This window comes from Rosa rugosa, chromosome 6 (genome assembly GCF_958449725.1).
Source record: "Rosa rugosa chromosome 6, drRosRugo1.1, whole genome shotgun sequence".
NCBI lineage: Eukaryota > Viridiplantae > Streptophyta > Magnoliopsida > Rosales > Rosaceae > Rosa > Rosa rugosa.
The window spans coordinates 45,483,840-45,601,514 of record NC_084825.1 but is presented as its reverse complement, the minus strand read 5'-3'; the positions used below and the strand labels follow the sequence as shown (position 1 = coordinate 45,601,514).

General features: G+C 42.8%; 6 protein-coding genes, 1 long non-coding RNA gene, 1 other non-coding gene and 4 pseudogenes across 12 annotated transcripts; 2 read left to right on the top strand and 10 right to left on the bottom strand.

Annotated features, from left to right (window-relative positions):
* The first annotated feature begins 659 nt into the window (after positions 1 to 659).
* LOC133713551 (uncharacterized) lies at positions 660 to 2,567 on the top strand. The gene is made up of 4 exons (XR_009848081.1): positions 660 to 810; positions 897 to 967; positions 1,068 to 1,199; positions 2,338 to 2,567. It is a non-coding gene; the product is annotated as an uncharacterized LOC133713551 (long non-coding RNA).
* A 2,275-nt stretch (positions 2,568 to 4,842) lies between these two features.
* On the bottom strand, positions 4,843 to 7,173 carry LOC133713544 (heat shock cognate 70 kDa protein-like; annotated as a pseudogene).
* Positions 7,174 to 12,825: 5,652 nt separating this feature from the next.
* LOC133714460 (heat shock cognate 70 kDa protein-like) lies at positions 12,826 to 89,451 on the bottom strand (annotated as a pseudogene).
* Positions 18,955 to 20,036, top strand: LOC133716872 (uncharacterized). Its single transcript, XM_062143517.1, has 2 exons — positions 18,955 to 18,984; positions 19,317 to 20,036. The coding sequence occupies exons 1-2, from the start codon at positions 18,955 to 18,957 to the stop codon at positions 20,034 to 20,036; spliced, it is 750 nt and encodes a 249-aa protein (XP_061999501.1).
* Positions 22,312 to 26,603, bottom strand: LOC133714459 (heat shock cognate 70 kDa protein-like). Of its 4 annotated transcripts, none has more exons than XM_062140584.1 (3): positions 25,164 to 26,603; positions 24,105 to 24,342; positions 22,312 to 23,855 (listed from the first exon to the last, which is right to left on the bottom strand). In XM_062140584.1, exons 2-3 carry the CDS (start codon positions 24,319 to 24,321, stop codon positions 22,492 to 22,494), a joined length of 1,581 nt encoding a protein of 526 aa, XP_061996568.1. In that variant the 5' UTR covers positions 24,322 to 24,342; positions 25,164 to 26,603; the 3' UTR covers positions 22,312 to 22,491. The 4 variants fall into 4 exon arrangements, with proteins under 4 accessions (XP_061996568.1, XP_061996571.1, XP_061996569.1 ...); XM_062140587.1 differs by lacking the exon at positions 25,164 to 26,603 and adding an exon at positions 24,633 to 24,838 and having other exon boundaries at positions 24,105 to 24,327; XM_062140585.1 differs by lacking the exon at positions 25,164 to 26,603 and adding an exon at positions 24,633 to 24,763.
* Positions 42,845 to 45,791, bottom strand: LOC133714458 (heat shock cognate 70 kDa protein-like). 2 transcript variants are annotated; one of them, XM_062140581.1, is made up of 3 exons: positions 45,646 to 45,791; positions 45,088 to 45,325; positions 42,845 to 44,911 (listed from the first exon to the last, which is right to left on the bottom strand). In XM_062140581.1, exons 2-3 carry the CDS (start codon positions 45,302 to 45,304, stop codon positions 43,527 to 43,529), a joined length of 1,602 nt encoding a protein of 533 aa, XP_061996565.1. In that variant the 5' UTR covers positions 45,305 to 45,325; positions 45,646 to 45,791; the 3' UTR covers positions 42,845 to 43,526. The 2 variants fall into 2 exon arrangements, with proteins under 2 accessions (XP_061996565.1, XP_061996567.1); XM_062140583.1 differs by having other exon boundaries at positions 45,088 to 45,310.
* LOC133714461 (heat shock cognate 70 kDa protein-like) lies at positions 48,545 to 52,305 on the bottom strand (annotated as a pseudogene).
* Positions 52,819 to 56,492, bottom strand: LOC133716871 (heat shock cognate 70 kDa protein-like; annotated as a pseudogene).
* Positions 56,417 to 57,785, bottom strand: LOC133714462 (KIN17-like protein). The gene has a single exon (XM_062140588.1). The coding sequence runs from the start codon at positions 57,513 to 57,515 to the stop codon at positions 56,556 to 56,558; it is 960 nt and encodes a 319-aa protein (XP_061996572.1). The 5' UTR covers positions 57,516 to 57,785; the 3' UTR covers positions 56,417 to 56,555.
* Positions 58,850 to 59,413, bottom strand: LOC133716869 (uncharacterized mitochondrial protein AtMg00810-like). Its single transcript, XM_062143516.1, has 2 exons — positions 59,167 to 59,413; positions 58,850 to 58,974 (listed from the first exon to the last, which is right to left on the bottom strand). Exons 1-2 carry the CDS (start codon positions 59,411 to 59,413, stop codon positions 58,850 to 58,852), a joined length of 372 nt encoding a protein of 123 aa, XP_061999500.1.
* Positions 64,378 to 64,514, bottom strand: LOC133719124 (U6atac minor spliceosomal RNA). Its single transcript, XR_009850852.1, has one exon. It is a non-coding gene; the product is annotated as a U6atac minor spliceosomal RNA (small nuclear RNA).
* Positions 84,857 to 89,047, bottom strand: LOC133716868 (uncharacterized). Its single transcript, XM_062143515.1, has 3 exons — positions 88,831 to 89,047; positions 87,235 to 88,591; positions 84,857 to 85,088 (listed from the first exon to the last, which is right to left on the bottom strand). Exons 1-3 carry the CDS (start codon positions 89,045 to 89,047, stop codon positions 84,857 to 84,859), a joined length of 1,806 nt encoding a protein of 601 aa, XP_061999499.1.
* Positions 89,452 to 117,675: the final 28,224 nt, after the last annotated feature.

The following is a 117,675-nucleotide window of genomic DNA, read 5'->3' as shown; positions in this document are numbered from 1 at the left end:
GTGAAGTATTGTTGGTTTATATGTATTACAAATTCTGAATTGAATGGTTTATTGTTCATCTAGAACTGCTGAGTTTTGTTTTGTATAGCCATATGAATCATCTTAATTTGGCAAGAGGCATAAGATGAGTAGAAATTGATAGATCCCAGTCAAATTTCTAACAGATGAATAGAAAATTTATGCAGAAAAACATCTGCATTTTCTTCTGTATTTAGTATTAATATGTGTGTGTGTGTGTGTATTATGTAGATCTGCAAGATGTCGAATCCTGTGTTATCTGTTTCTTTTATATTGTCTATGGTATATGCTTGGTATATTCTATGTTCTGTTCAGGAATATCTATAAGAATATGCTTTCTTTTTCTAAACCTTTTATATCTATGTTCTTTTATTCCAAATGCTGATCATGAATCATATCTGCAAATGCTGATCATGACTAACAAAGATAAGTGCATGTTGTAAATGTTGTCTAAGATTTTCAAGCAGTATCCAAAATGAAAACATGGATTAAGCTTCATCAAAGAATTTTTTCCATTGTTCCAATGCATAACCGAAAGTACTCATCATTTTATGTTTTACAGATACCCCCACAGTCCCCAATTGGTTGAAATTAATGCACGTTCTCTATTCAGCAAATGGTTCTCCCTGAAAGTGGCAAGTTGAATATGTCTGCTTTTTGTAAAGTAAAGTTGGATTTAGAACATGCGGTTGTACCAATGTTGAATATTTCTTCTCAATCTAGGGTTGCAAAGCTTTCCAAAAAATTCAAGAGAGGTAGAGGAGGAAACCAATCTGGTATTTATTTTGATCGGTGAGATATAATGTTACTGTGATTTTTGATTTTATGCTCATTTTTCTTCCACCTGGCTTGGTTATAAATGTATGGCAATGCTGCAGATGAAGTTGAAAGCCTTGCTGCTACCACAAAATCCGCTTTATCGGGTTCTGAACCTTTAGATTCTATTCGGGTACCATGCTCGCTCTACTTCCTTTTGCAGGCTATTTTCTAAGCTTTTTGATCAGATGTAATACAAATGTCTATATTAACATTTTGGATTCATTTCACAGCAGCTCCTTTTCTAAATGGCACCTTCAAATTAACATGCCAGATGGTGAATGCGCTACTAACTCAGCTGGAGAAATCAAAATCAGCACCAAATCTGATAATTTTGACAACATCCAAAATAACTGCTGCTATTGGTAAGACTGCAGTCACTTTCTTACAATGTGAATATTAACTTATACCCTTGCATGCTAAATGAAAAACCTCCTTGAACTTGGTTGCCATTTATCTTTACCAGGAGCGGTAATTTGTTGTTGGGAAAGAATTGATGCACTTCTTTTTCCCTCCCTATAGTATAGATCAGTTTAGTCTATTTTTGGCATCGCACATCAGACTGCAGTCCACTATGGTTCTAAGTAGTAACAGATATGCATGATTTGTTAACAAGGAGTTGATGCATGAAATTCTAGACCCTTCATTCCAGTTTCCAATGTATGTACTGGAATCAAAGTTTTCAGCCTATTTTTATCTTCATTTAGATTGTTGTTGGTGTTCTATATGTTTGTTCCCTATGTTTGCTGGAACAATGCCATCCTCTTTGCTCCTTCCCCATTGATTATACTTCATAGCTATTTGAAAGGAAACAAACAGAAACACTATGAGCTGGTCTGAGCATATGAATCGTGAAGGTCTTTGTAATCATGAGATGTTTGCTGCTATATCATTCTTATAAACAAATTTCCATATTATATTTTTTGATGAACCTAGCTCAGTTAAAATACTTTGTGGCTGCAAATACATCAAGCAGACACATCATATAGTGAATTATTACAGTAGCCTTAAAATGCCTGCTATTTCTAGACCCTTTTTCTTTCAGCTTTTAGTGACCACATTTAAATCATCCCCCTGCTAAGCATTTACGGAAAACACAGAATACCAATTATTGTAGCGTCGTTTTCATGAGTCCACAGCCACAGCCACAGCCACAGAACCCCAATCTCAAAAAGTTACATGGATGTTACAGCCTTGCTTTCAACATATTGAATTCACTTTCAGTTTTAGTACCCTGCGTTCTCTATCTTTCTTCACCATAACTTGCTCATCCTCTTTTTTAGTTTCACTTATGTTCATGAACACCTTTGTGTTTTGATTAGGAGAAACCTAGACTGCAACTAAATGAGTTGTGATTAACTACAGTGGTCAGAATCCTTGATTTGATTCATAACTTGCTGTTAGAAATACATGAATTAGGTTATAACCTGTTGATTGATCACCTAGCCTCATCTTCCTCTACTTACGTTTTATATGTTGCTATTCTTGATTCAAATATATCAGTGGCAGCCCATCACATCTAAGGACAAACGAACTGCTGACCAACACAGCCGTCAACAATAGACGAAGCAGCTAATGACACATCTGAAGACATCATGTAGAATAATTGGTCCAGACTAAAAATGTAGGCCATTTCGCATGGTGGTAACCGCTTTTGTATCTGTATATAACATACAGCTGTAGTTAGATACCAATTTTTCGAGAAATGTAAATGCACGAGCTTGGTTAAAATACCTGCTTCTACTCGAGAATATCCAATTTTGAACTATGTGAGTATAAAGTCTGGTTAGAACACCAGCTTTGTTAATTTGTGTTTATGTTTTTAAGCTTATGGTTATCACTCCATTATGTATGAAATTCAGTAAAAAAAAAAAAAACAAACAAACCGCAGCATCGCGCGGGCGAACTACCTAGTAACATACTATAGGGCACATCTTCCATCGCTTTGTGGATTGAACAATGTGTGTGGAGAAACTTGAAGGGGGGAACTACAAGTCTGTAACTTGCTTAGAAAAAAGGGGGGCCGTGACCACTTACCCGTTTTTAGGCTAAGAATTGCCCACTTACTCCACTAAGAGTTTTTTAACCTCATTTACCCAATCTAACAACTATTGACAATTTTGTCTCTCTCTCTCTCTCTCACTCACTCACTCACACACACACACACACACACACACACACACACACACACATCTGCTTCCTCACCCAGACCACCGTCGTCAAGCCCTAGGCCTCGTAGCTTCCATCACCGCCGGCTACCAATGGGAATTTCTCGGCCATCACCGCCGCACTCCATCGTCAAGCCTATGCCTCCATCGTCGCCGTCGTCATGCTCGTCTGCTGCAACAAGCTTGGCGACTTCTCGATCTCGTAATTGGATTCGACGACTCGTTGGGGTCGTAGACGGAGAGGAAGGAGAGTCCGGAGATGGCGTCGAGGAGGTAGGATTCGGATCGGGCCTGGACTGAGCAGAGGGCCTGGGCGGCGAGGTTGAAGTTGTTGGTGGTGTCGGCGTCGAACCAGAGGACTGGGACTTGTGGCAGAGGTCGAGGAAGAGGGCGATGCGGCCCTGGCAGTGGTCGGCGACGAGGAAGAGGTGGCAGTTGGAAGGATTGGTTGAGAAAAAGTCCCGGTCGGGGGGGGGGGGGGGGGGGTTGCTGAAGCTTGCTCCGATTTGGTGCCCAGAGCAAATTCTGGGTGGTTTTTTTTTTTTTTTTGAGAATGAGATAGTCTTCTTCTGTTTCTATCTCTTTGAAGTGTTCCAAGATGGAGGTGTTGGCAACAATTGATGGAGGTGTCGGTCTGTTTTCACGGCCTCCGTGAAAACCCGAAACAAAACAAATAAAAAAATTACTGGGGGGCAATAAAATGTTTATTAAGGCAATAATAAGATTACTGGGGGGCAATAATAAAATTATTTATTTGGATAAACCTCCGAAAGGTTTCAAAATTCAAAACATCTTCATTTTTCACTAATTATTGATCCCCAATAAACTTGTTATTGAGGAGCAATAATATGTTTATTGGGGGGCAATAATATGATTACTGAGTATTATTGGGGGGTAATAAAAGCAGATGCCGGAATCCGGTCACCGGTCCCGGTAGCCGGATTCGGGATTCCGGTCACCGGTCGCCGGATTCCGGTCACCAGACGCAGAATTCCGGTCACGATCGCCGGAGTCCCGTCACCGGAGTCCGCAACCGGCCACTGGTCACCGGAGTCCGGCAAGGTCTCCTATCACTTCTCTCTCTAAGTGACAAAAAAGGAGAGGGCAAAATTATCCCAAAAATAAATAAAAAAGAATAAAAAAATACTTAATTGGGTAATAGAGAAATAATCTCTTGATGACCTTTTTGGGCTCAAGTTTTGGGCTGGGGTTATGCCCTAGTCCATTAAAATGTTTTATTTTATATTTTAATGTTTTTAGTTACTAGTATATTTCCTTGTTTTGGAATCCTAGGTTTGTATTACTCTCTAATTTTGTTAGGGAACTACGCACTTTCGTGCCTCTAGCAACTCCTCTTGAGTAGTTACGACGGAGGATTCTCGAGACAAGGGCTTGGGAAGCTTTTGGTTCCCGGGTCTCCTTGCCTAGTACTTGACTTTGAGTCTTTTACTACTTGCTTCTTAGTTCTCTCTAGTTGTACACCAATTGAGGTCTCTAGGCGAATAGGTTACTTTTCAAAAGAGAGGTTTTGTAGTGAGGATTTGATCTCCTGTATGTAGGCTCAATAAGTGAGCGCATGTGTTAACAGTGAGGGTCACCTGTCCTTTGCCTGGTAGCTTATACCCTGTATGATTTTGGTGTAAGACAGCATTCGATGTACGTGCCTTCTGGCCATGGATATATGAATGAAAGTATCTCCTTTTCTCAAAAAAAAATCTCTTAGAGTGTTTGAGTAAGTAGGCAATCTCTTAGAGTGTTTGGGTAAGTAGGCAATTTTTAAGCTAAAATTAGATAAATGATCATTTCCCCTTGAAAAAACTCAAAGAAGTAATAATAAAAAGTTCAGAATTGACAAAAACATAACACTACAAAAACACATGGCATGCTAGCTCCTTGCAAATATCAAAATATGATAAGTAAACCCTGTTACGCACTTACACCAGAGTCTCGATTCCTTGTTTTTTGTCACAACCACTGATGATCGTAATCTCCTTCTTCTGGCCGGTGGACTTGTCCTTAGCAGATACCTTTAGGATACCATTAGCATCTATCTCAAAACAAACATCGAATTTTGGAACACCCAGGGGAGCTGGAGGAATGCCCTCAAGCACGAACTGGCCCAGAAAGTTATTATTTATGGTTGTTTCACTCTCACCCTCATAAATGGGGAACTCGACTTCAGATTGATTATGGCAGCTAGTAGTTATACTTGTGTTCTTTTTTATGGGAATTTTGCTGTTCTTTGGGATGACGACTGTCATGAATCTGTTGCAATGTTCTTCTGTAGTGTCCACCCCGAGTGAGAGTGGGGTGACATCCAAGAGAGTAAAGTCTTGAAGCTTTCCATTTCCATGGCCATTCAAGACTGCAGCTTGAACAGCTGCACCATATGCAATAGCCTCATCAGGATGAATACTCTTGCACAGTTCATTTCCCTTAAACACATTCTGTAATAGTTGTTGCACCTTAGGAATTCTTGAAGAACCTCCGGCAAGAACAATATCATCCACACTGTCCGTGTCCATTTTAGCATCCTCCAAACACTTTTGCACAGGCTCCATACATTTGGTGAAGAAATCCATGTTGAGTTGTTCAAATTTGGAACGGGTGAATGTCACATAGAAATCGATACCCTGATGCAAACATTCGATTTCAATGTCAGTTGTAGTTGTAAATGAAAGCCTGCCTCCTCTTTGCCTTTTCACATGCATTTCGTAACCTCCTAAGAGTTCTGATGTTTCCACTGACATCCAACTTGTGCTTCCTCTTAAATTCCTCAACACAGTAATTCACCATTTTGGTATCGAAGTCCTCACCTCCAAGATGAGTATCCCCAGCAGTGGCTTCCACTTCAAAGACACCATCACCTATTGTAAGAAGTGACACATCCAAAGTACCCCCACCCAAATCAAATATGAGTACATTTCTCTTGCTATACCAACCAGCCTTCCTGTCAAGGCCATAAGCAATGGCTGCTGCAGTTGGTTCATTGATGATACGCATCACATTTAGGCCTGCAGAAATACCAGCTTTTTTTGTAGCCTCACGCTGTGAATTATTGAAGTAAGCAGGGACTGTGATCACTGCATTCTTCACAGTTGATCCAAGATAGGCTTCAGCAATCTCCCGCATTTTTGCAAGAACCATGGATGAGACCTCTTCAACAGCACACTGTTTCTCTTTGCCTTCATGCATAACCAAAATCATAGGCTTATCATCAGGACCTTCAACCAACTTGAATGGCCAGAGGTTCTTGTCACTTTGTACAGACGTATCACTGAATTTCCTGCCAATTAACCGCTTTGCATCTGCAAATTGATTCAAATCAATTTTCTTTTGAAAGATGCAGCATTTGTTGCAATTCAGATGGCATTCTTTATAATATGAGGATACATGTTTTCAACCCTTAATTGAGTCATTCTTTACAAGGGTACATATCAAAAGTTCAAAACTAAGAAGTTTTTAACTCCTTTAAAAGTAAAATGGTAAAGAAAGTTAAAGAAAACATCGCGGAAATGTATATTGAATATGGGGAAGAAGAAGCCTTACCAAAGATGGAGTTTTCGGGGTTTCTCACGAGCTGATTAAACGCTGCTTCTCCTACCAGAAGCTCAGTACCAGTGAAGGCAACACATGACGGCGTGGTCCTGTTGCCCTGATCGTTGACTATGATATCAACATTATTGTTATCATGCTTCCAAACTCCCACACATGAGTACTTTGTGCCGAGATCAATTCCAATTGCATGACCTTCTATTCCAGCCATTCTCACCTAAAAAACTCAAAACTAATATAAACACACTGACGATCAGAATACTTGTGAGTTAACGGTACATCAATGCTTTAAACCAAACCCGAAAACAAAAACACACACAAGTTCATCCTGGTTATCTCTAATCACCGGTAGCAAGTACAAACCCAGACCAGTTTCTAGGGGTTTTGGCAAAATTTGAGGATGAAAGCAGAAAATACAAAATCACATATGAAAGTACATAGATACCAACCAATCGCGTATGGAGGTGGTCAGAGGTGGCGGCGACTGTGGAGATTAAGCGTCGATGAGTTTGTTCACAGCTTTTTTATTTTTTATTTTTTCTTTCTTTCTCTGGACAGAGCGATGGAAAGTTTCTCAAAGTTAGAGAGAGTGAACAGAAAAAGAGATGCTCATGGCGACTAACTTTCCCTTACTAACGAAGCAATGTCGTTTTTGGTAGTCAACTAATTACTTAAGGCGCTAAAACTTCCCGCCCATGAAAAAAAAAAAAAAGAGCGTGGATTTGTCGAATTCGAGGCCCAAAAACCCCCACTGCTAATTGGAGACGTCAAGGTATTTTCCTGTAGAACTCTTGGCCTTAAAACACCTCTTAAGTAAGCAACCTTAACAAAAAAAACAAAGAAAGAAAGACACAAGTAGTACCAATTGAGAGAAACAGAGAAAAATAAGTGGGATTAAGGTTTGAATAAGAGAAGAGAAAGAAGTTAGGTTAGAAATAAGAGAAACTAGTAATGGTACCCGCGCTTTGCTGCGGGGTTTGTTGTTGCAAATAATTTACAATAAAAGACAAAGTTTCATGTCCCTAAAATTGTTTCGAGTTTACAAAGCACTGAAGATCAGTCATATATAATGCAAGATTTGAGTTTCTCTTTCTGGCTTTTGAGATATCTCAACCGTCCTTCAATACGCTCCTGATCAAGCAGAGTTTTAGTTATTAAATTCCAATTACAGATCTAATAATTTTTGTTGAAGAGAAATAATATAAGATTCTTGAAAGCAAACAAATAATTCTGTCAAGTAATAAAGAAATTGAACTTTGTGAGATCACCCAACCTTACCCATTTAATTATTAAACATCTAGAATGCAGATAATTTCTTTCTTATATCTAAATCTTGGGCATAAAGGTTATCACTATTTGTTGCTGTTGAAGGAATAATTTGAAATCAATTCCCATTAAAAGTAAACAACTTCGGTCCAAAATCATAACATTATGCTGTTCTTGTTTCCTATGATCACAATTTACATTAATTACTAAGCAATTGTATGTCTAGTTATCACTAAACACTATGAATATACTCATTCATTTCAGTTCTAGAGGCAAGGAAGTTGAAACCTTTAATCAAAAACGAAACTTTGATGAATTCCCAAGTGCTGTGAAATCCAAATTACAGTTCTTTCAGTTTCTGAGCAGCCAAACAGATCAATAGAACAAAAGCACATACCTTGAGATGTAAATAAAGAAAGGGAAAAATGGGTATTTACCTCAGAGGGGGAGTCTTTAGCTTGGGGAGACTGCCATTGCCTGCAAAAACAAAAATATGAAAACCCTTTCAATGACATATCGAAATCAATAAAATCTCAATCTTGATCAAAATCAAAATCAAAATCAACTGTGGTCAAAATTTTGATGCTTTATTGATAAGTTTGAACCAAATACCCAAAATTGACCGAAAAATTTATATAATGAAGTTAGCTGATACCTTTAAAGATTGAAACTTTGAATGTGAAACAGAAATTCCCAAATTGGGAACAGACTGAAATCGACCAAGACATCCCTTCCTCCTCTCTAGACTTTCCCTCAGCAAATCATCTTCTTCTGATTGGCAGAGAAAAGTCCCCTCCCTATCTGTCTCTCACTCTGTGGAAGTCCAGCAAAAGCTCTTAGAGATTGAATCCAATTACAAAATTCGAATCCAGACCCTATCCCTATCCCTAACCCAATCAATCTCGGTCTCTCTCAAACTCTCACCTAATTTTAAACTATCTATCCAACCAAAGCTATTTCCTCTCCATTTCAATTTTCTACCACCCAAAGTTGCATGCACCGAAATTGAAAACCCAATCAATCGTACCCAAACCATTCGATCAAATAAGAAGCTTACCTGGAGCTTAATCTCTCATATATCTCTGATTGCTCAATCGGATCCTCTGATCTGATCAAGTGAGCTCAATTTCACAAAATCGAAAGTTTGAAAGTTTCCCAAAATGAATAGTGAAGAAGGCTTTCGAACGATACTTGAGATCGGTCCAATCGATCATCGAGGTCTCAGACTCCGGTGTTTTCTACTGCGTTAAGACGGAGATACCAGCAATCGAACTTCTCGTTAAGCAGCCCATAATTGAGCAAAAATAGGTTATTGAAGAAACGCATAGAAGATTACAGAATGATGGCAGCCCGTAATTTTTTTTAAAAAAAAAAAAAACAATAAGGGCAAAAGCGTAATTTACTTCGGGCTCGAATGAACAGTGGTGTTTGGCCCCAATTTTGCTGCAGCTGGTCAACAGTCTCTTTTCTTGCGCAGGCGTGCCAGCACCATTCGGGTGCGGTCGTCGGGGGTGTTCCTTGACCTGACTTCTATCAAGCGATTGTAGACGAGGAGAGCACCAACCTCGTCGTGGTATTCTTTGTGCCTCGTGGTGAGGACTTTGCTGAAGTTTTTTCTTGTTAACACAATCGATACTCAATATTGTAGATCGAGCAGAGCGACATCACCGGGAACTGTTGAGATCTTGCTAAAGCGTGACTTTAGCTTGGCTGGGTTGCTAGGGCGTTACCCTTGCTTGGCTGGTTCTGTAACCGTTGTGGTCGCGGCACTACCGTCGGCTCCCGAGGAGACTAGGACCGAAGCACGTTGACAGAGGGTTTGGTGGCACTGAAAGTCGGCTTCTGAGAAGACTAGGACTAGGAGTGTGATCACCGGTAAGAGAAAGAGAAAGAGAGGGAGAGGAGTTGCTCTTAGAGAGGTTTGCTCTAGAGAGAACTTAGATCATCTTAGAGATGTTGTTGTTGTATGTGAATGGGTTTGTGTCGGTGTTTGGTCGTGGTACTACAATCGGCTCTCGAGGAGACTAGGACCGAAGTACGTTGACAGAGGGTTTGGTGGCACTGAAAGTCGGCTTCTGAGAAGACTAGGACTAGGAGTGTGATCACCGCTAAGAGAAAGAGAAGGAGAGGAGTAGCTCTTAGAGAGGTTTGCTCTAGAGAGAACTTAGATCATCTTAGAGATGTTGTTGTTGTATGTGAATGGGTGTTTTAGAATGAGAGGAGAAGGTGTTTATATAGGGAAGAAAAAGAAGAGTGAAATGATGAGTGGAAGAAAAATAATGAAAGTGGAGTATGAAAGTGATTTGTAAAATATGGAAAAGATAGAGGGGTAAAGCTATGGTATGTTAACATTTCTCATACATCAACTATTTTTACCACTTTAAGGACTCATGTTACCACTTTGAGGACTAATATTACTATTTTGAGGACTCATATGGTAAACTAAGAAAATTTACCACTTTAAGGACTTATGTTACCACTTTGAGGACTAATATTACTATTTTGAGGACTCATTTTACCACTTTTAAGGCAATTGTATGCATGTCATACGTTAACACATTGTAGAATTTTCCAAGATAGAGAAATGATGAAATGAAAGCAAGGCATGAAGGTGCAAAAACATGGAAGTGATGATGATCTATTAAAGAGATTGTAGTAGGAAAATATATCTAAGGAAAAAAAGAAAAGCATCTAGCTTTCTTCATGTGGGTAGGAAACATGAACATGTGAATATTGAGCTGGTTTTAGGTCAGTTTCTGCCCCTTTATTCCTTCAATTATTTCTCCAACAAGCCTTCAGAATGAGCCTTCGACTTCTTCATAAAAAATGTTCCACTATGAGTGTAGATCATCCTGACAAATTTTCAGAGCTTTATTCCATGCGGTTGGGCTGGAAATGCTGCTGGACCTCTTACAGGTCCAGTTTTCCAGTTTTGCTTCTGTAGAAAATTGGACTGATTGTTTGAAGGCCTTCCACTCAAATCTAGCTCTGGCACTCTTCATAAGAAATGATCCCTGGGCTTTCTAGAATTAATCTGGAAAGTTTTAGCTCATTTAGATTTCGTTTGGTTAGTCTGCCGCCCCTCCTTCCTTGTTTAGCTCGGTTTCTCCTAGCCGAAGTAGGAAAATGTGCTAAAGTTAACTTTTCATGCTTCCATGCTTCCATAGTAGGCTTTATTTAGCCTCTAAATATATATTTCGAGCTTGTCGAAAATATATAGCTTGAGCCACTGACATTGGCTCAATTTCTCCAACACATGCCTTGTCAGGCCAAAATGTTCATTTTGGGTCCAAACAAGTGGCACTCGAATGAACAGTACGACTCCAGTGAACAGTCCACGCCCTTTAGATTATAGATAATTAGCCAGAGAAACGAGGATACATGAAGAGACAATAATTTATGGGATTAGGTTAGAAAGAGGACGATTAGATAAAGAGAAGACATGAAGAGACAGATGATAGAGATTTTGGGGCACGACATTGTTTGAATGAAAAACCTAGGCTTAAGATTGAAGAGACTAGGGCTGGGCTCGAATCGGTTTCGTCCAATCATCAGCCGGAATTGACACCGAACCAACGTAACAAATTCTCTGCAACTTCGAAGAGAATGGCCAGGTTTTTTTATTTTGTTAGTAATATGATGTATGCAACACTATTGTGATAGCATAAGCTTGTGACAATTTTACACACTTAAAAGTTGTCACCAAGCAAAAAACAACATGATATATATTTTAGTTCAAGTTATTTACTAATATTTCAGAAACGAGAGTCGAAACCCAACCACTAATTTTACACTTCGGTTTAATTCGAACCGAAGTATTTTTTTTTGCTGCTAAGAACCGCATCAAACAGTCAATTTTGGTCCCGTTTGGGCCGGTTCCTTAATTCCTCGGGTCCAAGAGTCCAGCCTACCTACAAATTGCAAGACTAACTAAACTTTACAGGAACTCGAACAATTACCCTAATTAACTACCATATATTTGATTCATAAGTAATTCCAACTATAATAATTATATTAATTTATCAACAATTCTTGTGGAGCTGTAGAACCATGTGGAGATCGATAGAATATGAGTAGTGACTCAACGATTTAAAACAACACAATTGACGAACAGAGACTTAAAGAGCCAATCTATTGGGGGAGGATAAAACGTTCAGTGTATAGTGTATAGAAACTTAAAGGACTGATCTATTGTGGGTTCATCTCAATGTATATTCATTAATACCAAATCACCAAACCATAAGGCATGCTCATCTAAGGGACAGTTTTTAAGGGACTGTGAGGGACAAGTGAATCTGACGGCTGAAAATAAATGCATAATTTTAAGTTGTTATAATTTCTGCTTTTATATTTAATACATGTGGTTGAGATGCATTTGTCTCTCACAGTCTCTTAAAACTGTTCCTTAGGTGAGCAATCCTTACCAAACCAATAGAAAACCACAAATTTGTTTTGTTAATAGTACAAACCGTTCATACCTTGTCCCTGAAACACCTCTTTAGCTACCTTACCTACTTAAAAGACCAAAAAAACTGAAACATGCCTTTCCAACTTACCCTTCTTCATTGATAGAATCAAGCAAGAATAAATACAAGATTTCAAGGAAAACACAGAATTGTTTGGGTTTCAGGATCGTATTCCTCAAATCCCTTAAATGACCTGATAAAAAATGAAAAAAATAAATAAAGATGTTAATTAGTTATCTGCATGTGTAGTTGAACTATATTTTTACTAAGTATTGGAGAAACAGAAAATTAGAAAACTAACATGTTTCGGACTTGTCAAGAGTGTGTCACAGTGAAGATCATAATTAAAAAGAGAAGATGAGATTTTGAACCACATTTTAAGTTTTCATCTGTCTTGCCCTTGGTTGAATATAACTTCTGTTTATATTAACAGAATGATCAGTGTTGTAGAATGGCCTATCTAGATGCCAGACATGTTTACGTATGAAAAAGCATTCTGGTAGAAAAACAAATGCATTCAGCAGCACGAATTGACATCAACGTTAATCAGAAACATTATGACCATAAACCAAGAAAAATACAGAGTTTTCACACTGGTTTTAGTCTTGACCTTCTATTTCAAGCATGGGATAACTAATATTGATTATTACATAACCCTCTCAATTCCATCTGAGTTTCTGTCATTTGAAAAGGTAATCCCTTTCTTTTGGCTTGTCAACATGTCCTCAGCAGATACATTCAGAATGCCACTAGCATCAATGTCAAAGCAGATGTTGAACTTAGGAACACCCTTGGGAGCTGGAGGAATATCTTGGAGCCTAAAGTCACCCAGAAAGTAATTATTCACAGTTGTTATACTCTCACCCTCATAAACAGCAAACTTTACAACAGCTTGGTTATCATGGCGAGTAGTTACAGTATAGTTCTTTTTTATGGGAATGCTGGAGTTTCTTGGAATCACAACTGTCATGTCACGTTCTCGCCCAGTCTCAACCCCAAGTGAAAAAGGTGTGACATCCAAAAGACTAAAGTCTTGAAGCTTCCCATTTCCATTCCCACTCAAAACTGCAGCTTGAATAGCAGCACCTTGTGCAATAGCTTCATCAGGATTAATGCCTTTGCACAACTCCTTACCCTCAAATACATTTTGCAATAGTTTTTGAACCTTGGGAATTCTAGGGGAGCCACCAACAAGAACAACATCATCAACACTTCCTTTGTCCATTTTAGCATCCTTCAAACATCTCTACAGGCACCATACACCGGTTGAAGAAATCCTTGTTGATTTCTTCAAACTTGGCACGGGTCAAGGTTATGTAGAAATCAGTATTCTGATACAAACAGTCAATTTCAACGTCAGTTGAAGATGAGAATGAAAGTCGCCTCTTTGCCTTCTCACAAGCACTTTTCAGCCTCCCAAGAGCTTTCGGGTTTCCATCAATGTCCAAATTGTGCTTCCTTTTGAAATGCTCAACACAATGCTTCACCATTTGGCTATCAATGTCTTCACCGCCAAGGTGACTGTCTCCAGCTGTGGCATTTACTTGAAAGATACCACCACTAATGGTAAGTAATGACACATCTAAAGTACCACCACCAAAATCAAACATCATCACGGTTCTCTTTCGATACCAACTGGCCTTCTTGTCAAGGCCATAAGCGATGGCTGCAGCAGTTGGTTCATTGATCATGAGCGTCACCTTCAGGCCAGCTGTGATGGCAGCACTTTTGGTAGCATTCCGCTGTGAGTCACTGAAGTAAGCAGGGACTGTGATAACTGCATTTTTAACAGTTGAGCAGAGGTAGGCCTCAGCAATCTCCCGCATCTTTGAGAGGACCATGGATGAGATATCTTCGGCAGAATACTGTTTCTCTTGGCCCATGTGGGTAACCACAATCATAGGCTTATCATCAGGACCTTCAATGACCTTGAATGGCCAGAGCTTCATATCACTTTGAACAGAAGCATCACTGAATCTCCTACCAATTAAACGCTTTGCATCTGAAATTGGTGATAGAAATAGAATCAGAACCCCTCCAAACAACTTAGATTTTGCAAAGGCAACAGGCTAAAACAAAAATCTAAGAAATTGGGTGACAACATTCTTCTTTACTAACAAAATTAACTAAAACCATTTAATGTTTCTGCAGTCTCACCGCTTCTTATATATGTAGAAACATGAACCATAAGAAGAAACACAACATGGAGTCAACCTCATTCAAACATGGGGTACGTAAAGTAAACAAAATGTTTGATGTAGCAGAAAGAAATAAAACAAAGATAATATAAAAAATTAGAACATCAAAACTTGAAACAGACTACGATAAAAATTTGTTCGCAAATTTGGTGGCAACAGTGTTCTTCTAACAATGCTATGTTAGTGTAATCTCACTGCAAAGTAACCTTAAGCTCTAAGCTCCATTTGGTAGTAAAAATATCAGGATAAGCATATTGAGTCAACCTCATTCAGAACATGGGATATTGAAACTTCAGAATTAACATGGGATACTGAAAATGCAATGCTCAGCTAATCAAAGTGACAAACCCCTCTCCTTCTGGATAGAGGGTGGGATTTGTTCCCTACATCGTTTGCCTCCGAGGAGCTAATATCGCTTAATCCCTTATTAATTAAAAAAAAAAGTGACAGGAAAAACAATAGGAAGAGAGAGAATGAAATGAAGAAAGATCACTCAATCACTGCATCAAAGGTTATATACATTTAATCTGAGGAAACGAACATTTTTATAAATGTATATATGGGAAGATAACCTTACCAAAGATGGAGTTTGTAGGGTTTCTGATGATCTGGTTGAGTGCTGCATCACCTGCAAACGTCTCAGTATCAGTGAAGGCAACTTGAGATGGAGTAGTCCTGTTGCCCTGATCATTCACTATGACTTCTACATGATCATACTGCCATACCGCCACACACGAGTACGTTGTCCCTAGATCAATACCAATTGCATGACCTTCTTCTCCTGAAGCCATTCTCAGCTTATAAACTCAGATAAGCGTCGGTGAGTTTGTACACAGCTTTTGATTTTTGCTTTTTTTTCTTTCTTTCTCTGGGCAAACTTGAAGGATGGAAAGAAGCGATGGAAAGTTCCTCAAAGTTAAAGAGAATGAATAGAAGAGAGATGCTCATGGGGATTAGCTTTACCTTTCTAACGAAGCGATGTCGTTTTGGTAGTCAGCTAATTACTTATGGCGCTAAAACTTCCCGCCCGTCAAACAAAAAATAATAATAATAATAATTCACGTCCATCGAATTCAAGACCTAAAAGAAATTTTTGACCAAGTCAAAAGATGTGTCTCCCACTCCGAATAGGATAAATAAAGGTTTCTCACCTATAATTTCGTCTCTAATTGAATATCTCTTGGCCTTGAAACATCTCTTTTGTTAAGAGAGAAAGATACAAGTAGCACCGATTGAGAGAAAACAGAGAAAAATAAGTCGGATTAGGGTTTGAAGAAGAGAAGAGAATGAGATTTGGTTAGAAATAGGGAGAATTAGATCAAAGAAGATTCATGAAGAGACTTATTTCGGGGAACTGCATTTTTCCATTGAAACACCTAGGCTTGAGACTGAAGACACTATATATAGTCTACTAATTGCAAGACTAACTAATTTTATGGGAACTCGAAGAATAATCCCAATTAAATCCCAGATATTTGGTACATAAGTAAATTTCAACTAGGCTTTGATTCGGTTCACGATTGCCTTCAGCGCGAGGAAGTCGTTATTCCCCATGGTGAAATTGGAAATTGATTTGGGGGAAAATTGGGAATGGAAATCCTAACCCTAGGATTGAATATTTAGCGAAACGGGAAAGGCGCGATCTTTGATAGAGAAAACGTTGGGAACATAGAAGGGCATCAAATTTGCAGTCGGTTGAGGTCGCCGGACATGATAGATTGACCGGAAGAAGAATATTGGAGAGAGCGGGAGATGTTACCCATTGGCTTATCGGGCTTCTTTGTATTCTCAAGTCGTCTCCTCGTTTTGTGTTATTTTTTGTTTTATAATTTTCATAGATTTGTTATTTTACCATTTTATCCTTCTTCGATAAAAGGACTTCACCACAACAAATGTGAGCAAAAGCCACACTTGTTTTGCCACAATTATACATGCATCTAAAGTTGAAAGACTGTTCATTGTTGGTCGGAGTGGACTTACGGTTTTGCCCTTTGTTTTATTCTCAATTACAGTTTTGGGACTCACTTAGGTTGTTGTGCGATGCTTTTGCCATTTTCGTTTGTTCACTTTCTTCAATTATAGATCTTTGAAAACGCTCTCTTGCGGAAGGCGATTTCACTCCTTGTACATATACTAAAGGTGGTTGCACTGTTCATCACTATTCATGTAATAGTGAAGTGACGGTTTTGCCCTTGACTTTTGAATGAAATTACAGTTCTGCCATATTTTTTTTTTTTTTTTTTTTACAATGCTGCTGTATTTTTTTTTTTTTTTTTTTTTTTAAGGGAGAACAATTCTGTTTTGCATTTGTAAATTTCTACAAATTATGAAAAAAGTTTATTATTGTTTGCATTTGTCGCTAATCTATTATTAACAACAAAACAAATCATATTCTAAATAGCGCCGATGCTTTTTAGATTGTAAATATTTATCTACTATATATGAAACTTGAAAAAAAAAAAACCTACAGCATGGCTCGGATCAATTTGCTGTCTATTCATGTCACTAATATTTGGTATTCGTGGGTATCAAATAGCTTTGAGTTTTATTAAGGCCCTACTTTCATTTCTTTTATTCATTTAGATTTCTCATAAGGCTTACCTTTTGGACAAAATGCAATAAGAAAAGGGGCCATGACCACTTACCCAATTTCAACCTAAAAATTGCCCACTTACTCCACTAAGAGTTTTTTGCTCCCATTTACCAAATCTAACATCTATTGATAGTTTTGCACTCATTTTAATTAACAAACTACACTCCTCTCAGACTCTCTCTCTCTCTCCAGCTGGACGGCCAGATGCCGAGCGACGACACCTTCAACACCTTCTTCTCCGAGACCGGTGCAGGCAAGCACGTCCCACGTGCCATTTTTTTCGACCTCGAGCCCACCGTCAAAGCTTCTGAACAACCGATCCCGGCCGGAGTTGGCGAAGTCGTTGAACAAACGATCAAAACTTCTAAGATTTGTTCAATTGTTCCTCATCAAACCATGACCTCCAGCGTTCCTCGACCCATACCGCGACAAGTCAGACCTGCATCTCGTCGCCGATCTGTACAGACTACCGGCCACTGGTCGCGCCAATCACTGGTGTCTTTGTGCCTAGAGCAATCGCCGGTGTCTTCGTCCCCGATCGATCCGATCTGGTGCCCAAAGCAATTTTTGGGTGCCCAGAGCACTTTTTTTTTTTGTTGGTATACTGTGAGCTCCGAGAATGGGGAAGGAAAAAAAAGAAAAAAAAAAAGTGAACGTGTACAATTGAACATATAAATTGATCAATTGTGTCTGTAGTGTATTCATTTTGGTTTTGGGAGTTTATGCAATTCACTTTTTGGTCACCAGTCCAGTAGCCGGATTTGGAATTCCAGTAACCCATCGCCGGATTTGGGTCACCGGTTGCCGGAGTCCACGGCCGGCCACTAGTCACCGGAGTCCGGCAAGGTCTCCAATGACTTCTCTCTCTAAGTGACAAAAAAAGAGAGGGCAAAATTGTCCCAAAAATAAATAATAAATAAAAAAAAAAAAAATACTTAATTGGGTATTAGGGAAATGATCTCTTAGAATATTTGAGTAAGTGGGCAATCTTTTAGAGTATTTAGATAAGTGGGGTTAATTAACCCCAAAATTAGGTAAATGATCATTTTCCCATAAGAAAGGGAAAATGGATTTGTTAGTTATATAGTGATTTACTTTTAGCATATATATAAACTGCATGTGCACAATAATGTTAGTAATTTGGAGTGGCATGTACATGTACATACACATATGTGATGTTTGCATAAACATAAAGCCACATTCTTTGTTTCAGAAGATTGAGCAGAATTCCCCCAACAAGATACAGAAGTATTTCATCACTAGTGGAGAAAATTGAAGGTGGTATATTTGCACTGCACAATTATGTTACTATTATTTCATATCACAATTAAGCGATTTATGTGATTTAACAAGCTTGGTATTGACCACAGGTTCAGAAGGAGCAAGCAAGGAGGAAAAATGATAATTAGGGAGAAGCATTTGTTGAATTTGTAGTAGAAGTTGAAGCCAAAGCAGTAGAAGAAACAGAATAGAATAACTGATAATTCATTTCTCAATATATATGAATATATATATTTTTAAAATTTTTTTTATGAATGAAGACACGAACAAAGTGAAAGGTGACTCATAAAAGAGAATATATATTTTAAATTTTTTTTAAAAATTTTTGGACGCTAGAAACTTATTACTTCAAGGCATCAGATGGTCTGTGGGAAACGGAGAAAGCATAAATTTTTGGTCCTTTAATTGGGTTCTACCTTTTCCGCTTTATAATCTTATTCCTGATTGTGACAGACATACTCTAAACTGGTCTCTTACAGTAGCTGATTTTATTGATAATCATTCTTGGAAAGTTCACGATCTTCTTTCTGTTTTGCCTCAGGATATTGTTGACAAAATTTTGGCTATTCCTATTCCTTTGAATAATATTCAAGATGAATTTTTCTGGGGTCCTTCTAGTTCTGGTAAGTTTACTATCAAGAGTGCTACTTGGTTACAGGCTCAGCACTGTCCTGCTCATTCGAAAGCTCCTCTCCTTAATAGAATATGGAAGCTTAGAATCCCTCCAAAAGTCAAAATTTTCTGTTGGATTTTACTTAGAGAAAAGCTTAGAACTAGAGACAAACTCTCTACTTTTAATCCGAATATTCCTCCTGATTGCCCTCTTTGTTTCTCCCAGCTTGAGTCGTTAGATCATATTTTTATGCATTGTCCCTCTGCTTCTTTTGTTTGGAATCTCTCTCAGCTTCCCATTACTCCTACTTTTTGGCAAGATTCTTTTGTGAATTGGATTCAGCATCTTTTTGATAATCCGAATGTAGAGATTTCTACTATTGAACACATTTTATTACTCTCTTGGTCTATTTGGAATAATAGGAACCGATCAGTCTTCCGGCAGCTAGTTCCTTCCCCTTCTCAAACTTGTTATGGGGCTGCTAATTTTGGAACTAGCTACTGGCTGGCTAATCGCTTAGTTCCGAAACAGAAAATTTCCCGATCTTTTCACATCAAATGGAAGCCTCCTGATGATAATCAAGTCAAACTTAATTTTGATGGTTCTGTCAAGCATGGTGTTGCTTCGACTGGTTTTTGTATTCGAGATTCTAACGGTAATCCTATTATTGCGGCTACTCGAAGAATTGGTCATGCTGGAGTTCTAACTGCAGAAGCTACTGCCTTGAGAGATGGTTTGAGCTCCGCTCTTTTGAATCAGCACCTCAGTATTTGGGTGGAAGGTGATTGTAAGCTGCTTATTGACTGCATTCTCAAGAAGACCCCCCCTCCTTGGCGAATCAAGCTTCTCGTTGATGATATTGCTTGTCTGGCAGCCAAGTTTCACTCCATTAGATTTCGACATATCTTTCGTGAAGCCAACTTTGTGGCTGACAAATTGGCTGATTTAGGTTTTCGAAGTTCCACTCCTTTAGTCTGGTTCCATTGTCTCCCCGTTTCTGTGTTTCCAGCGTTCCATTTGGATCAGCTGGGCGGGGGTTGTTGTCGTGGTTTTTCTTTGTAGTTTTTCTTTCCTTGTAGCAAAAAAAAAGAGAATATAATAATAATAATAATAATAATAATAAAGCCACTTACACATGAATGCTGGGGACATTTCTTAATATATGGGGCCCACAGGTCTGAATTTGAAACAAGTCACAAAAGAAAACATGCCTGTCTATTTTTGGTTAAATAAACATGTGTGCCTTGTCTGCTCTGGGTAAGCGGCGAATTGTTAAATGGTCGTAACCTCCTAGTAGCAGGGTGAAACTTAGTGTCGTCGAATTTATTCTCCGACGGCAATATAGTAGGAAAGCTATGCTTATAGTCATTATGCTATGTTGTAATTGTGTTACATATCGAGTTATCTTTCCGTTATGTCATCACTATGTCAAAGCAAATAGAATAGCTAGTAGAACACTCTCTTTTAGTTGGTGCCTAGCTGAATACATTTATTTGATAGAGACTCCTGATATTATTTTAAGACGTTCTCTATATGCTTACTGCAATCAGAGGTTTAGGCTCCATGTCTCCCTTTTGTATTCGACAGTTTCATTAATTGAACCTTAAGAACAGCTGTATTTTATTAAAAAAAAAAAATGCGTGTTTTTTTTTTCATAGATACGGCTCCACAGGGCACTGACCATCTAAAAAGTGGCTGTAACGTGGCTTTAACCCCTAGCAACGATATAGAAACGGTTAATCGTGGGTATAGGGGGTCAAAAGCACTAATAAGTGTGCGTGTCTTTTGCTCAAATTTGTAGTGGTGTGGGGGAAGAGAAAACGTTTAGAGGACTAATCTATTGTGGGTTCATCTCATTGACTCATTGTATATTCATTAATACCAAAGCACCAAACCAATAGAAAGCACAAATTTGTTTTGGTAAATACACACCTTTTATGCCTTTTCCCTAAAACACCTCTTTAGCTACTACCTTACCTACTAAACACCAAAAAACAAAAAACTGAAACATGCCTTTCCAACTTGCCCAGTTGCCCTACTTAATTGATAGAATCAAACATGAACAAAAGCAGAATAAATCCAATATATATTTCAAGGAAAACAAAGAAGTATTGGGGATTTCAAGATCTTATTCCTCAAATCCTTTAAAATGGCATGATAAAAAGTCAAAAATAAGTAAAGATGTTAATTAGTGTAGTTGAACTATTTCTTACTAAATATTGGAGGAAAAAAAATTAGAAAACTAACATGTTTTGGACTTGTGATCATAGTTAAAAAGAGAAGATGAGATTTTGAACCATATTTCAAGTTTTTAACCCTATCTCGGTTGACGATAACTTCTATTTATGTTAACAGAATGATCAGTGTTGTAGAATGGAATATCTAGATGCCAGACAAAGCATTTCTTGTAGAGAAGCAAAAGCCCTGATCATTCACTATGACTTCTACTGTTCTACATGATCTTGCTGCCATACCGCCACACTGGAGTACGTTGTCCCTAGATCAATACCAATTGCATGACCTTCTCCGGATGCCATTCTCAGCTTAAAAACTCAGATCAGAATAAGGAATGTGAATGATGTCAGAGAATGCTTTATCCTTGGGAGAGTTTCTATAGCTGGAGTGGTTACGAGAGGGGGTAAGGAGAAGTCCTAGTTGTGGACTTGTGGTGGTATATATATTAAGTTCAAGGATTAAATCATACTTTTGATGGTGGAGCAATGAATGATATTTTTCTGTATAGATTATTGTGCAGGGAACTTTGGAATGCAATTAGTCTCATGAATATATTTTTGGTGCATTGTCTTTTGCCAAAGCACAAAATTTTCATCATAAATACACAAACCCCAATTGTGAATAATTTGTGATAACTCAACCTTTGCCTTGCAACATCTTTTCAGCTACCATAATTGCTCCACCAAAACTTTTCAAATGAAACGTGGAAGCTAGTGATGTTTAACAATTTTGGACAGTCTCCTACAGAAGAATGCCAAAAGGCCCTACTATTGCAGCAAACAAGTATTGGTAATGCCATTAAGTTGTTCCTTTCCAAAAGCACACCAAACATAGGAAAGGAATGAATTTCCTTTCCCAATCCCTGAATTCCGCAAACCAAACGAGACCTAAGGTTTTTCTTTTCCTTTTTGGAAAGATACGAGCTCCAAACATTTTACATATAAAAAGTGTGAACAATTTGTTGAAGTGAAGAAAAAGGTGGTACAAAACTAAACAGAGACTTGGGCATTTAATAATCGGAAGTTCAGAGCAGAACTAGTAGTCCAGAATGTTAGGAACATAATTGAAAGATACATTGGCTGCTGAATAATGAGAAAATAAATGAACCAAAGAAGTTTAGAACAGAACTAATAGTCCACAATGTTATGAGCATAATTGATAAACATACATTGGCTGCTGAATGATGAGAACATAAATGAAACAAAGAAAATATGCCAGCTAGCTGCAGTTTAGTTTAACTGCATATGCTACTTGACTCTTCAGCAAACCATATTAAGATTTCTTACATCACAGTCTCAATTCCTTCATAAGTTCTTCTCTCACTGTTGAATTTGATCCCTTTCTTTTTTCCGGTGGACAGATCCTTGGCAGAGACACTCAAGATACCATTTGCATCAATATCAAAGCAAACATCAAATTTAGCTTCACCCGCAGGAGCAGGAGGAACGTCCTCAATCCTAAATGCACCTAATAAGTTATTCTCTAAGGTCGTTTTACTCTCACCTTCATAAATGGTAAAGTCAACTTCATCTTGATTGTCAAACATAGTACAAAAACTGTCCTCCTTCATAACTGGTACTTTGGTGTTTCTTGGAATCACAACAGACATGACATGATTTCTGGTTGTCTCCACCCCAAGTGATAGAGGGGTGACATCCAAGAGTGTGAAGTCTTGAAGCTTCCCATGCAAGTTCCCACCTGTCAAGACTGCAGCTTGAACAGCTGCACCATATGCTATTGCCTCATCAGGATTTATGCCCTTGCACAGCTCCTTCCCTTTGAACACGTTCTGTAGCAGTTGTTGCACCTTGGGAATTCTAGAAGAGCCACCAGCAAGAACGACATCATGCACACTACCTACGTCCATTTTGGCATCCTCCAAACACTTCTCCACTGGCTCCATACACTTACTGAAGAAATCAAGGTTCAGCTGTTCAAATTTGGCACGAGTAAAAGTCACACAGAAATCAATACCTTGATGCAAACATTCAATTTCAATGTCAGTTGTAGTTGTAAAGGAAAGTCTCCTCTTTGCCATTTCACATGCATTTCTTAACCTCCTAAGAGTTCTGATGTTTCCACTGACATCCAAATTGTGCTTCCTCTTAAATTCCTTAACACAGTAATTCACCATTTTGGTATCGAAGTCCTCACCTCCAAGATGAGTATCTCCAGCAGTGGCTTTCACTTCAAAGACACCATCACCTATTGTAAGTAGTGACACATCCAAAGTACCCCCACCCAAATCAAATATGAGTACATTTCTCTTGCTATACCAACCAGCCTTCTTGTCCAGGCCATAAGCAATGGCTGCTGCAGTTGGTTCATTGATGATACGCATAACATTTAGGCCTGCAGTAATACCAGCTTTTTTTGTAGCCTCGCGCTGTGAATTATTGAAGTAAGCAGGGACTGTGATCACTGCATTCTTCACAGTTGATCCAAGATAGGCTTCAGCTATCTCCCGCATTTTTGCAAGAACCATGGATGAGATCTCTTCAGCAGCACACTGTTTCTCTTTGCCTTCGTGCTTAGCCAAAATAATAGGCTTATTATCAGGACCTTCAACCACCTTGAATGGCCAGAGCTTCTTGTCACTTTGAACAGACGTATCACTGAATTTCCTGCCAATTAACCGCTTTGCATCTGCAAATTGTTTCAAATCAATTATCTTTTGAAAGATGCAGCATTTGCTGCAATTCAGATGGCATTCTATAATATCAGGAATTCTTAATTGAGTCATTCTTTACAAGGGTACATATCAAAAGTTCAAAACTAAGAAGAAGTTTTCAACTCCTTTAAAAGCAAAACAGTAAAGAAAGTTAAAGAAAACATCGCGGAAATGTATACTGATTAAATAGTTATGATATGAATACGGGGAAGAAGAAGCCTTACCAAAGATGGAGTTTTCGGGGTTTCTCATGATCTGATTAAACGCTGCTTCTCCTACCAGAAGCTCAGTATCAGTGAAGGCAACACATGACGGCGTGGTCCTGTTGCCCTGATCGTTCACTATGATTTCCACATTATTGTTATCATGCTTCCAAACTCCCACACATGAGTACTTTGTGCCGAGATCAATTCCGATTGCATGACCTTCTATTCCAGCCATTCTCACCTAAAAAACTCAAAACTAAAATAAACACACTTACGATCAAAATGCTTGCGAGTTGGGCAAGTCAAAGATTTAATGCAACCATTTATGCTTTCCTATGACCTAATTATGCAGGGAAGTTCAAACAACTTATTTCTGGTTAAAGGTCCATCAACGCTTTGAACCAAACCCGAAAAGAAAACACACACAAGTTATCTCGAATCACCAGTAACAAATACGTTTCCCAGACCCGTTCTTGGGGTTTTGGCAAAATTTGAGGATGAAAGCAGAAAATACAAAATCACATATGAAAGTACATAGATACCAACCAATCTCGTATGGAGGTGGTCAGAGGTGGCGGCGACTGTGGAGATTAAGCGTTGGCGAGTTTGTACACAGCTTTTTGATTTTTGATCTTTGATCTTTTTCTTTCTATTTCTCTGGATAGAGTTAAGGATGGACAGTTTCGCGGAGTTAAAGATTCTGTTAAAGGATGAAAAGTTTCTCAAAGTTTCATGGGCGGAAAGTTTCTCAAAGTTAAAAAGAGAGTGAACAGAAAAAGAGGTGCTCGTGGCGATTAGCTTTTCCTTACTAACGAAGCAATGTCGTTTTTGGTAGTCAACTGATTACTTATGGCGCCAAAACTTCCCGCCCATGAAAATATTTTTTTTAGCAAATTACCAAAATTTACGAAACCATCTCTATTTTTTCCATGCGCAGAGCCCAAGGCGCCTATTGATAGGCCGGAAGGCCCAAGCAGACAATTAGAGCACATGCGGCTATTCTTTTTATTTTTATATTAGGTGAGAATTGACGAAAATATCCTAACTAGCTAATATCTAAGATGAAGATTTACATACCAGAGAGTGAGTTGACGTGAGATAGAGATAGAGATAGAGACCAACATCCAGATCCAGTGAAAGGAGAGGTGTTCACGAGAATTGGCATTGCATTGCGAGACAGGTTTGCCTTCGGCATTGCCGCTGCGGCTGAGCATTGAAATCGTTTTTTTTTTTTTTTTGAACGGTGTTTGATCGAGATGAGTCAGCGAGACTGGGAGGCCGACACCGAGTTATTGGGATTCCGATACCGACAGCCATGCTGATTCCGAGACCGAGATGGTGAGCTTGTTCGATGCTCTAGGTGAGACGAGTTCATGAGACCGAGACCGAGAGTTGGAGACTCGGCGACTAACATCGATTCAACATTTAGGATTTGGAGGTGCCCAATTTGGTTCTCCGAAAGTTTATCAGAAACTTCGGTGCCTACAATTGTGTTTCCCCACTAGGCCTGCGATGGGTACTACCGAACAGAGAAACAAGGCTGCATATGAGATTCGTTAGTGGGTGAAGGCGGTTGTCGGTGCTTGGTGAGGGCAGACAAGTCGTCGTTGCTGGGTGTATTGAGCAATATCGTCATCCTTTTATTGTGTGTTTTTTTTTGGATCGGTACTTGTCGAGATTGCATTTGGCTTCGATACTCAGTTTAGAGCTCTGCTCCAAAAGGCCAACATTGAGTCTCTGGGTGCCGATATCGAGTTTTGTGCTTTGCTTTCTAAAAGAAGGCAAGTGTTCGTCGCTTCTAGGTGCCGAGACCGAGTTTGGTATTGTTGAGACTGATTTCAGGGCTTGAAGCAAATTTGTGTTTGGGTTCTGGAACTGACACCGAGTGCCATTTTGGGTAGACGCCGACACCGAGAGCGAGAGGTGCCGGGATGAGCGTTGACGATAAAGTGAAGAAATTTCCAGGAGGATCGCCTGAGAGTTGTTCGTCGCGAAACATTGCTGTTTTTGGGTGCTGTGTTTGGACCTTGAACAGAACGGCGTTTTGAAGTTTGAAATTTGGATCTTGGAAGGACAAAACGACGCCTTGAATCTGGATCTTGAGATCTTTAAGTTGAGCTCGAAATAGAGTGGCCATGACAGCAGCAACTCAAGATTTACCAAAGAAACCAGATGAGATTTGGTTTCTCTCTCCTCGAATCTCTCTCATAAACAAACCCAGAATCATGGCTTCTCGAGACCGAAACGTGTGATGATAATGATAATTACTCGAGGAAGAGAGGCTGGGAAAGTGGTGTCTTGTAGTGACGGTGGGTGAGGGAGGCAGATGTTGTGGGTGCCCGGAGAAAGTTTTTGGGTGAAAGCTGTTGCGGCGCGTAGGCTGATTCCGGGCGCTGCTGGACGACGCCGAGGCCAAGCTAGACTCGTTGAAGGATGGTGAGTGCTCTAGTGGTGGAGGTGAGCTAGGTTTCAGTACTAGAGACCAGCCATGGTGGAGAGAAAATCCCAGATCCACTTTCTCTCTCCTCAAAACTCACTGTGAACAGAAGCCCAGAAGCTAAAAAGCTTGATTTTGATGTGAAAGGATGTGAGAATCTAAATATGAGCTTTTTGGTACATTAGCATAGAGTCCACACATCTTCACCAATTTTCTCTCCTTACCAAGATTCACATCTCCTCACTAAAATCCATCTCACTAAAATTCACCTCACTAAGATCCACCTCACTAAAATATCCACCTCACTAAAATTCTATCTTCTCATCAATTTCACAAGATTCAAAGAGGAAACTCAAACGTTAAGAGCTTCATCACTATCAAGTTTGGGTAAAAGTGGGGAGCCATAAATCAAGGCTAGCCATAATTGCTTTATAGCAAATTGTGGTTTGTTCTTGTTACTCCTACTTCTCTTCACTTTGTTCCTCTTTAAACTATGTATATTGATGTTTGTTTAATGATGGGTAGTGAGTAGTTTTGTTGTTGGGGGCTAGGGTTGTGTGCCCTAGTCCAAATCTTGTGTAAAAAATGCTTATTTTAATGTACTGATGCAATTTTCATATGATGGATGCTTATATATATTTTTGTTGGGTTAAAATGCATGTGTAGGAGCTTAGTCAACTCTAGGGTGTGTATTTTGAGCATGTCTAGTATGGAGTTGGAGGCTTGACCCCCTCTAATTCCTAAGCTAGAAACATTCAATTTCGTATTCGAGGGGTTATAAGCATGGTGATTTACACCCGTTGCGTGAATGCACGGGTGGGTCGCTTAGTAGTCTAATTCCTCGATCTTTAGGCTTCTTGATGTGAATTAGAGACCCTTGAACCGGCTCTAATTCATGCCAAGTGAGTTCATACGACCCTTGAACCGGAGTAGGAATACCATGAAACGGAATTTCGGTCCTTGAGTTTTGAACCGCCTTGGATACGACTACCGCCAAAGTAGGAAATTTGCATCTACATTAGATTAGCTTCTGACACATGAGATTTGGGTGAAGGAACCTCCCTAGCACCTGACATTCTCATTATATTGTTCACACTTTTCTAGTTTAATTTCCTTGCATTTTTATTAATCGTTTTACATTTTATTACTTTTTGTTAAGTTCAAATCAACTCTCAAATATTAAATCCATCGACTCATTTGTGTATACCCATCTTGAGGCTACAAGTTAGTGGCTTTGAATAGGCTTAGTGTGAGTTAAGCCACTTGGTGCCTTAATTGTTTATAGTTTTTAATTTACTTTTTATTTTTCTTGTGTGCTTTTAGTATCTTACTGCCAATTATCTTGGTTAGGTTCAACACCTAATCCCCGAGGTACGATAAACTAAGGTCCAAATACTTCCCTTACTTGACACGATTCGTACGCTTGCGAGAGTATATGTATCAAGTCAATGGGTCTCTCCGCCATCTCTCTATAAAATAGCAACTAATAGTTTTGGGATCAAGTTTATTCAGGCTTGGATTATGTAGATACCTCTACTAGCAAGGCTAGTTTGCTACATCACCAAGCATAAGTAACACCCTTTTTGGGACACCCACAAGGCATGGTGAGGCCCAACCGCTACTTGCATCTTGTAGCCCTATGTTCAAGCTATGCCACGGTATCCGGAAGTGGCAAATACGTCGCCGGGAAGCCACATTCTCGGCCTTGCCAAGTTGCCTCCATAATAGGTCTTTCTAAGACTAGAATAGTGGTTTTGCATCCCACATCTAAGAAAATGTAAATGAGATGACTTCCTTCACCTATAAAAGGAATGCCTCCTCTCACTTAAACATCCACTCCATTACATCTTTTGTAATCCCTTTGGGCCGCAAGGCCCAAACACACTAGTTAAGCTTTCAAGTGGACGTAGTTTCTCGCTAAGGCGGGAAACGAACCACTATACTTCTTGTGTCTCTCTCTCTTTACTTATCGTTAATTAGACCCCTCGATCACAAACGTTAACATTGGCGCCGTCTGCGGGAAGCCAACACAAAGGCTTCGTCACTTACCATTGAGTTAAGTCATCTTAACAGAGCTCAAAATAATTTTTTCTTTGAGTTATATAATTGATATTCTTAGCGGCAACTTGTACCATCGGCCAAGTCAACCCCAACCAACTCCGGTCAACGCTGACAAGGTTGGTCAACAACGGTCAAACAGCGGTCATCGACCATCTAAAAAGTCAACGCTGGCAAACCAAAAAAAAAAAAAAATTGTGCCAATTCTCTCTGGACACCCAGAGATCTCCTTTGGCCACCCTCCTTCTTCTTCGTTCCACCCTTCGCCAGCAAGGCTCTTCCGCTAGCAATGACCAGCGGTCATCTCCCGCTACTGCGAGTCGCAGACTCATGCCCCAGCGGTCTTCTTCCGCTCACCACCAGGCACTCTGAGGCTCCGCTGCTCCGCCGATCAAAGCTCCGCCAATCCGGCTAGCGGCCCCGCTACTGCAAACCGCTAGGCACCCCTCCGCCAAACTCCGAGTACACCACCGTTGACCATCATCACCGTTAACGGCAACTGCTTCCGCCGCTAGCTCTATCAGCGGTAATCAGCTCCGCTAGCGCAAGGTCCAGATTTACCACCAACTTTCAACAGCCAGGAGTTATCCGCCAACGGCCCTCCGCCAGCCGCAAACCGCTGACCATCCAAAAGTATCCGCTGAGATTAGAGCCCCCGTTGAACTCCAGCTCTCCGCCGATCTCCGAGAATCCACCAAGCAAAATACCGCCAGCAAGCTCGACCGCTACCAGGCCTACCACCGAGCGAGCTTCGCTAGCCAAAGCTTCACCTCCGCTCCGCTAGGCACCGCCAGCAAGCTCGACTGCTACCGCCAGTAGGCCATCCTCCGCCGGAAACGGATCGCTGGCCCAAACCTCCGCCATCACTAGCTCCGTCGGCAAAACCTCCGCTGAACAACACCTTGGCTGGCCAAAGCTCCGCATAGCAGCACCGCCAGGCCTCGCAAGGTCAAGACAGCAAGAGCAGACCCAATATGACGCTCGATCTAATCTGGACATCCATAATCCATTAGCGGTCTTTTCCGCCAAGAACCATCAACCTGAACCAAGAACCATCAACCTGAACCAACAATCTTGACACACGATGCTTGTCAACTCGTTAAGAAATACATTGCTTCTTTCTCGTCAGTTCTGGTCGTCAAGCGCTAACAACAGCAACACCATCACACCATCATGGCAACTCCAATCTTCTTCGATCGGCGTTGAAGAGAATGGTCTCCACCCACGAAGCTTTTGGTTAGCGTCACGAACCTCATCGATCAGTGGTCTGTCAACCGCCAAGCGACGAAATCCGTTTATTTTGCTGCACAACAAAATCTTATCTTCACACCCAGACATCCTCTTTGGACACCCACTCGTTACTAGCTCTCTGTACCGAGCAAGAAATGAGTTCTCAAGAGGCTCCCAAATCCCAGCAGTACATTGCTCCCAACAGCAATCTTCAACGGGCAAGCATGAGCTAAGTCTACACTCTTGCCATTCTTCAAAGTTATCAATAATCATATGATGCCTATATACGTTTGTTGCTCCCTGTGCAATTATCCCCCACAATCCCAGTCTCTATGCATCAATCTGTTTTCCTTTTGCCACTGCTATATACTCGTATAGCTTGTTCTGTTTCTGTTGCTAAACAAATGGCTACTATTTGCTAGTTAAAGATGCATGCCATGTAGACGTGTCTTTTTAGTATGCTGTGTCTATGTGTCTTTCTAATATGCAAAGACTTGGCACATGAGGTTGCCCACATCTCACAAATTTTCAAACTAAACTACCACAATCTTAAGTACTGCTTTCACATGGAAGCCACGTCCTATCTTCCCCCTCTGCACAGTTTACTCACACGTCTTGCAATTACTGATCAGAAGTATGCATGTGCAATATCAGTTAATGAGATTTGAACGAGTTCATATAATAAGCATGATAAGTCTCTATCTTATACAAACTAGTCGCTACCTCATATTACAACATATATGATCGAGAAATTGTGACAGCTTCTCTCTTGTGCATGTACATGCACATCATGATAGCTAACGAGTACAGCATATATACTAGCATGCACAAGCATGCAAAGACACTTGTTCAAATGCTAATCTCACATGCTCATAATCATCTTATCACTATGACCATTTTTCTTTAAGTCAAAGCTACAATATGTTTCGAGGATATACTTGTTACAAAGCTGCACGTTGGCTCATAATACTCAAATTGGCATATAGGTCAAGCATAACCCCTAGCATGATCACACCAATCTCGTTTCTTCTCTGCCCATGCTGCTTCACTCTTTATGATTGATATCAAATATCATAATTACCAAAGTCTGCATATCATGAAGCATTGCTAGCATCCACGAGAACTCTTTGTCATTGATAGTTTCATACAATGTCATCAAGTGGCCTGATTCGCTAGCTGCCAGTTTTTAAGGAACATTATTTCCATACAAATACATTCTGTGTATGCAAGTTATTTGTCGTCAACCACTACATTGCTTATACACTTTGTTTACAATTTTATCAAAGTACATATGCAAATTATTGATGTTGATTTTACAAATCCACATATTAATTATCTATTTTGTTTCAAGGAAATTCAACTATTTCTATTGAGCATTCAACCGCAACTACGAGTTGACGGACATTATCGAAGTACTTTATCCGCCACAAGCAATGGACCGTCATGCTCGGCCAACTCCGCTAGCCTCCAAATCGGCATAAGATAAGTCACTATATCTTATCTCTTACGCTCTCGCAATTAGAGTTATTGCCATGTCTATACATGTCTCCATGACCCTTAAGTATGCCTACAAAATGTTACTAGCACTTTACTACAAGTACATGCTATATATACACATATGCCATGCTTCCATTTAATTACAAAATTAAATAAACATGTGACGCTTAGACAAACTATGGCATGCTTATTTGTTGTTCATACAATTAGCAAGATTTACATGTACACTATATGTAAAACATTTTGTCTAGCCTCTTGGCCACCATATTTTGTTAATCCCTCTCCAAGGGAAGGAGACCTAAACGGGTCTAAAGACTCCACGAGTCTATGGTCCACGACCAACTGCCAAGCGGTAAGGCAACGCCTCATAATGACAGTGACCGCTACGCGGCATCGCAGTCAAGCTTTTCTCCTCCGGGAAAGAGTAAAGGGACCGGTTAACACAGCCCACGGCAGCCATTGATCAAGCGGTTAACCCCCGACACTTGGGTATCAAAGATTAGGTTCGCTACTTAACGCTCACTGCCTCTGTGGCACCCCCGAGCTTCTGCTCACGAGCTCCGCGCTCACGCCTTCGCGGCACCCCCGAGCTTCCCGCTCACGAGCTCCGTACTCACGCCTTCGCGGTACCCCCGAGCGTTCCTCTCATGAGCTCCGCGCTCATGCATTCGCGGCACCCCGAGTTTCCCGCTCACGAGCTCCGCGCTCAAGCCTTCGCGACACCCCCGAGTGTCCCGCTCACGAGTTCCCTCTCACGCCTTCCCGGCAACCCCGAGCTTCCGCTCACCCTCGAGCTTCCCGCTCATGCCTTCCCGGCAACCCCGAGCTTCCAGCTTATGTCTTCCTGGCAGCCCCGAGCTTCCGCTCACCCTCGAGCTTTCCGCTCATGCCTTCCCGGCAACCCTGAGCTTTCCACTCACGCCCTCCCGGCAACCCTCGAGCTTTCCTCTCACGCCTTCCCGGCAACCCTCGAGCTTCTCGCTCACACCTTCCCGGCAACCCCCGAGCTTCCGCTCACGCCTTCCCGGCACCCCCGAGCTTCCATGCTCTTGCCTCCCGGCATTCCCAAGTGTTATACTCACATCCCCTCGACATAATACACATTAATGGAACATTGAATTCTTCTACCATTTGTCATTTGCAACAAATTGAATTCTTTTCGCGTTCCATTAATACGAGCTAAAAAACCAAGCAAACACAACGGTACACGCGTTCATTATTCATGATTTACAAGCGCTTGCCTCCATGGCACTCATGCAACTTGCGCCGAGCGTAACCTCGTCAACTCGACCTCGTTCATTTCCTTGCGCGCGACACACATTTTTCATATGCAATCCGTTTGCTCACACAACCATATGCGTTCTCGAGTTTCTACGTCATAACCGATCATACTCGGCACCATTTGCATGTATACATCAACATGTATATCACGCACCTCATACATCCGTATATACCAACGCATATCAATGCAACTCACATTTGTTGCCCAATGCAACGAGCATTCTACATATGCGTGTTTTTGTCTTTGTTGTGTAGGTTAACGAGTCCCTTCTTGCTTACGTAGTTCGGGGACTTGTAGGGGCTCTGTGCCACCCGGTTACTTATGCTTGATGACTTCATGATTATAACTCCCTAACCAAGAATCTCCTCTTACTCGAGGACTTCGGGGACTTGTAGATACCTCTACTAGCAAGGCTAGTTTGCTACATCATCAAGCATAAGTAACACCCTCTTTAGGACACCCACAAGGCATGGTGAGGCCCAACCGCTACTTGCATCTTGTAGCCCTATGTTCAAGCTACGCCACGGTATCCGAAAGTGACAAATACGTCGCCGGGAAGCCACCTTCCCGGCCTTGCCAAGTTGCCTCCATAATAGGCCTTTCTAAGACTAGAATATAAATCCTAACTTCTGCATGACATCCCCAAACATGGCAGTGATGAAGACTAGGTTTCCTGCCACACCAAAGCTCAAAAGCAGTCTTTTCTATGGCTTTACTAGGTGTCCTGTTGCAAATATAATTTGCAGTTTTTAAAGCCTCACCCCACATAAATTTTGGCAAACCAGTTGTACATATCATGCATCTAACCATGTTCAAAAGTGTCCTATTCTTTCTCTCTGCAACATCATTCTATTGTGGATTATAGGGTGTTGTGTATTGAGCTTTAATTCCATTGTCTTGCAAAAACAAGGCAAATGGATCCTTTTGTTGGCCAGATTCAATGTACTTGCCATAGAACTTACCACCTCTATCTGATCTTACTGTTTTGATTTTCTACTTCAGACTTAAAGATTTGAAAAGCTTTCAATGTTTGTGCCTTTTCTGAAAGTAGATAAACATAACTGTATCTAGAAAAATCATCAATGAATGTGATAAAATACACATTCCCACAGATAGTTTGATGCCTAAATGGACCATATATATATCAGTGTGTATGAGTTCTAGTAGATTTTGGCTTCTATATGTAGTCTCTTTCTTGTATTGGTTATTTTTCCCTTAAAGCATTCCACACAGTTTGTTAGATCAGAAAAATCAAGTTCATTTAGGATTTTGTTTTTCACCAAAATTTTCAGTCTCTCTTTTGAAACATGGCCAAGTCTCCTATGCCATAAAAATGCAGACTTTCCATTTAGTTTGGTTCTTTTAACACATGTTAAAGTGCTAGTACTGTTTGTGTTATTTTCACAAGTAAAATTTCTTGTTTAGCCATTGAACAATTGAGCTGTAAATAATCATTCAAAATAACCCCAGAACCAATTTGAACATAATTTTTTAGAAATAAGAATTCCATTACTATCAATAACAAGTCTACAACCAGATTTGACTAAAAGAGAAATTGAAACCGAATTCCTTCTCATGGAAGGTACATAAAAAACATTGTCCAAAACTAACAATTTTCCTAATCCTACATCGAGCTTTAAGGTGCCAATAGCCTTGACTGCCACTCTCATGCCATTTCCCACACACAAGTTCACTTCATCACTTTTTGGGATTCTCCTCCTTATGAATCCTTGCAGAGAATTAGTAATATGAATAGGTGAGCCTGAATCTATCCGCCAAGACTGTGGTTCAACATTTATATTTCTAAAGAAAAAACTAAATTAGAAAATATCTTACCCTTTTTGGCTAACCAATTCTTGTAGCCAGTGCAGTCCTTTTTCATGTGACCTACTTTCTTACAAAAGTAGCACTTGAACCTAAATGGCCTGATTTCTTTAGCCACTGCAGCTGTTGAACTCTTAGTTATGGCTTTGGTAGGTTTGAGCTTCTTTAGGGGCATTTTCTTCTAAGGCTTCTCTATGAGATTTATGGTTGTGGCAGACTCTTTCTCTTTATTAATCATGTCTTCCTCATCCACACAAATGGATATGAGCTCATCTAGAGTCCAGTTTCCCTTTTGAGTATTGTAACTGGTCCTAAGATGACTAAAACTGTTAGGCAGGGAATGCAGTGCATAATGCACCACCTGTTCATCCCTAACCCCCATCAATAGCTCCCTGAGTCTGCTATTTATATTGATCATCCCTGAACCCGTGTACTTTAAGTCATGAAATTCCTTGGTTAGCCTATCTGCTTCTGCTTTCTCACTTTCCTTAAACTTAGCAGCTATAAGTTCCAAAAAATCTGATGCTAGCTCAGGCTCTTCTATGCTTCCCCTGACAGTCTTAGACATAGAGGTACGGAATGAGGTTCTTAGCCATTCTATTGGATCTATGCCACTTCTTGTAAAGATCAGTTTCTTTCTTGGTGCTCTTATCAGTAAACTCTGCAGACTTATCCTCAGTAAAGCAATAGTCTATATTAGTATATTTTCATGCATTCCCATGTAGTTCTCTACAGAGTCTAGCCAAGCTCTATAGTTGGTTCCAGTTAGCATCAAGACACTGTTCAAATTCATGTAGGAGTTACCTAAGGAGCAAAATAAAATTCGCGTGAGTTCTCAATTTGTAAAGAAAAATATCTTTAAGTTTTCTGTGTTTTATTAAGCTTTAAGCAACCAAAACAAGAACAATTCAAAGAGAATTCATACAGAAAACTTAATCAATCCATACTTGCATTCATGTCAGTCCACACATAAAACAATATTAAGCATCAATTTTGAGCAGAAGCATAATAGTCTGGAGTTCTTGATCAATATGCCATGTTTAACAAAAATAAGTTATCCAAAGAAATTTATCCTCATCTTTAGACAGAAGAAAAATTTCTAAGTATCCAAATATATTTCCATTAAGCATGCATACTGCTGTCTTGCATTCTAAAACTACACTTGACCACTTCTTTGAAAGATAAACAAAAACATAGTTTTAAAACACAAGACACAATTTTAGTTTTGTTATACCATCTGCTTTCTGCCAACATCAATGAAGGATGCTTTATGCACAATGTTCACTTATGCCAACAGAAAACCACAAAACTCATGAGCTTTTAACTTTATATTCTACCCAGATCATATTGTCTTTATAAGAAAATTAAGCTCTTGCATCTGTCAATTTCAACAATGTGTAAAACTTTTGGGAGATTCTAATTCTTCATACATTGTCACACGATCACAGATGCAATACCATATAAACAATCAATTCATCATGCATATTCAAGCATAGACAAAGTTGTTTCGATTCCAAGAAACCACAGAACAATCAAGAAATTGTAAGTTTCATCCGGTCACCATTTACTCTAGCCTACCGCACGCCGGGAATGCAACTAGGGTTCTTGAGCACAATCAAAAACTTAATAATTATGCTATGAATCGAAATCAATTTCACAGAAAAACCTGATTTTATTTTTTCCCCAATTTACTGCTAAAAATTCTTAGCAGAAGCATGAATTTGATATCCAGATGCAGCAATCGACTCTATTGGCTTCTTGATTCACAACAATTGGGGTTTTGAATCCCTTCTCGAGACAAAAACATCTCGCGCGTTTCCCAATCTAGTCCTAGACCTCGTTCTTGATCAAAACTAACCGTTGAGATACAACGGTCACCTGTTCTTGAGGTTTTGGTCGGGTTTGGGCCTAGAGCATACGCTTGCTATGACTGGGCCTAGAGTTTGTTAACAGACCTTCAGCCTGTTAACCCATAAAGCAAATTTTTTTTTTTTTTTTGATAAAACCTTAAATTGATTTTCATGTCAAGCAAAACTAAAATCATATTTATGAGCCTATGCTCTGATACCAATTGTAAAACCATATATTCATGCTCACAATCATATGCACATTAACTCGACAACAATCACAAAAAGACCAAGGCTTACCTTCAGCAATCACAGGCATGGATTCCATCTTCCGCAGCTGCAAAACTCAATCACTTGAATATAATCTTCTGTTGCTTACCAACTTTGCTTCTCAATGGATAAAACTAATGCAATCAATGTGGTGGCAACAGGGAGCAATTCATCTATTTATATAGGTGACTTAAACCTCAAGAAGCTTCCCATTAAAGCAGTTCATATCGGATTAGGTCTCCTAGTTAGATCCTTAATGTAACACTTCATTGTAGTCTTTCTTATAGACCAAGAATTGGATTACTATACTTAATGAATTGATACACTGTTTCATTAAGCTACAAGTATTAGTTTATAGTTTGTGTCCATGTTGTACTAGTTTTGACATTAAGCTAATTATCAATTTAGTTTATGTTAATGTGTGACAAGTCCATAATGATTCTAACAAATGTCATTCGTGGTAGTCAACTAATTACTTATGGCGCTAAAAAAATAAAAAAATAAAAAAATAAAAAATAATTCACGCCCGTCGAATTCGGGGCCCAAAAGTTCTTCAAAAGATGTGTCTCCCACTCCTAATAGGAGACATTAGGGTGTGTCACCTATAATTTCGTCTCAAATTGGGTATTTTCTTGTAGAACTCTTGGCCTTGAAACTAGCTTAACAAAAAACAAAGAGAGAAAGAAACAAGTAGCACTAACTGAAAGAAGATAGAGAAAAATAAGTCGATTAAGGTTTAAAGAAGAGAAGAGAACGAGATTAGGTTAGAAATAAGAGAAATTAGCTTCAGAAACGAGGATGCATGAAGAGATAATAATAAAGAGTTACGGGATTAGGTTGGAGAGAGGAAGATTAGATAAAGGAAAGACATGAAGAAACAAATAATAGAGATTTTGGGGAACAAAATTTTTCATTCAAACACCTAGGCTTAAGATTAAAAAGACCAGAGCTGGGCTCAGATCGGTTTCATCCGGTCATGTAATACCCTGAAAATTCAAATTAATTTCCGATGACCTTTTGGAAATGATTTCGTGGTCATAGGCACGAGTACGAAGTTTGGAGAGGTGGTGGAATTAGTTCGAACGTTTTTATTTCAAAAACGAACGTTATTTAAGGGGTCGTGAAAATCGACTTTTTATACGTTCAAAATTTGGGGAAACTTTCATCATGAAAGTTGTAGAGCTCGTCGATACGATCTCGTGCATATGTGGAACGCAATATTCGGAGTTCGTATGAATAAGTTATGAATATTTTAAAATTGGGATTTTTCTATAAATAGGTGAAAAATCCGAATTATTTCATTAAGGACGAAATTTTCTCATTTTTGCGTTTTGGTCCCCCGGAATTCTCCGTTCTCTCTCTTCAGAATTGCCGGAACCCGACCCGACATTTTCTCCCTACTCCGGCGTCCTCCGGCCACGACCCGGCCCTCACCGTGATCGCCGCAAGCTGTCCAGCCGCCTGGTGCCCTCCACTTGCCTCGCCGTCGTTCCCAGAGCTGGATCGGAGGAGCCCCAGCTGTGCGAAACCCGACCCGGCCGGAAAACCTATTTTCCGGCATCACCTCGGCCGATCCTTCTCGATTTTGGAAACGTCTCCTTCTGCTGATCATCCTCATATCCTCCTTGCATCACGATTTGAAGTGTAGAGCGAAAGATCAAGCGTTGAAGATTGACGGCTCTGATTTGATCTGGAAACGTGATCAGACGGCCAAGATGGATCCAACTTCCAAGCTTGATCTAGGACGATCTAGACCGAATCTCGCTTAGCTCCAGGTATGAAAGTCGATCAACCCTTCATTTTGAACCAGTTTATAGTTGGTGACTTTGCCATCGGAGGTGGTTGACCCGGCGTTGACCGCCGCTGTTGACCACCGGTTGACCCGCCGCTTGTCGCGGCGCGTGGCGGCGCGTCCTGCCTTATTTTGGTGTTCTGTTTTCAGTTTATTCATCTACGCATCGATACGGTCGTTTGAATATATCGTAAGGTCATTTTGGAGAAATTTGATGCATACTAGGGTTTCGGTTTTTACGCATTACTTTCGGTTTATGATCTGCGAAGATCTGACCATCGGTTTTGCTTCAAATTTAGATATGTTGATCGTATGACTGTCCCGATGACTTTGTGTGGTCATGGACGAAGATCCGACCGTTGGATCTTCGTATAAATGCAAAACAGTGATTAGAGAGGCGATTCGTGAGAATCCGTCCGTCAGATTTTCGTATAAATTTGTGAAGATGTTAGTAAGGACGATTCAGGAAGATCCGACCGTTGGATCTTCGAGATGATTTTTGGAGGGTGATCCTAAAAGGCGATCCGTGAGGATCCGACCGTTGGATCATCATTTAATTTCGATCCGACCGTTGGATTGTCGTTTGAGTATGTTTTTGAGTTATTGGCTAAATTCAAGTCACATTTGATTAGGTGTTTGACGGTTTGGTTTGACGGACGATTTGTGATTCATATTCCGAGCTGTTAAGAAGACGCAGCGGGATTAGAGGTGAGTAAACCTCACGTGGTTCATATTACGAACCAAGGACATTTAATTAATTTATTTTGTCGTAATTGTGTGAAAATATTTATGGAATAAATATTTGTTTTAAAATCATATGGACTTGATCAACTACGGTCCATAGGTAAGTAAAATGATTTTAACTATACAAATGAATTTCACGATTTCTATGCTTACACTATAGTTGGTATTAATAGGCATTCCTGTGTGAATGTCTATGTATATATATTATTTACGTGAAATAATATGTATTGTTGAAATTGTGAAATAATATGTACTGTTGGAGTTGTGTTGAGTTTATTGTTGAAAAGCAATATATTGTGAGAGGTATTGAATTTATTGTTGAGAAACAATATATTGAGAGAGGTGTTGAGTCTTATTGTTGAGGAACAATAAATTGTATTGATCTGTGGAGATCAATAGGTCACGGGGTGACCATGGCATACTATCAGTGAACCACGCTCTTGTACCGGGCTGGTGGTTACTAATAGCATTAAATCGTGAACCACGCTCTCGTGCCGGGCTGGTGGTTGCGATCAGTTAGAGCTCTAGTCTGTCTGTCAAATGTTGAGTGACCTTATGAGGGTAACGGGGAGTGACTCATAAGTGTATATATATCTATATGAGAGTGAGATAGTGAAGTGGTTTTGTGGTGGTCGTTGTGATTGTGATGTTCCTACATTTCTATACTTGAGTTAAAGGAAATGTATTTTAATAAATCAACAGTTCTTTCTTGTTTACTAATACGAGCTGTCAAAAGCTTACCGGGTTTGATGTTGTTGCAATCCCGGTACACTATTCAAATTGTGTAGCGGGTACTACTACATGTCAAGAGAATCAGGATGGAGATCGAGCTGCGTAGAGTGGCTGCAATTGTGGCAATCTAAATTACTTTGTGAGGTGTGTTATGCACATTTAGAGCTTTACAATATTGCTTGTGAGAGTGAATTGTAATAATGAACTCAAGGTTTCGAGATTTGGAGTTTGTGTATCATGTGCTGAGGTTGCTTGAAAAAAAAAAAATTCAGAACGTTTATTTGATTAAGTGGTTTAATTCATGTTTCGGATTTGAATTTATTATTCAAAATTCGGGGCGTGACAGGTCATTAGCCGGAATTGATATTGAATAATGGAACCCAATTTAAACCACTGCAAGTGACCTAATGGTTCTTGCCTAGTTGGGTGTGCTCCCCAACCTAGGTTCGAACCCCGAAGCTGTCAAAGTGGCCAGACACTGTGCTGCAATGCACAGTTGGAGCATTTCACATGCGCCGAAGGGGTTTATCTTGGGCCTAGGAAGCCTTTGGGTTCCCCTTAACAAAGTCAAAAAAAAAATGGAACCAATTTAGTTCGGTTACTCAGTTCTTGGGTCAAGTTCAATGTTCAAAAAAAAAAAAAAATATCTGCAACTTTGGAGAGAATGGCTGGGAGTTTTTGATTTTGTTAGAGAAAGTAATATGATGTATGCAATACTATTGTGATAGCATAAGCTATAAGCTTGTAACAATACTACACACAAAAAATTTCCACCTAGCAAAAAGAAACAACAAAATACAAGAATATTTTAGTTCAAGTTAACTAATAAGTCTATTAAGGTTTAAAGAAGAGAAGAGAAATAAGAATTCCATGCCTAACAGTTTTAGTCATCTTAGGACAGGTGGTGCATTATGCACTGCATTCCCTGCCTAACAGTTTTAGTCATCTTAGGACCAGTTACAATACTCAAAAGGGAAACTAGACTCTAGATGAGCTCATATCCATTTGTGTGGATGAGGAAGACATGATTAATAAAGAGAAAGAGTCTGCCACAACCATAAATCTCATAGAGAAGCCTTAGAAGAAAAAGCCCCTAAAGAGGTTTGAGAGAACGCCGCCCTCATGGGTGGCCGTTTATGCAACTTTCTCCATCTTCGATGAAGATCAATGTCGGCACATCCATTGCTGCCACATACCTCAAGTGCGGTGCATACCGTCTCTTCTTTTCTTCCGTTTTTCTTTTCAAAGGAGTGGTCTACGACTCCTCTTGCGGCGGCGGATCGTGCTGTGTTCCCTTTCTCTTGGGTCTTTACAACCTGGGATTCAAGGCTGCACTCGATTTGGGCAAGTGGTCGGCGACCCTTCGCTAAGACATCGGGTTTGTTGGGTCAGATCCGGATCTGGGATCTAGGGACTATGAAGTCTTCTTGGAATTTGGCCGTGCGGGTGGGTGGCGGGGGCATCTGGTCGCACGCCTCACTTATGAGGATTCCTGTCCGACTTTGCATCAACATCTCCGACAGTGGTCCTGGTTGCAATGGATTCTGCGATCAGGATCTTGGGAGACAGAAGGTTGGAGCGCTTGGGTCAACAGATTGCGATGGGTGTCTCCTTCCAGGGTCGGCCTAGCCTTGGTGACGATGCAGCGGTGCGGCTCAGTTGGGCGGCGGTGCAGCTCGGGAAGGGTGGCCGGACGTCGGGCTGAAGCATGGGTGCCCAGATCAGTTTCAGATGGGCCTGGGCCTTTGTCAAGTTTGACTCGTCAGATTTGACTTTGGATTTGGGCCGGATTTGGTACCCGGGTCACATTCAACTCCGGATCTTGGATCCGAGACAGCTGCTCATATTGATCTGGTATTTGTTCTGGTTCTTGGGAGTTCGTTTGCTAATTTTCGAGTTTTTGACACCCTCGGTTACTTTCGAACTCCCGGTGAGCGAATCACCTCTCCTAGGTGATCATATCACCGGTTACGGTTACGGTTACTCCTATATTTACACTGCTCTCGTGACATATGCAGTGCAGCGATGTCGTCCGACATCAAGTCACATGGTTACCTTTAATTTTAGATGCGTCGTGTTATGCTTTATTGTTTTTCCTTCGATACTTCTGCATCGCTCCATGTACTATTCAATTTCACTTAATATAGTTTGTTGTCTTTCCCTTCAAAAAAAAAAACTAATATTTTAGAAATGAGAGTCAAAACCCAACCGATAATTTAACGTTTGTGTTCAGTTTGAACCGAAGCTTTTTTTTTCTTTCTTTTTTTGCCAAGAACCGTGTCAAACTGTCAATTTTGGTCTGGTTCAGGCTGGTTCCTCAGCTCCTGAGTCCAAGAGTCCAGCCCTAGAAGAGACTATATGTAGTCTACAAATGGCAATACTAATTAAACTTGATAGGAACTGGAACAATTACCCCAATTAACTACCATATATTTGATTCATAGGTAATTCCAACTATAATAATTAGATTAATCCATGAACATTTCTTGTGAAGCTGTAGAACCATGTGGATCGGTAGAATATAAGTAGTAACTCAATGATTTAAAACACACAATTGATGACCAGAGGCTTTGCCCAATCTTTTAATTCCTTAGTCGTCTCCTTCATTTTATGTGTTAAGTTTGGTTTTTTAATTTTTGTAGATTTGTTAGTTTACTATTTTATCCTTATTTGATATAAGGACTTCTATCTTTGACAGAGTGAAGAAAAACACTGTAGGATCCAAAAGCAAAAACCAATCCCAACAGCTATTCAGGTGCCTTTGGAATTGAGGATTTTTAGAAAAATTGCATCCTTCCAGTATATATAATTATATATTGGAAACGTTGTAGAGTGGATAATCGTAATGGAAGAATGAAACAAGATAAGTCGTGAGATTTCTCGATGGAATATAATTAAAGGTTGATGTGAATATATATTAAATAGGTAAATAGGGCATTATTTTTGCTGAAAATTAGAAAAAGAAGTTGAAATCTAACTCAGAGAGATGACCTGCGCCATGTATCGGGTTAACTTGATGGTATGAAAATTGAAAAGACGTTAGCCCCAGAAACACTTCATTGTTTACCTTGTTCTTCAATGAAAGTAACATTACACAGTTCTCCAACACCCATGTATGTATTCACTAGTTTCAACCAATTGAAGTAATCATATCTGTCCAACATTTATACCCTTGTAAAGTTGAGATGTCTTGCAGTCGACTTCCACAATTTGCCAAAAGTAACTTGCCATATGAAATGATTTGGCAGGAAAGTTGGGTAAGCCTATAGCATTTTCCTATATTAACATCAAAACTTCAAGAGCTCTAGAGTTTTCTGATACAAAAACAGAGAGGAGAGTTCTAGCACTAGAGCTTCACAGTTTCACTAAAGCTCTATCTTTAACCAGATTTCTGGTAACAGGTAAGTCCGAAGACTATTCTCGTCCCTATCAGCCGAGATGCCAACCATCTCCCTAAAGCTCTATCTTTCCTCTTGCATTGCACATTGAGTATGTGCTTTACAACATTCTCAAGAAAATGCAGTAGATTTTAATATCTGAAGTAGAGTAAATGCCAAGAAAAATGCCATAAAACGACCTCAAGAGGACAATACCCTCGAACAAACATAACTGGCGTTAATGAAAGAGACTCATGACCAAGCCAACAAAGGAGCATCCATCAACGGGATTCCCCAAAAAAAGAAACACACCTGCTGATTCAGTCTTAGGTCGCCATAGTTAGCAATTCCTACCTCACATTCTCAATGCCTTCAAAAGTTCTTTTATCACTGTTGATTGTAATCCCCTTCTTTTGGCCTGTGGACATGTCCTCAGCAGAGACACTCAAGATACCATTTGCATCAATATCAAAGCAAACATCAAATTTGGCTTGACCTTTAGGAACTGGAGGAATGACATCAAGTGAAAATTTACCTAGAAAGTTATTTTGTGTGGCTATTCTACTCTCACCCTCATAAACAAAGAAGCTAACTGGACTTTGGTTGTCAAAAGCATTTGCTAAGATCGTTTTCCTTTTGATGGGAATGCGAGAGTTTCTTGGAATCATCACATTCATGTAATACTTGAAGTTGTGAGGGTCAGTAGTATCAGCACACTCCACTCCAAGTGAGAGAGGGGTGACATCCAAGAGAGTGAAGTCTTGAAGTTTCCCACGGAGGTTCCCACCTGTCAAGACTGCAGCTTGAACGGCTGCACCATATGCTATTGCCTCATCAGGATTTATGCTCTTGCACAGCTCCTTCCCCTTGAACACATTCTGTAGCAGTTGTTGCACCTTGGGAATTCTAGAAGAGCCACCAGCAAGAACGACATCATGCACACTACCTACGTCCATTTTGGCATCCTCCAAACACTTTTCCACAGGCTCCATACACTTATTGAAGTAATCAAGGTTGAGTTGTTCAAATTTGGCACGAGTAAAAGTCAGATAGAAATCAATACCTTGATGCAAACATTCAATTTCAATGTCAGTTGTAGTTGTAAATGAAAGTCTCCTCTTTGCCTTTTCACATGCATTTCTTAACCTCCTAAGAGTTCTGATGTTTCCACTGACATCCAAATTGCGTTTCCTCTTAAATTCCTCAACACAGTAATTCACCATTTTGGTATCGAAGTCCTCACCTCCAAGATGAGTATCTCCAGCAGTGGCTTTCACTTCAAAGACACCATCACCTATTGTAAGTAGTGACACATCCAAAGTACCCCCACCCAAATCAAATATGAGTACATTTCTCTTGCTATACCAACCAGACTTCTTGTCCAGGCCATAAGCAATGGCTGCTGCTGTTGGTTCATTAATAATACGCATCACATTTAGGCCTGCAGTAATACCAGCTTTTTTTGTAGCCTCACGCTGTGAATTATTAAAGTAAGCAGGAACCGTGATCACAGCATTCTTCACAGTGGATCCAAGATAGACTTCAGCAATCTCCCGCATTTTTGCAAGAACCATACTTGAGATCTCTTCAGCAGCACACTGTTTCTCTTTGCCTTCATGCATAACCAAAATCATAGGCTTATCATCAGGACCTTCAACCACCTTGAATGGCCAGAGCTTCTTGTCACTTTGAACAGATGCATCACTGAATTTCCTGCCAATTAACCGCTTTGCATCTGCAAATTGATTCAAATAAAAGATGTAGCATTTGTTGCAATTCAGATTTGAGCCACTCAGGGGAAAATGATATATATCAAAATAAAGATAACACTTTCAACTCCTTCAAAAGCAATATTGAACTATGTGAAAACTAGAATCGGGATAGAAGAAGAAGAAGAGGAAGAAGCCTTACCGAAGATGGAGTTGTCAGGGTTTCTTATGACCTGATTAAACGCTGCTTCTCCTACCAGAAGCTCAGTATCAGTGAAGGCAACACATGACGGCGTGGTCCTGTTGCCCTGATCATTCACTATGATATCTACATTATTGTTATCATGCTTCCAAACTCCCACACATGAGTACTTTGTGCCGAGATCAATTCCGATTGCATGACCTTCTATTTCAGCCATTCTCACCTAAAAAACTCAAAACTAAAATAAACACACTTAATTACGATCAAAACGCTTGTGAGTTGGGCAAGTCAAAGAATTAATGCAACCATTTATGCTTTCCTACGGCCCAAATTATTATGCAGGGATGCTTAAAATGCAACCAGTCTAAACAAATTAGTTCTGGTTAAAGGTCCATCAATGCTTCAAACCAAACCCGAAAAGAAAACACAGACACAAGTTACCTCGAATCACCGGTAACAAATACAAACCCAGACCAGTTTCTAGGGGTTTTGGCAAAATTTGGGGATGAAAGCAGAAAATACAAAATCACATATGAAAATACATATATAGATACCAACCAATCGCGTATGGAGGTGGTCAGAGGAGGCAGCGACTGTGGAGATTAAGCGTCGGTGACTTTGTACACAGCTTTTTTATTTTTGATTTTTGCTTTTTTCTTTCTTTCTCTGGACAGACTTGAAGGATGGAAAGTTCCTCAAAGTCAAAGAGAATGAAAAGAAAGGAGATGCTCATGGCGATTAGCTTTCCCTTTCTAACGAAGCGATGTCGTTTTGGTAGGCAGCTAATTACTTATGGCGCTAAAACTTCCCGCCGGCAAACAAAAAAAAAAAAAAAAACACAAAACAAAAAACAAATTCACGCACGTCGAATTCAAGGCCAAAAAGAAATTTTTGACCAAGTCAAAAGCTGTGTCTCACACTCCTAATAGGAGACATTAAGGGGGGTGTATTGTATATAGAATTAGTGGAACTTTTAAAAAAATCTATGGAATTTAAAAGTCTGGGTGTATTCAATATAGACTTTTAACAGTCCATGAAAGTCTTGAGGTATTCAATTAGGATTTTTAAAGACTTCATGAATTCCACCAAAATCTAGGGGTATTCAATTATGCTTTTTAAAAATGAATAAAAGTACAGAGGTATTCAAAATATCATTCATACTTATGGAATTAGAAAATCATGGATAATCATGGACTTTGTAGTGTTAACTATACATACCAAACTCCAATAATTTTCCAGCCTCCAGACCAAAGATTTGAAAAAGTCTATCAAAGTTTCATCTTAAAAAAAAAAAAAAAAAAAAAAAAGTCTATCAAAGTTCTTCTCTCTACGCACGAAGAAGTTGGTCATTCATCATCTCTCTTTCTTAATTTTTTGTTTTTTCTCTAATCTTTTATGATATCAACGTTTTTTGATACCCAACATGTTCATTGTAGTTCTTGAATGTGATTTTTTTTTTTTTTCAATTGTGATACTTCGAACCCTAATAGCAATAAAAATGATTTATGAAACCCTAAAACCCAAATATTGTGGTCTACCCCTAAGACCTTGAATAGTGTTGCTATGGCATACTAAATTTTATCTTATTAATTAATTATTCTCATTAATTTGAATTTATATTATGGTTCAAAGAAAGGTTGAACAATTGAATTTCAATTGATTGATTATAGATCAAGACATTGACCAATATTTGCTACAATATATGTTAATCGGTGAAAACAAAATTGATGAGAATAATTAACCATAAACATCAAGTGATCTATATTGCATATTTATGTTGTTGGGAGATTAGGAATGAGAACAAACTCGCTAGACAGACTAACGATCATTCATTTGAGTCAATTTCTATTAGAAGATACTTGAGCATTGAAGAGACAACGAGTTATTATATTGTTTTGTGTTTGGGTTGCTTTTGTTTTGTTTTTTTGTTTTTTGTTTTTATATTTTGTACATGCTAGGAAATCTGTAGAAGTCATTCATAATAAAGTATATAGATTTTCATGAATCAATAAAAGTCTGTTGCTAAAATCAATGGTTTTAAGAAATCCATAACAGTCTATCAACTTTTTAAAGAGTCTGTGGACTTTTCAAAAAGTCTGTCATTTAAAAAAAGTCTGCACAAATCCAAATACAATACACCCCCCTAAGGTTTGTCAATTGTCACCTATAATTTCGTCTCTGAGTATCTTCTTGTAGACTCTTGGCCTCAAATCTTAACAAAAGAGAAAGAAAGAAATATACAAGTAGCGCCAAATGAGGCCTAGTTTGGGATTGCTGTGACTTTAAAAAAAAACTGCTGCTGCTGTACTGTGAGAATAATCAGCTGTCAATTTTAAGTTTCGTGTTTGGTAAATAATATTTTTAAAAGTGCTGTCTGTACATAAAACAACTGCAGAGCAAACAGATCCACAGCAGCTTCTAAAAGCAACCTCTGGACTGCTTCTAAAATCTGCTGCCAGTGAGTGATCTATAACTTTCATTTAAAGCTGCTTTTTATTTATTTACCAAACACAATAAAATCTAAAATTTTGAACAAAAGCTGATTTTTTTTAAAAGCAAAGCAATCCCAAACGGGGTCTGAGAGAAAACAGAGAAAAATAAGTCATATTGAGGTTTGAAGAAGAGAAGAGAACGAGATTAGGTTAGGATAGAAATAAGAGAAACGAAGATATATGAAAGACAATAATAAAGATTTAGGAGATTAGGTTAGAAAGAGGAAGATTAATAGAGATTTTAGCAGACAGCATTTTTTCATTCAAACACCTAGGTTTAAGATTAAAGAGACTAGGGATGGGCTTGGATCGGCTTCGTCCAGTTATTAGCTGGAATTGACACCGAACCAATGGAACCCAGTTCGGTTCGGTTACTCAATTCTTGGGTCAACTTCAATGTCCCAAAAAAAATTCTTTACATACAGCTTCAAAGACAATGGCCAGGGTTTTTTGATTTTGTTAGAGAAAGTAATATGATGTATACAACACTGTTGTGCTAGCATAAGCTTGTGACAATATTACACACTTAAAAGTTGCCACCAAGCAAAAAACAACATAATATATGTATATTTTAGTTCAAATTAACTAATATTTCAGAAAGAAGTGTCAAAACCCAACTGTTAATTTAAAATTTCGGTTCATCATACCAAAGCATTGGTTTGGTTCGGGCCCGGTCCTCAATTCCTGGGATCTACGAGTCCAGTCCTAGAAGAGACTAATTAAACTAATTAAATTGCAAAACTAATTAAACTTCATAGGAAATCGAACAATTACCCTAATTAACTACATACATTTGATTCATAGAATATAAGTAGTGACTCAGAGATTTAAAACAACACAATTGACGAGCAGAGGCTTTTGCACAGATGGTTTAAAACATACAAAACATAAATAGCCAAGTAGGCAAGTAGCAAAGTCCATTAACATCAAACTGATGTAGATTTTATAACATCATTCCTCATTTCTTACACCATCTTCTCAATTCCCTCACAAGATCTCCGGTCACTGTTAATCGTAATCCCTCTCTTCTGACCGGTGGACTTGTCCTCAGCATAAACACTAAGGATACCATTAGCATCAATATCAAAACAAATATCGATTATAGGGACACCAATGGGAGATGGAGGAATGTCATCCAGGATAAATTCACCCAAAAAGTTATTGTCCACAGCTGCTGAACTCTCACCCTCATAAATGGCTACTCTGCCACTACATTGTCCATTAGAGGTAGTAGTGGAAGTTCGCTTCACAGTGATGCGGGAAGCGTGAACACGATAGTAAGAGACTCCGTCAAGCGTCGAAAGCCATATGAGATGAGCTAGAATCCACTAGCAATTACGGGCACAGCCGTAAGAAAAATAGAGAAACTTCTCTAATATTTGGTTTTTTATTGATAACTTCAATGAAAATTACAATCTAAGAGGAGCTTTATATAGAGCACATAGCATAAACCTAATACAACTAGAAAACAAAAAGAACAATTTATTATAGACTAAAACTAGGAAAGCTAATTAAAGAAAAATCAGAAATAGAATCCTAGATACTAAAGAATATTACGCAAATATGTAATTGGAATCCCAACCAAGATTTTGCTCGAGAATCCCGATATATCCAAAATAGTAATTTATGATTAATTTCATCATTAAGAAGCCTATTTGAATACCAATTTTCAATATTCAAATCATTCTTCTTAATGTGAAGACGTTTCTTTCTTTTCGAGATTCTTTGTTGAAGTTGGCTAAAATCTCGTCCTACATCAGTCTCCTCCACTTGAAAAGAACTCGACCTCGAGTTCCTCTTGTATGCAGCTCGATCGTTGGTAGGAATAAAACATGATAAGCCATCAACTTCAATATTCTCGAAATTAAAAGGTATCACCATGAATCCAATACCGTAGACAAGTTTAGAATAAGCCTCTTGAAACTTGAACTCCTCCACTTGAAAAGGGATGGGCATTGACTTCTCATTGGGTTGATCTTGAACACAATTAGCCATGCATGACATGGATATCATCGTGATGAATGAATCAGCTTCCTTGTCTTTAATGAGCTTCTCTTCAATTTTCAAAGTGGCTTCTTCATGTTCTTTTTCGCACACCTCAGGATGGTCATTCTTGATGTTCTTCTTTCCAAGCTTGATTTTAATTTTGTGCGACTCCCACCTAAATAAATATGTGTTGTCTTTGCAAGTTTGCAATAACCACCTTTGACGCTTTCCTGCCATGGTCTTCCAAAAAGCACATCAGTGTCGTCCATGTCAATCACATGACAAGTAATCTCTTCTTTATAAAATTTTCCCATAGAGACAGGAACTTTACAAACCTCTGTTACTTGTGCATATTCATCCTCTCCAAATGGAATCCAGTATGGATCACTCAGCTTCACTGTCGGTAATTGAAAATAATCCACAACTTTGTTTGCTACAAAGTTCTCTCGTAGACCACTGTCAATTATTACAGAGCATACCTTGTCTTTGATGACACATGTAGTTCGGAAATCGTCGTAATCCGGCGTTGTGAATATCCAACGTTCCATGTTTCTTCTTCTTTTTTCTTCTCTTTTTTTTTTTTTTTGGATTGATGAGGTTGTCCTAGGGAGAATCCCTTGGCATGTTCCTCTTCAACGAAACTTTCTTTGATAGATACTCTACGACCAGCGTCGTTGAGGTTGGTGGTAGTGAACTTCTCCCTTGGATCGTCGTCTGCTAAGAAGCGGGCGATACCCGCTCTGATACCAAATGATGCGGGAAGCGTGAACACGATAGTAAGAGGCTCCGTCAAGCGTCGAAAGCCATATGAGATGAACTAGAATCCACTAGCAATTACGGGCATAGCCGTAAGAAAAATAGAGAAACTTCTCTAATATTTGATTTTTTATTGATAACTTCAATGAAAATTACAATCTAAGAGGTGCTTTATATAGAGCACATAGCATAAACCTAATACAACTAGAAAACAAAAAGAACAATTTATTATAGACTAAAACTAGGAAACCTAATTAAAGAAAAATCAGAAATAGAATCCTAGATACTAAAGAATATTACGCAAATATGTAATTGGAATCCCAACCAAGATTTTGCTCGAGAATCCCGATATATCCAAAATAGTAATTTATGATTAATTTCATCATTAAGAAGCCTATTTGAATACCAATTTTCAATATTCAAATCATTATTCTTAATGTGAAGACGTTTCTTTCTTTTCGAGATTCTTTGTTGAAGTTGGCTAAAATCTCGTCCTACATCACACAGTAATGGGAATTCTTAAGTTTCTTGGAATAAAAACTCCCATGGCACGTTGTGTGCCACTCGCCATGCCAAGTGACAGAGGTGTGACATCCAAGAGGCTTATATCCCGAATCTTCTCATTTCTATTCCCACTTAAAATGGCAGCTTGAACAGCAGCACCATAAGCCACTGCCTCGTCCGGATTAATGCCCTTGCACAACTCCTTCCCCTTGAAGAAATTCTGCAATAGCTGCTGTACCTTTGGAACTCTAGAAGAGCCACCAACAAGAACAATGTCATCGATACTACTTGTGTCCATGTTAGCATCACTCAAACACTTCTCCACAGGCTCCATACACTTGTTGAAGAAATCCGTGTTGAGATCTTCAAATTTGGCACGAGTAATAGTAGTAGAGAAATCAATACCCTCATTCAAACAGTCAACTTCAATGCCAATTGAAGAGGAATATGAAAGCCTCCTCTTTGCCTTCTCACATTCATTTCGTAGCCTCCTGAGTGCTCTAGAGTTTCCACTGAGATCTACATTATGCTTCCTCTGGAATTGCTCAACACAATAATTCACCATTCTGTTATTGAAGTCCTCACCTCCAAGGTGAGTATCACCAGCAGTAGCCTTCACTTCAAAGACACCATCTCCAATGTTGAGCAATGAGACATCTAAAGTACCACCGCCAAAATCAAATATCATTATATTTCTCTTACAATACAAATCAGCCTTCTTGTCAAGTCCATATGCAATGGCTGCAGCAGTTGGTTCATTGATTATACGAATCACATTTAGGCCTGCAGTAACAACATCATTTTTGGTAGCTTGACGTTGCACGTCATTGAAATATGCAGGGACAGTGATGACTATATTTTTCACAGTTGATCCAATATAGCTCTCAGCAATCTGACGCATCTTAGCAAGAATCATGGATGAAATATCTTCAGCAGCAAACTTCTTTTCTTGGCCATTTTGGGTGACCGAAATCTGAGGTTTATCACAAAGACCTTTAACAACCTTGAAAGGCCAGAGTTTTAAATCATCCTGAACAGAAGTATCACTAAATCTCCTACCAATTAACCTCTTCGCATCTGCATGTTTAGAAACACAATCAGGAAACAAAAAAGAAAAAAAAAATAAAAGGAACAAGAGGAAATGATGGATGTGTCACAAACCAGCAATCTCAATAGGTCAATAGTAATTAAAAGTTTAAAACAGGTCTAAAGATTAAAAGAAAAAAAATCCTACATTCACATGAACATACAATTTTGAGAAAGATGAGTGAGCATACCAAAGATGGAGTTGGTGGGGTTTCTGATAATCTGGTTAAGTGCTGCATCAGCAACCAATAGCTCTGTATCGGTGAAGGCAACACAAGTTATTGCCCTGATCGTTCACTATGATCTCTACATGATCATGCTGCCAAACTGCCACACATGAGTAGGTTGTCCCCAAATCAATAGCTATTGCATGACCTCTATCTCTTCCTGCCATTCTCAGTTCAAAAGGCTTGAAGAAGATTTAAAACAGAAAAAAATGGTAACAGATATGGAAGACTAATTGAGAGTCCTTTTGGTTTTATAGAGAAAAGTAAGATTTATGGGAATAAGTAGAGACAAGTTTGAAAGGGATACATGTTTTAGTCTGTTGAGCTTGCAAGAACTTATTGAGGAATGCAATAGGTCCTATAGAATTTATTTGGTTGAAATTTATTTGATAGCTTCTTCATTTTGCCCTCACAAAGAAAATATCTGTATATACACCAAAGTGAATAAACAGCATATATTAATCGATTGTGGTAGGAGTTCAAGTTTTGTGATTGTGTTGCACAAGTACTTACTGTATGTACTCTGAAATTCAAACATTGACTCTATTATATATGACCATTGAACGAAAATGTACTCCTATATGTATTTGAAATACAACCTATACTTGACCAAGAACAAAAGTATTCAATTCATATCCTGCTCAGCATTTTTGTTGTGATGGAAACAAACTTTTGTCTAAATGGAAGTTCTAAAGTGGAAATAAACAGCATTTCATAAAAACGCACATCAATATGATAGAAACATTATAACCAGAAAAGCCAATTGAGCACTATTTTGGTCTTAAACATGGCCTGATACTTCTTATTCTTAGTTCTTACATTACATAATCCCCGTATTAACACTTAATAAGTTGATTTGAATGTGGCTGATAGCTCAGTTTCAGTATCAGGCACACCTACCACACCTATTACTTCACTGATTCTTCTGCTACTGTTGATCGTAATCTCTTTCTTTTGGCCAGTGGACATGTCCTCGGTTGATATACTCAGGATACCATTGGCATCAATATCAAAGCAGATATAGATTCTTGGAACACCGCTGGGAGCTGGAGCAATGTCATCAAGCTTAAGCTTACCCAAAAAGTTATTATCTTTGGGTATTCTACTCTCACCCTCATAAATGGGAAAGCTGACAAAAGGTTGGTTGTCACTAACAGTAGTAACACCATCTCTCTTCCTTAGGGGAATTCTCGAGTTTCTTGGAATCAAGACATTCATGAACGGCTCCAAACTACCATCTTTGGAAACTTTGGCACTCCCCTCCCCAAGTGACAGAGGGGTGACATCCAATAGAGTGAAGTCTTGAAGTTTCCCAGGTACATTCTTACCATTCAAAACTGCAGCCTGAACAGCGGCACCATGTGCTATAGCCTCATCAGGGTTGAGGTTCTTGCACAGCTCCTTCCCCATGAACACATTCTGTAATAGTTGTTGCACCTTGGGGATTCGAGAAGACCCACCGGCAAGAGCAACATCATCCACACTACTTATTTCCATTTTAGCATCCCTCAAACACTTAATTACATGCTCCATACACTTCATGAAGAAATCATTGTTGAGTTGTTCAAATTTGGCACGGGTGAAAGTTACATGGAAGTCAATACCTTGATGCAGACTATCAATTTCAATGTCAGTTTGTAGACGTAAACGAAAGTCTTCTCTTTGCCTTTTCACAGGCACTTCTTAACTTTCTAAGAGCTTTTGAGTTTCCACCGACGTCCAAATCATGCTTCCTCTTGAATTGCTCGACGCAATAGTTAACCATTTTGTTGTCGAAGTCTTCACCTCCAGGGTGTGTATCTCCTGCAGTGGCTTTCACTTCAAAGACACCATCCCCTATGGTAAGTACTACACATCTAAAGTCCCTCCACCCAAATCAAATATGAGCACATTTCTCTTGCTATACCAACCTGCCTTGTTGTCAAGGCCATAAGCAATGGCTGCAGCAGTTGGTTCGTTAATAATATGCATCACCTTTAGGCCAGCACTAACACCAGCATGTTTGGTAGCCTCATGTTGCGAGTTATTGAAGTAAGCAGGGACAGTGATGACAGCATTATCCACAGTTGATCCAAGGTAAGCTTCAGCAATTTCGCGAATCTTTGCAATAACCATAGATGAGATTTCTTCAGCAACAAAATGTTTCTCCCTGCCTTTGTGGGTAACCACAATCAGAGGCTTATCACTAGGACCTCCAATTACCTTGAATGGCCAGAGCTTCATGTCACTTTGAACCAAGGTGTCACTGAATCTCCTATCAATTAACCGCTTTGAATCTGCAAATTCAATCCAAATTTCTTTTAAACAACAGAGAATAAAAGGTTATTAGGAAATTATAGATGCCAAATGTTGAATACAATCAAACAGAAATGAGAGGATACTTGGAATCAAGATGCCAATCGCAGCCACCAGCAGTTTCAATGATGCAACAAAGTCGAAAAACAAAAGGACTGAACTTAAACTTTTTTGGATTAATTTCAGTTTACCTACCTGAACTTTTACTCATTCTTCATATTAGTCCCTAAACTTCTAATTTCATCAAAATTACCCCTGAACTCCCAATTTTCATCAGCCGTGTCCAATTTTCAAAGCTCCGTCCAATTTGAAGGTTAAATCTGTCATTCGGGGCCCACTGTAAGGGCTAAAATGGTCATTTCAAGACCCAAAAAAAAAATTAGACCAAAAAAATTTATCTTCTTCTTCCTTCAAACTTCAATCCCACTCTGACGTCTTCTCTCTCATCTCTGACCTGATCTAACCTCTCCATTTCACCTCTCTCGACTCCCTCACCGAAAAACTCCAACTCCAAACCCAAAATGGCGAGGCGGCCCACATCAGGTCGAAGCCCAGACCGAGTCTCCACTGACCCAGATACCTGTGATGGAGACCGGGCCATTTCTCCGTCCTCCGGCCACGAATCGGCGGCGGACTGGTGGCGTTAGCTTTGTCTTGACGTCGCCGTCCTCCCTGTGTTCTCTTTTTCTTCATACAAGTTCCGGTGAGAGAGAATCGAAGCCCAAAATATTTTTGGGTTCGCCGATGGGTTTTCTGATTCTGGTCAAATTGTGGCGGCTTACCGGTGTCAGTAGCTTCCTCTCGTCCTTGACGACTTATCCATGGCGTTCGTTGTCTAGATAACAAGTTTTGAGGGAGAATCGAAGAAGATAACTTTTATGAGTTTCCCAGCGATTTGCTATGTTTTCCGGTGACGCTAGGCTTGGAACCCGGTATCAAACTTCATCCCCTTGTCGAGCTCTACAAGATGGTATAATCAATTTACAGTTTTGTTTAAGATTCAAGGAATTGCAATTTTGGGATATTCTGTTCCTTCGAGTTTCACTGTTCATGGTGATTCCGACTTTGCTTGGTTAATTTTCGATGACTTACGGATCACAGAACATGATTTTGGCTCTTAGATACTAGATTTGCAGAAAGTATTTTTTTTTTTTTCTGTGTGTTCGAGCACTATGCTTTGGTGAAATGTGGGGATTTTGAAGTTCTGTTGCCAATTTTCGAGCAATTATCTCTACTGTTGTTTAAATGGAGAATTTGTGGTGACAATAAGAATTGGGTGGAATTCAAGAATCTGGCCATTAAGAAGTTGTGTTATGAAACTATGGTTGTTTGGATTGAGTCTACATGAGGCAGCGGACCATGAGGGAGTGGACTCCAAATTGAAGGTTATGCAATTGTATATGCAGATGAGGATGTGCGGCTTGGACATGGTTGATGAAACAAAGAAAATTGAAGAATATATATATTTTTTTTCCGTTTTCTTCTCATTTAGGTTTGACAAGGGGTAGTATAGAAATTTAGCAATTCCATCTCCTGCCACGTCATCACTTAACGTCAAAATTGGACGGAGTTTTGAAAATTGGACACGGCTGATGAAAATTAGGAGTTCAGGGGTAATCTTGATGAAATTAGAAGTTCAGCGACTAACATGAAGAATGAGTGAAAGTTCAGGTAGGTAAACTGAAATTAATCCAACTTTTTTCTTATCAAAGTTCACCCTTCAGCTATTCATTAGCAGGACACATCATATTTTATGATCTCAACTCCTTTAAAAGCTTAAAAAGTGGATGAAACATGAAAAAGTAGATAATTAGTTTACATATGTACTACTACTAATCAAAGTAAGGAAGAAAGAGTATACGAGATTTCTCATGACCTGGTTAAATGCTGCCTCTCCAACCGACTGTTCAGTATCAGTGAAGGCAACACAAGATGGAGTAGTCCTGTTTCCTTGATCATTAACAATGACTTCTACGTGATCGTGCTGCCACACTGCCCCGCAAGAGTACGTTGTCCCGAGATCAATTCCAATTGCATGTCCTTTTTCTGATCCTGCCATTCTCACCTTGAAAACTCAAAGAAGACAAATGATCAGAGTTAGGGTGTGTTGCGGTTGCCTAAGCTAAGTGGGGGAAGAGAAATGCATGTGTCTGCCAACATGCTTGTCAATCAATTTCTTCACAACCCCTTTTTGCTTATAGTAACCCTTCTCCGCCAAAGCCTTACTCATGAACTTGACAATGATCCCCTCGCACACCCAATAGTCCTTCCTATTAACCCTCTCTTTCTTCCTCTCCTCCTCCCTCATCAACTCCTCCAACGCCAAGCTCCCTGAACCACCATTACCACCCCCGGTTTTCGCTTTCTTACTCTTCCTCTCATCCTCCACCTCCTCAAACACCAATTTCGAACTCTCCCCTTTCTCTTTCTTCAACCCCCCAAGCGCAAACCCCACTTTCACACCACTCTCCACTTTCAACTCCCTATTCACCTCCTCACCACCCTGACCCTCTACATTATCCGCATTCGGCATCGACTGATAAACCCTCTCAATCTGCTTCTTAATCTCCCTCTCCTGCTTCTCCTCCTCCGCCAAATCGGCCTTCACTCTCTTCATCTTCTCCCTCTCCTTAAACAGCGTCTCCGAATCCCTATCAATATAAGTAATAAACCACCCCTTCGGCGTCTCCTCCACCTTGCACTTGCCGGTCCTCCCCAAATGCTTCACAAACTCCGTCAGCGTGGCCCACTCCGTCGAGTTCATGTGGACGTGGTGGCGGTCGTTGATGTACTCGTTATAAATGACGGTGGCGGCGATGCGGCTGAAGCGGTGGCTGCGCTTCATGTGCTCCAAGAAACTGGTCTCGAACTCCTCCGAGTAGCCCTCGACGACGCGGTTGGGGTTCTCGCCGAAGATGAGCATCTGGCGCTGGTGGCTCTCGCTCATGCAGTGGCACTTGAAGCTGTTCTCGTCGCGGCATTGCTTCTGGCACATCTGGCAGTACCACCGGAGCTTCTGCAGCCCCTTGGCTTTGATTCGGTTCGCGATTGCCTTCGGCGTTAGGAAGTCGTTCTTCCCCATGGTGATGGTTCACGGAGATTTGGGATTGGGATTTTTGGGGGAAAAATTGGGAATGGAAAACCCTAACCCTAGGATTGGAGTTTTAGCGAAAGGGGAAAGGCGCGATCTTTGCTAGAGAAAAGGTTGGGTGTCAAATTTGGAGTCGGAAGAAGTTGCCGGACGTGAAAGATTGGCCGGAAGAAGAGTATCGGAGAGAGAGGGAGACGGTACCTAACTACCTATTGGCTTCTCAGGCTTTCTTTATATTCCCGAGTCCTCTCCTTCGTTTTATGTTTTTTTTGGGTACAATTTTATGTGTTACTTCTTTAACACATACACATACAAGTGTTTTGTTACATTCTCAAAAAAAAAAAAGTGTTTTGTTTTGTTTTGTTTGTTTGTTTTTTTTTTTGGTTTTTTTTGACAAAAAAAAAAATTGCAATAAAAAAAGAAAATCTCTGGTAACATCCACCCCCCAACTAATCCAACTGGAACGCTGGGCACACAAAAAAGGATAGACAGTAAAACCATATTCTAGGATACATAGTTTTTCAATTTTTAGTTTTTCAATTTTCGTAAATTGTTAGTTTACTATTTTATCCTTATTTGATGAAATGACTTCTATCTTTGGCATAAGTTTTGTAGGATACTGAAAGTTTGACCGTCTTAGAATCATTCACATAATTTCGTTAATTTTGCATAAACCAATTCCAAGTTTCCAACAATTCAGGTGGCTTTCTGAATTGGAAATTTAAAAAAATGCATCCTCTTTTTTTCTTTGCAGAGAGGAAAAAAAAAATGCATCTTCCAGGTATAAGTGACCCAGCACCTATAATTTAGCTCCGGATTGTAGCCAATGACCCAATTATTTAATCACTCTCTAATTCATAGCCAAAGCGACGAAAGGCAACATTGATTTTAAAGACCAGTGTTTGGCAGGATTAATTTCGAGTCCCATGAAACGACATGTTGGCAAAAAATGATTTTTTTTTTTTTTTGACTTTGTCAAGGGGAACCCAAAGGCTTCCTAGGCCCAAGATAAACCCCTTCGGAGCATGTGAAATGCTCCAACTGTGCATTGCAGCACAGTGCCTGGCCACTTTGACAGCTTCGGGGTTCGAACCTAGGTTTGGTAACATTATTTCAGCACTTTACGAATCATATGATATGATGTATCAGAAAAATATTTGAGGTGGAATTAATATTCTCATTGATACTAGAAGATTATATACAGACTAGGTTCTTGTACAACAAGTAAATCCCTACAAGTTAGGGATACAAGGAATATTACAAATAATCTTCTAAAGATACACATAATTACAATATTAATTACAGAATATTCTTAACACTTCCCCTCAAGTTGGAGAGTGAATATCAAGTACTCCCAACTTGCATAACAAGGCTTTGAACTTGTCTTTGCCCAATGCCTTTGTGAATATATCTGCTAACTGTTGTAAAGAACCAACGTATCGGGTGCTGACTGAACCATTCAATACCTTGTCTCAAATAAAATGACAATCCATTTCAATATGACGTGTTCTCTCATGAAAAACTGGGTTTGCGGCTATGTGTATAGCTGCTTGATTATCACAATGCAAAATAGCAGGTCTAGAAATAGGCATATGCAAATTAGCAAACAAATATTGTAGCCAAGTGAGTTCACAACATGTACCAGCCATTGCTCTATACTCGGCCTCAGCACTAGACAATGAGACCGTCTTTTGTCTTTTGATACGCCATGAGATCAAAGAATCTCCTAAGAAAACACAATATCCAGTAGTAGACCGACGAGTAATAGGACAACCCGCCCAATCTGAATCACAAAAAGCTCTCAAATTCAAATTGCTATTGGAACTTAAAAGCAAACCTTGGCCAGGAGAGGATTTCAAGTATCTGACAACTCGAAGTGCAGCAGCCATATGAGGTTGACGCAGCTCATGCATGAATCTACTAAGAACATGAACAGAATAGGTAATGTCGAGTCTTGTGATTGTAAGATATATAAGCCATCCAACCAAACGTCTATATGCAGCCAGATCCTTAAGTAGCTCATCTTTATTTGATAATTTGGCTTATTTCATGGGAAAATCAACTGGCTTTACACCCAAAAATCCAGTGTCCTTGATAATTTCTAAAGCATACTTGCATTGAGATATATAAATGCCCTTTTTTGAACGAGCAATCTCAAGTCCAAGGAAGTATTTAAGCTCACCCAAATCTTTGATGCGAAAGCGGGTGTGAAGAAATTGTTTGAGAGCTTTGATGGAGTCAAGGTTGTTCCCAGTAATGAGGATGTCATCAACATAAAGTAATAATACTGTGAGGAAATTACCGACCTTTTGAACAAAAAGAGAATAGTCAGCCTTTGATTGAGTGAATCTGGCAGCAAGAATTGCTTCTATAAACTTGGCAAACCATTGACGAGAGGCTTGCTCCAAACCATATAAGGACTTGTTAAGGAGACACACATAATTCTTCCCATGTCGCCGAAGACCTGGATTAGGAGACATGTACAGCTCTTCTTGCAAATCACCATTAAGAAAAGCATTATTAATGTCAAGTTGGTGAAGAGACCAACTTTGACAAGCAGTAATGGCAAGGAGGCCGCGGACAGTATCATCTTTGCTGTGGGTGAAAAAGTATCATGATAATCAATCCCAACAGCTTGAGTGAAGCCCTTGGCAACAAGGCGAGCTTTATACCTCTCAATAGAACCATCAGCATTATATTTAATTCGATAGACCCATCTGCAAGCAATAGGACATTTTCCAGGAGGAAGTGGGACGAGTGTCCAAGTGTTGTTGGCAGTGAGAGCGGAAAGTTCATCGTCCATTGCTTGCTGCCATTTAGGATCAGAGGCTGCATTTGCATAAAAAGAGGGCTCATCAGCCTTGCTGATGGAAGCAACATAAGAAAGATGGGACGGTGAGTACCGTTAATAAGAGATGAAATTACAAAGAGGGTAACGCATACTTGGTGGAGGACTTGGCGGAGGAGATGATAAATGGTGTGGTGGCAGAATCACTTGCGAGCAGACATAATCACGGAGACGAGTGTTAGGCGCATGGGAACGTTGGGAATGGCGGAGCGCCGGTTCAGGCGCTTGTGCTAGCATAGGGTTAGGCACGGGTTCAAGTGCGGGTTCAGGAGCGAGGTCAAGCACCGGGTGAGGCGCTTCAAGTGCCGGTTCAGTCATTGAGTCAGGCGCATGTGCGACAGAAAACGATGGAGAAAGAGACGTAGGTACATTAAAGTAGGCCTGGGCATTTTAGCTCGAAAGCCCGAAAACCAGGATCGAATCGATCCGGACCTTCAGGTCCGGGCCGGGCTTTGAGGAAAAAAAATATAGAAAAAAATAAAGCCCGGACCATTTGCATTTAAACGGGCCGGTCCTAGGCCCTGATATTCATAAGCCCCAAAGCCCGAAGAAAGGCCTGAAGAAATATAACCCTATATTCCTAAGTATACTGTCTTCAGTGTCTTGACTAAGACCCTTGACTTCAGTCAACATTCAAAAATTCGCAGCCTTCTTCTGCAACCCCGACCCTTTCCTAAACTCAACCCCGACCCTTTCCTAAACTGGCAATCTGGCATAGTGCCATCTGCAGCCTTCGTTTCAGAAACCCAGTATCCTAGCAGCTTGAACCCAGCAATTGATTCCTAGATTTTCCCTTAGCCCTCAAGCACAAAGTCCTAGCATTCGCGATTTCAAATACCGAGTTTTTCCGATTTTTCGATTTCCAGAAACCCAGCAATCCGTAGCATCTGCAGCCTTCGAGTTCTTCGATTCCTGGCCTTCTTCGATTACTAACACGATTCCTTAGCCCTCAATCGATTCATAGCTTACTCGATTAATAGCTTTCTCGATTTTTCGATTTCCAGAAACCCAGCAATCCCTAGCCCTCAATCCATTCATAGTTTACCCGATTTCGAATTCGAACAAGTACATAGCTTTCCCGATTTCCAGAAACCCAGCAATCCCTAGCCTTCAATCCCTTCTGGTCTTCTTCAATTACTAACCCAGTAACTCGAAACCCAATCCCCTTCAGTTTTCCATTTCGATGATGAAACTGTGGAGAAAATGAAGGTAATCAAAATTGGACATTTTGGGCCTGAAAACCCGGCAGGACCGGACCGGGCCCTCACGGTCAGGGCCTTCATGGTCCCTATAACTGAAAAATGTTATTTGAGCCAGGCCAGAATAAAACGGGCTTGGTCCCGGGCTTAGCAGATTGACATGTGGTCCCGGCCCGTGCCCAGGCCTACATCAGAGGAAGATGATGGCTGCAAATCTGGGACTGGGTTAGGTAACACGGGATCAGAAGAAGAAAAAGGAGAAAGAGTTTGGGGAGGAAAATGAAAGGTATCTTCAAGAAAAAGAACATCCCTATTGGTAAAAATTTTCTTTGTTTCTAGATTGTAGAGCTTATAAGCTTTCTGGCCCATTGGATACCCAAGAAAAATGCATTTTTGAGCTCATGGTGCATATTTTGAAGCTGGGTGAATAGAAGTAGCAAAAGCAACACATCCAAAAACACGCATTCGAGAATAGTCAGGAGGCTTATGATAAAGAATTTCAAATGGGGTTTTCTTATTCAATAAAAATGTAGGAAGTCGATTTTTTTCTTTTTTCTTTTTTTTTTTGGCTAAAAGATCGTGGATAGGAGAGGAAAAAGCCTCCTTATCGCACCAATTTATTAATCAAAGAAGAAGAGTGAAGGAGGGGGACCAAAACCAAAACCTCCTAGAAAAAAACAAACAACAGACTAACTAACACGAAATTAAGGTAGACCTCTAATGTCACAATTACAATATGATACTATAAAAGGTGGAGGATCATCCCACCACACCAAATTAGAACAAGACGTACCATGATTTGCCAAAGCATCAACTATTTTATTTCCTTCTCGAAAAGTATGAGAAGCTCTAAAACTCATCTGAGAGATTTGGTATAAGCAATTCAACCAATGAACTCGAAGAGGCCAAGGGACAAGAGAAGGTGTAGGAAGTCGATTAATTGTGTAGGCAGCGGTAAGAACACATTCCCCCCAAAAATCAATTGGCAAGTGAGATTGGAAGCGGAGCGCCCTAGCAGTTTCTAGAAGATGTCTATGTTTGTGTTCAACAACACCATTTCGTTGGGGTGTGTAAACGCAAGAATGTTGAAAAATAACCACTTGTTCAAGAAAAAAATCCTGTAAAGAAAGAAATTCCGCCCCATTATCAATACATATTTGTTGAACATGAGTCTGAAATTGAGTTTTGACATAAGCAAAAAAAAATTGAAGCAAAGGTTGTGTTTTACTCTTATGGCACATTAGGAAAACCCATGTAAAACGAGAAAAATCATCCACAATAGTTAAAAAATAATGAGCGCCATTGAGTGAAGGAGTTTTATGTCATCCCCAAATATCACAATGTATAAGAGAAAAACATTGAGAAGTTGATATTAAACTAGAAGGAAAAGGTTGGCGAGTTTGTTTAGCCAAAGGACAAATTTCACACTTACTGTTGGAATCGAAATGAAAATGAAGCGACTCATTGTCTATATATTGTAAACGGGCAGGAGAAGGATGCCCCAAATGGCGATGCCAAAGGTCGGAAGATGGTAAGGTGAGAAGGAAAAGGGTGTTTGGATGGGGAGATGGAAGCTAGCGCCACAAGATAATAAAGGTCTCCTCGTCTCTTACCCACACCAATTATTGTCCTCGAAGCCAAGTCCTGCAAAATACACCAAGATGGAAAAAAAGTTACCGAACAATGTAAGTCATCTATAGTTCTTCTAATAGATAAAAGATTGACATCAAATGAAGGCACACAGAGAACATCTCAGAAAAAGGCATCATTGATTTTAATTGACCCCTTCATGAAAATATGAGCTTTGGTACCACTAGGCAAAGAAACTGGTGGCAGTGAAGTATTCTTCTGACTACTTGCGAACAACTTTGGTGAGTTAATAATATGATTGGTCACTCTACTATCGATAATCCATCGATTAGGGGCAACTGGTGACAAAGCAAACTTGGAAGCACAAGCCATGAGAAGATGATGAAAAAGATAACGCAGCAAGTGGTGCGGCGCAAATAAAATGAGAGCTACGGTTTTTAGGCCTGCTCTGATACCATATCAGAAAAATATTTGAGGTGGAATTAATATTCTCATTGATACTAGAAGATTATATACAGGTTCTTGTACAACAAGTAAATCCCTACAAGTTAATTAGGGATACAAGGAATATTACAAATAATCTCCTAAAGATACACATAATTACAATATTAATTACAGAATATTATTAACCCAACACCTATCGGGTGATTAAGTTGGGACAATATTGGTACAATGATGGACCACGGGCCACGCTTGTTGCTGTTTAACATGATGCAATATGCAAAATTTGAAGAGTGGATGCTGCAAGTCTGTAACTTGCTTTGAAATGGTAGTTTTATTATTATTATTATTATTATGAAACTCTCGATGAAACATAATTGATCGAAGGTCGATTTGAATGTAGGTTAATAGGTAAAACTGTAAAAAGGTATTATTTTTGCTGAAAAAATAGAAAAAGAAGTTGAAATCTAATTGCCATGTATCAGGTTAAATGGATGGAATGAAAAAACATTAGCTAAAAGAAACACTTCAGTTTACCTTGTTCTTCAATGGAAGTTACATTACACAGTTCTCCAACTCACATGTATGTACTCTCTAATTTCAACCAGTTGAAGTAATCATATTTTGTCCAACATTTATACCCATGTAAAGTTGAGATGTCTTGCAAGTTGCAATCGACTTCCACAATTTGCCAAAAGTAACTTGCCAAATAAAATGATTTGGCAGGAAAGTTTGGTAAGCTTATAGCATTTTCCTATATCAACATCAAAACTTCACAGAGACGAGAGTTCTATCTAGAGCTTTCACAGTTTCACTAAAGCTCTATCTTTAATCAGATATGTGGTTACAAGTAAGTCCGCAGACTGTTCCCGTCCCTGTCAGCGGAGATGCCAACCATCTCTGTAGGTACAAGTTTTGACGAACTTGGTGTATTGGCATTCCTATACAAAATGTTGAAGTATCGTACAGGCTGATCCAAGAGAATCTCAGGTAAATGTATCCATGCATACATGGTCAGTCTTGTGTGTTAATTAGTGGTCGGTCTAGGAAAGTATCTTTGGGGTTTAATATTTTTTATATGAAGATATTTTTCTGTTTGCCAAATCGTGTTATTGAAATCCTAAGTGATTTAGGATTTGGTGTCTTTAATTAGTTATCCTTAATCAAAAAGATTTTGTTTCCTAATAGGATTATAATTAAGGTAGAATCTTGGTTGATTGGAACACACGTTGGTTCTGAAGATATTCAATAAAAGAGACGTCCATATGGGTGAACCATTGACGCAAGAATTATTTAAGTAGTCTTGCTAGCTTGTTTGCTTAAGATTGAGTGATCATAAGAGTAAAAAAACTTGGTCCATGTTTAAGCTAGTGTTCTTGGTCATTTGTTCATAATTCTCTTGAGATCAGTAGAGAAGCTATGAAGAAAAAAAGCGATAGTTGGAGATTGTTCAAGTGAAGAAGGAGTTCAAGATTGAAGACAAACTTCTCATTAGTTTTGTCTAGTGATTGTAGCCGAGCTAGTGCTACTTGAGTTTTTAAAGAAAATATCCTTCATCATAAGTAAATTGTTTATTTTGGGTTCTCAAGAGTAAGAGCCCTGCAGTGTTTTAATCTCATATTTGAGGTTTTCACTGCGTAACCAAAAATCATGTGTTCTGTTTGATTTTCTGGTTTCTGCCCAGTAAGGATTGAAACGTGCCTATCAATCCCCGATTTCCAGAAAATATGTTATGTTCTTGTATTTTCACTTGGTATCAGAGAAGGTTCTAAAGATTTTTAGTTGATCCGTGGTCAAGGATGGAACGTGAACGTGACAGAGCCTCCAGTTCCATAAATTGCCCGCCCCTATTTGATGGGGAGGATTACTCACAATGGAAGATCATGATGAGGGCATTCCTCTACTCTCAAGATGAAAATATGTGGAATATAGTTGAGACTGGATGGGAACACCCAACCAAGGCTGAAGACTCAAAGAAAGTAGAAGGGACATCTGCAAGAGTTCTTAAGCCTAGGAAGGAATGGACAGAAGATGAGGTTCGGAATAGAAGTTGTGATTTCAAGGCACGGAATTCCTTATACACAGCTTTATCCAAGAAGGAGAGGGTGAAAATCAGCCATTGTGACACGGCTAAACAAGCATGGGATCTTCTTCAGGTCACTTATGAAGGAAATAAAAAGGTTAGAGGTCAGAAGCTTCAGAGACTTGTCTCCAAACAGACAGCTATAGAGGAAGCTCAAGACCTGGACACCTATTCTCTTGACGAACTAGTAGGAAATCTCAAAACTTTAGAGATGAGACTCAAGCCTGAAAAAAAGGTAAAAGGTGTTGATTTTTCCTCCATTAAAAAGAAAGAATATATTGTTGATGATTCTGTAGATTTAGCTTTGCTGACGAAAGAGTTCAAAAATTAAAAAAAAAAAACAAAAACTCTTCTGCAAACTCTTCGAAATTTTTTTCTAACAAACCTAAATGCTTTGAGTGTGGTGGAATTAGACATCTTCCTGCCGATTGTGGCAACAAGAAGTATAATTCACGTGGTAACAAGGCTTTAAAGTCCACATGGAGTGATAGTGATGAAGGCTCTCAATCAGATGGTGAAGAGGTAAATCTTGCTCTTACTTCCTCTCTTGATACTGAATTATCTAATGATTCTGGCTTAGAAGATGATACTCTTGATGAAGAAACAAATGAAAAATGCAAGCAATTGTATATTTCTTCAAGGATTGTTCTTCAGAAAAATAATAAACTTGAAGAAAAAGTCGAATCTTTAAGAGTGGAAAAGATAAAAATTGAGCAAAAATTTGAAATTTCTTTAAAAGAATGGGAAAAAGAGCGTACTGACCTTGTTGATAAGATTAAAGTTTTGCAGGTTGAAGTCAAGGCTCAGTCCACTCTAAATGTTTCACTAACCCTTGAAAATGAGAAATTACAGGATGAGCTACTTAAAGTCAAGGAAAGCTTCAACAAGTTCTCTATAGGGTCAAAAAAGGTTTCTAAGATGATTGGCTTTGGTAAAGATCATTGTAACAAAGAAGGATTAGGGTTTCAAGGTGAGTCCAGCAAGCCTTTGATCTTTGTAAAAGGTGTGGAATGTGAAAATTCGTTGGGTAAGTCACAAGCTTCAAATGACATTGATTCTAGTCCCAAGTTGCCCAAAAGATCAGAACCTAAATTAGACCTTAAAACCCATCAAAAAGTTGCTCAAGTAAGTTCTGACAGTCACACCTCTGTGCGTCAGCCCAAGTATGTTCATAACTCTAAAAGCTTTACTCCCACTTGTCATTATTGCGGAAAATTGGGACACATACGTCCTAGGTGTAATATACTTCGCAAGGTCACTCAAAATCAGAGGAAAGCATAAAAAATTAGCCCAACTGCATCACTGCAAGCTGAGCTGAAAGAGCATCTGAAGCTGATCAACAGGATTGCAGAGTGCATTGCAATCCCCAAAGAGCAGAATTTGAAGCAGAAGCAAATCTGGATTAAAAAAAGGTTCTAACAATTGTTTTTCTGCTCATATGGATAATCTTGATAATATGCTTGAGCGTGCTGTTGTTCCCACTGAACATCATTTGGCTGATTCGTTTATAAAACTCTTGGATAATACTTGTTTTGAATCACTTAGAAGCGCTATTGATGTTCTAAGTTCTGAAACTCTCCCTTGAGTTAACTGAATCCTTGCATGCATCTACATTGTATGTCATCATATTAGTATAGGTGCATCGTTCTTTCTGTTTCTGCATTTTTATTTTCAGTTTCTGGAGATTCAGGATTGCAAGTGTGGTTTGTATCCCCATCTGTCTAACAGATCAATTTGAACTTAGATTGACAAGTGCTCTGATTCTATCCTTAAATCTGATTGTGATGAGTTGAATAACATGTTTTGAATTAGTTCTTGCATCACTCTATAATCTTGAGCATGAACAACATATTCTTCATCACTTTGTGCTCTCACATGCACGCATACATTCTTTGTGGTGGTAAGTATGCCTTGGTTGATTTGATTTTAGTTCACACATACTAAGTGAGTGAATATTGTTGTTGCTCCCTGTTAAAAAGGTACAAATATTTGGAGCAAGGCCAGGCTATTCCCAAAGTAAACAGGCCTTGGTCGTGGTGAACGATATGAGGTTTGGGAAGAAAAGGGAATGGTTTGGCCACCCTGGTGGATTTCAAAACTATTAACTCGAGTTGATGTGTCCTTGAGATGTCCTTGTTACATCTAGTACCCTAAAGTCAACTGACTTGGGAGTTGCTGGCATAAAACTCGTTACATGGGTCTTAGTTTTCTTGTGAAAAATGTGCAAAATTTCATGTTGTGTGAAAGGCAAAAGAAACAAAAATATTATGCCCACACGGTGTCATAAGGGGAAATTCAAAGTGATTATGATTATTTCTTTCTCTTCTTATGTGTGGTTTATTTTCTCTGATTCTGAGAGTGTTACACACCCCACTTTGAACTGTGATCACTTACACAATAAAGGTACAGAATACTCGATCATCTTCTTGCTTACTTTGTTGATGTCAAAAACGATTCACTCATGTGACCTTATCTTGTTACACTCATGTCTATGGATTTGTGGTCATGCTCTTGTCTGAAAAGCTATGTAAATTGACTCTATTCTTAGCATATGGATACAAACCCACTCATTGTGTGATTGCATTTCATTATTGAATTTTTCATGACATAATCGATTAAGGGGGAGTTTCAGTCCTTGGCCCCATGTGTTCTATCTGATTTGGAATATGCATGATTACTTTTCTTTCCCTTGGGTGCAATTGAGGTCCACTATTTGCGCACTCAGGGGTGACAGACCCTAGTCCTTTGGCATCCCTATTCAAAAAGGGGGAGAAATATTGTGTTAATTAGTGCTTATGTGATGTGTTATCTTGCAGTTTCTTTCGTTTCATTCTCTGAACTCAGTGTTTATTTTAGTGCTAGACTACTAAATGACTTTTGATGGATTGTGTATTGCTTAAACATGTTAGCACGATTAATGTGTGAGAAATGTTTCAGGAAAGAATGGATGATGAGTTGTGATGTTCCTTGTTAATGTTAGAAACCGAAGGCTCTAATTAACGTTATTGAGAAAGAGATAGAAGAGAGAGAATTGAAAGAGAGACACATGATGTATAGTGGTTCGTCTCCCGCCTTAGCAGGAAACTACGTCCACTTTAATATTGCACTATATGTATTTGGGCCTTGCGGCCCAACATGATTACAAGATGTTGTAATGGAGTGGATGTTTAAGTGGGAGGAGTGGTCCCTTTTATAAGAAAGGGAGCCACTCTCCTTTACATTTTCTTCAATGTGGGACAAAGAGTCCCACTTCTAGTCTTCAAAGCAAGTTGGCAAGGCCGGAAAGGCGGCTTCCCGGCGAGGTATTGGTCTCTTCCGACTACCATGGCGTAGCTTGGACATCGAGCTACGGGATGCATGTCGCGGTTGGGTACACCATGGCTTGTGGGTCCCCCAAAGAGGGTGTTACATATGCTTGGTGACATAGCAAATCCTCCATAATAGTGGAGATATGTACAAGTCCCCGAAGTCCCCAAGTAAGAGGAGCTTCTTGGTTGGGGAGTTATACACATGATGTCATCAAGCATAAGTGACGTCCTGGCAGCGCCGAGCCCCTACAGGTCCCCGAACTCTGTAAGCAAGAAGAGACTCTTCAACCTGTAAAACAAATATAAGAACATGATCATGGAGAATGCTTGTTGTTTTGGGAAACGCACATGAGTTGCATTGATATGCGTTGGCATATACGAATGTACGAGGTGCATGATACATTATATTATGTATATATTTGAATGGCGCCGAGTATGATCGATTATGACGTATAAACTCAAGAATGCATAGGGTTGTGTGAACATATCAACAATAAGTATATGCATTGCATATGATGCATGTGTGATGTGCGCAAGAAAATGAACGAGGTCGAGTTGACGGGGTTACGCTCGTGAGGTGTAAGTTGCATGAGTGCCGTGAAGGCAAGAATTTGTAACTCATGAACAATGAATACGCAAACGTTTGTGTTAGTTGGTGTTAATGCTCAAAGTCTGGCGGTAGCCAAACCTCCGTTTAACGCGGGTCCGGCGGGCGGACCGCTACTCTGTATACTTGGTAATTCCTGCTAGCTGCCAAGTGAAAGACAGGGCGTCAGAGGGAGACCGCGTTGGGCGGTCTTCACTTCTCCGATGCCTAAGTCAGTTGATATATAGGCAGCATAGTAATAAATGAGAGTTAATGCGTAATTTAATGAAGGGAGAAGAGAGGACCTTTTATAGGTGAGGAGAGGTCTGATCTTCTCCTTGTTTTCGATGTGGGACTGAAGTGCTTCAGTTCCCAGTTTCAGTAGCTTCTGATGCCGTCTTGGCAGAGTGCGTGGCGGCGCGTCAGCGGTGATCCTGGGGAACGCTTGTGCTCAGGCCGTGGCCCGCCTGGCTGCCTATCTGTGGGTTACTCCTTTGACGATAGTTGGTACCTCTGGCGGTACGATGAGTGTGTCTGATTATAGCTAATTATGCTTTGCAACGTACATGTAGGTACAAGTCCCCCAAGTCCCCAGTCAAGGAGGGCAATCTTGGTTGGGGAGTTGATCGGCGGTGTGAAGCGTTTTCTTCCGCTAGACTTTTGCAGAAGCATAATTAGCGTCAGTGCGTTGTCAACCATGGATATTACTGAGCAAACGCTTTATACCCTTTCGGGTGGGCCCCTGCTAGGCCCCCCAGGGAGTCCCCCACTCCCCGGCTAAGATGGACCTCCGGATGGTCGCAAAATTTGTTTGGTGAGGGGGAGCTGCACGGAGCAGAGGGTGTTGGGTAGCGAACCCAATCTTTAGGACCCGAGTGACGGGGGTCAACGTACCTGATCAGGGTCGTCGTAGACTGTTGACTAGTCCCCGTGTCCCGTAGGGACAATCTGACTGTAATGTCGTGTGGCGGTCATTTGTCAGAATGAGGCGTGGCCTCGGGATCCGCCGCTGGCGTGAGTCCCCCCGCTGGTTCACAGCAGTAAACAGCGTCCAGTGGACGTGCTTGGCGTTAATTTATTGAGCGGTACCGCGCTGAATAAAGTACGCGACTTGCCAGATACAAGAGGTTTCCGCTAGAGGTGCGTAGCGGAAGGTGCCCCGTTTGTATGATGACAAGGGAGAAGTGCCGTGTTTAGGAGACTTCGTGAATAACAGCTAGTGAAAAGTTCTGCTGGCGGGGTTCCGTCCAGCGGAGAACGTCACTATGAGCGGATAAGTGAGAAGTTTCGCTGGCGGGGCTTCGCTCAGCGGAGACCGTCACTTGGAGAAGGACAAGTGAGAAGTTCCGCTGAGCGGAGTTTCGCTCAGCGGAGACTGTCACTTGGAGAAGGGCAAGTGAGAAGTTCCGCTGGCGGAGTTTTCGCTCAGCGGAGACTGTCACTTGGAGAAGGGCAAGTGAGAAGTTCCGCTGGCGGAGTTTTCGCTCAGCGGAGACTGTCACTTGGAGAAGGGCGTACCAGGGATTGCTTCCGTGATACGCCCTGATACGTGGCAAACAACTAGAGGGTTAGCGTGTGGAGACGCGTCTCCTCAGTCCGGCCGTCTTCTCGTCATTAATGCGAGTAATGATGGATTTCGTAACCGAGGCGACGCCTCGGTTAACCCGGAGGGTTAGTGCGGACAGGGGACACGTGTACGGCTAGGGTGTGATGTCGTTTTCTAGCGGACGGCCCAAAAGCCTCTGACGTTGACATAAAAGGGGGGGAACGTATTGAGAAAGGAGATCAGAAAATCCATTCGAACTGTTTGTCGTCTTCAAGCTCTGCCCAGCCGAGATTTGCAGAGTGCCGTGCGGTGGTGGAGTTGTCGTGGTCGGAGAGACGAAAAAGTTCCGTCGTCGGGGCACAGCGAGTAACAGCACGCCAGAGAGTTCACGACTGAGATGAGTGTTCTGGTTATCCTTCTCTTTGGTTTCGCGTTTTTTTTTTTGGTCGATTTATGGGTTTGGTGTTTGTCTGGGATTGGTGTTTGAACCGGGTTTCCTGATGTCCGTCGAGGGTGTAAGATGGAATTTGGGGGTAGGTGACGGTGTTTAACAGAGAGTTGTCAGTTAGGGTTTTGCTAGATGGTTGAATCTGGGTTGAGGGGGGATTGTTCATGTTTTGGTAATTTCTGGGTAGTTGTTCGTGGTGTTTCTGTGCTATACCTGATATAGGGATAGGTTAGATCCTTCTGTGGGCTAACTGATTTGGGTTTTAGGGTTTGGGATGGCCAACGTCGTAGAGATCTCGAGCAGTGAGGACTCCGGGTCTGACGTGTCAATCAGTGCGGCGGATAGGGTTTTTATTGACTCGTTGCGTCCGTCTGCCCGTGCAGGAACCTCACTGCCAGAGCCGTTAGACATCGAGCCGCTGCAAACCATACCCTGGGAAGTTGTCATGGGCCGTACGTCGCGACCGGAGAGTGCTAGGGCGGGTGAGGAAGCTGCTGCGCAGGAGAGGAGTGAGGAGCGGCTAGCAAGTAATAGTGCCGCCAGTGGCTCCGCTGGCGGGGGAAACGTGACGGGGGAAGAAACAGAGTCAGCGTGGGTTCTCCACGATGGGACCCCCGTCGACGAGGCGGGAGGGCGGATGATTGCCGCCGCGGTCAACCGGCTGAAGCGGACATACCGGTTGCCGGGAGTGGTGAAACTTCGTCAACCGACGGCGGAAGAGAAGGCCTCAATCCTGCTAGCGGGGTTCGCCGCCGTTCACGAGGCAATATTCCGCCAGGGGGTGACGTTGCCGCTAGTGCCCAACCTTCAGATCCTGGTGTGCGAGTTCGGCATCGCGTTTGGGCAGATCTGTCCCAACATGTGGCGGTTGATGCTGGCGATGAACTCCTTGTGGCCGCTATCCGGGTGCGAGGGGCCGACGGTGGCGGAGGTCTTGCACTTCTACGAACTGGTGTACGTTAAGCGCCAAGGTTGTAGGGGGCAAGTAAATTTGAGCCGCCGGCAGGGAGCGCCCAAGCTGATAGAAAATTTGAGGGACTCGATGTCCTACTGGCGGGGGACGTTTTGCGTGGCGACGACGGGGTGGGAGTATCAAGCGGAGTCCAACCAGGGGGAGCCGACGTTTAGGATTAAGTCGGAGTTTCAGCCAATCCGAGGTTGTCCGTCGATCTCCGCTGAGCATAGTTGGCGGTTTAATGTATATATGTTGCAATCGTTTGACTGACACCATCTGTTGTTTTACAGCGGGACTGCGCTACAATCTGACGCGAGAGGAAGAGTGCCGGGTTGCGCGCATCAAAGGTTGTTGGAAGAACCGCAATTTGTTGGACTTCCGTCTCCTCACCGGCTGGGAGCTGTTGGTCGATCAGCAGCTGACGCGCGCTATTGGTAAGAGATTTCCGCCACCTTGTATCTCTTGATAACTTGGTTAAAGCTAACGGGCGTTTGCATGTTCTCAGAGACTCCGCCAGGCAACAAAGCGAGCCGTGACGCCTTTGACAAAGCCATGGACCGTGTGGAGATAGAAAACTTCCTGGAGACAATGTATGCTTCAGGCGAGGCGGCCCAGATGACAGTGGTGAACCCCGAGACGCTGGAGGTGAGCGCATCTGAGGTTCCGGTGACGCTGCCCATGCCGCACCACTCGCACCTAGGGGCCGACGGTCTGCCCAGCGTGCAGGTGGATGGACAAGCGGGCGGGGGGAAAAAGGGATCCTCTGCCGGGCCGCAGAAGGAAAGGGTGGTTGCCACTCGACGCGGGCCACAGAAAGAAAAGGTCGTGGCTCCAGTGGGGGCTGCCGCCGCTGCGGTGGGGAGACAACCGCCGAAGGGGACCAGGGCTGCGCCCACTGGAGATACCCGGTCGATCCTGCGGAGGCGGCGCCAGTGTGATTCGGACGGGAAGGAGGATGAGGACGAGACCCTCGAGGTCCACAGGCAGAAGAGGAGCCGACAAGACCCGTCGAAGGCTCCTGTGACGGCCGAGAGAGAGAGACCCGTGAGCGATCTGGACTCGTTCGCTGCCTTCACCGAGTTCATGACCGACAGCGAGCGGGAGTTTCTCTACCACCTGTGCGAGCGGTTGTCGTTCGGCGGTCTGGCAGGGATGACGCGGCCAACGGCGATCGAGCAGTCGCCCTTCAGCTCAGCCTTCGGGCATCTGGCGGTTGGGCTGAACGAAATGTTCTCGGCGGCCTCCAAGCAACCTCGAATTGAGGGACAGCTCCGGGAGGAGGTGAAGAGGCTGGAGAGGGAGCTGGCGGAGGCCAAGGACAGGCTGGTGGATGTGGAGCGACGCCTGATGAAGGCAGACTGTGACGCGGCGGACGCTCGAGGCAAGCTAGACGTCGCCATCCAGCGGGACATAGAACGAAATGATCAGGTCTCCCAGCTGGAGCAAGACAAGGCCTTGCTGCAAGAGCGTGTGACCGCCAAGGAGAAGAAAATTGACATCCTGCAGCGGGAGTCTGCCGCCAGGCAAGGGGAAGTGAAGAGATTGAAGGGAGAGTTGACCCGGCTGAGGGATGACGGAAGCCGAGCCGCCGCTGCCGCTGTGGAGAATTTCAAGCAGTCGGCGGAATATAAAAACGCGCTGAATGAAGCGGCGAAGGCCGGCGCCCTGGTGAATGTCGAGCTGTTGCGAGCGAAGGGTGCAATTGATTGGGCCAAGGCGTCCCTGCCCAAGGCGCCGCAGGCAAAAAATGCAGCGCCGACGAAGAGACCCCCGCCAGTGCCCAGTCCCCCCGCAGGAGGTGGCAGCTCAGGCAGTGGGTATCAGACTCCGGCGGATGGGACCATTGAGACGCCAAGTCCCACCGCTCGAGGGACCGACCAAGCAAGCCGTGAACAGCCGTCGCAGGCCGAAGTAGGCGACGCCGAGGCCAACCCCTGACATGCCGGACGTGCCCTGTTTTGACTGTGTAGCCGCTGAGGCTGAAAATATATGTACTTGTGTTGTTTTTTTTTTTTTGAATGTAAGGAACAATTTTTGGGTGGGGAGTCCCAGCCCTGAATATATGAAATATGGAACTTTTGACGTTTGTGTGATGACATGTCTATACCGCTAGAGTTTTGACTTAGGATGTTCTTTTGTAATCAATGAAAAATTAAAGGAATTAAGATTGGTCCAAGTGCACAACGTAGCGGACGAGGTCCGCTGACGATTGCTGGCGTTGCCAGCTGCCCTCAGTGCTAGACTTGGTAACAATGGTTTGAATAATTCCCCGTTTCATTGATAACTGACTGGTCAGTGTTAACAAAAGTGGGGATGTACCCGTTGGGTAGCTTCCCTTAATTAGCTAAATATTGAACAAAAATTTAGCTAAGTCAAGATGCTCCTGGGTAGCGACATGACTATTTGTAGTAATACCGAAGGTGTTCGGTATTCCAAGGGTGGGTCGTAGTGACGCCATCCTTGTCCATTAAGTAGAAGGTGCCTGGGCTAACGACTTCTACTATTTTATACGGACCTTCCCAAGTTGGGCGGAGTTTTGTTGGTGCTGGAATGACTTCCTTCATTACCCAGTCCCCCAGTTGGAGGTTCCGGGCCTTGACTCTGGCGTTGTAGAAACGCGAAACTCGTTGTTTGTTTTGCAGGTTTTGCAAATGGGCCCTGTGTCGTTTTTCCTCTAGGAGGTCCAAGTCCAGGTTGATGCCATCGTCGTTGGTCTCTGGGTGGTAGCACTCGACCCGAGCGGTGGGTTGAGCTACCTCGACAGGCAGAACGGCCTCAGTTCCGAACGTCATACAAAAGGGGGTTTCACCAGTGGCGGAGGATGGAGTCGTCCTGATGGCCCAGAGTACTTCTGGAAGCTTTTCCGCCCACAAGCCCTTGGCAGTGTCGAGTTTCTTTTTTAGCAGCTTCTTGATGATCTTGTTTGCCGCCTCGACCTGGCCGTTAGTTTGTGGGTGGGCGACAGAGGCAAAGCTCATCCTGGTGCCCAGATTGGCGGTGAATGAAATGAGCTCCTCATTGTTGAACTGTGTGCCGTTGTCTGTAATGATTGTGTGTGGGACACCATAGCGGCAGTAAATGTTTTTCCAGAGGAAGTGAATGACTTTGGCGGTAGTGATGGCCGTCAGTGGCTCGGCCTCTATCCACTTGCTGTTGTAGTCGATAGCGACAATGATGTACTTGAACTGTCCCTTGGCGGTTGGGAATTTTCCCATCAAGTCGAGTCCCCATGTAGAGTGGACCCATGGACCGATGATGACTGAAAGTGGTTCAGCCGGCGCATGTGGGAGATCGGCGAACTGCTGGCATTTGTGGCAAGATCTTGACACTTGCCGGGCGTCCTCACCAAGCGTAGGCCAAAAGTAGCCCTGTCGCATTGTACGATTGGCCAGGGATCTGGCGCCCGAGTGGTTTCCGCACTCCCCGCCGTGGATTCCTGCCAGCACGAGCTTTCCTTCCTCCGGGGTCAAACAGCGGAGGTTGGGGTGAGTGAACCCTTGGCGGTAAAGCTTGCCATTCTGGATATTGTAGCGGGTTGCTCTCCGCTGAATTTGGCGTGCCTTGACTTTATCCTCTGGTAGAGTGCCGTTGCGCTTGTATGCAGTGATTTCGTCCATCCAGCTGGGGTTGATTTCAATGTTGAAGATCTCCGCTAGGGTTTTCGTGATGCTTGGCTTGTCCAGGCATTCCACCCTTGTGTCCGCTGGACTTTGATGTGGTTGGGCGGTTGCCAGTCTTGCCAGGGAATCAGCCTTGGCGTTCTTTTCCCTGGGGATTTGTGTGATGGTGTGAAAGTTGAACTTTTTGAGCAACGTTTTGACATATCCCAAGTATGCCGCCAGCTGCTGGTCCTTTGCCTGGAAGCTGTCGTTGACCTGGTTAACGACTAATTGAGAGTCGCTGAATATGTTGACGCTGTCAGCCCCCGAGTCAATGGCGAGAAGTAGACCGGCGATCAGTGCCTCGTACTCCGCCACATTGTTTGAAGCTTTGAAGTTGAATTTCAACGCGTACTCCGCGTTCAGTCCCCCGGGTCCTGTTAGGATGACTCCGGCGCCGCTGGCCTTGGTGCTGGCAGATCCGTCCACATGTAGGTTCCAATCTGACTGGAGGGGACTCGCCTCCCCGACGGTTACCACTTCCGCTCCAGGTACCATCTCTACACCGGGTTCAGGCTGACGTTCGGTGAGTTCAGCGATGAAGTCCGCCACTGCCTGGCCCTTTATGGCGGTTCTTGGTTTGTATTCTATGTCGAACTCGCTGAGCTCGATGGCCCACTTGCTGAGGCGCCCCGAGTGTTCAGGGTTCTGCATTACTTGTCTCAGCGGTTGATTTGTTAACACATGGATTGTGTGGGCCTGGAAGTACTGGCGGAGGCGCCTGGCGGCAACGATAAGTGCAAGGGCCAGTTGCTCCAAGGGGGGATACCTTGTTTCTGCTCCGTTCATGCCTCTGCCGGCGTAGAACACCGGGAGCTCATCCTGGCCTTCCTTTCTAACAATTGCGCAACTTACCGCTGATGCAGATACCGCTAGATATATGAATAGGGTTTCTCCTTGGACAGGGACGGAGAGGAGAGGGACTGCCGCCAGATATTCCTTCAGGCCTTGGAACGCCGCCTGACATTCCGGATTCCAGTCGATGACCTTTTTGTGCGTTGTTTTGAGGAGTTTGAAGAATGGGGCACACTTGTCAGTGAGTCGAGAGATGAATCGAGAAAGGGCGGTTAACTTGCCCTGGAGGCACTGGACGTGCTTCTTGTACTCTGGGTCCGCCAGGTCAAGGATGGCCTGGACCTTGTCTGGGTTAGCCTCGATGCCCCGCTCGCTGACAATGTATCCCAGGAATTTGCTAGCGGTGACTGCAAAGAAACATTTTTCCGGGTTGAGGCGCATGCCGTAGGCCAGGAGAATGGTTACTATGATCCTGAGGTTTGCCACATGTCCGCCGGCCTTTATGCTCTTAACTAGCATGTCGTCCACATAGACCTCGATGATTTTTCCCAGATGCTCCGCGAACATGGCGTTCATCAACCGCTGGTAAGTGGCACCGGCGTTCTTCAGACCGAAAGGCATGACATTGTAGCAGTAGAGGCCTTTGTCGGTGGTGAAGGTTGTGCATTCCTGGTCGCTGGGGTGCATTTTGATCTGATTGTATCCGGAGAAAGCGTCCATCATGCTGAGGAGCTCATGTCCGGCGGTGGAATCGACCAGCTGATCGATACGGGGTAGCGGGAAACTATCCTTTGGGCACGCCTTGTTGAGGTTTTTGAAGTCAACACACATCCGCCACTTGCCGCTGGGCTTTTTGACCATCACCAAATTTGAGATCCACTGGGGATAGACGACTTGGCGGATGAATCCAATGTCCTGGAGTTTGGCGACCTCTTCTCCGATTGCCCGGTATTTTTCTTCATCGAAGGCCCTCCGCTTCTGCTTGATGGGATAAAAAGAGGGTTTGATGGTCAGTTTATGAGTGATAATCTCAGGGGAGATACCCGGCATGTCCGCGTAGGACCATGCAAAGACGGAGGCGTTATGACGTAGGAATTGAATGAGTTCTGCCTCTACTTCTGGATCTAGTTGGGCGCCTATGCGGACTGTCCGCTCAGGGTGCTCGTCCGAGATGCATACAACTTTCAAGGATGTGTCTGGGTTGACCGGCTCCTTCCTCACATACTTCTCCTCCTCATCCCTAGGGTCCTCGAAGATATTTGGTGGCGGTGCCTGGTTTCCCACCGTTAGGACATCATGGCGGCGTGTTGACCGTGCCATAGTCGTTGAATAACACTCGCGTGCCAACTGCTGGCTTCCCCTCACACTGCCTGTGCCGTTAGGCGTGGGGAACTTCAGGAGAAGCATGTACCCGGCGATAATGCACTTAAGCTTGTTGAGCGCCGGTCGTCCGAGGATGGCATTATATGAGCTGAGACAATCAACGATTATAAATTCTGTATGTACCTCCGCCATACACGGACTAGTGCCCATAGTCAACCGCATGTAGTCAGAACCGAGCGGCTGTGTGACGTCACCAGAGAAGCTGAGCAGTGGCTCATGATCCTGGAGCAACTTGTTATTCCGCTTGAGATGGCTGTAGCAACCGCTGAAGATGACGTTGACAGCGGACCCGCTATCTACCAATATTCTCCCCACTGAGAACCTACCAAGAATGGCGTCGACCAGGAAGGGGTCATCATGGGGTAGGTGCACCCCGCGCTCTTCCTCCTCAGAGAATGTGATAGGTTCCCAACCAACCTTTGGGACCTTGGCGGATCTCTCGTAACGGATATTGCAGACTTCCTTTGGGTGATTAACGCGTGCGTAACGCTTTCTGGCTCTGTGAGACAAGCCCGTGATTGGAGCACCGCCGTCGATTGTGTTGATGCGGCCCAACGTCTCTACGTTGGCGATCACTGGTGGCGGTTGGCGCACCTTGAACTGTTCCATCTTGCCTTCACGGTACAAGGTCTCAATTGTCGTCTTGAGTGCGTTGCAGCTGTTGGTATTGTGGCCGCTGTCCTCGTGGTATTTGCACCATCTGCCGGTGTTTTTGGGTTTGCCCGTCTTTGGGTATTTTGCTGGAGGAGGTGGCGGGATTTGATCCTTGCACTGATTGTATATTTCCTCGTACGAGGTTGTGAGGACCGTGAACACTGCATACCGCTTGTTCTGGTAGTTGTGGTATTGATCCTTCTGCCGCTTGTTCTGGTAGTGGCCCGCCTGGCTGCCTATCTGTGGGTTACTCCTTTGACGATAGTTGGTACCTCTGGCGGTACGATGAGTGTGTCTGATTATAGCTAATTATGCTTTGCAACGTACATGTAGGTACAGTTGGTTTTCGCTTGTATTAATGGAATGTGAAAAGAATTTGATTGTTGCAAACGACAAATGGTAGAAGAATTCAATGTTCCATTAATGTGTACTATGCCAAGGAGACACGAGTGTAAAGCTCGAGAATGCCTGGAGGGCGTGAGCGTGAAGCTCAAGGTTGCCGGAAAGGCATGAGCGTTAAAGCTCGGGGATGCCATGAGGCATTAACGGGTAGCTCGAAGGTGATGCCCTGAGACATGAGCGTAACCGTTGCTAATTATGCTGGGCTGTATGTACAAGTCCCCAAAGTCCCCAGTCAAGGAGGGTTTTCTTGCGGGTTGATACCAAAGTGTAGCTTTGTGCCGTATAACGAGCATAATTAGTGCAAGTGCGTCGTCCATCTAGAATTTTGTCGGAGCGAACGCTTATGCCCTTTCGGGTGGGCCCCTGCTAGGCCCTCCAAGGAGTCCCCCACTCCTGGTTATAGACCTCCGTATGGTCGAAAAATTGTTTGATGAGGGGAGCTGCATTTGAGCAGTGGGCATTAGGTAGCGAACCTAATCTTTAAGACCCAAGTGTCGGGGGTTAACCGCCGGATCAATGGCTACCGTCGGCTGCGTTAACCGGTCCCTTACTCTTTCCCGGAGGAGAAAATCTTGACTGTAATGCCGCGTAGCGGTCATTGTCATTATGAGGCGTTGCTTTACCGCTTAGCGGCTGGTCATGGACCATAGACTTGTGAAGTCTAGACCCGTATAGGTCTTTTTCCCGTAGGGAGAGTTTGACGAAGTATGGTGCCTGGAGGCTTGACAAAATATGCTTACATATAGAGTACATGTAAAGTTTGCTAATTGTATGAACAATGACAAATAAGCATAATAAGTGATATTATGTAGATCTTATGGCCATATAACATGCATACTATATACTGGAAAATGTGATGGGTGTCCATATCAAATTTTGAGAGTAGCTCCCGGTGAATACTATGAAACATTGTGAACTCGGGGCTTAACTAAAGCATGTTGGACATGTTCAAGCGAGTTGGGTTGTGTTCGAGCAAGTTGGGTGTGGTTGAGCTGGTAGGCGCTGTGCAAGCATGCGGGGCGTGGCCCAAGCAAGTCGTGGCCATGCTCGATACCCAAGCAAGTCGTAACCCAAGAACGTCGTACTCCAAGCATGTTTAATTAAGTCATAAGTGTCACAAGTTTCTAAACATGGCATAGTTTGTTTAAGTAAGTGTCTAATTAAATTGATTTAAGCATGGCATGTGTATAGCGTGTACTAGTAACATTGATACATAGTGTGAGCATGCCTAAAATCATAGAAGCATGTAAATGCATATCAAGTGTGATATATTGTAGGCATGCTTAGAATTAGTAAAAGCATGTAAAGGCATTGCAATAGCTCTAATTGCAAGAGCATGTATTGAGATATAGTTACTTATCTTATGCCGATTTGGGGTAGGTTGGAATTGGAATCAATACAAGTACCCAAATCATGTTGGAGTTGTCCAAGCATGACGCTCCATTGCTTTGGCGGATAAGGTGTTCCGATAATGTGCATCAACTCGTAGTCGAGGTAATCTTTGCAAGTAGTTGAATGCTCAAGATTTGTAAACGCTAGCAAACACTAGTAGCTTGCATGTGGAATTTTGATAGAATAGACAAACTTCTTGAATATATGTATCAACTATGCAAAGTGCGCAAGTCATGTAGTCCATTAAAGACACAGCCAATGATTGTTTACAAATCGACATAGGAGAATACAGAACTCATTGTGTATAATAGCAAATGAAACATGGCAACTATATATGCCATGGGCATAAATGATAAGATGCATACAATGAAAACGTGTCTGTCATATGGCATCAATTGTATAGCCACTGGATATAAATATATGCATCAACTAGGGGGTCATCATGGACCGGGCTAGGGCCGGCCCTACCCTAAATTTTAGGGCTTAGGGTCGGGCCGGGCCTAATCAAAGTCAACAAAATTTAGGGCCGGGTAGGGTGGGGCTGGGGCTTAAATATGCTAACCCTTACCCGCCCGAAAGGCCCGAGCCACTAGGGCCGGGTCGGGCCGGCCTTCCAAATAGGGCCGAAATAAGCCTAAAAGGGCCTTAATTTGTTTAACAAAAAGAAATATATTATTTTTATTCTTATCTCAAAATGTGGCTCAATGGTTATATAGGTAATACAAGACTCATTGTTTTTTGTGGATCATATTAATATATATATATATTGGAATTAACTTACAAGTTATAACATTTATAAATATTAGTTAAGATGGTTATATTCAATTGACTATCTCCCTAACTCTCCCAAAATTAATTGTTGTTAACAAAGGAAACAAAAATTAAAGAAAATAAAGCTTAGGAAATCAATTACAAAAAAGAGATAACTTGTATGTTATAGACTAAAGAGAAACATATTTAAAAAATAGAAAAAATACAAAATTATTAGGGCTTAATTGGGCGGGCTTAAAGGGCCGGGCCGGGCCGTAGGGTAGGGTCGGGCTTCATTTGCATGATCCTTACCCTACCCTATTTGAGAAAGGGTAGGGCCGGCCCGCCCTAATGCAAGGGCCGGGTCGGGCGGGCTTAGGGCCGAAGGGCTAAATGATGAGGCCTAGCATCAACTATGTGTGTTTACTAGTTATGAGATCAATTAATTAAGTTTTAGAAGTAATGGCATGCTGACAACTTTGTGGATATATATCTTAGATAAATCACATGAGGCTACAGCAACTGACGGTGTATCTCGATAATAGTAAAAGAAAACAACAATATATATGTGTTGTGCTTGTATCAAGACTGATGAAATGCACTGAGTAGGCACGTGGTGTCTATATTTTCATGTATATTAATAAGAAGATAAGGGACAACAAGCAAGAGCTTAGCTTTTAGTGACTGCTTTGGGCTGGCTCTCGAATAAGGAGCTTCAGAATATGGAGGAAAACCGGTGGCTGGAAATTCGGCGGCAGATTCAGCAAGTATCCAAGGATCACTAACGCAATCAGATAAGGAGGAGGACCTAGTGTCGTGCGGTGAGGCCGCTAGGCTTGGGTAGTGCAGATTTGCGAGGGGAGCTACAATGGTGATGTCGGAGGAAAGCTTGGCGGACGAAGCTTGTTGGAGGAAGGCTTGGCGGAGGATGGCTTAGCGGAGAAAGCTTGTCGGAGGAAGCTTGGTGGACGAAGCTTGTCGGAGGAAGCGTGGCGGACGAAGCTTGGCGGGTCCTATCCTTTGATGGACACTTGCTGCGTTTAGCGGTGCTCTTTGCTTGGTTTGCTGCGTTTAGCGGGTCTGCTGCGTTAAGGTGATTGGCACTTTGGCGGATGGCGCTTGACCGACCTTGGATGACAGAAAGGCTGCCTTGGAGTATATGGCGGTGGATTGTTCAAGAGATTCTGGAGTGAAGCTGTGCCAAGAAGTTCCGTCAAGAAGAGTGGGTGTCCAGAGTAATTTTGCAAAAGACTTGGCGGTGTACGTGTTCTCGTTGATCCTTTTGGGTGGCGTGTTCTCAGCTAAGAGGATAAATGGAGTGGGAACTCACCAATCTTGACTGAGTGGCAAAAGCGAATTGTGCAGGCGGTTCGTCAAGATTTGTTGGCACTGGCGTTGTTCGGCAGTTGATGGTTGACCGGTGGCCAAACTTGCAAGGATTGATCAAAGCTTGACGGAATGCATTGATTGCAAGGGCTGATCAAAGCTTGACGGGCCGCAAGGGTTGCAATTTGTAAGGGTTGTTCGAAACTTGACGAACCTTGCTTGGCGGAGGCTTGCTTGGTGGACGCCCTTTGTATTTGTCGATGCAAGTTTGACGCTAGGCTTTCGGCGTTTTTCAGAGGCTTTGACCACCACGGAGACTGAATCCTGAAGCCTGAATCCAAAATTGACGTGACAATGATAACTATTGGGTGTCCAAAGGAGCTGCGATGACGAGGGTTCGTCATGATGCTTGACACTGGGCTTGACGGCCTCGTTCTGATGATAGAGTGCAGAGAGAGCTTATGTCGATGAAGCTGTGAGGCGTTACTGCCGCTTGAAGGACTGCGTCGAGATAATTGGCGCTGGCGGGCCAACAAGTGAGAGTAGTTTAACGCTAGGGAGGATAGCCAAGTTGTCCTCATGGGTGCCCAAAGTACATTTCTGGGTGTCAAGATTTTTTTTTTTTTTTTTTTGGGGCTACCGCCATGTACCTTTTGTGTATGTGTTACCGCCAAGTATGTATAAAGCACCGTCAAGTACTTGTGTGCGCGTTACAGCCAAGTGTGGTATGTAATGAAGGAAATCACTCACCGGGAGCGGAGTGATGACAAAAAAGATGATGCCTAGTGAGCAACTTTGAGTAAGAAAGAAAATAAAACATTCTTTGAGTTCGTTAAGCTGACTTAACGCATGGTAATTGACGAAGCCATTGTATCGGCTTCCCACAGACGGCGCCAATGTTAATGTTAGAAACCGAAGGCTCTAATTAACGTTATTGAGAAAGAGATAGAAGAGAGAGAATTGAAAGAGAGACACATGATGTATAGTGGTTCATCTCCCGCCTTAGCGGGAACCTACGTCCACTTTAATATTGCACTATATGTATTTGGGCCTTGCGGCCCAACATGATTACAAGATGTTGTAATGGAGTGGATGTTTAAGTGGGAGGAGTGGTCCCTTTTGTAAGAAAGGGAGCCACTCTCCTTTACATTTTCTTCAATGTGGGACAAAGAGTCCTATACTTCTAGTCTTCAAAGCATGTTGTGCATGCAAGTTGGCAAGGCCGGAAAGGTGGCTTCCCGGCGAGGTATTGGTCGCTTCAGACTACCGTGGCGTAGTTTGGACATCGGGCTACGGGATGCATGTCGCGGTTGGGTCCACCATGGCTTGTGGGTCCCCCAAAGAGGGTGTTACATATGCTTGGTGACATAGCAAATCCTCCATAATAGTGGAGATATGTACATTCCTCCTATACTTGTTGAGGGGGAGAGTTTGTCTTAATTCAATATGTTTTGTATAGCCAAAGGGGGAGATTGTAGGTACAAGTTTTGACGAACTTGGTGTATTGGCATTCCCATACAAAACGTTGAAGTATCTTACAGGCTGATCCAAGAGAATCTCAGGTAAATGCATCCATGCATACATGGTCAGTCTTGTGTGTTAATTAGTGGTCGGTCTAGGAAAGTATCTTTGGGGTTTAATATTTTTTATATGAAGATATTTTTCTATTTGCCAAATCGTGTTATTGAAATCCTAAGTGATTTAGGATTTGGTGTCTTTAATTAGTTATCCTTAATCAAAAAGATTTTGTTTCCTAATAGGATTATAATTAGGGTAGAATCTTGGTTGATTGGAACACACGTTGGTTCTGAAGATATTATTGACGTCCATATGGGCATGGCGGAGCGAGAATTTTGAATTTACTGGGGCACAAAAAGATTAACCACTATAATATATAACTGGACATGTTCATCTTCTCCAACACCCACCATGCATTCAAATATGAAATTTAAAGCAAATCTATAGAATCATTTAGTGTCTCTCGCAGCAAAGATATTAACTTTTCCCTTGATCTCTATCCAACTACAGCCCGGATTCTTTTTCAAACCTCGCCGATCAATCCTCTCCCCCAACTTCTTCACCTCTTCCCACTTTTCTGCCTCTGCATAATATTTGCTAGAAGTAGACCCAGTGTTTTCTGGCTCTAGCTCAAAGACATGCTCTGCAACTTTCTCTGCTAGTTTCACATCATGGTGAATCCTACAACGGTACAAGTGTAACCACAGAGCAAGGAACCCCAGATTGTGGCATCTGGCTCAATTGGCATCATGTTAATAAATTTATATAGCCTTGGTTAGATTCCCAGTGCGAGCAAGAAGATCTACCATGCAAGCATAATGCTCCAACATGGGCTCGATTAATTTTGTAATCATTTCTCATAATATCAAAGAATCTCCATCCTTCCTGAACTAATCCAGAATGACTGCAAGTATAAAGTATGGAGATGAAGCATGGTGGGTGTTGGAGAAGTCTGAAGCTAATCATGTATGATATCTACAAATATTTTTTGTTCGTTTAGTTAACTGGGGCACGGGACCCAGTTGGTCCCATAGTGGCTCCGCGCCTGCATATGGGTGAACCATTGACACAAGAATTATTTGAGTAGTCTTGCTTGTTTGCTTAAGATTGAGTGATCATAAGAATCAAAACACTTGATCCATGTTTAAGTGTTCTTGGTCATTTGTTCATATGCATGAATTCTCTTGAGATCAGTAGAGAAGCTGTGAAGAAAGAAGAGCGATAGTTAGAGATCGTTCAAGTGAAGAAGAAGTTCAAGTCAATCTTCTCAGTAGTTTTGTCTAGTGATTGTACTTGAGTTTGTAAAGAACATATCATTCATTATAAGTAAATTGTTTATTTTGGGTTCTCAAGAGTAAGAGCCCCGCAGTGTTTTTAATCTCATATTTGAGGTTTTCACTGTGTAACCAAAAATCCTGTGTTCTGTTTGATTTTCTGGTTTTTGCCCAGTAAAGATTGAAACGTGCCTATCAATCCCCGATTTCCAGAAAATACGTTTTGTTCTTGTATTTTCAATCTCCCTAAAGCTCTACCTTTCCTCTTGCATTGCGCATTAAATATGAGCTTTACACCATACTCCAGAAAATCAGTAGATTTTAATATCTGAAGTAGAGTTAATACGAAGAAAAATGCCATAAAACGACGGGACGAAATCACCAGTCCCCAATTTAGCTGTCCCATTCTGTCCAGTCCACTGTTATTCCAACACGTGTGAATCACTGTTAACCCATATAACTCTGTTAAATCTTTTACTTTTATTATTTTTCATTAACGATTATAATCATTTTCTTTCAACAATATAATCGATTAGTTGCGAAGTAGAGAAAAAACCCAGATAAATCAATCATCTGGAGGATGGAACTCTGCAAACCGATCCTTTTACTATCAATTGGATAATATTCTTCTTGTATAATGACTATAATCTTATCATCTTCTCTTCTCTGCAAACCAAGCTTTCCCCTTCTCCCAACAAAACTCTGCATCTTGGTCCAAATAAATTAAGCTTCCAACAGATACCTTACCCAACTGAAATCGAAGTGCCCAGAAATTGAGCAACTCAAAGAAAATTGAGAGACCAATTGGCTCTTTCACTCGGTCCAAATCCATTATATAGGCATGAAATTCAGATTACCCATCAGCTATATCCCACCTCTCACTCTAATCACCACCTGTTCTGACTTCCTATCCCTTCATTGCTATGCTAAATCATAGCCTCATTTGGAAGCCGAGTTCTTTCAGACTAAAACTGAGATTACCCATCACCTACAACCCACTTCTCACTCTAATCGCAAACTCAAACCCATTAAATTGCTTACCTTCATTGTAACCTGGGATTTGGATTATCTTGAAGCTTTTGATCTAGGTAGGAAGAATGGTAAGCATAGTTTTACAGAAGAATAGAAAGGGTGGTTTGAAGCAAATGGAATGCTGAACCAAAAATTGAAAAAGAAAAGAAAAGTAAAGAAGCAAATGGAATGGCTGGATTCATTTTTAAGTATTATTTGTTTTTTAATGAATTAACAGAGTTAGATGTGTTAACAGTGATTCACACGTGTCAGAATAACAGTGGACGGGACAGAATGGGACAGCTAAATTGGGGACCGGTGATTTCGTCCCATAAAACGACCTCAAGAGGACAATACCCTTGAATAAACATAACTGGAGTTGATGAAAGAGACTCATGGCCAAGCCAACGAAGGAGCATCCATCAGCAGGATTACTCCAAAAAAAAAAAAATATATATATATATATATATATATATATGTTCTCGAACACACTAGCTGATTATGCTACTTGACTCTTCAGCAAACCATACAAGATTTCTTACATCACAGTCTCAATTCCATCATAAGTTCTTCTCTCACTGTTGAATTTGATCCCTTTCTTTTGTCCGGTCGACAGGTCCTCGGCAGAGACACTCAAGATACCATTTGCATCAATATCAAAGAAAACATCAAATTTAGCTTCACCCGCAGGAGCAGGAGGAACGTCCTCAATTTCAAATGCACCTAAAAAGTTATTCTGTAAGGTCGTTTTACTCTCACCTTCATAAATGGTAAACGGAACAACAACTACATTGTCATACGCAGTACGAAAACTCTTCTTCTTCATAACTGGTACTTTGGTGTTTCTTGGAATCACAACAGACATGACATGATTTCTTGTCGCCACCCCAAGTGATAGAGGGGTGACATCCAAGAGTGTGAAGTCTTGAAGCTTGCCATGCAAGTTCCCACCTGTCAAGACTGCAGCTTGAACAGCTGCACCATATGCTATTGCCTCATCAGGATTTATGCTCTTGCACAGCTCCTTCCCCTTGAACACATTCTGTAGCAGTTGTTGCACCTTGGGAATTCTAGAAGAGCCACCAGCAAGAACGACATCATGCACACTACCTACGTCCATTTTGGCATCCTCCAAACACTTCTCCACAGGCTCCATACACTTATTGAAGAAATCAATGTTGAGTTGTTCAAATTTGGCACGAGTAAAAGTCACACAGAAATCAATACCTTGATGCAAACACTCAATTTCAATGTCAGTTGTAGTTGCAAATGAAAGTCTCCTCTTTGCCTTTTCACATGCATTTCTTAACCTCCTAATAGTTCTGATGTTTCCACCGACATCCAACTTGTGCTTCCTCTTAAATTCCTCAACACAGTAATTCACCATTTTGGTATCGAAGTCCTCACCTCCAAGATGAGTATCTCCAGCAGTGGCTTTCACTTCAAAGACGCCATCACCTATTGTAAGTAGTGACACATCCAAAGTACCCCCACCCAAATCAAATATGAGTACATTTCTCTTGCTATACCAACCAGCCTTCTTGTCAAGGCCATAAGCAATGGCTGCCGCAGTTGGTTCATTGATGATACGCATCACATTTAGGCCTGCAGAAATACCAGCTTTTTTGGTAGCCTCGCGCTGTGAATTATTGAAGAAAGCAGGGACCGTTATCACTGCATTCTTCACAGTTGATCCAAGATAGGCTTCAGCAATCTCCCGCATTTTTGCAAGAACCATGGATGAGATCTCTTCAGCAGCACACTGTTTCTCTTTGCCTTCGTGCGTAACCAAAATCATAGGCTTATCATCAGGACCTTCAACCACCTTGAATGGCCAGAGCTTCTTGTCACTTTGAACGGACGTATCACTGAATTTCCTGCCAATTAACCGCTTTGCATCTGCAAATTGATTGAAATCAATTTTCTTTTGAAAGATGCAGCATTTGTTGCAATTCAGATGACATTCTTTAAAATTGTAACAGGATGTTCTTGGCAACTATAAAGTTCATTTCTTTCAAGCCTTGAGCCACTCAGGGGAAGGATATATATCAAAAAAAAGATAACACTTTCAACTCCTTTAAAAGCAATAGTGAACTATGTGAAAACTAGAAAGGGGATAGAAGAAGAAGAAGCCTTACCGAAGATGGAGTTGTCGGGGTTTCTCACGACCTGATTAAACGCTGCTTCTCCTACCAGAAGCTCAGTATTAGTGAAGGCAACACATGATGGCGTGGTCCTGTTGCCCTGATCGTTCACTATGATATCTACATTATTGTTATCATGCTTCCAAACTCCCACACATGAGTACTTTGTGCCTAGATCAATTCCGATTGCGTGACCTTCTATTCCAGCCATTCTCACCTAAAAACTCAAAACTAAAATAAACGCAGTTACGATCAGAAGTCAAAGAGTCAATGCGGCCATATATGCTTTCCTATGACCTAAATAATTATGCAGGGAAGTCTAAACAACTTATTTTCTGGTTAAACGTCCATCAATGCTTTAAATCAAACCCAAAAAGAAAAAACACACAAGTTACCTCGAATCACCGGTAACAAATACAAACCCAGACCAGTTCTAGGGGTTTTGGCAAAATTTGAGGATGAAAGCAGAAAATACAAAATCACATATGAAAATACATATATAGATACCAACCAATCGCGTATGGAGGTGGTCAGAGGTGGCGGCTACTGTGGAGATTAAGCGTCGGTGAGTTTGTACACAGCTTTTTGGTTTTTGATTTTCTTTCTTTCTCTGGACAGAGTTAAAGGATGGAAAGTTTCTCAAAGTTAAAGATAAAGAGATGCTGATGGCGATTAGCTTTCCCTTACTAACGAAGCAATGTTGTTTTTGGTAGTCAACTAATTACTTATGGCGCTAAAACTTCCCGCCCATGAAAAAAAAATTGACGCCCGTCGAATTCGAGGCCCAAAAGTTCTTCAAAAACGTTCTCATCCCACTAGGAGACATATTAAGGTATGTCACCTATAATTTCGTCTCAAATTGGGTATTTTCTTGTAAAACTCTTGGCCGTGAAACCAAAGGCGTAGCTACACACGGACTCTGTTGGGTTACAGCCCACCTAGATTTTGAAAAAACATAAATTTGTAGCTTAATTATGGTTTAACAGATTAAATATTAAATATTAGCCCACCTCAAATTTCAAAACTCAACCCATATGTAATTTCTTTTCTTGTTTTAGTCATACACTAGTCTACAATCACATGCTCTGCATGTGTACAAATTTTTTTTTTTTTTTTTTTTTAAAAGGTGGGTAGTTATTGCAGAGAGAAATTTTATTCACACATTGCAAAATACTAGATACACATCTCCTACTTAATACATCACCTATTAAATTTTTATTTTGACATTTTATTAGAAACACAACCCCAAACTTCCTAAACTATCCTCATTCATAATACACCGTACACATCTTTTTATATATATATATATATATATATATATATACACCATCTTAATTTGAAGAGAAACAAAACCCTTAATCTTTGGAATTAAGATCACTATATCCAATTTCATCTTTACCTCCATTGACCTAAAGTTGCCCAGCTATTCTCTCTGCTCTCGAATTCTTTTTGAAGTAAAACTCCTAGTTTGTCAAATCGATTGGCAAAGCTATTTTCCAATACAAATGTCAGCTTATTAGTCCTTCCTAGAATCATTGTATGCATTTCAAATAAGATGCCAACAGGCAAAGACGTGCTGGAACCTTCAAAACTGTGAATATAACAATTATAGAGTAGAGATTAAATTATAAAGACGTGATACGATATCGTCATACACCCTATAAAACCGATATATGGAGAAATCATATATGGATAACCGAGGACCTCGTTTATCAAACAAGTGTCAATACTATCAAACAACAATTGAAATTCAAAACCTAAATTTTGTAGCTAAAGTTCAGTCAAAGATGGAGAAGTCATACGTCAATTGAGGGTTGAGAAACACCAATATCATAATCCATTACACTGTTGCCGATTTTCTTTGGAACTATGGATGTTCATCAATCGGTCTCGTTAACCGGTTCTGATTGGTTTTAAGTGTGCATCTTCATTCATGTCATTCATGTACGTGATAATGAAACTCTAAAGCGGGATGATATATTCCAACTATGTTTCTTTATTTTTAATATAAATGTCTCTTTTGGTAATTTAATATACTCATAAATTCTTATGTCGGGTGTATAAAAAAATGGATGTGTATTCAGTATTTTGCAATGTGTGAATAAAATTTCTCTATTGCAGAAGAAGTAGATTCACTTGTAGTTATTGCAGAAAGAAAATAGTGGGAGAGAAAAGTGGGGGTTTTGGAATCATTTCTTTTTAATTTTCTTAATAAAAATCTATTTTATAATTGTCTTATTTATCCTTCTGATTTAATTTGTTCTCAAATTTTTTTAATATTTCAGGGTTAAATCTGTCAAAATTTTCAATTTTGTCTAACAAAGTCTCTTCTCTTAATAATAGTATAGATATGTTATTTATTTGCTTGAAGTATTGGATTTTATTTTATTTTGTATTATGCTTTAAGAGGCATAGTAGCATAAAAAATTAGTGTTTTTTTTTTTGGTAAATTAGGTCTAAAAAAGAGCCCACTGAGAATTATAATACATATTCAATAATTAAAGTTTTTGGTCTATTCAAGGGTGGGGGGTACAATTTGAGTAGGTGTGTTCTTCTGTCTTAAACTTTTGTTATCGAATTTCTATCACACGTTATAATGTTGATTTTTTGGGTCATTTAGCTATTTGATTATTTAATATGTATTTAATATATAATGCAGTCTAATTTAAGAAAATAATAAAACATATTACTTGTAAAACTTAAGAAAAAAAATAATCTGAAAGCATTAGTAAACTTTTAAGAAAAAAAAAATATTTTTTTTAGCCCACTCTATTTTAAAATCCTAGCTCCGCCATTGCGTGAAACACCTCTTAATTAAGGTACCTTAACAAAAAAAAAAAAAACAAAGAAAGGAAAATACAAGTAGCACCAATTGGGAGAAAAACAGAGAAAAATAAGTGGAATTAAGGTTTGAATAAGAGAAGAGAAAGAAGGTAGGTTAGAAATAAGAGAAATTAGCCAGAGAAACTAGGATGCATGAAGAGACAATAATAAAGATTTATGGGATTAGGTTAGAAAAAGGACGAGATAAAGAGAAGACACGAAGAGACAAATAATAGAGATTTTGGGGGACAACATTTTTTCATTCAAACAACTCGGCTTTAGTTAGTCTAGAGCTCGGCTCAGATTGGTGTCGTCCAATAATCAGCCATAATTGACACCGAATCAATAGAACCCAGTTCGGTTCGTTTAGTCAGTTCTTGGGTCAACTTCAATGTTCAAAAAAAAATTATCTGCAACTTTGAAGAGAATGGTTGAGAGTTTTCAATTTCGTTAGAAGAAGTAATATGATGTATGCAACACTATTGTTATATATAGTATAACCTTGTGACAATTTTACACACTTAGAGCATCTCCAACAACTTCTTTATAATTTCTTTATTATAGGGAAGTAAAAATTAAAATCTCCAAAAAAATTTATACTCCAATTCCAACAAATTCTTTATTTTGCAGATTCCATAATTCTTTCCTAAATCATTCTCTAAAATTTTACAGATTGCTGTACATATAAGAAATTTTGTTTTCTCTCTCATCAAAATGCTTGCGAGTTGGGCAAGTCAAAGATTTAATGCAACAATTTATGCTTTCCTATGACCTAATTATGCAGGGAAGTTCAAACAACTTATTTCTGTTTTAAGGTCCATCAACGCTTTGAACCAAACCCGAAAAGAAAACACACACAAGTTATCTCGAATCACCAGTAACAAATACAAACCCAGACCCGTTCTTGGGGTTTTGGCAAAATTTGAGGATGAAAGCAGAAAATACAAAATCACATATGAGAGTACATAGATACCAACCAATCTAGTATGGAGGTGGTCAGAGGTGGTGGTGACTGTGGAGATTAAGCGTTGGCGAGTTTGTACACAACTTTTTGATTTTTGATCTTTTTCATTTTATTTCTCTAGATAGAGTTAAGGATGGAAAGTTTCGCAGAGTTAAAGAGAGTGGACAGAGTTAAAGGATGAAAAGTTTCTCAAAGTTTCATGGGAGGAAAGTTTCTCATAGTTAAAACTTAAAAGAGAGTGAACAGCAAAAGAGGTGCTTGTGGCGATTAGCTTTTCCTTACTAACGAAGCAATGTCGTTTTTGGTAGTCAACTGATTACTTATGGCGCCAAAACTTCCCGCCCATGAATTTTTTTTTTTTCGCAAATTACCAAAATCTACGAAACCTTCCATGCGCAGAGCCTAAGGCGCCTATTTCCCATGCGATAGGCCGGAAGGTCCAAGCGGACAATTAGAGCAAAATGAGAATTGATGAAAATATCCTAACTAGCTAATATCTAAGATGAAGGTTTACATACCAGAGAGTGAGTCGACGTGAGATAGAGATAGAGGCCAAGATCTAGATCCAGATCGAAATAAAGGGAGAGATTGAAATCTAGATAAATCACGACCAACGAACTTAAAATTCGTTAGTCAAACTTGGAGTTTGGTCTGAAATTTCAATTGGTGGAAGTATGTGGTTTTATATTTCAATTTCTCAGTTCCATTTGTATCAAATTCTCCATGGAATGTACTGCATGTAAATACTTTTTGAATTTTTGTACTTGTATTATTCAATTTGAAATTTTGAAGATCTTAATTCCCTTCATCGATTAGACCTTAATAGCTATTACTACTATAGCTGATTAGAAGTGAATGTATTTAAAATCCTTTAAATCATATTCGGAGGTAGAAGCAGCAGTGGCTACATGCTTTTGATTTGATTCTTTCGTTTGTTTTCACACTTTCATTAGAGTTGATTTATAAAATCTGTAAATAAGATAATACCAAGAAAATGTTTCTTGCTCTCTATTAGTAAATATAGATGTTATAGATATTTTAGCGAATTTCCTAACATGATTTGCCGAGGCTTTATTCTAATAATGTTGATTACTAATAAATATGAAATTTGCTACTGACTGTCATTAACATTTTATAGCATATTTGTTATGGATTGTGAGCCTTTATGTTATTGACTTTGAATAGTATTATTTGCTACTAGCCATCAATATCATCACTTGTTATTTGACTGACCATAAGTTGCATATTTGTTATGATTATCAGTGTAGGGGCTCCGTACGCCCGGTTACTTATGCTTGATGACTTCATGATTTGAACTCCCCAACCAAGAAGCTACTCTTACTCGGGGACTTCGGGGACTTGTACATACCTCCAATAATATGGAGTATTTACTACGTCACCAAGCATAAGTAACACCCACTTTGGGACATCCACAAGACATGGCAAGGCCCAACCGAGACATACATCGTGTAGCCCTATGTTCAGGCTACGCGGCGGTATCCGGAAGTCGCAAATCCGCCACCGGGAAGCCACCTTCCCGCCCTTGCCAAGATGCCTCCATAACATAGCTTTCTACATGCTTCTAAGCTTTCTATACTAGAACTATGTGGAAACTTGTCCCACATCGAAGAACAAGTAGAAGAAGGGCATTCCTTCATCTATAAAAGGAATGCCTCCTCCCACAACTCAACACCTTCCATTACATACTTTGTAATCTTGTTAGGCCGCAAGGCTCGACACGCTAGTATAGCTTTCAAGTGGACGTAGTCTCCCGCTCATGCGGAGGCGAACCACTATACATCTTGTGTCAATCTCTCTCTCTCTCTCTCTATCTCTTTATTTATAGCTAACTAGAGATCCCACGGATCACTAACGTTAACATTGGCGCCGTCTGTGGAAAGCCAACAATTGGCTTCGTCACCTTCCATGAGCTAAGTCTGCTTAGCGGAACTTGAAGAAATTCCTTCCTTCTTTGAGTTTATGTTTGAATTAATGTTTCTTGGCGGCAACTAGAGCAGAGTGTGCAGAAATTTGCACCTTGCAGGCTGGTCAACACGTGGTCAACGCCCAGCGGAGTTAGTCAACGCCCATGGAGTGGTCAAAACTTGCAGAAACACCAACATTGGGGGCGGTCAAAGCTTGGTCAACGCCGAGCGTGGATGGTCAACGCCCAACTCCAAAAAGTCAATGCTGACATCTCCAACAACAAAAAAAAAAAAAAAAAAAAAAATTTTTTGGGTGCCAAATCTCTCTGGACACCCAGAGATCTACTATGGCCACTCTGCCTTCCTTTTTGCAGACCTTCTTCTTCGTTGCATCTGGCGCCCATGATCTTCCTCAGCTCCGCCGGACTGGTGAGCGATCCCTGCTGCAAAGTTGCACCTCCAAGTGCACACCAGGCTACCACCGGCAAACTTCCTCCGCTAGGCTTCTTCGGCGGCACTTCCTCCGCCCAACTCCTCTTCTCCGGTATGCTCGAAGCGCTGGTGTCACCAGTCAACTTCTTCACTTGGCACCAACTCCGCCCAACTTCGAAGTTCCGGCGAACTTCCCCCGCCGGCGAAAACCTCCGCTGGACAATTGTTCCACCGATACCCAGCGCCTCCAATGTGCAGCAGTTCCGTCGAAGCTCCACCAGCGGGCAGTTTCTTCCGCTCCGCCAACCAGCATCCCCGCTGGGACACCTCCGCCGGACAGCGTCGCTACGCAAACCTCCGCCACCACTAGCCAGCGGCTCTGCTCCGCCCACCAGTGGCGCTCCCCAAAACCATCAGCGGCTAAACCTCCGCTAGGCTCCGCCAGCGCCCGCCCACCAGCCTCCCAGCTCTAGGCAAGCAGCAGCCCTCCCCGCGCTCGGCAGCAGCATGCCCAGACTCCGCCGAACTCGGAGTCTCCGCCGAGCTCCGCTGACCATCCTCAATTCACCGCCAACCTTCTGCCAGCGGTACCACCACTCAGCGGCACTTGTTCCGCTCGTATCTATCAGCGGACGAGCCAGACTTCGGTCAGCTCCTGCTCTTCCGTCGGCGTCAGCGAGGTGCTCCACTCAGCGAGGTACTAATATTCCGCCGGACTGAGATCCTCCGCCGGACTGCAACACCGAGTTTTACTCTGCTGACCCACCATCTCCGGCAAGGCTCCGCTGAACCCCAAACCTCCGCTGAACCTTGCCTTCGCTGGGCTTCACACCTCCGCTGAACCCGTTTGCAGGCACCGAACGTTCAAGCATCAGCGCCATCTGGGCTGGGTGCGAGGAACCTGGGCAAGCTAAGTTTCCCTCCTATTCAAGCACCACGTGCTTCTGCTTTGCGCATAAATTGGGAGCTTGTGCATGCATACACCAGCACCACGTCCTCCTATTCAATTTATAATCTCTTCCCTCCTATTCAGGCACCACCTGCCTGCATACACTCCACACATATATATCTCTTTAATGCATGGGCCACTTGTGCCATTTCCATCAATTGTGAACACATGCACCTACTTCTATATATATATCTTGTGGGTCGGAACATATTTCACACATGTATATAGGCGGCTACATGCATATCTATCAAAATAATTATCTCACCTAGTGCATTTCCATAAAAATTATACCACCATGGATCTTTTCCATCGGTGCACGTAATGGGTTTTGTTCCACTTTGCTTATACATATATGCATGATATTTGTCATCAAGCACTACATTTGCTTATACACTTTGCTTATCATTCCATCAAAGTACATATGCAAATTTTTGGTGTTGATTTTTACAAATCTACATATTAATCATCTATTTTGTTGCAAGGAAATTCAACTATTTCTATGGAGCATTCAACTGCAACTACGAGTTGACGGACATTATCGGAGTACTTTCTCCGCCACAATGCAATGGAGCGTCACGATTGGCCGACTCCAATTCGCTCCAAATCGGCATAAGATAAGTAACTACATCTTATCTCTTACGCTCCTGCAATTTGAGCGACCGCCGATGCCATGTCTATACATGCTTGCTCTATGTGTTTGTCATTTTTTCATGCAAATACATACTGTACACATCCACGGTCTACGACCAAAACCGCCAAGCGGTCAGGCAACGCCTCATAATAGCCATTGATCCGGCAGCAAGGGACTAGTTAACACAGCCTACGGCAGCCATTGATCCGGCAGTTAACCCCGACGCTTGGGTACCAAAGATTGGGATCGCTTCCCAACACCCTCTGCTCCGTGCAGCTCCCCCTCAACAAACATGGCTGGGGAGTCGGGGACTCTCTAGCGGGGCCTTGCAGGGGCCCACCCCATTGAGCTTCCGCTCACGAGCTTCCCGCTCATGCCTTCCCGGCACCCCATTGAGCTTCCGCTCACGAGCTTCCCGCTCATGCCTTCCCGGCGCCCCATTGAGCTTCCGCTCACGAGCTTCCCGCTCATGCCTTCCCGGCGCCCCATTGAGCTTCCGCTCACGAGCTTCCCGCTCATGCCTTCCCGGCACCCCATTGAGCTTCCGCTCACGAGCTTCCCGCTCATGCCTTCCCGGCAACCCATTGAGCTTCCGCTCGTCCCCCTTGAGCTTCCCGCTCACGCCTTCCCGGCATTCCCAATCTTCCACACGTTAATGGAACATGGAATTCTTCTACCATTTGTCGCTCCCGACAAATTGAATTCTTTTCGCGTTCCATTAATACGAGCGACAACCACTCCAACACAAGCGTTCATGTACTCATCATTTACACGTTACAAACGCTTACCTTCGCAGCGCTCATACAACTTACATTTATCATATGCAATCCATATGCTCACACGGCCATACGCGCTCTCGAGTTTGTACGTCATAATCGATCGTACTCGGCACCATTCGTGTGTATACATCAACATGTATCACGCACCTCATACGTTTATATATGCCAACGCATATCAAATGCAACTCACATTTTTAGCCCAATGCAAACGAGCATTCTACGTATGCCTGCTTTTTGTTTTTTGTGCAGGTTAAACGAGTCCCTTCTTGCTTACGGAGTTCGGGGACTTGTAGGGGCTCCGTACGCCCGGTTACTTATGCTTGATGACTTCATGATTTGAACTCCCCAACCAAGAAGCTACTCTTACTCGGGGACTTCGGGGACTTGTACATACCTCCAATAATATGGAGTATTTACTACGTCACCAAGCATAAGTAACACCCACTTTGGGACATCCACAAGACATGGCAAGGCCCAACCGAGACATACATCGTGTAGCCCTATGTTCAGGCTACGCGGCGGTATCCGGAAGTCGCAAATCCGCCACCGGGAAGCCACCTTCCCGCCCTTGCCAAGATGCCTCCATAACATAGCTTTCTACATGCTTCTAAGCTTTCTATACTAGAACTATGTGGAAACTTGTCCCACATCGAAGAACAAGTAGAAGAAGGGCATTCCTTCATCTATAAAAGGAATGCCTCCTCCCACAACTCAACACCTTCCATTACATACTTTGTAATCTTGTTAGGCCGCAAGGCTCGACACGCTAGTATAGCTTTCAAGTGGACGTAGTCTCCCGCTCATGCGGAGGCGAACCACTATACATCTTGTGTCAATCTCTCTCTCTCTCTCTCTATCTCTTTATTTATAGCTAACTAGAGATCCCACGGATCACTAACGTTAACAATCAGCAACAATTGCACAAATCTTATCTTGTTAAAAAAATAAATACAACACACAACTATTGTTTTGCTTGTTTTGAGAAAGCAATTAGTGTATTGACTCTTAAATACGCAATATCATTATTTGTCACTGAACGTCAGTACCATTATTTACTATTGAACCTCAGTATGATTATTATTGAACCTCAGTAGCATTTCCACTAAACATTAGTAGTATTATTTTCTATTGAATCTCAGTAGTATTTGTTTCAGTTGTCTCGAGAGGGACTCGGTCCAGCTGAACACGTGATGTATCGGTCTGCTACTACCACTATCGGTCTCACTTATCTGCAAAACGGACAAAGGTCAGAGGGAAGACCGGGTGTGCCGGCCTTCAACGCTCCGATGTCTAAGTCAGTATCGAGTAAGATAATGATAATGGAAAGTGATAGTAAACAGTTACCTCTTTAGATTGTTGGAGATGACCTTAATGTAGCATGTTTGTGGGAGCTTGGTTCCGTTTCTTTCGGTGTGGGATGGTCGGTATCCCGATATCGCCCCGAGGGGTATCGGAACCCTCGGCTGGGAGCTTATCTTGCTGGTGTATTGGCGATACGAATCTTGTGCTTCCGATACTTGTGCTTAGGAGGTATGTGCATACCAACAAGTCCCCCAAGTCCCCGGTTAAGAGTTCTCTTGGGTGGGGAGTTTGTCGCTCGTAAAAGTATCGGAAGTTTAAGGCGAGTTTATGCCACGTGGCTTCCGTATAGCCATTACCCCCAGTCCTCCAAGTCCCCACTTAAGAGGAGTCTTGGCTGGGGTGAGTAGGTTGTGTTGGCATTCGGCGTTGTGTCGCTGTCGCGAATCGGTGGTGGGATCGCATGCGTCTTTTGGCGCATAGGCTATGCCCCTGTGACATGTGTGGTGATCTTATTTGCTGTCGTGTGCGGGAAAACCGGTGTACGGGAGTCCGGGACGTGTAATAATGGAGTAGTGGTGAGGAGCCGAGGCGACGGCGCATGACCTCTGTAACGTTCAGGGATGTTGGACACGTGGTGAGATCTGGGGTTGTCGTCCTTGCACGTCCAACGGTCCCGGTGTGCTTGAGGTCCTATATAAGGACAGAGGAGAGATGTGGAGATGGTTACTGTTCTGGCGTTCGTGTTGGAGCTTGAGATAAGAACTGGGTGAAATTGGGGCCGGTGTTGTGTGGAGAGCTCTGAGCAGGTCGTGAGGCGGTCGTCGTTGTTTTTGTGTTTCAATCGGATGAGTGAACAGGTACGCCATCTCTTGACTTTTCTGGGTTCATCTGGGGGCGTTGGTGTGCGTGGGTCCTACTAGCTAGGGGGTCATACTTGGGGAGTGAGGTTTACTGGCTTAATCTGGATTGCGTTAGGTCCGGCAAGATTTTGGAGGGGTTGAATTTCGGGTCGAGTCGAGCCTTTTGTGGTTGCTCTGGGTAGGTTTTGAAGGTTTGAAATTTTGCGGGGGAGTCTTGAGGAAGGCGATATAAAGACGACTGACCAATTATTTGTATCGCTCGAGCATGGCGCGGGAGAATCGCAGTCGCGGTAGGCGAGAAGGTTCTTCTCGCGGAGGGGAAGGAGCCTCTCGTGGTGGTGTCCGTGCTTCTTATGGTGGAAGAGAGGGCACCTCTCGCAGTCGTAGTGAAGATGTTCCCCGCGGGGGCACCGCGGGTGGTTCCCAAGGAGGTGGCGAGGGCACTTCCCGAGGAGGTGGTGGGGGAGTTCCTCGTGGGGGTATCGCGGGGAGTTCCCGAGGAGGCGGCAAGGGTTCGTCTCGTGGAGTTCTGAGTAGGCTTGGGCAACCTGTGGCGCCTGATGTTCCTGACGTGGAGGATGTCGAAGTATTGGAGATTCCATGTTCGCCACGAGGGCGGTTGCTACTCGGCGATATGCCCATTGATCAACCTGGTCAGAGTATGACGGAGGAGCAGATTGCCGAGATGAGGGCTACCTGGGCGATTCCAGATAACATCTTGTTGCGTCCTTTGAGGGAAGGTGAAACTTTTAGCCACCCCGAGTTGGGGTGGGCATGCTTTTATGAATATCAACTCAGGTGTGGGTTGACGTTCCAGATACCAGAGGAGTTGCAGTATCTACTGTCCTGCTTGAATATATCGGTAGGGCAGCTGTCGCCTAATGTGCTGAGGCAAATAATGGGAGTGTTGCTGCTATGGAAGCTTAGCAGGCTGTTATGTCCCAGTATCGGCGAGTTTAATTCCATCTTTAAGATGCAGTACTCGACTAAAGACGACGATAGTGGATGTGTAAATTTTAGGGCGCGTGGCCGCGCTATCATTGAGGACTTGCCGTCAAACATCTATGTGCGCTGGCTGGGGAGGCCTTGCCTGGTAGGAGGCCGGTGGCAGAATCCGAGTATGGGGCATCGGGCCCCGACCAGTTTCCAACCTATCTGTGAGTATCGTGATTGTAGTTTTGGTGGGTTTTTTTGCCTCTGGTGTATACTAATAGCGTGTTTTTGCATCGTAGTGAGGCAGGAGGTTAATTTAACCACGCTGGAGCGGAAGCGTGTGGCGAGGGTGATGGGTGCGTTTCCCAAGGGGACGAGGGGGTTCTATCGCCTGTGTAGGCTCCCGATATACGAGAGATTTGAGTTGGGGAGGTTTCTGGGCGAGGGGTTCTCTTTTTGTTTGGTGTGTTGCTGTATGCCGTGTGGTATCTGTGCTGACGTTGTATATTGTTGTGCAGCAGATATGCCGAACGAGGCCCCTAGCAAAAGTGACGCCCCGTACGCTGATGTCGACCCCGATACCATCATTCAAGGGTTGTTGCGAGACTTGGAGACGGCGAGGCGAGTGGATGTTGACCTGCCGGATTAGGTACGGGTGACCGATCATCGGGTGAATATGTCGCTGCCCGATGAGATGTATCTGAGGTTTCCCGATGCTGTGTTGGAGTATCTTAATTAGCGGGCCGAGGAAGAAGCCGGTGCCGAGGGGCTTGAGGTTCGCGGCGTTCTGGAGCCAGCTCAAGATGTCCGGGCGCCGCCCGTGCAGGCTGGTGAGGCAGGCAAGCATCAGTCCCCCGAGACTCGGGAAGTGATGAGGCAGTCCCCCCAGGTCTCGGTAGGAGGTGAGGATCTTGGTGAGGTGGCCCGGGCTTCGGAGCCCACGGTGGAGGTGGAGATCTCCGTCGAGGAGTTGCTGGAGGAGGCTGAGCGGCATCAGAGCGATACGAGTGCTCGTGCTCGCTTGGTACAGGATGCGGTTCTAGAACAGCTATAAACCATTTATGGTGATGAGATAGGCGATCCCGTCTCGCTGGAGGTCATCACCGTGGACAGTGGGGAGGCGGAAGTGACCAGCCAGGCCGTTGGCGAGACGGGTCTGACGGTAGAGGTTCCCAAGGTGCATCCTGAGTCCGGAGAGGGTGTTGGCGGGGTTGCCCCAGTTACCGAGACGGGGACCCATGATGGCGAGGGGGATGGAATCCGAGTGTCGGACACTTGTGTCCGTACATATGGGGTCGGGTCGAGGAAAAGGACAGCCTTGTAGCTTCGTCTCGGGAGTCCCCCGATTGGTGTCGCTATCGACACCCGTGGTAGCAAGAGGTCGCAGGTTGACAATGTATCGGGCTCGAGATCTACGAGTGGGGGCTCGCGGGGTTCTCGGGATGAGGTTGCTGGGGGTCTCGCGCGCACACTTGGCGAGATTGGCATTACTGATGGCGCCATCTTTCATATGGTAGCTGACATGCGGAATTGTCATCGCGATCGCAGCCGAGTGAATGCAGAAGACTCGCGATTGGGATATCGGGAGGCTCAGGAGAGGTTAATGAGGGTACTTATCGTTATCCGTTTGCTTTGTCCTTATCGCTTTCATGTATGTTGACAATGGTGTGTGATGCAGGCCGTGAACTTGAATTACCACGCCTCGGGCGAGTTGGTAGCGCATTTTGATCGGGAGATAGCCCGGCTGCAAGGGGAACTGGAGGCCGAGAGGGAGCGGGCGCGCGAACTTCAGGGTGCGGTGGACCAAGGCCAGGTGGGGCACGAGGATCGAAGGAGCGTAATTGATGAAGGGATCGCGAGGAGGATGGAGCTGGAACGAGCGCTTGCCATAGAGGAGGCTCGTCGTCAAGAGGAGGCTCGTCGTCAAGAGGCTGAGGGTGCTATCGCTCCCTTAAGGGAGGCAAACTTGGATCTTACTGGGAAATTACAACAGGCGGAGGATGGCCTGAGGTTGGTGGATCAAGTTAGGGCCCGTGTTGCTGAGGCTGAAGAGCGTCTGCAGGACTTGGAAAGGTAGGTTCGAGAACACGATGCCGAGTTGGAACTTCGTGCTGCTGCCTTGGAGAGTTTGTCCTCTTACCCCGATCGCGTGGTGGATTTGGAAGGGCAGGTTAGTAATTTGCAAAGGGAGGTCGACCGCTTACGGGATGTGGAGCTCGAAGCAGGCGAGAATGAGGCAGAGATGGAGCGGCTCAGGAAGGAGTTAGCCGAGCAACAGGCTCGGTCGAGTGACTTTGCCGAGTAGTGTATTCGCCTGCGCGCTGCTGCCGAGACACATTGAGACAAGCTCGCCAAGGCTAGGCGAGATGGTGCGGACAAGGTAGTGGATCTCTACCTCCGGACAGCCCACTTTCAGGAGAAGATGAACAAAGCCTTCTCGGATGGGGCCTTGCACTCAATTCGAGATGGTATCGCCGCCGGTTGGATAGACCAGGATAAAATGGTGCGGGATATGCAGGCCAAGAAGGCAGCGAGATCGCAAGCCAGCGCCACGAGTGGCGGTCGGGGCCCTGGGATTGTGATCCGAGAGCAGGTGGTATCAGAGCATGCAGTGGGGCAGGTTGACAATCGCGAGGCGGAGGGTGCTACTGGCGAACAGGGGGCCCGTGTGGATGCTGAGGGTGGGGTGCAAGGCGAGAATGCTGGGGACCGAGACGGGGTGGAGGAGCGAGATCGAGTAGAACAGGCACGCAGTGCCGAGGGCGAGACTTAGCCTCCAGTTTTTCGTTTTGTGCTAGCGATAGGTTTTCTCTTTGTAAATGCATTGGATTTTGTTGAGACATTTGACCGAGTGGTCTGACTTTTGAGATGTCCACTTGGTATTGGGACACGTAAAGTTTATGGGGAAGAGATATTGTCTGGCGATAGTCCCCCGTGCATGGCATATATATTTATTGTCTTTTGTCGATTGGTTGCCTTGCCATTACTGCAAGTCATTTAAAGCGACGCGACGATTGGTCGTATGGAGACGGTTTGGTTGGTGGCAATCCCCTATAAATAGGCAGGGGTGAGGAGATGGATTGATCATTTTTTCAACATGGCGTTTTCTTTGTTCTTCATTGTGCTTCTGCTTCTGAAATCTTTTCTTCCCTTCAGGCAGTGTGTGTTTCCAGATTTCTGGGCTTTATAGCTTAATCTCACCTTGGGTTATGGGCTTTATAGCCTAATCTCACAAGGACTGGGCTTCATCACCCGTTTGGGGATTGCGCAATCTGTGCCCCTGCGGAACTGAAAACCCGTCCAAGTGAGAAACCCAAGGACTAAGATTGGTGGAGATGTGACGGGCTACAACGATGGAGATCGGGTGGTGATACGGCGGAGAGTGGTGAACCGGTACTGCCCCAGTCTTTCCCACCGTTGCCCGGCCAGCCTATCAATCCTCTCCAATCTTCTTCTGAAGCTCTTCAAATTCCAAAGGATCAGACTTGATCGGAGCCATCCTGTATCGGACTCGGGAGTATAGGCGAGTATAGTTGCATTTCTATCGCATTTGTATGAATGTGTTGTTATTGTTTATAGCGTTTGTGCGAAGTGTCAAATGATGTATCGCTATTGGCCGCAAAGCCCTTTGTAATAAACATTCTGGAGTATGTATTGGCTTTTGTTGTGCTATCGTTCCCTCATTTCTGCATGTGCTTTTTATTGCGCATTTCTTGGCACTGTGGTGAAGTATGGCGATAGGGTGTTGTTTCTGTGTGAGAATACGGGACCTAAGTATGAAGCATGATGGAGAGAGAGATAGTAATACAAGCATGTATAGTGGTTCACCTTGCCCTTGAGGCAGGGCTACATCCACTTAGAGATTTCCACTATGAGTGAGGCCAAGTAGCCTTTGTAGTGATACAAGTATGGGGATCATGGATCCATCCCTTTTCAAGAAGGGGAGGACTTCCATTTATAGCTAAAGGAAGTCCCATTCTATTCTATATTTTCGATGTGGGACATAATACACATATTTACTTCTCTTGAAGCCTCTTGAAGATCATGGGAGGGTGGCCTCCCTACGAGGTACCGGCCGACCTCCACCATAGCGAGGTAGCTTGGGTGTCGGACTACCGGATGCACGTCGTAGGCGGGACTAACCATGTCGCGGGGCCCACCTATGAGGTCTTTGCTTATGCTTGGCGGTATGTAATATAAGTGATATGAACAAGTCCCCCAAGTCCCCAAGTAAGAGGCGCTTCTTGGTTGTGGAGTTTAAATATGATGCCGCCAAGTATGAGTGATGACCTCATTGAACGCCATACCCATACTAGTCCCCCAACTCCGTGAGCAAGAAGGGACTCTCCGGGTCTTGTAAAGTCTTCCATGGCAGGTAGGTGCCACGGGGGTCCATCATTAAGCTAGTACGTACCTGCAAAATAAGATAAGAGTGTACAAAGAGCATATTGTTTGCGCTAGGACAATCTAAGTGACATTTGAGTCAAATGCATCGAGGTGCATGAATGTTTATATGAGATGCATGTTACACATTGTGTGTATACACGTATTATGTAGTGTTGATATACGACGTATAAGTCTAGAATGTATGTGGTTGTGAAAGTATAACGAAGTGCATAGATGTGTGATGAACGCGATGACGCGTACAAAATGATATGTATATGTTGTATGCATATGATGCACGTGTGAGGATCGGGAGTGTGGTTATTCACCGAGTCCCCCAAGTTATGTAGGTAGTAAAATCGAAGTTGAGACTTGAGTTCGCTCGTGTCGAGCGGGTGATAGGTTGTATGAGTTTTGTCCTATGGTCCTATTAATGGGATGTAAAAGGAATTTAATTGTTGCGATCAACAATAGGCAAAAAATTTCAATATTTCCATTAATAGACCATAGCACGAAAAGTATGAGCGTGAAGCTCAATGATAGTCCCAGTCGGGTACTATCTCCCCTTGTGATAAGTGGTATGAATAAGTCCCCCAAGTGTAGAGAACACTCGGGAGGTGAGATGACTCAAAAAGCAAGGGACTGGACCTTGGCTTACCCCTTGGGGGTACCTCGCTCGGGGCCAGGATTTCGAGCCTCGTACCCGATGGGGTAGGAAGAGGGTTTGTGCCTCGTACCCGATGGGGTAGAATGATTTTTACCCGATGGGGTAGAGTGAGGACTTGAGCCTCGTTGACCCGATGGGGTCGAAATGAAGGCTTGTGGGCCTCCTTTACCAGGTGGTGTGGCCCTGGGTAGAATGAGGAATTGTGCCTCGTAACCCCGTTGGGGTAGAATGACTCGTACCTGATGGAGTCGAGTGAGGGCTTGAGCCTCGTTGACCCGATGGGGTCGAAATGAAGGCTTGTGGGCCTCCTTTACCCGGTGGTGTGGCCCCGGGTAGAATGAGGAATTGTGCCTCGTAATCCCGTTGGGGTACCCGGTGGCGTGGCCCCGGGTAGAATGAGGGATTGTGCCTCGTAACCACGTTGGGGGTACCTGACATGGTTGGAGGGTTTTATGCAAGGATTGGACCTTGGCTTACCCCTTGGGGTACCGCGTTCAGTGCGAGGATTTTAAGTGCCGCATGTTATATTTATGTAGTGTCATATGTAAAAATATAGTAATTTTAATTGACAGGCAATTAAATTGAAACATGGCATAAGTACGTAGGCATAACGAATATGCTACTTAGATTATCAAGTGTCGTAAGCATGCTTAGATTATAGAAATCGCTATTGAAGCATGTAAAGTGTAACATTAGATCTAGTTGAAAGAGCATAAGTGAGAACTTATCTGGAGCCGTTCGAAAATGATATAAACATTGTAATCAATGGTGGAGTTGTTCGAGTACGAAATTTCCGTGTTTTGAAAAAGTGGCGCCATAATGTAGTGTGTCAATGATGTATCCGATTCGAGTGATCGAATCTCCTCAAAACAGAAATAGATGTTAGCACAGTGTGACTTATAGAGAATGTATAATAGTATACTTGAGTATGAGATATATGACTTAACTAGCAAAATAATTGAAACAATCTAAAAATAGAGATCGAGTAATCTGGTGCAAGGCATCCAATGATTATCCTTAACATGACTTGATATTTGTACAGTTAATACTACTTGTATAGTAAATCTCAGTTTTGTGAAGTAGAGAATGGGTGTACAACCCGTGTTGGCTATGACTCCTTTGATATTGGCAACGTGCCTAGACAGTAGTAACTTGAGAGTTGGTCCATGTGTATCACAGATATATGATATCACTAAGTGAGGCATGTCAATTTAATAACTTATGACCTGCAAGTAATCTAAGCACACGGGAACTTTATGATACAATACCTTGTTATGCTCAAGAAATATACAGATTGCTAATTGCAATGAGCATGGGTGCATGCACACAGTAGGCATTGAAATGAAACAACTAGGTGTGTAGTAGACTAATAGAGAGTGTATTTTGTGTCGGTGGACACGTGTATGAAAAGACTCGACAGACTAAGAGAGTGTGCATGACAACAATTTAATCAATTATGCTTTTTGTCAATGATACATGCAGACACATGCATGAATATCCAAAGGCATGGTGAGTACTCATTTGTGATAAGGCCTGGATATAGATATTTATCCACACAAGTTGTAGGGGTGGACTACAAGTGCTTTAATCATTGATGTGTGTACAGGCTTTAGGAAATATATATTTAATTTAAGTGCTTGAGTGTAGCTAAATTTTGCACGTGGCCATGCCTCACACAAATGTCACTAATAAGTAGCCACCGAGACGGGCAAAGCATGCTTTGACATTTGAATTGAATTAACTAATTAAGTGTGTGCATGAGTACTTATCTCTGCAGCTGTGCTAAGGGGCTGTAGTTTGAAGACTAGACCGGCTGTTAGAGATTTACAGGGTCCCGGAGAGGCAGAGACCAGAGTAATTGGGTAGGCAACTGAGGGAAACGTATCCGCTGATTTCATGGAGTTGCAGGTGCCCGGAGAGACCAGAGACCAGCTGGGAAATCGATCGCTTGCTGTTGTGGGGTGTCTATAGAAGATCGATGGGTGTCCGGGCAACCTTTTTTTTTTTTAGCTACTACTGCCCCCATGATAGTCGGACTAAATTGATGATTCCCGACCGGGTTAGCACAGATCAGGAGACGTAGGTGTCCTGAGTAGGTGTCCCAATATCTAGGTGCCCAGAAGCATAGCAGACGATACACTGAATCGCAAGTCTTCGGTATCGACTTGGGTGGGTTGGACCTGAAAGGACCGAATCTTGGAGACCCGACTGAGCAAGGGTCTCGGTGGTGAAAAGCATGGGTCCTAACTGGCGGGTACCGAGCGAGGTTTCGAGACTGGAACCCCGGGCGGGTTGGTTGGTAAAATTTGCTCATTTGGATCCGGGTTGTCACCGGGATGAGAAGAATCACCGCCGGGTGGATCTGGATCCAAGTTGATGCTGAATGCATGATGAGCTGGGGGAAGGCAGCGGGTGTCGGATTAAACTATATCCGGTACGTGTTGAGACTTGGCCACCGGGTAGGATCGGGCTCGAACGGGTTCTCGATTGACTTCCAGCATGTTGGGTTGCGCTTCCGATAGTGACGCCAGTGAGGGTCACCGAGAGGTGAAGGCACTACTTGAGATTACCGTTAGGTGAGAATGATCTGGGTTGGGTCACTGAGAACTGATGGAGTTGCCGGCTAGAGCCACCATGAGAGAGATGTTCCCGGGGAGACATGGGGGTGAGCAATATGGGCGGGAAGAGCGACACAGCTATTCGTCTGAGGCCCAAGGAATAATTGATCATGCTGACTCATGAGTCTCACTGGCTCATGGTACCCCGAGAAGAAGACGATGCCGGAGAGACATGGATGCCTGGAGAGTTCGGGTGTGCAGCGGGTCCACATGCAACTAGACCTTGATTTCTAGATGGGTAGTGGTATTGCTTGGCAGCGGGATGAAGAGAGGTACCGGGAGGTGTGCGTACCCGCTGACTCGTGAGAGTCCCGGAGAAGAGTAGAACTTGGGAGTGGGATGTGCACGTACCCGCTGACTTGTAGTACCCGCCTAGCTCGTGTACCCGATGGCTCATGTACCCGATAGCTCCTCGGAAGCTTGAGTGAGGAAGGTGAGGGGTGTCCTACGTGTACCCGCTGACTCATGGTACCCATACATGACCCTTGCTCGAGGTGTGGGGTGTCCTGCGCATACATGATTGGTGGTTCCCGTACATGACCCTTGCTCAAGGTCGGAGGCTCATACCCAAATTCCTAGGGACCCTCCTTCTAGCGCCAATGTTTCTGTGAGAATACGGGACCTAAGTATGAAGCATGATGGAGAGAGAGATAGTAACACAAGCATGTATAGTGGTTCACCTTGCCCTTGAGGCAAGGCTACGTCCACTTAGAGATTTCCACTATGAGTGAGGTCAAGTAGCTTTTGTAGTGATTCAAGTATGGGGATTATGGATCCATCCCTTTCCAAGAAGGGGAGGACTTCCCTTTATAGCTAAAGGAAGTCCCATTCTATTCTATATTTCCGATGTGGGACATAATACACATATTTACTTCTCTTGAAGCCTCTTGAAGATCATGGGAGGGTGGCCTCCCTACGAGGTACCGGCCGACCTCCACCATAGCAAGGTAGCTCGGGTGTCGGACTACCGGATGCATGTCGTAGGCGGGACTAACCATATCGCGGGGCCCACCTATGAGGTCTTTGCTTATGCTTGGCGGTATGTAATATAAGTGATATGAACAGGTGTAGTATGGCGATAGCGAGTGACAAACTTTTGATATCGGGAGAGATCATTTGTCGTGGCGACTCGTTGGCGTTAGCCGTCGCTATTCTACATGACGGGCCCAAGAATCGCGATGTGTCGCGTGGTGATTAGTATTTATGTGGCGATGTGTTGGTTACCGCTTATCTAGTTGCCCCATGATGACGCGTTGTATAGCGCTTATGTAATACCAGTGTAGGAGTATTTATTGATGGCGCGGTATCGCACATCGCGTAATGCTCATTCGTTCGTTGGCGTATCGCGTATCGTCCATTCTTTCGTTCATGGATCGCAACTGGCAGCACAAGGGTTCGCAAGAGACATGGTGTTGCATCAGCGAGACCGGCCGGGACCGATATTGCATAACATTCGCATATTTTGGCGTATCGCATAACATTCATTCATTCATTCGATCGCAATTAGCAGCGCAAGGGTTCGCGAGAGACAGCATGGTGCTGTATCAGCGAGACCGGCCATGAGCGATATCATAGTAACATTCGTTCATTCATACGTTGGCGTATCACATAGCATTCATTCACATTCGTTGGCGTATCACGTATCATTCATTCACATTCATTGGTGTATCGCGTATCATTCATTCACATTCGTTCTTTGGATCGCAACTGGCAGCACAAAGGTTCGCGAGGGACAGCATGGTGTTGTATCAGCGAGACCGGCCATGAGCGATATCGCATTAACATTCGCATTGATTCATTCATTGGCGTAGCGCATAACATTTATTCACATTTGTTGGCGTATCGCGTAGCATTCATTCACATTCGTTCATTGGATCGCAACTGGCAGCACAAGGGTTCGCGAGGGACAGCATGGTGCTGTATCAGCGACACCTGCCATGAGCGATATCGCATTAACATTCGCATTGATTCATTCCTTGGCGTAGCGCATAACATTTATTCACATTCGTTGGCGTATCGCGTAGCATTCATTCACATTCATTTATTGGATCGCAACTGGCAACACAAGGGTTCGCCAGGGACAGCATGGTGCTGTATCAGCGAGACCGGCCATGAGCGATATCTCATTAACATTCATTCATTTGATCGCAATCGCGTAGGTCCTTGCCTGTTGCGTGTTATGGTGGCCATCGTAAGGCCTATGGCGATAATGACGGGAGAGATGTGACCGATCATTGGTCAAAAGGTGATAATCGTTGACATTTATTTGGTGCAATTGCGTGGCAATTGGGAGTGTTGCACTCATTATGGGAGCATGCAATATATATGGAATATCATAGCATATAATACCGCGCAAAGGCAGTTGTAAAATGTAGTCGACTAAGAAATACAAAAGGAGATAAAGATTGGTGCTTATAAGCATGGGGGGGGGGGGGGGAGGGGTGCGATAGTGTTGCGGACGCGAGTTTGGATCCCTTACTCTACTTGGGGTAGTATCGAAGATGCTGGGCATTCTAGGGATGTGGAAGGGTGATACCATCTGTTCCCCTCAAGTAGAAGGTAGCGGGTCCGACGGCCTCGATGATTTCGTACGGCCCTTCCCAGGTGGCCTTGAGCCCTGTTGGGGTTGGCATCTTCTCCTTCATCACCCAATCCCTAACGGAGAGGAGGCGAGGAAGGACTTTGGCATTATAGTAGCGAGCGATACGCTGTTTGTTGTTGATATTCCGGAGGTGGGCTCGCTCGCGGCACTCTTCCAAGAGGTCAGAGTCGAGGCTCAACCCTTCCGAGTTGGTGAGCGGGTCGAAGCATGCGACCCTGTCGCTATGTACCTCCTGCTCCACAGGGATCACAGCCTCGGTGTCGAATGACAAGCAGAAAGGGAACTCGCCATTAATTGGCCTCTGTTGGGGTCGTTCTTATCGTCCATAGCACTTCGGGGAGTTTTTCGGCCCATAAGCCCTTGGCGTCGTCGAGTCTCTTCTTTAGGTTTTGCTTGATTATCTTATTGACAGCTTCGACTTGGACATTTTTCTGTGGGTGTGCGGGAGAGACGTATCGGATCTGCATGCCGTACTGGCCAACGAAGTCCCTGAGGGTATCGTTATCGAACTGGGCACCGTTGTCGGTGATGATTGTCTCGGGGATTCCGAATCGGCAGTATATGTTCTTCCACAGAAAGTTAATGACCTTGGTAACTGTGATCGTGGCTAGTGCCTCGGCCTCGACCCACTTGGTGTTATAGTCGATTGCAACGATGGCGAATTTGAGTTGTCCCCGTGCCGTTGGGAACTTGCCGATGAAGTCCAGGCCCCACTGGCAGTATGCCCAAGGAGCGATGATGATCGAGAGTGGTACCGATGGTGCAAGAGGGGAGTTGGCGAACTGGTGGCACTTAAGGCAGGCGCTGGTGATACGCTTCGCGTCTTGCTCTTTGTGAGCCAATAGTACCCTGTACGTAGCACCTTAAACGCCAGGTTTCTTGCGCCCGCGTGGTTGCCGCAAACTCCACTATGCAGCGATAGCAGGACTCGCTGCCCCTCTTTTAGGGAGATGCACTTCAGCAGGGGGAAGGACCTTCCCTTCCTATATAGCTTGCCCTCTCGCACTGTGTATAGCGTTGCTCTTCTGCGGAGCCTTGTGGCGATAATCTTGTCCTGGGGCTCAATACCCTTGGAGAGGTAGTCGATAAATGGGTCCATCCACAAGGGCGGACGCTCGCTCTCGGTCAAGAATATTTCCGAGAATGGTTTATCGATGCTTGGTTGTCTCGGATTTCCAGCTTGAGGTCTCTCATATCGGTGTTTGGGGGTGATGTTGCCAATCTCGCGACGGTGTCTGCCTTGCTGTTCTGTGCTCGAGGGATCATGGTGATTGTGTGGCCGGTGAGACATCACTGGAGTAAGGCCTTGGCGAGGGATTGGTAGTGGGATAGATGTGGCTCCTTAGCTTGAAAATCGCCGCCGACCTGGTTGATGACGAGTTGGGAATCACTGAAGATTGCCAGTTTGGTGACTCCCAATTCCTTGGCCAGCTGGATGCCAGCGATCAGTGCTTCGTACTCGGCGGCGTTGTTTGAAGCTTTGAACTTGAATTGTAGCGCATACTCGTATGTGTTCCCCTCCGGGTCAGTCAAGACTACCCCGGCACCACTGAGCTTACTGTTGGAGGATCCGTCCACGTGGAGAGTCCATGTGGGAGTGGCATGGGATTCCGAGGCAGTTTCGTCTGAGGGTGCCGTATCTTCTCGGGGTATGAACTCGGCGATGAAGTCTGCGGCGGCTTGCCCCTTGATGGCTGTGCGTGGCGTGTAGTGAATGTCGAACTCGCCGAGTTCGATGGACCATTTAACCAACATTCCCGAAGATTCCGGTTTCTGGAGGACTTGCTTCAAGGGTTGATTGGTTAAGACATGTATGGTGTGCGCTTGGAAATATTGCCGATATCGGAGTACCTGGACTCGGCATCGTTGAACCCCTTGCCAGTGTAATAGACTGGTAGCTCATTGCTGTCCTCTCGCCTGACCAGGGCAGCGCTAATCGTTGTGACCGATACGGCGAGGTAGATGTATAGGACTTCTCCTGGGATAGGCTTCGAAAGGGTGGGTACTGACGCCAGATAGTCTCGGAGGCCCTGGAAAGCCTTGTTGTGCTCCTGTCCCCAATTGATCTTCTCAGTGTGGTGAGTTTTAAGGAGCTTGAAGAATGGGGCGTACTTGTCGGTTAAGCGTGATATGAATCGGGCGAGAGCGACTACCTTCCCGGTGAGGGACTGGACCTCATTCCTGGTTTTTGGTGGTGCCATATCGAGAATTGCCTGTACCTTCTCGGGGTTGGCCTCTATGCCTCTCTCGCTGACTACAAAACCCAGGAATTTGCCTCCCAGTACGCCAAACACGCACTTGTCTGGGTTGAGTCGCATACCGTATTGGAGTAGGATGTCGAAAACGATACCCAGGTTCTTGATGTAATCTTCAATGGTGACGCTCTTGACGAGCATGTCGTCCACGTATACTTCCATGATTTTACTGATGTGATCTGCGAACATGGCATTAACCAGTCTTTGGTAAGTGTCCCCGACGTTCTTTAGACCAAATGGCATTACCTTGTAACAGTACAAACCCTTATCGGTGGTGAAAGATGTGTGCTCCTGATCAGAGGGTTCCATGGCGATTTGGTTGTAGCTCGAGAAGGCGTCCATAAAACTGAGGAGTTTGTGGCCTGCGATGGGGTCGACTAGCTGATTGATTCGCGGTAGGGGAAAACTGTCCTTTGGGCAAGCCTTGTTTAAGTTGGTGTAATCGACACACATGCGCCATTTTCCGTTGGGCTTCTTCACATTACGACATTGGAGAGCCATGTCGGGTAGGAAACTTCCTTGACAAACTCGATATCTTGGAGTTTCCTGACTTCGGCCTGGATGGCCTTATATTTTTCTTCTGTAAATGCTCTTATTTTCTGTAGGATTGGGGGAGAGGGTAGGTCTGAAGTTAGAAGTACCTCTCGTCTGCCAGGCCCCATCGCGACAGTCAAGGAGTTGCACTGTCTGGCGAGCTCTTGATCGCCTCTGACGGTGAGGATGCCGCCCGGGGTAGGTATCCTCATCATTAGCATGTGCCCTGCTACAAAGCACTGGAGTCCCCATATGGCGTCACGCCCTAGGATGACGTTGTAGGAGGAGGGGCAGTCGACGATGATGAACTGTGCCGTCATGGTGGCGATAGTGCTGCCGCCGCCCAGTGTGATCCGCAAATTATCAGATCCCAAGGGCTGTGTGATTTCTCCTGCAAAAATGATTAAGGGTTCATGGTCTGGGTGAGTTTCTTCCTGTCTCGGTTGAGGCCTTCGTAGCATCTGCCTAACATGACGCTGACCATTGCGCCGGTATTGACCAAGACTCTGTGGCATCGATAGTGGTCGATGACCATGGTGATTAAGAGTGGGTCGTTGTGGTGCTTTTTTATGGTGTCCTCGCTGCGACTAAAGGCTATCGAGTTCCATTCTACTTGTGGGGTGTGGCAGCCATGGCTGAGTCCTAATATCTCCTGGCCCCGAGGGCATTGGCGCTTTTGTGCATGGTGGGTCTTGGGTGTCCGTGGGGCGCCGCCATGTATCGTTAGGATCTGGCCGTAGACTTCGATGGCATTAGCGCCAGTGGCGGGGGCGCGATATTGCGAAAGCTGGCCTCTCTGAATGAGGTGCTTGATGGCATTTTTTAACACCCAGCAGATATTGGTGGGGTGTCCTAGCTCCTCGTGATATGTGCAATATTTACCGTTATCTCGCGGTTTTGCCTGGCCAGGTTTTCGCCGTGGTGGGCGTGGGATGATGTCCTTGTGCTTATTCCAGATGTCCTCATAGGAGGCGGTGAGTGTGGTGTAAATCTCGTATCTAGATGCCGCGAGTCGCTGGTCATCCATGTGTCAGGTGCCGCCATACGGTGCATCGCGATGTCGATTGCTTGAGGAGTTGTATTTTGGCTTCTCGGGGCTTTTGCCTTATTGCTTGTCCCTCTTGTCGCTATAGCCATGTCGCTCTAGTGGGGCCCTATCGTTCGGCTGGGCGGTTTTGTCTCGGCTGGTGTCTTTATGCCTAGTATCGGGGTTGATCACCAGAGGTGCGGTGATTGGGTGTGCATTAGCGTTGGTATCGGGACCAAAGGTGTCGTACTCGGCTTGAGCAAAGGCGGTAGCGGCATCGAGGAGGTCGTCATATGTCACAGAGGGGTTGGTGTTGATCTGTAGCAAGAAATATCCGGGCTGGAGTGCCTGCTTGAAAGCTGATGCCGCTAGGACCGGGTCGAGGGAGCGGCACTGAGTGGCCTGCTTCTACCATCGGCGAACAAAGTCTAGCAGTCGCTCGTTTGGCCGTTGCTTGAGTCGAAAAAGGTCAGGTGTTGTGCGATATCCACTGCCGCATAGGATGAATCGTCGCAGAAACTTGTCCCCGAGCTCTTGGAAACTATCAATGGAGTTGGTGGGTAGGTTGAGGAACCAGCGCAGGGCCTCGTCCGTCAAGGTTTCCTCGAATGCGTGGCAGTCCATGGCGTCTGTGTATCGGGTTCCGTGGAGTATGGATTGGAAGACTTCTAGATGGTGGTATGGGTCCCGGGTCCTGTTATACTTTTCGATCTTGAAGGGTTTGGCTTCTGGTGGGCTCTTCTCGGCCTGTATGCGGGCGGTGAATGGTTCCGTCTTTCCTTGGAAACCGGCCGTGATTGGCTGCCAGCCGGCTCTGCTCTCGGCGCTTTCAACCCGTGCTTCGCTCATTTAAAGCGGTGTTTAAAGCGGCGCTTCGCTCTTCTCGGCCTGTAGGGAGGCGATTGCTTCGCTCATTTAAAGCGGTGTTTGCACCCGAGGTTCCCGCTGTGCTGGCAGTTGGCTAAGGAATCGGTGCGGCGCCAAGTTGGCCTGGAAAGAGGGGGAGTTCAGGTAGACCACTTGAGGATCTGTGCCGGTGCTGCCAGGTGTGGGGCCGGCGGGGCTTCCCGTAGAGGGGTTCGTGGGTACGAAGGTGCCAGCTAGGCCGGTCGCGGGGTCTGCGGTGAGGATTGGTCCCGGTGTGGGAACACCGCCAATAGTCGGTACCGGGGTCTCATGCTGGTGGGCGCTGTCTGTGGTGTCATCATGCGTGACTCGCCGTTGGAGTGCCTCTCGTAGCGTGCGATTCTGGTTGGTCATATTTTCGATCTCCCGGCGGGTCGCCATGGTCGCTGCGCGCTCGGCCTCGACTTGTGCTCGCTAGACCTGTAAATGGACCGGATTTGGATCGGATCGACCTAAATCCAAATCCGTTTACTTAAAAAAAAATTCGATCCAAACCCGCTCCGTTAACCCGGCGGATCGTTGATAGCTCGATCCAAATCCGTATCCGCCGGGTTAACGGATACCTGATCCGCCAATCCGACCCGTTATAATTTCAAATATTATAAAATTTTAAATAGTAATATTAAATTTATATCATGATACCTCATAAGATATTAATAAAATATTAAAACAACATGAAAAGTATCACCAAAAGTAGAATTACATTATCAAAATTCTTAATGCTTCTTGGAATCTTGGGTGATAGACTGTTCCTTAGATTTCTGCAAAAAAATTGTATTAGAAATTCTTCATATTTTATATTTTATATATTTTAAAAATAATAATATATTAATAAAAAATAATATTTTATTATTACAAAAACAGGCCGGATCATTAACGGATCGGATCGACCTAGATCCGTATTTGATCCGTTAAATAAACGGGTTAACGGATTCGGATCATTAACGGATCAACGGATCAAAACTTTCGATCCAAACCCGTCCAATAGTCACGGATATGGAGCGGGTCCGGATCAAAATCCGGTCCATTTACAGGTCTAGTGCTCGCGTCTCCATGAGGTCGCGCATCGCTATCTGTAGTGCCATAGTTGGATCGGTGGTCATGACTGATCGAGTCTCGGTGCTCAGGCTCTGAAATTAGAGTGTGTTGGATCTCGCGGCCCGCTGCTTCGCAGGGCGGGTAGACGTTGCCGGTGTCGTGATTGTTGGTAGTCATCGATGTGTTGTCCTGCCAACAAGGATCGAGGGGAGTCATTCTAGCGCCAAATGTTTCAGTTGTCTCGAGAGGGACTCGGTCCAGCTGAACACGTGATGTATCGGTCTGCTACTACCACTATCGGTCTCGCTTATCTGCAAAACGGACAAAGGTCAGAGGGAAGACCGGGTGTGCCGACCTTCAACGCTCAAATGCCTAAGTCAGTATCGAGTAAGATAATGATAATGCAAAGTGATAGTAAACAGTTACCTCTTTAGGTTGTTGGAGATGACCTTAATGTAGCATGTTTGTGGGAGCTTGGTTCCGTTTCTTTCGGTGTGGGACGCTTGGGATCCCGATATCGCCCCGAGGGGTATCGGCCCTCGGCTGAGAGCTCATCTCGCTGGTGTATTGGCGATACGAGTCTTGTGCTTAGGAGGTATGTGCATACCAACAGTATTATTTGTTATTAAGACCCAGTTTGGTATTGCAGTTAGAATAATCAGTTGTAAAAAATCGTAGCTGTGAGAATAATCAGCGGTTAAATAAATATGTTAAGTGTTTGGTAAACTGTCTTTTTTTAATTGCAATAATAAAAAAAAAAGTAGATTGATATGTTTGGTAACCTAAGTGCAAAAACTGCAGTAATTTTATGTAATGACCAAAATAGACAAAATACTTAAAAAAATATATTTGAAGGCCTGAAACATCTTTTTATTTTTATTTTTGCTCCCTCTCACTTTCGCATATACCAGAACCTCATATATATATATATATACTATTAATGGAGGCCCTCTTTTGGTGTCAAAGGGTTTCACCAAATTTTGAAGTGTCTATTATACCCTTTCATATATTTGAAGGCCTGAAACATCTTTTTATTTTTATTTTTGCTCCCTCGCTCTCACTTTTGCATATACCAGAACCTCATATATATATATATATCTACTACTATTAATGGAGGCCCTCTTTTGGTGTCAAAGGGCTTCACCAAATTTTGAAGTGTCTATAATACCCTTTCATAACATAATTATTAAATTAAGTCAATAAAATATAAA

Excerpts from the sequence above, each read along its gene's own strand:
- LOC133714459 (XM_062140584.1), bottom strand. The coding sequence starts at position 24,321 with ATGGCTGGAATAGAAGGTCATGCAATCGGAATTGATCTCGGCACAAAG. Across the intron at positions 23,856-24,104 it reads CCCCGAAAACTCCATCTTTG|ATGCAAAGCGGTTAATTGGC; the intron begins GTAAGGCTTCTT and ends AACAATTTGCAG.
- LOC133716872 (XM_062143517.1), top strand. The coding sequence starts at position 18,955 with ATGAATTTTTCTGGGGTCCTTCTAGTTCTG. Across the intron at positions 18,985-19,316 it reads CTGGGGTCCTTCTAGTTCTG|CATCTTTTTGATAATCCGAA; the intron begins GTAAGTTTACTA and ends AATTGGATTCAG.
- LOC133716869 (XM_062143516.1), bottom strand. The coding sequence starts at position 59,413 with ATGGCTGCTGCACTTCGAGTTGTCAGATACTTGAAATCCTCTCCTGGC. Across the intron at positions 58,975-59,166 it reads CGAGTATAGAGCAATGGCTG|TCAGCACCCGATACGTTGGT; the intron begins GTACATGTTGTG and ends TGAATGGTTCAG.
- LOC133716868 (XM_062143515.1), bottom strand. The coding sequence starts at position 89,047 with ATGGCTGGAATAGAAGGTCACGCAATCGGAATTGATCTAGGCACAAAG. Across the intron at positions 88,592-88,830 it reads CCCCGACAACTCCATCTTCG|ATGCAAAGCGGTTAATTGGC; the intron begins GTAAGGCTTCTT and ends ATCAATTTGCAG. Across the intron at positions 85,089-87,234 it reads GATGGAATTGAGACTGTGAT|GATTCACCATGATGTGAAAC; the intron begins GTAAGAAATCTT and ends GTACCGTTGTAG.
- LOC133714462 (XM_062140588.1), bottom strand. The coding sequence starts at position 57,515 with ATGGGGAAGAACGACTTCCTAACGCCGAAGGCAATCGCGAACCGAATC.
- LOC133714458 (XM_062140581.1), bottom strand. The coding sequence starts at position 45,304 with ATGGCTGAAATAGAAGGTCATGCAATCGGAATTGATCTCGGCACAAAG. Across the intron at positions 44,912-45,087 it reads CCCTGACAACTCCATCTTCG|ATGCAAAGCGGTTAATTGGC; the intron begins GTAAGGCTTCTT and ends ATCAATTTGCAG.